At 40.4% G+C, this 114,635-nt stretch overlaps 5 protein-coding genes across 9 annotated transcripts; 2 read left to right on the forward strand and 3 right to left on the reverse strand.

The window, feature by feature from the left end:
- The first annotated feature begins 11,740 nt into the window (after window positions 1-11,740).
- Window positions 11,741-34,237, forward strand: rufy2 (RUN and FYVE domain containing 2). 3 transcript variants are annotated; one of them, XM_088917018.1, is made up of 18 exons: window positions 11,741-12,349; window positions 16,956-17,129; window positions 17,552-17,669; window positions 19,010-19,111; window positions 20,437-20,560; window positions 21,165-21,229; window positions 21,465-21,530; window positions 21,884-21,953; window positions 22,271-22,372; window positions 23,650-23,766; window positions 24,546-24,788; window positions 25,007-25,104; window positions 28,034-28,153; window positions 29,426-29,555; window positions 30,187-30,281; window positions 31,890-31,938; window positions 32,317-32,397; window positions 32,721-34,237. In XM_088917018.1, the coding sequence occupies exons 1-18, from the start codon at window positions 12,079-12,081 to the stop codon at window positions 32,862-32,864; spliced, it is 2,169 nt and encodes a 722-aa protein (XP_088773144.1). In that variant the 5' UTR covers window positions 11,741-12,078; the 3' UTR covers window positions 32,865-34,237. The 3 variants fall into 3 exon arrangements, with proteins under 3 accessions (XP_088773144.1, XP_088773143.1, XP_088773145.1); XM_088917017.1 differs by having other exon boundaries at window positions 11,833-12,349; window positions 24,621-24,788; XM_088917019.1 differs by lacking the exon at window positions 32,721-34,237 and having other exon boundaries at window positions 11,833-12,349; window positions 30,187-30,277; window positions 32,317-32,361.
- Window positions 34,238-35,877: 1,640 nt separating this feature from the next.
- Window positions 35,878-48,433, reverse strand: hnrnph3 (heterogeneous nuclear ribonucleoprotein H3 (2H9)). The gene is made up of 12 exons (XM_088917383.1): window positions 48,380-48,433; window positions 46,764-46,874; window positions 46,060-46,215; window positions 44,724-44,867; window positions 43,285-43,423; window positions 42,380-42,579; window positions 41,363-41,455; window positions 40,865-40,980; window positions 40,613-40,748; window positions 40,302-40,358; window positions 39,164-39,256; window positions 35,878-36,170 (listed from the first exon to the last, which is right to left on the reverse strand). Exons 2-12 carry the CDS (start codon window positions 46,849-46,851, stop codon window positions 36,097-36,099), a joined length of 1,296 nt encoding a protein of 431 aa, XP_088773509.1. The 5' UTR covers window positions 46,852-46,874; window positions 48,380-48,433; the 3' UTR covers window positions 35,878-36,096.
- Window positions 48,434-49,441: 1,008 nt separating this feature from the next.
- LOC148834891 (phenazine biosynthesis-like domain-containing protein) lies at window positions 49,442-62,490 on the forward strand. Of its 3 annotated transcripts, none has more exons than XM_088917686.1 (9): window positions 49,442-49,575; window positions 50,287-50,386; window positions 51,072-51,170; window positions 52,841-52,950; window positions 53,213-53,242; window positions 54,264-54,352; window positions 54,923-55,098; window positions 55,384-55,446; window positions 55,791-59,141. In XM_088917686.1, the coding sequence occupies exons 1-9, from the start codon at window positions 49,492-49,494 to the stop codon at window positions 55,901-55,903; spliced, it is 864 nt and encodes a 287-aa protein (XP_088773812.1). In that variant the 5' UTR covers window positions 49,442-49,491; the 3' UTR covers window positions 55,904-59,141. The 3 variants fall into 3 exon arrangements, with proteins under 3 accessions (XP_088773812.1, XP_088773811.1, XP_088773813.1); XM_088917685.1 differs by lacking the exon at window positions 55,791-59,141 and adding an exon at window positions 62,118-62,490 and having other exon boundaries at window positions 49,447-49,575; XM_088917687.1 differs by having other exon boundaries at window positions 49,447-49,575; window positions 56,470-56,824.
- On the reverse strand, window positions 58,199-73,126 carry dna2 (DNA replication helicase/nuclease 2). The gene is made up of 22 exons (XM_088917684.1): window positions 73,097-73,126; window positions 72,946-72,993; window positions 70,822-71,876; window positions 69,921-70,094; window positions 69,353-69,536; window positions 68,354-68,502; window positions 67,827-67,958; window positions 67,353-67,578; window positions 67,081-67,198; window positions 66,535-66,694; window positions 66,188-66,386; window positions 65,207-65,433; window positions 64,901-65,017; window positions 64,542-64,651; window positions 62,683-62,792; window positions 61,591-61,815; window positions 61,180-61,373; window positions 60,858-60,947; window positions 60,519-60,726; window positions 59,594-59,683; window positions 58,810-58,992; window positions 58,199-58,363 (listed from the first exon to the last, which is right to left on the reverse strand). The coding sequence occupies exons 1-22, from the start codon at window positions 73,124-73,126 to the stop codon at window positions 58,199-58,201; spliced, it is 4,194 nt and encodes a 1,397-aa protein (XP_088773810.1).
- A 2,704-nt stretch (window positions 73,127-75,830) lies between these two features.
- Window positions 75,831-81,606, reverse strand: stox1 (storkhead box 1). Its single transcript, XM_088916547.1, has 3 exons — window positions 81,460-81,606; window positions 78,128-80,516; window positions 75,831-76,685 (listed from the first exon to the last, which is right to left on the reverse strand). The coding sequence occupies exons 1-3, from the start codon at window positions 81,590-81,592 to the stop codon at window positions 76,532-76,534; spliced, it is 2,676 nt and encodes an 891-aa protein (XP_088772673.1). The 5' UTR covers window positions 81,593-81,606; the 3' UTR covers window positions 75,831-76,531.
- Between the last annotated feature and the right edge of the window lie 33,029 nt (window positions 81,607-114,635).

Genomic DNA, 114,635 nt, shown 5'->3' on the forward strand with positions numbered 1-114,635 from the left:
TGATGCAAACTGAATCTGAGGTCACTTGATCAGGCAAACAGATAAGTGGGTGACTCCCAGAGGAAAAAAACAGACTGAGAAAATATAGTGTCATTATCCTGATTGCTTTCTTGTACAAAAGATTACAGCTTTATATAGCTTTCGATTTGAGAAGGCGCTGAGGTGCTGTTTTTAAAATGCATATTGTAACATTCTTAGGGCTCCTGCTTGGAATTTAATCAAAATATAATTTCACAACTCTAAAACCACCACCCTGATGCCCTGATCAGTAGTACCATGGGGTAAATGTGACGAGAGAACAGAGACATTTACTGTGTTTATACACTATAAGTGTTGTCTTGAAGGCTTGTCTGCATCTCATATTAGATCAGAGAATAGGGCAATACATATAGCAGTATGATTCTATTTAAAACGTGTTTCCAAAACACAAAAACATGGCCATTGCAGTCAGCTCTAGCCATTTGTAAAACAGGTCCATTCGCTTAGCTCAAATGCTACAAGTCTGTTAAAAAGTTGCGGTTATATCTGTCCAATGATTTCCTCTACCTGTGTAACTTTGCTCAGTAAAGACCCTTTCTCGGCCTGTCCCATGCTGACATAGTGCCTTTATATCATCACAATTAGACTACTATACTGGAATATCTTCTAAAGCACAAAACAGGCCTCAGTAATGCCACAATTCTGTACCTTATTTGCTAACTGAAAGCACTTTGAATCAGCACATAACTTGAGTCTTCTTTAAATTGTGCTGGTTCCTAGCAAAATTTAGAGTGGACTTCAAAGTTCTTCTGCTTACAGAAAAGCCACTGATTAGTTTAGCTCCAGATTATCTTTGGAATTTGGAGTTCAGCTCTTAATCTGAGATCATCTGATTCAGGCGTTCTTACTCTGCTGAAGACCAGACTCCACTGTTGGTAGTAGAGCTTCTCAAGCAGTAAAATACCCGTGGATCTCAGTTATCTCACTAGCCTCACAAAAAAAAACATGAAGTTAAATTCTTTTTTGTTGATCTAGGATGTTCTGGAAATCTAACTACTCAAATAGATGGTGTTTCCTGCTATTTGAGCAGCTACTATAGCAATATTGACCCAGCACAGTTTTTCTGTTTCTTTTATTAAACTTTTTCCATCATTGATTACACACTACTGGAAGTCTGGGAACTGGTAATTCGTTTGGTACCTTTGTGTCCCTATGGCTCTGGATGATGGGGTAGAAAAAAATCATTAAACACAGATGACAGGCGCCTCTAAACAATCAGTCATTATTGGAAAAGTAACTCCTTTGAATGTGAAACGATGTCTTCCCGTCTCCATTTGCTGGTTACGTCCTGTGCAACCTAAGTGCTATTCACAAACCATGAATTACCAGCTTTCTTTAAACAGAACACAAATCAGATAAGAGTTTCTCAAATCTTCCGTCAGATGTTTACTGACAGACTTTAAAAGAAAAAAAATTAGCTTCCTTCTCCCACAAAGCAAAAAAAAAACAAATCTTGAATATTTTCCTAAATGCCTCTTGAATGAAGCGCTTACTGTCAAACAGTATGAACTGAAGTGTCTCACATAATTACAGTACATACTGTATCTTGTTGTTAGTTCACATCCCTGAATGAGGCACAAAAGAATTCATTGGGGGATCAAGCAAAGAAAGAGGCAGCTGTCATATTTGAGGGAAAGAAACGATTTGGTGGGAAACAAAATGTTTACAATTGTAAGACATTAGAAAGAGTTCTTGCTAAAGGAAATGGGAGGGATGCTATTCATAAACCCCTAGCTATGACATACAGTATAACATTTCACTTAGAATTGGAAGCAGTACCCACAGAATTACAAATGTTTCTTGATTTCATGAAATGAACAGAACTGAATCAGGAAGCTATAGAAAAATAATTCCTATTTCTATTTCTGGTCAAGTTATGTAAATGAGTGTTAGAGGTAAATTAAAACAAAACTTCCTGCACATGGAAAGGATTTGCGTAACTAACGATTTTTGTACAGTAGATTCTTCAACGACCTCATCAAGACAGTATGGGGAAGCAATAATAAAGCAAAGAGCACTTTTGCATTAAAGGATGTGATATTTAAATCCAGGGAAGTTATGCTTAAGGTTTACGATGCACCAGTAAGAACTAATTCATAATATTGTGTTGAGTTGGTCATAATACCATAAAAGTGATATTATAGCCTGAGACAGAATTCAAAGAAGAAAATCAGAATAATTCCTAGTCTGAGGTAATTGTTATGTAGGGAACAGTTAAGGGAACTAAGTCTCTTTAATGTAGAGTAAAGAAGAGTGAGAGGAGATTTGATCCAACTATATAAAGTCCTAAGGGGTGAACATTGATTTAAACCAGCGCCCAATTTTTTTTTTGACTCAGTAGTGAAACAAGAACACAAGGTCACAACTGAAATCTACTGCTGAACTCATTTAAGACAGAGATAAGGAACCATTACTTTACAATGCCTACAAAATTCAAAAAGACAAACAATCCATAGTTATGGATAATAGAAACAAACCAGAATTCTAGCACCTTGTGGGTCACAGCACAATTTCAAATTCTAATGAGGATGTTACACTCCAAAATACAGAACTGTTAATGTTTTGATTTGGTCATGTTCCACTCTCCTCTCAGGACAGTTACCAGTTATGGAATGATTCTTAGATGCTGCTGCTGGGATACAACACTTTTCGAAGAGATTCCTATACAAGTTCAATGTAGTGGGGATAAAGAATCTTGACAGTCAGTTCGCCCTGATACCTTTTTATCTTCGAGGAAACTCAATCCTGACCATCCTGTCTCACTACCAACAAGCGTTATTTTCCCTTTAAAAATTAACTTGTTCAAACAACCATTACACTAGTTGTTGGACAAACAAACAATGGGTAGAATACTGTCACCTTTCATCATTTCATAAAAAGTTACTAGGTAACCTTCTGAGCCAAAACCCAAACTGGATATTAGTTCATTGTACAGCATTCTAACTTCACATTTTTAAGAAACTATGGTTAGTGATAGATATGAATCTACCCACACATCTAAGGTTTACATTAAAATATTTCATTATATTTCATTCCTTTCGGTCTATTCCTGTTTTTCCTAGTATTTGTGTTCCAGAAGAGGATGAGATTTTACCCATCTATCTCAATTCATGGCATTCTTTCCTGCAGGTGTCTGCTCTCTGCACCCTTGACACAGGCTAAAGACCGCAAACGCTTTCCTACACTCCACCAGAACTTAATGAAGTAGCATCATTTCAGCCTGCCTTGCTTCTATCTTAAATATTAAATGAAATGAGCAAATTTGTAATAAGAAAAAAAAACAGTTGAAGAATGATGCTTTTATTTATCTTATCACAAAATATTGAAAAGCAGGCTATTTTTTTCCAACCTGCTGCTTCAAAGGTGAAAGGAATGGTTGCACAAACCTCAGTCTATATTATGAGATGTGGCTCGCCTTATATAAATCATACTGTTGCAGGCAAGTATTTTTGTTTTAAAAAATACATGTTTGTAACAAAATGGGGCATTTACACATATGTTTAAACTCAGCTAGTACATACTGTATATTTATACAAGAAATCGGTTGTGAAACAAAAAGCAGATGTGATCTATATCAAACTGCACTACAGAATGCATTATTTCATATTTCATTTATATTAACTATGTGTTTCAAAACCTCTGTGCTACAATGCTACAATTCCCAATCTCAAAAAATATATGTCTGTGTTGCACTGTTACCGACTATGAAATGAGGGAGGACTGCATGGGATTCTGTCTCCTACAGTATGTTTGAATTAGAAAGACATCTCCTTCTGCTTATCAATACATTTTTCATTCAAGGTCAAGTCTCACAATTTGCAATCAATGCATAGTTAATCAAACTATATGGAGGCTGAAGACCAGACTCAAAATTAGAGTGCTTCCTTTCAGGCTTATCCTGTGTTTTCCTGATCTTCATACCTTTTTTGCATGAAACGAACTCCCAAATGGTGGCATGATGGTAATGATTAAATCATGTTTTACTTCAGACTTCTGAAAGAAAACTTTTGTAAATTGTATTTCAGTTGTCTCCAATTTTATCAAGCACTTACTGTAGAATTCTATTAGATCTTAGAGGTCTTCAGGGTCTCCTTGACTCAGCTAAACCCATTTGACGAAGAAAGTACACAAAGTACTTATTTCCATGACTTATTACTCCATTTATTAAGGCTTCACCATCCTGAAACATTTAGGCAGACTAGCACTGTTTTGTTTTTCTTTTTAATATTTTCACAGGCTCCTTGGAGAAAAAGTCCAAGACAAAAAAACAACAACTTTTGTTTCTAAAGTTACAGAGATATGCCTAATAAACTCTAAATTAATCATTATAATCCTTCTCCCTAGAAACCTTCAGATAGATGAGCTTGAGGTTCTAAATGCTATAGTGGATTGATGGAAAGTGAGCACAGGGCACGGTGTCCCCAGGTTTAGAACAGGCAAATAGAGACCTGTGGGCAAATTACTGTAACGGAGGCATAAGGTTTGAATACCATCCTCTACACAGACAACGGCTGATACAGAAGAAAATTACAGAGCAAAGTTGGTTTCTTGCTAGTACTGGCTTACTAAGGACTTTGATTAATGATGGTAATTAACAAGATACCTTGGTTAATTGGATTCTTAGTTAACTTTAAGCAGTGCCAAGAGCACGACAGTCTATTACCTATGGCAGCCCCTCCTCTCACCAGTATCTGGTCTCTCCTGTACATACTGTAGTCTGGATATTTAGTTGTTTCTCCCCCTCACTGCTGAGCCTCTTTTGCTCTTTATTCTTCACCCTTGTAACTCAGTGGGGAACCAGATTTGGGGCACCTCTGGACTGTGCCATCTTTGCCCACCTGTTGGGACTGCAGCTGTAAATCTGATGGCACATCCCTATATCTCCTATAAGAGCTCTGTCTTGTGTTTTTTCTTTTTATACACTATAAGTTGAAATATAACTTACTTTCAACTAATAAACAGCACCTTTTTGCACTAGCAGTGAACATTTTTTTTGGTTTACAACAATGCAAGTTTTGCACTACTGGTATGTACACTTTTACAGGAACTTTCTTTAAACTCTGTTCATTATAGTCATCTCTGATAAAACAAAGAGCTAAATCATCATCATGACTAAGAATTCCAGAACAGGCTTGAATGTTTGCTTAAGGCCTGAGAAAGGCCTGCAGTAAAAGGATAGACATTTCCACAATTCTAAAATGAACACTGTCCTCTTTGAAGCATCTTTTTTATGTCAGAGTGTAACTTGACTTTGAAGTTGAATTAAGAATTCCTAACTCATTCATGTTAACAGGAATGCATAATTGCAGAATTAATAGGTTTGGATATGAAGCTTCAGATATGAAGCTTCATCCTTCTTCCAGAAATCAGAATCCAGTTGAGGGCGGCAAAAGGACATTAATTGTCCTCTGCAACTAATCTGTCAATACAATACAGAAGGTGCCTGTGCACAGTATGTCACATCAGTGCGCAGAAGATATCAGACGAAGCTGTAATTCATTTCCGTGATGCCTGGAGAAAAATTAAACTCATGGGAAACCATCTTTTGCGCTGATGTTTTTTTTTTTAGGAGTTGAGAAGTAATGGAGTTCACTGTGTAGCTGACATCTAATACAATACAAGGTTCACCACTGACCACTTTTTCAGTCCTGCAGAAAGATTGACTCATGCCTTCCACACCCCACACATGGAAGACAAATGCTTGGACCTGTCATGCGCCTGCCTGTCAAAGGTCTTATTGATTTTCAATTCAGAAAATAGCACATATGCAGGTCCTCATTGGCCAGGCCAAACCACTTAACCGCTGGAAAAGACAAACACTAGTGAAAAAAGAGCTGGAGTGGAAAAGCAGTAGTTCATTTATTGTCAAGCTGCATACTCCTATATTCATTCATTCCTACTCCTACACTAAAGGCTGGGCAAAGTCTTTGATTTTGTGTCATCAGAAGATGAAAGAGAGGATATGAATGAGAGTAGGCCATTCCATCTAGCCTGTTTGCTTGCTAGTGTCTAAGAGTCCCAGGGATCTCATCCAGCTTTCACCTGGAAGAGCCCACTTTGTCAACTTCAACACCATGGCTTGACAGCTTGTGCTAGATTCCCTCAACCCTGTGTATAAAAACTGCCCCCTGTTCTCAACAAATTAACCATGTAGTTTGCAAATGCTATTATGGGCATGAGGAAAATACTGAGTGTTGAAATCTGGCTACAGGGTTAAGAAACGCACAGCTTTTTTGTCATCATCTTGTTAAACAGTAGAGTTACTTGCAGTTTGTGGTGTGATTTGAATTACACACGCAGCAGGGAAGCTTATCTTCAGAGGTGCATCCTTTATTAAACAGTGTAGCTATACTGCCATCCTGTGTCAGATCTAGGACACTTGAAAGGGTAACATATATACATGAACCGTTCAAAATAAAATTCTTAATATGTGGTTATTTCTCAGTTAGGCGAGTTAAAAGTTTGACAATACGTATTTCAGAAAATATTTTTATTCTTTGTATGTTCTCCTTACAAATGGAATTTCTTTACAAAATAGAGCCCACAAAATGTGACAGCTGCTCATGCCATGAAAGAAATACTTTTCTGCTATAACCTGAAGACAGACTGAAACAATTACGTTTTTCAGATCAGGATAAGCATTCTTGTCAAAAAGGAAGCTTGTTTCACCTCTCTTAATAAATTTAAAATGAAATGTAAATAATGTAACCTTACTCCCTCAAGAAATTAGAAAGATTGGTTATGCTGGTGCTGCTAAAAAATGCTTCATACTAAGAAATGAAACTACAAAAAAGATATTTAGTACTCGTGTTGCACTGTGTTCCAGCAGTGGCTTTTATTAGAGAACAATTTATAATATTTCAAAATCTTACCATCGATATTTGTCTTGTCCAGTACCATGTCTTTGGTTAGGGTGAGTGGAGCAAAAGCTAAACCCATAATATCCCCAATGGCTTAACAAGAGAGAGATGAGGAGGAATATTGCCATGGAGACTAAAAAAATAATAAAAAGATCAAATTAACTTTAAAGAATGAAGCAAAATGCATTTGGGACAATAATGAGAAATTTCCAGACAATTAAAAGGAAATAGCTGATGTGCTGAATGAGTACTTCACTCAGAGGTCTACTAAAGAAGAAGTCAGCAGCAGAAGAACCAAGTTATGGATTAAACAGTATTAGCGTAGAAGAGGAAGGAGTATCTATGGCAACAGAAGAACTCAAAAATAATAGCTCACATCAGTGGGGAGGAGAACAATTCATAGCCAATTCATAGATGGGGATTATTAGGAGGCCATGATTGGTAAAGGCCGAGGGGAAATTTGGCCAGGACACCGGGATAAACCCCTCCCACTTTTTGAGAAACTCCCTGGGATTTTTAATAATAGTCAGGGCTTCAGTTTTCATCTTATCTGAAGGGTTGCACCTTTTTTACAGTACAGTGTCCCCATCATTGTACTGGGTCATTAGGATCCACACAGTCCACAGGATGAGCTCAACTTTAGCTTCCCCATGAGGTCTCCCATCAAGGTATTAGACAGGCTCACACCTGCTGAGCTTCAGTGCGCTGCCAGTTGTGAGCTGCAGGGTAATATACAGTAGCTACAGTAACTTTACTTAAAATATATATATAACAAAATCTTTCAGAAGCAGGATGACCTTTATTTGCCAAGTACATTTCACATACAAGGAATTTACTCTAGTGTACTTGTTGATCTACACTGTATATACGATAGATAAACAAGACAATAGACCTTTCTTAGGTTCTTATAACACTGAGCTTAAAAAGAGGTTTATGTTGACACATCATTTGAATTCACTAGACAGCACGATGACCAAAAACTGAAGGAAAACTTAATATTAAGATTTGTAGTTACATGTATAGAATTCAAAACCAATGGATGTTATAATAAAATTGTACAATGCAAAAGTAAGACTGTTTAAAATTCTTTCTACCAAGTTACAGAAAAGTTATTACAGCTCTGGAGCCAGTCTAGAGAACAGAGACAAGATACAATCTTGGGCTTAAAGGCATTGCCCTGCATTGACAACTGAAGGAACTGAATCTTTTTAGCTTTGAACGAGGGAATTCTCAGGTCCATTGACAAAGTCAACCCAACACACTTCTTCAGAATCCATGGCGAGACACAAGCGGAAACTATGTGGAAGTTCATTGAAATCTAAGAACAGGAGTCACTTCTTTCACAAAGGGTTGTGGGAGTGTGGAACAAGCTATTTATCCATGTTGTTGAACCCAAAACCTTGGCTTCTTAAAGAAAGGGTGACCAGACAAACCGGACGGCCTCTTCTCATTCGCAATCTTTCTTATTTTTTTATATATCCTTCACGTGTTTTTCTTTTCTCTCGTTGGTACAGTACTTCCTTAATGGCTCTTTTCATCACTGACTCAACCATTCAGAAACGAAAACTGCCCATGACTCTAGATTTCTTCACCAGCTAAAATGGTGGAACAGGGTGGGTAAAAAAGCTTGTCGCTGCTTTCTCAAGAAGCAGAAAATAATAAAAACACCCTACCAGGCCTGAAATCTCTCCAGCAAGCCAAGCTTCTAGAAACGAATATAAAAATAGCTGATGGTCTCATTAATAGGTATGAAAACACTAAGGGTACACGGTGTGCTATCAATGGATATGATTGCCTTTGTATATTTGGGAGGTCATAACTGGCTGTCCTCAATGGCCTGGCCCTCCCACAGGGCCGAGTCATCGTTCTCTGGAGTTTTAAATCCCCTCCCCCTCTCTGTCAGCTTGTGCTCCCTGCGCTGTGCCAGTGAGAGAGATCTCTCTGCCGCCTGTCTTCAATTACAGCGCAATGGGGCTCGGCTGCTTTTCATGTGACTGCACACTGCAGCTGAGACTGAAAGACGCCCCTCAAGACCAATGGAGACAGGCCCCAAACAAAAGGGCGTTGGGCAGCAGCAGCAGCAGCAGCAGCAGCAGCAGCTCAGTGAACTGAACCAGGCACTGGAGCAATAAACAAGGTAAGGCATATGATGAAACTGATGCTTAGAGGCCCTTGCTGGGTGATTAAGGAAGGAAGGAAAGCAGGGACTCTGGGAAGTACTGTAGGTGCTGAACCTAAGCAGTTAGATATTAATAAAAGTGAGGTGAAAGTGTGACCACAATTGACATAAGCATCCAGTCAGGGATAAAATGACTCTACCATGGCATATGCAGCTTTAAATATAAGATGTACTAAAGTGTTGTATAAATGAACAATAGCATAAATTAAATGCAAATGTAACTTAAAGGCCTTCTTTGATTACATAAAATCCAGTTATCTAATCTACTAATTCAATAAACAATGAATTAGTAGAAGTAATAAAATATATCTATGGGATGCTTATTTTGGGGCTTGCTTTTTGAAAGATCTCTCAAAGATGAGAGAAAAAGAATGATTTTGAGAGAGAGTGGTAGATGAGAGATTCATGTCAGAATCTGTCTAGTACACAATTGCAAAGTGCGTGTCTCTGTGAAGAAAAAAACTGGTTCAAAAATGGATGATTTACACATTAAGGAAAAGAAACATTTCCATGGCTGTTTTACAAAAGGGTTCCTATATGTGTACTGTAAAGTACAGAGATAATACCAGATTATTAAGCTTCTTTTGACATAGGCTTTGTTGGAACACTGGATAAACTGAAAACTGATGTTTCGAGTCACTTGATTTATTCAGGAGGAAAAGGAAAAAGTGAAGATGTGAGACTGGTTTGTTTCTGTTCCATTGCTTTGAAAGAGACCTCCTTTGAACAGAGCTTTTGTCTTTCTTGTTGCTGAATTTCCAAACAAAGGTGGGAGTATAACTAATGACAGAGTGATTTTATTGGGAATTCATGGAAGATATTTGTGCACAAATTCAGTACTAAGAAGTGGTAATATTTTCTGATACAATGGCAAAAAATGCTTCAGTAAAAAGAAAGAGGGGTCACTCAATTCTTCAAGTGGCTATCCCAGGAATAGTAGCCTTATTTGGTGGTAATCTGGCAGAGAAAATCTAGTTCCTATAGATGGTCCAATATAAACTGGCATTGAGCTGTGCACGAATTTGGTGATGTTTGAACAAATTGACTCTTTTGTGGGTGGAGTGGAAATGTTTAGGCTGCTTTTTCAAAAATAATTATTGTAAGTTTTCTTCCAATACTCTACTTACTAAGAAAATTAAAATCATAAATGTAATACTGTTTAACATTTAAAATAAACACAGGTTAAATAATTCCAGCTGCTCTTGTGTTGTGCTTTCTTTTGAATGCCAACATTTTTCAAAACAGACTTATCTGGCTATGAGGTATACAAATGAAAAACTCTGTGAAAATCTTGTGGCCATCTTGCCAAACTTAATCCCGAGTTATTCAACCAATTCTGGTCCTGCACATGCCTGCATTCTGCGCCGTCGCTATTCCACAGCACTACTGTTAAACTGTGCTGTGATTTTATTACCTGTAGGTGGTGCTGTGTGCGAGAATCTGCATTTGAAGCTCACCGCTGAACAGAAGCCCCATGCTGCTCTGCCAATGACTTCGCGTCAGAATCCTGTACTTTGGTCAGTCACTCGCTGTGAAAGCCTGGACGCGTTAACGTACAGCCAAGGTAGGCAGTATCTAATTTTAGTGTGAAGTGAACCAACTGTTAGCTTATCTTTTATTTAAGTGCTAACACGATTCAGAGGTAAGTATTGATAATTCAATGGCCCGTGCTTTCTTAAAACAAATTCTAATATAAAAATGAATGACTGTATAGTTCTAGTACTGTAGTATTCCTAGGCGGAGGATCAGCTTGAGCTCTTTGTGGAGACGGGCTGTCCTAGCTGTGCTAATTATATCTGGTCCCTGTAGTCCCCACACAAACCGCTGCATGTTCCTTAGGTGGGACGTTTAAATGGAAAAGAGTTCATGTCCTATGATAGCATGGTCAAAACCTAGTAAACATTCTCCCGTTGTTTTTCCAGTCTATGATACTGTATTTGGGATACATTTGGGTGCATATGGGATTCTATTCTTCAAAAACCATGCTTCAATTCCATGAAGTGCTATATCCTAACTGCATAGTAGTCAGGTGTTTGTGAGGTTTATAATTACCATCTCGTAACCTAGAGAAAAAAATATCGAGTACTATACAGCTAATCGCAGCCACAGTAAGACAAACACTTATACTATATCTCAATGTGCATACTGTATCCGCATATATCGCAATTAAATTGGAGGGGATTTTACCTCTCTAGCATCTATGAGTATGGATGGATATGTGTAGTTTTAGTGTTAGGTCTTCAAGGATACAGAAATTCACTCTGATTAACTGAAACATTTCATGATACATTTTCTGTATACATTTACATTTACATTTATTTCGCAAATATTCCAAAAGGATTCATTCAAAGATTAAACATTGAATTGTGACACTTTTTAAACACGGAACTGATAACCGTGAAAAGCCAAAATAACTCCTCCAGTGAAATTCGCTTTCAGCATAAATTTGAAAAGAATCACGATTTTGCATTATATTATTTTTAAAGGGATCATCATCACATTTACATTTTAGGTGAGTTGCTGAAATAAAATGGCTGAAAGGTTCAAATGGTTCTTCAAGCTTCATTATGCGGAATAAAGTGAATATTAAGGCCACGGTACAACATTTCAGAAATCCACTTGTACAATGAATCAGGAATTCGCTGATCTAGCGGCAGGGGGAGGTGGAGTGCTTTTCCGTCGCGAAATGTCTGTGCTAAAGCATTACGTAGTGCTTGCTTTTTGTCTTGTGAGCTCTTTAACGCCACCCCTTCAGCTCGGCGAGCTTCAGCGAGAGGGCAGGGTGTAAACAAATCTCGATCGCATTCACGGGGACGCCGTGGATCCGTATTTTATATTAAGGCGAAATGGGAACTGGAAAGCATAAAGAATGTAGAAGAGACTAACCGCGGCGATATTCGCAGCCCGACTAAACAGTGCTTGTGCTTGTGCTCAGAGGAAACTGCAACAGTGATTGTGGGCTGTAGGTGTATCTATGCACTATATGATATTACATGCGCGATGGCGACTCCTGCGGAGCATGATCTCACCTTAGCTGAAGCCGAAAGCAATAAGGAGAAGGACCAAGTGTTCGGCATCCTCAGATTACAAGAAGAAAAATCGACCGAGAAAGCTTGCAGTAATCTGAAAGCGGCGGATGGGAGGTGGCAGGCTCCCATATTCGCGTTAGCTAGAAAAGCTTCCGAGACCCTGTCAGGAAGCATCCACGTTCTGCCCAAGGTAGTGGAACAGCGAACCTCTCCCCATTTTTCAGACGACTGGGGTGCCAAGGGTAAGTGTGAGGGTCGTTTATCAAGGTGCTGATTAAGATATCGTTTGTGGTAAATGCAGTTCTGCCCTTGGCAGGATGATGTCATCTATGAAAAAGGAGCCTACTGTAATGCTACTGTGTAGTCGTTTCCATTCCAGGGAGACAGTGGATTTAATATGGAGACTGTTGTCTGTTGATACATCGTTGTCGGGTTTCGGTATCAATTCTGCATTTTGGTTCCTCTTGAGAAGCTGTTTTTTTTTTGCACGCAGGACTTCAGTGTGAAAGCGTTAAAAGGACACATTAAGCACCTGAATCACCTGCCGGTGTTACCGATAGGTGCGGGGTTGTTCTTCTCGCAGTCGAAATTAAACCGTTTTTGCTTAAAATGCGTTCTGCAAATCTGTTGCATTTTTAAGCATCCGACCTTTCAGCTGCGATGACCCTTTTCACACGTGGGTGAAGTGTAAACTATAGTAGGATCGGACCACACCCCAAAACCTACATTCACTATTTCGGTGTGACACTAACCTAATCAAATCGGTATCGTCTGCGGTCTGAGTAAAAAGCTACATCCTAACAAAGAATGCTTTAAGGAATTTACTGGAGTTATACATGTAAGCTTTGGGCAGAATCTGCATCGCATGATTTGACTAGAAAAAAAAATCCTGATGGATACACCACATTTTTCAGCATACTGTGAATAAAATAAGTGTTACGGCATTTAAGCATTCTTAACCATTTCCTCAGTTGGTATTATGTGCAAAATTCATTTGTGATTCCGTGTAGTAATGCTGATTCTTATACCTGATTATTAGCAAATCTAATGAAAATGTATTATGAGAAAAAATGCTTTACTGATATTATTTTTAATCAATGAAGATTTTAAAATGCTATAAACTTGGCAACATGTGATGTACTGTATTGGTCCGATGAGTTAAAAAGGAAAGGGTGATAGGAGAATATGCATATCAGCGACTTGTACTCACAGATGAGCTAGTTTAGCACAGACTGGTAGGCAGAGTCCCGTGTGTTATTTTTATAGTCCAATTAGGGGTTTAGCAAGTTGTGTGAGACATGAGATCAAAGTCCAAAGGTAGCATTCCTTAGGAAAATAGCCTAAAGTCTATCATTTCTACCGAAACCAATATATAGAATATAGGTCATCAATAGATTGTTTTCAGAAGGGATGACTTGATTACCGCCAAAGGACTTCATTCCAAGACGTGGGCAGTCTGAGTCCCAGTCCTTGTAAATTGCTGATTGTGCCATGAGTCACATCTCATTGGTGTCAGCAGTCTCGCAGGCTAAGAGAAGGAAATTGATTTGAGTGCTGTATGTCCTTTCCTTTAGAAGGGAAGCTAGCAGGCTACACAAATGTGATACTGCGGTGCCTCAAGAGAGACATGTGTCGTATCATTAACATTTCCTGTTGTTCCTATTCTTGTTTTTGAACTATTATTAGAATTGTCTCCCTCTCCTTTGAGGTTTCTGCTGCTAAGTAACATGTCCTAGTAACTATTGCAGAAAAAAAGGTACTTCTGATTGGGTTCCTCAAGTCAGACTCTATCAATGAGCTGTAGATCTCTGTTGTTCAGATCTGTATGCCCACTGCAGTGTCTCACAAATTGTAAGATTTCTAGCAATTACAATGTATTAAAAGAAGTAAAAGCAGGAGAGAGCTTCTTGTCTCTGTTTCATATTTTATTTTAATTTGCTGGACAAATTCTTCTGATTATTCTGGGTTAATTGAGGGACAGACTGGACAGCATAGATCCTATGATCCTCCAGATCACCAGAGGGGTGCGCATGAATCAAACAGTCATGTAGGTGTTATCATTTTGAACAAGACAAGTAGACTTTAAACCCGGCTTGGGCTTGTCATGGATTGTTTGCAGATATTTGAATTGCAAAGCATTACCTATATGTGTAAACACAGGATAACCAAAGAGAGATTCTTTGAATGTAGTAAGTGTTCCTTCATCTCTCTGAGCAGCACCTTTTTGACTCTTTAAAAATGAAAAAATTTTTTTCTTCACATCCACCCATGTTCCTGGTCTTTTGCTGCTGTTGTTATCAGACTTTGTGCTCTGCTGTGCCACCTTTTCATATTTCTGCTTTTTACAGCCACATGTTTAGAATTGGTAATAGCTGATGAGTAGGAACCTGTGTTTAACTCTTGAGTTGAAAATGGTATAATTACAAAGTTTGTAAATCAATCCATCTCAAGAATCTTACATAGCCTTGTGCTTTTTTGTTATTCTTTTGAGCCACATTTGATAATGAATCTTTTTATTCAAGTTTGGGGAGGCCCATACTAGTTCAAAAGTTTGATAGCCCATGTGTAACAGTTCCTCAGTTTAGAATGCAGGTTTCCTTAAGTTTAATCTGCACATAAGTTCTTTGCAGTGAGTAAGTACATTATTATTATCAGTGGAAGCTATTCTCAAGAGGAACACTGGATTCTGATATAGTTGATAAATTAGTGAAGTTCCCAAATTATATCAAAATTCAAGGAAGTAATAGGATAATAGCAAACACTTTAGAAGTAACAAAGCAGACTACAGTAGAACTAGACATAGTTCAACACAGGGAAAACATATAAGGAAGATGACATTTAATGTAGACAAGTACAGAGTGTTACTTGTACACTACATTGCAGAAATATAAACTCTAAGTTGAAAAACTCTGAGCTACTTATGAAAAATACTTAGACCTAGTTATTTTGACACATTATTCACCTCTTTTAGACATTGTAGTGAAGAAATAAGAAGACAGAATATAAGAACACGTAGTTTGAGTGTAGAAATCAAAGAACATTATGTTTAAATTGTATAGTGTAAAATATTGTGTACAGTTTTGGTCACCATCATACAAAAAAGGGATTGCTGCTCAGAAATCTGCCAAGAGATGTGCAATCAGATATATTTCTAGCCTCGAAGGAGAGCCTAAAATAACAATGGTTTGAGTCTTGAACAGAGAAAAGTATGAACTGATCTGATTCAAATACTGTATTCAAAATCCCCAAAGGCGTTGACACAGTCAGTCCAATGGACTTCTTAGAATCAATAGTGAAACATAAACCAGAGCTAAAACCATTTAAAACTGAGAACAGGAGGCACTTCATTGCGCAAAGCATTGTGAGAATCTGGAACAAGCTACCCATCTGTGTAGCAGAAGCTGATTCCCTGGATTCTTAGAAATGGCTGGATGATGTCTTTGGATTACTTAAACACTAACAATTTGATGAGTGGTCTCTCGTTTATAAACGTTTCTATGGTCTTATAAAAGTGCTTTATCTAAACAAGGTTTGATCCGCAGTGAACAGCTGTTGGATGCTGTAGCTTGAAAAAGCAAACATCGCCAGTCAGCTGGTCTTTCATCCCCAGTACAGTGTCTTGACAGGATACCTGTGCAGTGTCCCAAAAGTGTTGCTTCTGTGCTGCATCATAGTCGTGAACCACAAATAATTTCCTTGTTGTTTTCATTCATAACTGTGTTCTTTTGCATTTTTATTACTTCAGATCTATCAAAAATGTTTTTTTAAGTATAGATAATTAAATTATCAATACACCAAGTTGTTTAGGGTTTGCTTCCTATACTGTATCACTGGAAATGCTTGCTATGAACCATTATATGCAAGAGCAGTGAAGCAAAGCTGTTAGTTATCACAGACTTCTGACTTCAACGTGACCTTGAAGAGTTTCGTTATTTATGTGGTAATACTGCAAAACAAGCAGAGGCTGCTGTGCATTGCTTTCAGAAATAACTCCGTATAACTGTTTCATCAAAGATGGATGCACAGGGTTTTATTTATGTCGGTATTTTTCATATTGAAAGCTGGCATCTGTTTCCTATGAGGACTAATTTTCTTGTTTTATTTAAAGCAAAATCCACAAGGAAAAGGCTTAATATTCTTAAGTGGGCAGGTCTGGGCATTGCTGTTTTTGTTAGATGTAGACCTTTAAGTAAGGACTAGGCATTACACTGAGAAGTTTAGAAAATATGGGTACAGATCACGGCTTTCCAAATTCATAGTTCTTAACTACAAATAAACGTTTTCACTTCCCTTTTCAAATTTATTTGCCAAATGTTTTTATATGTTAAACAGATAAACATCACATATATAACAGTACTGTAGGTCATTATGCTTTTCATTTGGATGCATCAAATGGAGGGCACGTCTAAGCAAATCAAGTGTTTGTTGGCATGTTTCAAGCAGTGCTGCTTTTCTGTCTTGCAGATGGATCTGCCTTTGAACTGATTGGTGCTATTGCTGTCTTCCAGAGAATTTGAAGGTGTAGGGACAGGGAACTATTAGATAGAACTTTTTTTTGGAATAGTGGATGTGTGGTAGTGATGAAAATGTACCTTTGCAGCTTAGTAACACCTCTGTGTTTAAGGCACTGCAGCAAAAATGTTAAACTGAAGAATAAGGGAGTATTTCACAAAAAGGATAAGTTCCAAAGCTTTGAGTCAGTTGTACTGTAGTGCTGTTGAGTAGTTTGGTGATGTTGAGAAAGTTGGCAGAGGTAAAGTACAGAAAACGTTTTGTTTTTGCTGTCTTTTTCCCCGTTGTTTGGGGTGATAAATAAATCGCCGTTGCCCCACCTTTGCTCGTTTTCAGCTCTGCGAGACCCCATGGCGATGGAGCGAGCAAACCTGCTGAACATGGCCAAGCTCAGCATCAAGGGGCTGATCGAGTCCGCGCTGAGCTTCGGGCGCACGCTGGACTCCGACTATCCTCCCCTGCAGCAGTTCTTCGTCGTCATGGAGCACTGCCTGAAGCACGGCCTCAAAGGTGATCTCGCGTGAGGGACCCCCTCTCTGCAGCAGAGGAAACACGAAAGGACCTTTTTTGGCTTTGCTGCCATGTGGGCTCCCGAAGTATAATCCCAGACAGAAAGACGCATGCAGCTGCAACAACAGGAAACCCCAGACCATCCTCAGACAATAAGCACCCTGCTCATCTGGTTATTTGTTTCACTGATGCTCAAATCCCAAACAGATATTTAAAAAATGCATTTGGTATAGCTGGGAGTAAACAAGGAAAATATTTTAGATATTTAAGGGTCCTTAAAATGTTCCTTTCTATCCATTTAACATTTATGTAACATTAACATGTAAATAACATACCCGTTTCTAATACTGTGTAAGAATTGAATGATTTCATTTGTGTCTGTGGATTGAGCTCCTGTTACCTTGTATTGCTTGTGCTCCCAGTAAAGAAGTCTTTTCTGGGCTACAACAAGTCGCTGTGGGGTCCCCTGGAGCTGGTGGAGAAGCTGTGTCCAGAGGCTGGTGAGATCGCAGCTAGCGTCAGAGACTTGCCTGGTCTCAAGTAAGTCAGTCACCTTCACCAGACCCTCCCTAATGTATACAGAGAAGCCATTTTACCCTGAGCTGTGTCCACACAAAGGCATTCTTGCCCCCATGACAGGTCCTGATTCGAATCAACAGAGAAATAAACATGAAACAGCTAAGATATTGAAAGTGTAGAGAGATGAGATGAAAAGAAAAAAAGCGCTTTTTTTCCCTGATATGAACAGCCACTTCTCTTCTAAATTCTTATCAGAAATAAAGCTTTTTCTCAGGGCAAAAGGAAGACGTGAATTTTAAGAGAAGAAGGTACAAGACCTTTCTTTGAATTGTTCTTTCAGAAATTAAATTTCGTTCTGATACTTTCATTGGCAGAATTGTACCATACTGACTTGTCTCCTTTGTGTCCTGGCATTTCCCGACGGGTGTTATATTGCCTTTCTTAAGAGAGAGTACTGAATACTCAGAAATGTTAGGAGCTATGATTAAGCTATGATTAAGAAGGATGGGTCCTTTTTCCATTTCACTGTAGATATTTTTTAAATGGTGAGGCATGCGTTTTTAATTTAACGATTTACCAGATAATTAAGATCATTTCAGTATTTAAATAGTGATGATTCAGCCAAACTACTGCTTTAGCGTTATGAGGAATTATGGGCAGCATACTAAACTTTCCAGATTAGTCCAGTAATGCAAGTTTTATTAAAACACTGGCACAAGGATTGTCAATTATTTTCAATGTTGAGATTAAATATGAGAAGAAAGGACAATGATTTTTCTAGATTATGTAACAGTAACAGATGGTTCAGTGTTCATTATTGTATATTTTCTACAGGCCTTTGACAGTTCATCTTCTTTGGTATAGATGGAATTGATAGTATATAATTTAGAAGATAAGAAAGTGACATCTTTACGAACTTCACTGGAGCACAGTCAGGTCAGGGCTTGTATTGTTCTGGTGAGAGTAGGGCCCTTACAGTATATATTTGTGTCACCCTGAGGCAATAAGAGGACATCTCCTCTCCAGCTGGTACAGATGCCCTGATCTTTGTGTTGTAGGCAGCAACTGCAGCAAATGCACTTGTGGTAAAGATGCTTCGTTTTAGAGGATGAGTGTAAAGTATAGTAATCTGTCTTGGTTTATTGTGGAGATGTGTAGTGCTGGTTGGTATAAACAAATAAAAAGAACTGGCCATTATGTAATGTTAGAAGAAAACACAAAGCTCAGTGTTTCAAAATAAGCCCATTTTAGTGTTCCACAATTTGCTTTCTGCTTGGTTTACCAAGCAAACTGAGCAATATGAAAATACAAGCAGTCGCGCCCTTTTCTGTACTTGACTGACAGTCCCGTTTCTCCCTCAGGACTCCACAGGGACGAGCGCGGGCGTGGTTACGCCTGGCTCTGATGCAGAAAAAGTTGGCTGACTACCTGCGTTGTCTCATCACAAGGAAGGATCTACTGAGGTAGACTGGACCTTTGAGTGCAGATCTCTCATAGCCTGGGCCTGTTCTGAGACCAGGGAGATGAGCAATTTCTGCTTATTTAATGATCATCATTAGGGATGGTTTTGAAACAATCTGGGCACAACAACTCTAGGCACGTCTTTTATTTAAGAATGTGATTCTGCACTGAGGGTAAGTCCTATACGAAGATGAGAACATGAGCATGCTGTCATTATCAGTCCATGTTCTCTTGCTAAAACAGAAAAAGCGTTTCTGTAACAGCTGTACTGCAGCAGAGATGCAGCTCATGTCTCCTTTCCTAGTCTTCATTTGCTATAGTCTTCATTTGCTATATTTTATACACATTATAATGTTTGTATATCACAATGTTTATTTCTGGGTGTATATTATTATTTCTGGGTGTAGGTTAACACCTACAGTACACAAGCAATTAAAAAGACTGTATAGCAATAACTGCAGTGTAGAAATAAAGGGTGTGCTTTCCCTTCAGAGCTTTGAAATACATAATTTACTGGTGTCTATTATTATAGCAGTAGTATTGTATAGTATTGTTCAGTCCCAGTATTGTACACCAGACATGCAGTAAAACTTTCACATTTTGCTTGTGTTGCTGTTTCTTGGACAATAAAGGAATTTGTTCACCTCTCTTTCTGATATTTGGAACATGAAATCAAAACAGGTGTACACTGAGCTTGGTGCTTGAGTAGAAACTGTCATTAGCCGGGGAAGTTCACTTCCTCTGTTGCCTACTTTTAAAAGGAAAAACTGATTCATTGGGCAGCTTGACCTTCATACTTCAGCTTTCACTTCTTTTCTGTGCGTGTAGATTTAAAAGGGAACTGCAACGCTATTTTCATATTTCAGGGTTAGAAAGATTCAGCCTTGATAAGTGCATTTTAAACCACAATAAAAGTAAAATGTACACAGTAACTTTGTACACGTTGTAATTCTGCGGTTCAGAACAAGGATAGGTGGTGCGGCCCCATGACATTGTAAGCAAGCAGGCTTGTACTGTAAATACATCCTATGTAACAGATAAGATTGAACAACAGAAATATTGCTCTCGACTTGTAGACGATTTAGCCAACTAAAACTACTTACTCGTTATCTCTGCATGCAGATCCTACTGGAACATTTCTGCGGTGATTTTTCTATAACGTCAATGAATTTATTTTCTTACCGAGATTTAATAACCAGTCTGAGAAATTGGGGTTGCAGTTCCTCTTTAAATAACACAGTAGATATGTGGTTCTTTGGAAATTTAAGACGGGTTAAAGACATTTCACAAATTGCATTTGCTCAGTGATGCCTTTTTGTCTCTTCAGTGATTTTTATGAATGTTCTGCGGTGATGTTGGAGGAGGAGGGTGCTGTCATCGTTGGCCTTCTGGTTGGTCTTAACGTCATTGATGCAAACCTGTGTGTGAAAGGAGAAGATCTCGATGCACAGGTAAGCACCTTGCTCTCTAATGCAGTACCTGGTGTACTCCACTGTCTCTTTTCAGTCCCCTTTTGTACAGGCGGTGTGTGGTTTTAGATTTGCTCTCTCTGGCCTGTGATCTTTACTCCTGACCTGAATTTGAATTTTAAACAGTCACCTGCTGTTGGACATGTGGCCGAATAACATTATCAGGAATAACCACTGGGCCATAAGGGAATTGATCGCTATTAAGCCCCCATTCTTAGTATTGACGTAGGTTTAACATCTCAGACTCGAACTATAAAACCCTCTGTAACACTTTTGCAATTGTGGGCACTGAGAGAAATACACCTTGTGTGTGTCTCCTTCAGTGTTCTCCAGAAGGGGCCATTTTCGTTTCAATCAAACCCATTCCAAACCTTCACTGGACTGTGCTGTGACTCATTTCATCCCCCCATACTGAAACTTATCTCACAAAGTGTTTCTCTATGCAATCCAAACGGTCAAATTTTAATTTCAGAGATCGTCTGTTTTGTACAGTAGATTTTAATACCTTTTTAAATAGGTATTTGTGAAATATCTGAGAAACATTGTTTAGTAACGAGAGTGATTTACCTGCTGATGTTTTTCACAGGTTGGAGTGATTGACTTTTCCATGTACCTGAAGAATGACATTGATGACTACAGAAGTGAAGAGAGGTGACGTAAGATAGTATACTCTTACATTATACTGTGGTGCATTAAGCTCGCAGAAATTATTGATTTAAAGGTTGGTAAATAGGTTTTGTGTCTAGAGATGTACAATTGTAATGTGTACAGCTCTTTGTCTTCGCCTTTGTGTTGTCAGCACATAATGATTTCACAAATCTCTTATTTGTTTATTTTCTATTAGCGAAGTTTTGTGCTGGCGTATTACAACAGCTTTCTGTTGCAGGAATGGTCAGATTGCTGCTATTTTGGACCAGAAGAACTATGTGGAAGAACTCAACAGGCAGCTAAAGTACGAAATGGGTTTTCATTGTTTGAATGTTCTACATTTAATTTTTGTTGTAGCTGTTGCAAAGTTTCACATTTCTGCCAGGGGTGGCCCAACAAAGCAGCCCCAAGAGTCTGCTTGCATGGTACGGTGTCTGTAGCAGCAGGCAATTAGAAAAATTACAAAACGGACAAGTTTAGATGATGAAATCTCATTTAACGTCATTTTTTCCTCAAACTTTGGAAAGAATGGAGACAGCTGTCTTTGGAATTGTTTTTACATCCCATTCATAAATTCTGAAACGACCTTCGGGGGGGTGTGGGAGATTCCTGAAGGTTTGTATTTTAATGCTTTAAAAATAACATTTTTGCTTTCAGTTCCACAGTCCAGAGCCTGCAAGGACGTGTCGATTCCCTGGAGAAATCAAACACTAAACTAATAGAGGAGGTAGGGAAAAAAATCTTAATAATTTTTCAGATAACACATTGTACACTGACAAAATTATAGAGGCAATGCTGAAACTACCAATACACTACAGCAGTGCCCTGTTGCTCCTGAGAGAGTGAGTAATAAAATTGCATCGTGACGTATGAGGGGTTAGCATTAAATCTTTTTGATCTTTGGGTGAATGAGAAGAATGAACTAAAACACAACTACTGAAATGCCTAATTCGTTTTATCTCTGTCTATGCCAGAGGTCTGTCTGGGGCTGTCAGGTTAAAATGGTGTTATGCTTTGTGTTAACCACTGACTCCTCTCTTTAAGCTGGCTATAGCAAAGAACAACATTATCAAACTACAAGAAGAAAACCATCAGCTCAGAAATGAGAACACCCTCATCTTGATGAAAGCCCAGCAGCAACTGCAGGTACATACACCTCTGCATTGTGGTTCCTTCATCGGTGACACTTTTTCAGTAGCACAGTTCAGGGCAGTTTTATCTCCTGTGTTTTGTGTTACATCTTACAGCATATCATTGGAGGAGTAAAGTACACATACACAGCATATAGAAGAATAAATTGAACACATTTATATTTTCTTTGAACAAATGCTAGTTCATAATTGAATTTTAGGTTATTCTGGGATGAGTTTCTGTTACTATGTTTGTCCTTACACTGTATTTTGTAGAACTTTGTCCTGAAACTTTCTTTCTGTACAGCTAAAGGGAAAGTAATGCATAGTTAAGAACTACTGTTTGTAACAGGTAAGAGAGGTCAATTTAACCATATTACAGATGCAAGGAAGGATATACATTTTAGGTTGTATTACTGGTATAGCAGCCTGAGTTTTATCATGAATCACTGGGTCTTGAAATAAATAACAAGTGTGGGAAGCCCGATCTATTCAACTTTGACTTGAATAGCAAGATAATTATGTTAATTGTATGGTAACAGCAAAGTCTCCTAGTAGATGGGCATTGTTCCATTGCCAATAAAACATATTCTAATCTTTGGCAAAGAAGTAGCTCAGAAGTAATAACCTCAGAATCACAATTCTGTGAACACGCCAAATGCAAACACCCATTTACTCCTCATGAGTCATCTGCTTTTAACAGCATCTGAAAAAGAATTTCGGCAAAAACATTATTTGGATATCTTGGGTTCATACTTTTGCAGAAGTTCATTCCAGACAATATACATTGCTTCATTGCATTTATTTATTCCCAAAGTTTGTTTTACAGAATTTTGGTATTGGAGGGGTACCTCTTTCTCCCTCTCCAAGCCAGTTGAGAAATGACGCTCTAATTGGAAACTAGGAAACCTGGATTTTCGTTAATGACTCACTCTTGTCTGATTCTAGGGACAGAGTTACTGAGAATTGCTGTAATTAAGGGGTAACTCTTGACTAACTACATAGTAATAAGCAGGGGCTTTACTGTGCTCTACTGGGTTCAAAGGTCCAGAGGTCAGTGAAGTAGATTTTGAATAACATGTTGAGTGGCAGAGCAATGAATTGACTATTCCAAAAATACAGAGGTCTTTTGGACATTTCTTAAAGAAAAGCAAACAAGAAGGTGAACGAAAAGTTCCTCAGTAAAAAGTATGAGCATGGTTTTAGAATAATTCCTTCCCGAGTATCGGTCACAGCTTGTTTTGCGTTGTGACGTTAGACAGTGACTGTATCTCTCTTCTGGTTTAAATGGAGGCCACACAGGGGGATGTGGATGTGGAACTGGACACCTACAAGCAGTCCCGACAAGGGCTGGATGAGATGTACAACGAGGCACGAAGACAACTTCGGGAAGAGTGCCAGTTAAGACAGGTGAGCACACTTTGTAGACAGTGTGTCTCTGGTTTATTCTCTCTGGTTTATTCTTTTCCATGTAGGTAGAAAATTCTTGTGGGGTCTCAAGGGGCCTTTGGCCTCAACTGGCTTATGTTTAGTCTTTGAAGGACCCCCACATCCTAATAAGTGAACCATTCCTGAAGGTTTGTTCGGCTAATTATGAAAGGAAAGTGTAACAAACAAAACAAAACCATATACAGTATATACTGTATACCGTAGGTAGCATAAGGTTATTGGAAAATATATCCAGTAGAAAGTAATTGAATTCAACAATGTGGCTAAGAGCTAATTACAGTAATGTACTTGATTGTTGCAGTGTCTAGATCATTCAAACATTTGTTTACAACTTAATTTTCCTTTTAATACACTGCAGTGACCTTAACTCGTTAACTTTTCCCAGCCTATGTATATCAGCATACTGCTTTTTTTTCCGTGCTGTACTCTCAGTAGGCTGCATCTTTGATTATCCTTTTTTGTGAGTGGTAACGCAGGATATTTTGAGTACAGTCTTTCTGAATGACATTTTGTTTGAGAACACAAATACCCCTTTGGTCTGCAGCTCTTTACTTACTCAGTAGGCTTTGTAGGTCTTTTTAAACGCGGGACCAGGTCTTAGCTTTAAGAATACTAGAAAGTCCTGCTTTCTGTAGTAATGTAATAACTATAAATAATGATGGTAGTATCAAGTATATTTTAGTTTCCTGACCTCGATCAGCACCGGGGAGCGACTCTGAGGCTGCAGTCACAATCCCCAGGGGGCTGTGGCCCATCAGCCCACTGCGTGCTCCCTGACGTGGGGAGGAGTGGAGACGACGGCTGTGTGCTTGCAGGATGTGGAGAACGAGCTGGTGGTGCAGGTCAGCATGAAGCACGAGATGGAGCTGGCCATGAAGCTGCTGGAGAAGGACATCCACGAGAAGCAGGACACCCTGATCGGGCTGCGGCAGCAACTGGACGAGGTCAAGGCCATCAACGTTGAGATGTACCAGAAGATGCAGGTACACCCCCCCCGCAATGTTTAGACATTGGAAATTGTGAAGTGGAACTGACCTTTCAAGTTAGATTGAGAACTTTTATTTAAAAAAAAAGTTATTCCAGCATTAAGGTCAGTTAGGTTGAAATATGTTGTCCAGAAAGTGTATAGAAAGTGTGGAATAATTGAACAGATTGAATGCCAAAGCAGAGTTCAGATGAATGCTTCCTGATGTATTGGCAGCGCTCTGATGACAGTTTGAAACAAAAGAATGACATCATAACCAGGCTGGAAGAGAAGACCAATCAGATTACTGCAACTATGAAGCAGCTGGAACAAAGGTATAGTGGCCTTTCATTAAACTTTCTACTGATTTAGATGATAATAATCACAACTAAATGATGAAAATCTAGCTCCTTATTTAATTAGCACTGCTTTTTTAAATGGGCAATGATTAACTCTTCGGACCAGGCTATTTTGGCGAACATATTTAAACATTTACTAGACTGTTAAACTTTTTACTGTTATCTTGATGTGATCAGATGCCTCAGCTGCCGAAGGCACATTATAAAGCTTCTAATCCTACAGTGCCAAGAAAATGTTTGTGAACCGTTAATGTAGTGATAATAATTATGATTTCTTTCCATGAAATCCATGTTTGATAGGTGAACTCATAAGTTACTTCATACAATTAAGTGGGTAATTAAAATCAGGTGGCTAAATAATTGGTTAACAAGCGAACAAAGACTGAGACCCAAACCCCACTGAAATCTAATGGCAGGACCTGTAGTGAGCTGCTCCTGCAGGGAAACCCTCACAAGTCACCAACCTGAAGCAGTACTGTAAGGAGGAATTGGGTCAAGATTCATAAAAGCAAGTGCGATAAACTGATAGTTACAGGAAACATCTAGTTGAAGTCATTGCTGTTCAGTAAATTATCTGAAAGGTTCACAACCATATCCGTGTGAGGATATTTACTGTTGAATCATTTTAATTAAATAATTCAACATGTGTCTAGTGTTTTTCTGTTTTACATTTAATCAGATGATCATCATCTTTTATTAAGACTTTCTTAAAGATCTCATTACATTTAAAGGTCTAAAATATAAGAATACAGACCAACCTAAGAGATCACAAACTTTTCCTTGGTACTGTACGTTACAAGTTTCTTAGATTAGTACTTGTACTAATTGTAAAAAAGCAGGATTTAAATAATCATGTTTGGTGTTTTTAAGTATACAGTTGTGTTGGAAAGCTGCACTGCATTTTATAGAAATGTGTAGAGTTTATAATAAATTAAAATTGTAAATACAGGCCCATGATAACTGTTTACCTAACTAGAGAACTAGTTGATAGATTGGTTGATCTGCTTTAAAATATCAACACAGCTCATTGCTCTCCCCATGGGTGTGTCGTGATTGTTACACTGCGGCACCACTGCATTCTTCCTGTGATTTGTGAGATGTGCCTGTAAGTCATCGAACACTTGAGCTCTGTCTTTGAGGCTGAAAAGTCTTCTATTGCTTCTGTTGCATCAACTTAAGAGAAACCTGGCATGTTGTTTAGACAAGACTTATGGTCACTGTATATAATACTAACCAGATTTGAGAAAATCCTCCAACATTTCCTTAAAATTCATACAGTCCCATTCTTATTCTTACTCTTTGTGACCTCTAAAATCTTTACTGGTGGCTTTTTTGTGATATACATAATATCTTGAGATTTTTTTTAATGCAGTCAGGTGCTTCTTAATGCAGTATTTGTCCAAATCTCTTATTTACAAATGTATATCGATGTTATGAATTTATCTACCGATTTGTCAAAACAATGTCCTGTAATGTCCTGTAACAGGGACTTTTGCAGTATGTATTTCCTAGCTTAGAAGTATCAGCCAGTAGTGTAGACCTGCACTGGAGGAAGCTTATCAGTTACGTACCTCCTGAAAAAGCATAAACTAAAATAAGGGACGGTGCCTTTCCTTTATCCCCTTTCGTTTCAATTGGCAAATTGAGCCTCAGGGGATTCTGTTACCATTGTGAACAGACACTATCATGGTGTGTTTCATTGCTGGATTCGATTTAACACATATTCTGATTTGATGATTATGGAAAAAAAGACTTTGCTGCTTTTCAGCCATAAACACTCCCGATAGACATATACTTCAGTCTCTAAATGACAAAACTGTGCTTGTTGTGTTTCGTGTTGCTCGGCTATGTTAAAGTGCATCCACAATCCAGCCATGTCTCTGTCAACATAGACCCCTTACCCTCTCTTTCTGATGCCATCTGTTTGTAATGTTCTACTAATGCGTTGCTTAACAATCTTTAAAGGCTTTTAGTAACATGAATATTCACTGATATTGACATCATCTTTCCCTTTTTTGTTCTCCTGTTTTCCTTTCTTATTTCCATTTTTTTTGGTTTTACTTTCACACATTTTTACATTACACGCCTCTGACTCCTTCCTATTTCCCTGGTTCTGTGTGATTTGGTTTGGTTGTATTGTTGGTTTGGGTTTGGGGTTTCGTTTTTTCTTTTCTTACCCATGGCGCTGCTGTAGTGACAAAGATTTGCTGTGCCAGACACGGACTCTTGCGATGTCGTTTGTGAAATGTGCTAGCACTGACACTGAGCACCAATACAAGCTGGTGAAAGACATCTCTTTCTGAGAGCTCCTGAAAGCTGGCACTTTGTACATATTACACAGGGTTTCAGAACAAAGAAGAGTCAGTTAAATATTAAGAAATAATAATCAAAGGGACGACTGTTTTTTTTTTTGTTTGGTTTCCTTTACTTTTCATTGGTTTCATTTTTGATGACGGCTTTTTAAAAAGTTTTATAGAATATAAAAACATGCCCTAATTGTTGTAATAAGAAAATGCTTATACAATTGATCTTGTAAGGTAGAACCTTTTAGGAAAAAAAACAGAAGTATATCCTGTGTCTTTTAATATAAGCTGAAACAATAAAAGTAGGTGTTTTGAAATATATTCCATTGTGCCTTGTGTGCTTTATTCACTATGGTGCAGGGTTTGCTGATGTGTGGATCTTTATTGGAGTTAACAGATCTGCCTCGATTCCCATTATCTGCTTCTGTTAAAACTCCTCCTCCCCCCTCGGAATTTTTTTTTGCTTTGGGTTTGCTTTTCCTTTTTGCCCGCTGCTAGATGTTCCCGCTTCTCGTTTTCATTTGCTTGTCCTTCCCGCTGCACTCCTGCGCCCCCCTGTAGTTCTAGCCTCAGTTTTACCCAGTTGGTTTGAATTGCACCAGATTACAGCAAGCGGAGAGGGAGCGCTGGGCTGCCGAAGAAGGAGCCAGGAAGTTCAAGCAGGATTTCGCCAACAAAGCAGACAGCTTGCAGAGACAGATCGCTCAGAGAGAGAAACAATTGTAAGTGCATTATGAGGTTGGCTTCTGTTTTTATTTTCACTTATTGGGGGAAATCTCCAGTTTTTTTTCTTTACATCTCATCTCGCAGCCACAATTCCTGTATGTTGTGGTGAGAACGAGGGTGGAGGGGTCACACTCCTGTGTCCTGCCCACCCACTGAATCGTTTTGACACTCCACAGTGCCTGACGGGATGGTTCATGCCAATTGGACCTCACTAACATTCCTGCTAGCCTGCAGGTACCACAGAGTCTGTTCCCAGTCTGTTCCTGCCAGCAGTGCACGGCTTCTGGGGGAGTTGACAAGCAAGTAAAATTCTTGCATAACTGATTGGTGGGACACCTCCTTTTGCGAGTAGCGAAAGATGACAAAAAGAGCTCACATTGTGTAGCGATGGTTGCACCATCAAGTAGTCCTGGATCTGCTGTGGATCCTCACACAACATAGAGGTTATCAGTCCTTATGTGAAGTTTAGGGCAGATCAGCAGGTCCCTATAGTGTGGCCTGTATATCTGTATTCTTTGTCCTTTTATAAAATCAGATAATCTTCTTGGTCTCCTTTTATGAAATGTACTTGCTCATCAGTGTCAGAAGACAATTTTTAAATTGATCATCAGAACACAATTATTGAGTTGATTGTTCTTGCATGCCAAGGTTAAAACAAACCATTTTTATATAATGGTAATGATCATGGAAGAACATGCTTGGAGTTGAGTTGGTAGTTTGGAACCAAAATTCACAGTGTAATAGAAATTTAACCATGTATAAAAAGCTTTCGATTGTGTACTGTGTACCTTTGAAGCCCTGTTTCCAAAGTCATTCTGAATAAAATTCTGTAACCCACTAAAATTCTCTAAAATTTTTGATATATAAAAGGTTAGCCGTGACTTTTAATTGTTTTAAAGGAGCTTGTGATAACAAAAAAAACAATGCTGTTATGATCGCAAAATAGTATCTATTTCATACTTGAACTCGGCATGTGAGCATAATTGAGAAAAATCATTAGAGGTGAGCTTTCAGGGCATATTATGATTTTGTATGTAGTAGTCCTTTAACCTTTTTTTGGACGAATGGCTCATTGAAAAACAGTAATAGTTTTTCAAAGTTTTCCTGAGCACCAGAATATATCTTACTTGCGGCTCTAGGTCAGAGAATAGGAGAATAATGCACTAACCAAAATCGTTCTTCTGCCACTGGGAACAGACTCACGCAGCATCAGAGAACTGATTATCAGTGGTCCTCACAGGAATTTAACATTGTTCCTACTAAAACAGGCACCAGCTGGAAACAGACTTGAAAATAGAAAAGGAATGGAGACAAACCCTGCAGAATGACCTGGAAAGAGAAAGAGAGACCATCTCACAGCTTAACACTGAAGCTCAGCAAATAAATGGACTTAAAAAGGTAAGACCCCACTGCCACCTTGCACAGGGATGGAAATGTATGGTATATGAATCCATTGATCCTTCCCAAGTAACTGTGTACAAATGACCTAAGAGGAGACCAAGAGCACATTGACCAACAGTGTCTTTGATTTGGTCATTTATATACCACACTGTTGAATTAAGAGATAAGATAAGATCACTTTTTTGGCCATATACATTTTCTTTTATTAGGAATTTGTCTTTTTCACATACCCCAACTTGCTCTCCATGAGACAGAGAGGGAGGGAAGCCTGGGGTCAGAGCGCAGGGTCAGCCATTTATACAGCGCCCCTGGAACAGTTAGGGTTAAGGGCCTTGCTCAGGGCCTCAAAAGAGTAAGATTCCTCTGCCGGCCGCGGAATAAGAACCGGCAACCTTCCAGCCACAGGCCCAGATCCTTAGCCACAGCACCACCTCACCGTCCCCATTATCATGATGAAAAGAGGCAAGGGCCACTAGACATCCGCTCCAGAACAATTAATAACAATTTACACAGACAGAATGTTTAGATTTTGTTCGAGAACATGTTAAAATAAGGTGTATGTATGGAAATACAGAAAGTAGTGCATTTGATTATGTTTGCTAATCAGTGAATATTATTGTCCTTAAAGGAGTTTCACAGGTTGCAGGATGAAAACAGGCAACTGAAACGAATCTGCGAAGAACAGGAACAGGCTTTGCAGGAGCTCGGCTGCAAACTCAGCGAGTAAAGTCCATTGTTTAACTGCTCTAAAACTACTGCCATCCACTGAGAACAATAGTCATTCTTGTTGGGGACGTAGAGCATTCTACACAAACACCCAAATTCCTTTCATGCACAGCTTCCTGTGGGTCAGACCACCCATGCAACATGTATGGGGTAAATGAATTACATCAAAATAGTCAACAGCTTCACTGAAATGTGAATATCAAACTTCTTTGCAAAAATATATTTAGCAGAACATATTTTATCAGTTCAATTCAATCCGGGTCCCCATCTTAAACTAGCAGAATTCTAATCTTTTAGATTAACACTTTATGCCAGCAATTGTTGAAAAGACATCACAGAGGTCACTCAGGCTAAAATATACAGCCACATACTGAACAGCATTTTTCAGCCAAATTTGTTCTTACGAACAACTCTCTCTTCACTAAACTGAGAAGTGTATTATATTTTAAAGCCACATTAAACAGCAGCAGACCTCAGACATGACCACAGTGAACTCTGTGATTCACAGCTCATTCTGGTAAAACCAGAAATTGAAACAGGATCCTCCAGGCAATAAGTTCCGGTAAGAAATTCCACTGGGGAAAAAAAATGCTTTAAAGAACATTCTTTTCAGTTGGGGAAAAAATGAGATTTTATCCAAGCACATCAAAGCTTATATATACAGTCAACCCTGCAGACTAATTGCAGACTTGGTAATAACACGAGGACGCGGGGTCACAATTGGAAATTATAACAAAATTCACTTAGCACAGAGAGAGAAGCCTCTCTCTCTTAACCTCTTTACACAGAGAGTTCTTGTGACTGGGAACAGACTGTAGAAACCAAGAGATCTGAGCCTGAGGTGCCTGTTAGCCAAGCTTTATTGTATGCATACAAGGAACCACAATAAGGATAGTAGTTAAAAGGGGATATGGCTCTGCACAGTTTATATACATTTTCTCTACCCCCTCCCCCCTCTCCTGTCTTTGAGGTACTTTCTCAAGAAACTCAAGGACTAGGAAAGCAATTAAAACATTCCTTCCTTATCGGGGAGTTTGGTACAGAAGATGGGAGTTTAGTACAGAGAGTGAGAAGCATCTGTGCTAAAGCAAGTGTGAAGGTTAGAGTTTTAGCATGTGAATTCAGCAGGAGTTCACCGCTCCTACCACTATATAGGTACAGAGTAACATACAGATTCTGCTAGCAGATTCCATCAGGACTTGCCAGTCAGGGGGATGAGGCCCAGACCCTGGGTTCCTTCCAGAAATGGCTGGACGCAATATTGTATTCACTTAGTTACTAACCTACTAAATGAACAAGATAGGCCTCCTCTATTTTGCAACCTTTCTTTTGTTATTAACTTTTCATGAACTTTACCTCTTTTCACATAAGAATAATCTCTCACAGAATACTTGAGATACAATTGTGGCAAACAGCAGAACATTTTGTCACCTCGTGTTCACATCTGAGTTTTCAAGGGGTGAAAGTTTTGTGTGTTTTAGGTTTACGTAAGGCTTACTTTTTGTGCTCCCAGGGTTAACCCATTCTGATAATTGAATGACCTATTAAATTCAGCCCTGAAGATGTTTAAAGCATTTCATTTACTGTTCCTTTTTTGTTTTGTAGATCGAAGCTAAAAATCGAAGACATAAAAGAAGCAAATAAAGCACTACAGGTTGGCATGAATTTGCCCATTTCCCTTAATCCCTTAAATCTCTTAATTGCCAAGAATAAAGTGATACATCTCTCAGTAATACGGAATATTATGTAATTATGTAGTGCAGAAAAGTTATATAGTTGTTTATATTTTTTCTGAATTACATTCTTTGTTTTTTTTTACCTACTGGTTTTATTCATAAAGTGTGAAGAAATATCAATATTTTTTTTTAAATAGGGTTCTGTATACAGTATATGGTTGGATGAGTGGCCAGTTTAAGGACATTCAGGGCACTTTTTGAACACACCACATGCCCAGAAAGGTTAGCTCTTGGCACTTTAGCTAAAGACAGAGGGTTATTGTTTTGGGCTTTAACACTATGTTGACTTCTTGCAGGGAGGCCAGGTTTGGCTGAAGGACAAAGATGCCACCCACTGTAAACTGTGTGAGAAGGAGTTCTCCATTTCGAGGAGGAAAGTGAGGATTACCTTTTCTGCTGAATTAACACGACGTTCTTAATAGGTCATTGTATTATCTTTAGTTTTTAACTGAAAGGGTCATATTCTTTTTTTTTTGTAATTTGCGAAGCATTCATGCAGAGTGGTCAAAGTGAAACGCACCTGGCCATCCCTTGTGTATTCTGACCATTTTTCGGATAAGGAGAAACAAGGGAGCTCAGTCTGTTTGAAAATGAGGGTTATCAGTAATCAACGATGAGGCCCAGTGAGGAGAGAACAGAGATGCGGAAAGGAAGTGTGGTCTGCAGACTCACCTCACTGCGTTTCATTTCTGTTCCCTAGCACCACTGCAGAAACTGCGGAGAGATCTTTTGCAATGCCTGCTCAGACAACGAGCTTCCTCTCCCCGCCTCACCAAAGCCTGTCAGGGTGTGTGACACCTGCCACGCCCTCCTCCTCCAGCGCTGCTCCTCCAACTCGACGTGAGAGAAAGTGCAGCCTGACGCACAGTACACTACGATACCCTCCGCTTTAACGGTGGGCCACCCCTCTGTGTCTCGGCCAGGCCTTCCGCCAACCAGGTGGCCTCTACCTGAAGGTGCACTGTGGGTAACGAGGTAGTGGCAAAGTCAGCTTATTTTAGTTTCTTGGTTATATTTAGCATATAAACTAATTATTTTGTGGGAGTCATCGGTGTAATATTTTACGACTGCTCTGAGCCGTCAGCCAACTTATACGTTACAGTATGGCCCAGTACTGTGTGGCGCACTGGAGTGGTCGATATTCCAGTGGTGTCAGAACGAGAAGTAACATTCCTAACAGCTACATAAATCATTTCTCAAGAAACAACAGCAGCTATATCAGATTGAAATATCTTTACCCTCTGCTGAAGTCAAGCGGGTCCACTTCAGAGATGTCTTGTTTTTTTGGAAGCAAAAGCAATGAGGCATCAACATTGCGGCTGCCAGGCTGATAGTGGCTCTTTTTCTCAATAGAAAAGTAAGAAACGGATTATTGAATATCAAGGTCACTGTATTTTATGTTAAAATATAGCAGACAGTATGTAATCCAATTTTAAAACCTTGAAAATTCAGATTTATAAGGTGATTCACTTGTGCCTCTGTAAAATGTATTGAGTGCTGATATGCAGCAACTCCAGTTCATGTTGTTTTCTGGATAGTTTTGTGCTTTGCATACATGGTTTACATAATTCACAAACATGAATTAACTGCAAGCACTAACTTGATCCTCATGCTGCCTATAATACTGAGGAACAACACAAATACATAATAGCACAGCAACTTTGTTTTATATGAATTAAATTCTAATGAATTATGTACTGTTTTAAAAGTAACTTTATATTCTTAATGACTGTTATGGTGAAATTATTGAGTAATCTAGAGGATTTTGTGCAAATACATAGTTTTAATAAGAAAAGGCCAATGCAGATATCATTGTTTTATACTGTGTTGAACTGGAATGCTTTCTTTTGTAAAATAATTTTCAGAAGCAGCTTTTTGTTAGTTATCCATCATTTAAGTTACACTAAATTGTTGTGAAGAATTACATTTGTTCAATCAGTGAAACATTTAAAAAATGTAAAATGCCTGTACTATGAAAACCAAATATTAAACATTTACTGTAAGAAGTAAACATTAATTGTGAACAATTATTTACTGTATATGTATCAGTTTTAGATTTGGAAGTCATTTTGTTTAAACTGAAGTTTAAATTATCATTTGTATTTGCTTTTTAAATAATTTAAAAGAACTGAATATTTCTTGTGTTATTAGCCTTAATTAAAAACTGACAAAAATGTTGTATGTAAAGTATATATAATTAAAAAGACTATATTTCTACAATATGAATTATGGCCTTATTTGATTCATGTGGAAGCTGTTATTTTGTGCCATTAATTTGCTGCCATTTTTAATCAAATCTGTTTACACACCATTATCACTCAGTGCACTAATTTAAAATATTTGTTACTACAGTCATTTATTGATGCTAGTGATTTTGCTGTGCTAATTGATATGTATTAAAACCATACAGAAGTTTTCATTCGAGTTGTGTGTCTTGCCTCGCATGGAAATCTGCCATCCAGTTCCCCTTCTAGCTTCCTTTTTTAAATTAGACTCCTGCTTGCTTAATTGATCTACTAATATCCTTAAAGATGTTTAGAAAAATCTGGCAGCCCCCTAAGAAGGTGCATTAGGTCAAGACGGAGGTCCTTGACAATTGTTACAGTTTTTCAAGGAAACATTAAGCACATTATTGCTCCACTCAAATAACTGGGAGCTCCTGATCAGTATTGCATTAGTCTTTCCATTAGCCTTTTAATGTGAAGGATATGTCTAGCTGTTGCCTTCTGAACAATGGCGTTTACATCTTACATTGGCATAAGAGTTCATATACAGTGAGCACAGGGTTTTGGTTAGTGTTATAGTGAATGAGGGTGTTGGAAATCTCATTAAAAGTCAACTGCAATAGGTGTTACTGTTATATAACACTCCCGTCACATGGCTTACGACAGCAGCAGGTTTTGTTTCTGACTTTATTGCTGGCATAAAAAGACTTAAGAAACCATCTGGCTGCAATCAAAGCCATTCCTTGCTGTAGGCGGTATTTTACCAACGTTAATAATTTATTACGCTTATCGACGAACGGTTAGATTTTAAAATTCCCCTATACTATTTATCATCATTGGTATTTCCCAGACTTACCATCCTAATGTGTAGCAATATTATTACATGTACCGACAGGAAAGGGTTTTGAATACTCCTCAACACCAGCCTTGGACCACGTAAATGAAGTTTTTAAAAATCTACATAGTTTATGATCATATTACTAATTGTGGGATAACTATGTATTGCTCACCTCTTTACTGACAACCATCATCTGTTGGAGAGAGATACAAACCTCAGTCTCAGCAACTGGCCCCACATGATGTCACGTGACGTTTCTTCACCTTTATGAAAACTGGAAATGTCTGCTTTGTGAATTTAGCATTTGAAATGGCTTTTCAAAAACAGACCTGTAGAAACAACCTCTGTATCCTACATGTTTTCTACAGCAAAATTAGGTCTGATACATTCCCACTGCAATGCCTGGTTTCCAATACAAGATATATGTGTTCAGCACACATTGTATTGTACCTTTGCAATTCAAATATAATTATTTAGCCCCCATGTGTATAATTTTACATTTAATGAAATTGTGCTGCTGAGTGGAAATTGACATTTTAGCATTAACCTTAGCAATTTTCAGGAGTCTTAAACATATAGTGTAAGTTGCAATAAGCAGCAAGTATATAAATTACATAGCAGCCAAAGTACAATCACTCATGAGGAGCATAGTAATTTTTATAGTGAGAAAAAGTGAATAATGTTTTACATCACTATCTTATAAATACCATAAGCCTGCTATTTAGAACACAATATTGTGAACATGAATATTGTGTTGATACCTGTTAAAACGACAACAAACCCCACAACACAAATTTCAATATAAAATTTTAATAAGAAGCAAAATTTACAATAGCGGGTTTAGCTATCCAATGGCTCAAAGATTAAGTCCTGTCTTTGAGATCTTAAAACAGTCTAACAACAAATATGAACATACGAAAAACATCTCAAAATACAAAAAAAACTGCTCAAATGCTTGAACTGTGAGTTTGAAAGTGATGTGTCCATGTGAGGAGAGACAGTGATGTCCTCTTCTAAAACATTCCCCGCAGTCCGCCCCCTCTCGACCCCATGCCTCCCGAGCTGCCATAGAATCCTCCACTGCGGCCTGCAAGCAGCAACCACACTGCACGTGAGACAGTCCCAATCCCCAGCGCCATAAACACACAACCACACTGCACGTGAGACAGTCCCAATCCCCAGCGCCGTAAACACACAACCACACTGCACGTGAGACAGTCCCAATCCCCAGCGCCGTGCACACACAACCACACTGCACGTGAGACAGTCCCAATCCCCAGCGCCATAAACACACAACCACACTGCACGTGAGACAGTCCCAATCCCCAGCGCCGTAAACACACAACCACACTGCACGTGAGACAGTCCCAATCCCCAGCGCCGTGCACACACAACCACACTGCACGTGAGACAGTCCCAATCCCCAGCGCCGTGCACACACAACCACACTGCACGTGAGACAGTCCCAAGCCCCAGGGCCGTGCACACACAACCACACTGCACGTGAGACAGTCCCAAGCCCCAGGACCGTGCACACACAACCACACTGCACGTGAGACAGTCCCAAGCCCCAGCGCCGTAAACACACAACCACACTGCACGTGAGACAGTCCCAATCCCCAGCGCCATGCACACACAACCACACTGCACGTGAGACAGTCCCAAGCCCCAGGACCGTGCACACACAACCACACTGCACGTGAGACAGTCCCAATCCCCAGCGCCGTGCACACACAACCACACTGCACGTGAGACAGTCCCAAGCCGTGCACACACAACCACACTGCACGTGAGACAGTCCCAAGCCCCGGAGGCCGTGCACACACAACCACACTGCACGTGAGACAGTCCCAAGCCCCAGGGCCATGCACACACAACCACACTGCACGTGAGACAGTCCCAAGCCCCAGCGCCGTGCACACACAACCACACTGCACGTGAGACAGTCCCAAGCCCGAGGGCCGTGCACACACAACCACACTGCACGTGAGACAGTCCCAAGTCCCAGGGCCTTGCACACACAACCACACTGCACGTGAGACAGTCCCAAGTCCCAGGGCCGTGCACACACAACCACACTGCACGTGAGACAGTCCCAAGCCCCGGAGGCCGTGCACACACAACCACACTGCACATGAGACAGTCCCAAGCCCCAGGGCCGTGCACACACAACCACACTGCACGTGAGACAGTCCCAGCCCTGGAGGCCATGCACACACAACCACACTGCACGTGAGACAGTCCCAATCCCCAGCGCCGTGCACACACAACCACACTGCACATGAGACAGTCCCAAGCCCCAGCGCTGTGCACACACAACCACACTGCACGTGAGACAGTCCCAAGCCCCAGCGCCGTGCACACACAACCACACTGCACGTGAGACAGTCCCAAGCCCCGGAGGCCGTGCACACACAACCACACTGCACATAAGACAGACCGAAGCCACAGGGCCGTGCACACACAACCACACTGCACATGAGACAGTCCCAAGCCCCAGGGCCGTGCAAGCAGCAACCACACTGCACGTGAGACAGTCCCAATCCCCAGCGCCGTGCACACACAACCACACTGCACGTGAGACAGTCCCAGCCCTGGAAGCCATGCACACACAACCACACTGCACGTGAGACAGTCCCAAGCCCCAGGGCCGTGCAAGCAGCAACCACACTGCACGTGAGACAGTCCCAATCCCCAGCGCCGTGCACACACAACCACACTACACGTGAGACAGTCCCAATCCCCAGCGCCGTAAACACACAACCACACTGCACGTGAGACAGTCCCAAGCCCCAGCGCCGTGCACACACAACCACACTGCACGTGAGACAGTCCCAGCCCTGGAGGCCATGCACACACAACCACACTGCACGTGAGACAGTCCCAGCCCTGGAGGCCATGCACACACAACCACACTGCATGTGAGACAGTCCCAGCCCTGGAGGCCATGCACACACAACCACACTGCACGTGAGACAGCCCCGGGGCCGTGCACACACAACCACACTGCACGTGAGACAGTCCCAAGCCCCAGGGCCGTGCACACACAACCACACTGCACGTGAGACAGCCCCGGGGCCGTGCACACACAACCACACTTTACTTTGCTTTCCCCAGCCGTTGTGTATTCAGCTGCACTGGTTTTATTACTTTGGGTAGCTCATTATTATCCAACACACATGGCTTACGAGAGGGCTAATCTCACAGCTGGAGGAAAGACAGCCCCCCAAGGATGTGATTTCCTGATATTGAAGAAGTCTTGACACAAAAACTGGTTTGCTCAGTATCTTGTCACAGATAAGAGAAGTGCACAACTGGGGGTGCAGTTTGAATGCAATGCACTATAAGAGCTGTGTGGAAATTAACTACTCCTAGTGTGGCATTTACAGTTCATCAAACTAAAGCAATGCTCTGTCACTGCTGATCTATCCCCCCTGACCCTCCAAATCCAGTCTCAACACGTCTGGATGAAACTCAGATTATCACGTCACCTTTTCCTTTCTTAAGGATTAGACGCATGATTATAAATCAAACTTTTATTTCTCCTTAGCCTTCAATCAAGTCCAGTGGAAGGGAGCAGATGATCTTAAAGGAGACACAGACAGCAGGCATCTAATCAGATGCCTTAGAGGTTAGCAGAAAGTTCGCCAATTGCAATTTAGATTTTAGAAAATGAATGATGCCACAATATAATAAGATGGTGGATTTAAATATAGAATGGCTTTTTAACACCACTTTAAAAATGGTTCTTTAAAAATGGTTAAGCTTTTAAAAGTAGCTACTCCCAAAACTGCTCCTGAGGAGGTCAGTGGAATGGACAGTCACTTTTTTGTGTTCAAGTCCCTGTCATTACAATAGCAGATTGTTTCTAATGGGAGAAATCTCCCTGCATTAAATTTAATAAGTGAGGTTTACATTCTTATAGTCTCCAATCTCCTATTTTACATTATTTTTCCCCATTATAAATGGTTTCACTGTATGTTGTAATTTTGTGGTCCCTTACAACGTGTATAATTTTGACCCCCTATATTTGATATTGGAGGCACAAACTGTCTGTAATTTTAGATATATGGTGCTTACCATAACCACCCATATTGTCTGGATTAGCATAGCCACTTTCGTATCCTCCAGATATCCCCATTCTTCCCGCTGACCCATAGCCGCCATTGTTACCTGCGTAAATACAAAGGAACAGTCTTCAGATTGTCAATCACCATACTGTATGTCCAAACCATCTATACAACAGGCTCTTCTTCTACACTTTGTCATTGTATAAGGCATGAGTCATTTGTCAGTCACTGAAAGCACAAAAGTTTTATGCAAAAGTTTGGGCACCCCTTTTACTGCCACATTTACGGTTTTATTTTTTTCAATCTGTTAAATTCAGCAAATAAATAGTTAGCTGTGCATTACAATTAGCAGAAATATGTCAAGTTTGAGTTTGTTTGCTGCAGAGGTTGTGTTAACTTCTTCTCACTTTGAAAATTAACAAAACATGTCATTTGGGCAGGATTGCATACAACTGTATGACACATATAGCAAAACATAAGGCAGTATGATGACAGATAGCAAACTTCATTTCCACTTCACCTCTCCCTGTAACTATATAAATGCTATAAATGTGTAAAGTGCCAAAGTTACCAGGCAAAACAAGTATGTTAGCCACAGATGGTGCCCTTACATTCTGTCGTGTAATTTAAACAATTATTACATCCTATGGTCAGTTGAAGATAAATTAAACATTAAAAAGATTACTATACATGTACATTCCTACTACATCTTACAGTTTTAGTTTTTGTAAAACTGATTAAAGTTCAATCTCATAATCCTTTCAATCGCAGCTACAGATCCTCTAGGAAATCACTCCTTGAAGAAGATATCCTCAAAATTAATAAAGACTTGCATTTTTCTATACAAGTATACAAATATATAGACAGCTAAAGCACTGCTGCAATTTTGTTGAAATTTTGCTTTTATGTAGTATTCCTGTTTTGCCATATTCCTATAAATGGTTTTACACCAATCTTTAAAAAAAACTAATATTTCTCCTTCTGTTTTATCTTTTCCAGATTTTGATATAATGCATTATAAAACAGATTACTTCATCTTGAAAATAATTCTGTTCATGTAAACTTCAATGTAATGCAGCAACAAACCAACAACATTCTAAATTCCTGGTTGCAGTCTGATAAACTGTCACAATAAGAAAAAGACATACCCATTTCAGAGCCTCCACTGGCCGTCGAGTTCAAAAACAGCTCAATGTACCGATGTTCTAAAATCAAGCAGAAGAGGAAAAAAAAGTTTTTTACTCAACAAATTAAACATAAGTAATCAACACTAAACATAAGTAGGATCTTAGAAACATTTTGTACTAAAAGATTCATGTGTAAAACATCTTGTCCGGTCTCTAAATGATCTACGTAGAGATCCACTAATCTGCAGATGCTAGGGTCATGTTTTAAATTAAAGTATAACATAACTCTAGACATATAAAATTGCTGAAATGTCCTTTTTTAGCGTACGTACGCATGTGATTTTTATCCTTGGACATGGCTGCTACCGCATCTTCATGTGATCCAAACTCCACATCGGCCTCGCCAGTAGATTTTCCATTGGGTCCCACATCAATGTGAACTCTCACAGGGTTTAACGGAGAAAAGAACTTTTCAAGGAAAAGACAGACACAAACATTAAAGCAGAGGGTGACACAACTCGATAAATACAGGATTTTTTTTGAAAAAGTGACATTATTTCCATCTCGGTTGTCTTATGTCTTACATTGGCTATATCCGCCTCTGTGGCCCGGAATGGAAGCCCCCTCATGTGCACAAAGTGCCCACTGTGGAACCCTGAGCTGGCGTCTCCTGCTCCGCTGTACCCATGACCTCCCATTCCTGCAGACAAGCAGAGTTGTGCTCTGAGGCCAGTGCGGCTGATGGGTTTCCAGGTAAAGGACAACGAAAATGGGCAACAGCTGTTCACACACTGATAGCGTGGAAGGATGAGCTGTGACATCAGACTCATGCCTCTCTCTCCTCCTTCTGTAGTCTGTGCATTATACAGGCTCACACTTTAATAATCACCTTGCCATAAAGGCTATCAATTCTGTCTTCTCAACATCTACTTTTAAACAAAAATTAGCTCGACTTAACCCTCTAAGGTCAAGCTTTATTCCCCAACCCTGTCCTACACGACAAAGTTAAGAAACTACCTGCAGCCAGTAAGCATAGAAAAAATGGGTTTATTAAATTTAACCAGAAGAAGTACTACACTTACCTCTTCCTCTGTCTCCTCTTATTCTGTCTTCAAACATACCATTTCCAAAACAATAATTATTAAAGCCATTGTAGTTGTCAAATCCACCATAACCTTAAAAAAAAACACATCTTATTTTAGCTCAATAATCGGTACAGTACATACCTTTTTCCTTGAACTTTTGCTCTTTAAAGACTGACTAGTAACGAAGACAATACTTGTTAACAACCTAGGACACAATAACTTGACTGCGAACTCTTTGAAGTGCCAGGACACGACAAAACATTGTGCTCTGCAAACTACAGAAGTGAAGATTTATATACAAAGGCATCTTTAAAAACGAACATTAAACATTGCATAACCAGTCCTGAGTGTCAACCAACTCTGCACACCACAATGTTGATTCAAGTTCTATGCTTGACACATTTATATAGAAAAAAAGAGTTATTTACATAAATAAGAAAGTTTAAAACTCAAACAACAATGCAGACTTCATTAAGCAAGCAGTATAGCCATGTCTTTGTGGGAAAAAAAAGGATGTAAGGACAAGACAAAAAATAACACATACTTCATAATGAGTAGGCATTTTAAAATTTAACTAGAATTGAAGCAAAGAACATTTTCAAGAAGATTTGTACAAAAGCTTGACTGTCTTAATAATAAGGTAATTATTTATGAAAAATGCACAATAACAATAGGCTTACGTATTCTGTAACCACTTCTTAGTAATGATGCAGAACCTAGATAGCTGAAGAGATTCATCTAAATACTGTACATGTAAAGGAAGAGGTTTTAATTAAATAGTATGTTATCCTGAGCAGCACAGTGGCACAGGGGTTGGCACTGCTACCTCTCAGCACTAGGGCCCTGGGTTCAAATCTGGACCTGGGGTGTGATCTGCGTGGAGTTTGCATGTTCTCCTTGTGTTTTAGCCAATCATTTTTCTCCAAATCTGATACCCTTTTTAAGCTGCGCCTGTTGAATCCGAAATGCATAGCCGTTACTAAGAAGCAAGCAGCAGGATAAACTGAGATTTACCACCACTGTATCCTCCTCCTCCTCCACTGCGCATCTGGTCCAAAAGCCCACTGCCACCTCTGCCCGGCCCCGGCCCAAAAAATCCTCCTCGGCCCATCATGGGCCTGTCATAGGGTCCCGGCCGCTGAGCCAGCATCCTCCGCGGAAGCTCATAGTATGCCCGGATTTCATTCCTGCTGCTCTTGAAGATCTCAATGTACCTGTGCGGGATCACACATACATGACTTACAGTGAAACATACATTCCATCGACATATGCAAGTACAGAACTGCATTATAGGAAACAAAATATAAAAGAGGTAAAACTTGTGGAAATTCTGAAAAAAAAACAAGAAATAGCCCTACACGTGAAAACGGTACATTTATCTGCGGGGGGGGGTATTAAAATGGGCACTACATGTATGAAGAGACCAGGATATAGGGGGCAATATGAATGACCAGAGGTAGCATGACCACACTCCTCTAGTTCAGACAGTTCCCTGTCCTTGAAACGCATCATCTCTGTCATTCATGGTGTTCCAGAACATGGCCGGCATTGCTTCATGCACTTTTATCACAGATGGATCACAACCCATGGTGTGGGAGAGACAAGATGTCTTTCAAATACCTCTCAAAGGTATATTTGTCATAAAAAGGCTCGTACAACTCAGCATTACACAGCGGCTTTAGGAATGTCTAGCTGCCCTCCCTTTGCTCTGTGAATTATTTCAGACCTCGGAAATGGCAAGATGTCATTACTTCATTCCCAGAAAGAAAAAAAACATATCTTCCCAGTTGCTGATTTCTTTTCTTTTATATCTTTGTAGGTGTATGATCATATCATCTTTGATTTCAATTGAAAGATGCATGACCCCCCACCCCACATAACTTATAACATTAGGTCCCAGCCCAGTCTTCCATCCCCACCTGTGCCCTATTCTTTCCTTGTGTTTCCCCAGTGCCTTTTCTGCTATCTCCTTTGAAGCAAACTGCACGAAGGCTTCCCCTGTGCTCCTTCCCTGGTAGTCCATCGGCAATGTTATCCCATTTGGCACGATTTTCAACCCTTCAACCCAAGGACAAATAACCCCCGCAAGGGGGGACATGTTAAAAAGCCGTGACATTCCCCATCTTCAGCAACAACTTCAAGCAGAAACCTACAATCCCCCCAAATCCCCCTCATTAAAAAAGTAGATAATTCCTGGTAATTACGATTTCAGATGGGCAATGTTGACATAAAAATCTGCCTCTGTTTCACCTACACCAAAATATTTTAACCATCAGTTTTTCTTGAGTTTTCTCAACAGTGTGTTCAAATGCAAAAGGAGCAGCTTTGGTACACAAGATGATATGGATTTTATAGCATTTTTAGAGATTTTAGCATTTTAGCAATGGCCTTTCATGGTCTTTTAGGGTGCATTTATGAAATTTAATTGTTTTAGTACAATACGACATGAATCTTATTGCTCAGATTTTAATTACTGAACCTCAGAGAGAATTCCATCTTAAAGCTCAGATTTCACCTTAATAAAGGCTCTTAATTATGCTTCCCAAAAGTAAAACTACTGACACATTCAGATAAAAACATGGCTCAAAATGCTTGTAACTAAATGAAGAATTCTCTTCTTTTGCAAATGAACATTTTTTTCATTAAATTATAGAATCTGGAATTCAATTAATACCTAATATATGACTGTTCTGTGTTACACAAAAAACAAATTGTCTGAATGCTTTCTCTGTGTTGTTAAAAAATCTTTTTGCGGTGACTCGATTTTGACCAGCAGAAAGCCTCAACACCAATATGACAATCACATTCCTAAATGTCACCACCAAGTACACCAGTGCTTTCTCATACTAATTATTTAATACCAGAAGAACTTGAAGGCAACAGAAATACTGAACATGCCATCTCTCAACTGAGTCCTACCACCAGATATACACAGGTTGTGCTAAGAAACACATCTGCGGCTTAAAGTGTGTTGAGGGCAGCAAAAAGCATGATAATGATTTAAGTTACATGTTCTAAAATATCCTAAAATGGATAAATGATTCAGCTCATAGAAGAGATTAATTCAAACCCATCCTCCAAATAAAATGTATTGCGGAATAACTCAACGTTAGCATTTTAACAGCCGTTTTCATGTCATACCTAGAGTATTTAAGAGCCAAGATATGTACTAAACTGTTGGTTTTCAGAGGAAAATATAGATCCTTTCCATGCAATAATGAAAAACACAAACCTGTAGCCCTAATATATTTTAAATCATTATCATAATGTAGTTTCCATATAGTATGCGAGAACTAGAAGATCTGTCACTGGCCAAGAGTAAAAACAAGGTGATTGAAGGGTTAGAAAAAACAGGTACCTGCAAAGAACTGAACTATCTCCTCCTTACTGCAGCCGAAGGGCAGTCCTCGCAGCCGCACCATGCACCCACTGCAGTTGTCATAGTCAGTGGGACCACATCTCTTCAGGACCCAGTCCATCTCACTCCTGTTCGACTTAAACACTGCGGGAGCAACAGACAAGAGGCTACTGGGGCGCCATGCACAACCTCAAATCAGAACAAAGCTCTGACTGGTACAGAATCCCAGCAGGCCCAGAATAGCCGCCTGTATAGAGTGCTTGCCCAAAATGTTGTCTCATGCATTCTGAGGGCCTTTTTTTTTTTAAATGCAAAATGAGGAATACAGTTTCTGAGAAGTGTAAAGAACCTTTTTACCACAGTTCTAACAGGTCTCACAAATTCACAGCTATTAAGGCCTAACGAGCTCACTCCACGTTAAACAGAAAAGGCTTCAGTGAGTCTGTAGATAAGGAAAAAAAAAACATTCATCCTTCCATTAAAGCGGAACTGTAACACTATTTTTATATTTTGGGGTTAGAAAGATGAGTGAAAGGATGAGTGCATTTCAAACCATTAAAAAAGCAAACTGTACACGGTAACTTATAAAACCTCCAATTTACATCACAAAACAGATTAAATTTCCAGGTATGCGCAGCACCATATTGTGCGATTCAGAATGAGGAAACAAACTGGTCACGTGATGGAGACGGTGACATTGTAGACAAGCAGGCTTGTGGATCTGTTTTAATCCAATAGAAATATCGCTCTTGACTTTTGAGACGGTTTTACCCACAAATACTTCTTACTTGTTAACTCTGTTTGCAGTTCACGTTGGCATATTTCTGCAGTGAAATGTCTGCTGCACAACCTGTACTTATTCGCTCGTACATCACATTACATTAGTCATTAAGGTGACTAGTGAGCAGGAAGGGCCATATCACGTCACAATTTGCGTTGCAGCTCTAGCTCTCTTCCGTGGTGAGACCAGTGGTTTGCGACAATATGGTGACTTACAGTACTTCCACAAAGTTCAGCATTTTGTGCTTAATTCGAAATTTGTAAAATATTTCTAGAACATCAATGAATTTAATTTGCTACCAAGTTTTAATAACCCATCTGAGAAACTGGGACTGCAGTTCCCCTTTAATTGTGAAAGCTGAAAAAACGTACAAAATGTCTCTTGTACAGAAGTACTGTACAACAGAAAGAAGTACACAATTTTACAATAAACTAGTTAGAATTGATATCTGAGAGGTTAAAAATTTCAGAGAGTGTAGTCTATGTTTCTTCCGCTTATAGAAAGTCACTCCAACAAGATACAGTACAATAATTACAAAATAATGCCACCATTTACCTTCAATATATCTATGGCCCATGTATTTACGATCCTTTGCGATTGCATTTTTGAAATCCTCTGCTGTTTTCAGCTCAACAAAAGCTTCTCCACTGGGCCTTCCCTCTTTTGAGTAGGTGAAGCACACACCATTCACTCCACCTACTATGTTGCAATCTGTAACAGGAAATGATCATTTTGTTATGCAAAAACGCATATTTTAAAAATTAAATGAACAGCATTTTCTTCAAAGATGAGCTCAAACTCCTTCATATTTAGAATAATATAAAATAATAAAATGTTTCTATTGCAGTGTGGCCACAACATATTACAAAATGGGTTATTTTGCTTACATAGTTATAACATTTCCTGGCATCACTAAAATTCAGCTGGATACAGATTTTCCATCTACTCCTGGAAGAAAAGCATCATGAAATGAATAATTTAATTTGATTAAAAAATGTGGCACTAAATTGTAAGTGTGAGGTTTCTTTTTGAAAGGGGCATTTGTTTTGGGGCAGTATAGTTCAAGGGAAAAGAGCTAAACTGAGTTCTGAACAAGGTCAAACTGTACGAAGATCTAGATCAGGCAAACTGTTCTAGATGTCCTTTATCAGACAGTAACTTCACTACAGGCCTGACCCAGTTTGGCTTGTGAACTCAAGCGGTTTGGCGAGAAACAGGGAACAGGCTTCAGGTCTTTGCTGTTCAGTACAACGTCTCACCTGAGAAGAAACCTGCTACTTCTTCCTGTGTGCAGGACCAAGGCAGACCCCGAATTCGGACTACAAACCCCTCCTCATTCAGCGACATTTCCCCCAGCTCTTCAAAACCAGCTGCCGAAAAGGAAAATGTGATGATGAGCATTGCTTCATTATTTGCCTGATAAAATAGCCTACAAAAATGTAAACACTACAACCATTAGTTCAAAATTGAGTCTGGAGGGTGACTAATATCTGTCCATCTTCTTCTCCTGTCCCATCCATACCTTGGGCAGTCTTCAGAAACCTTTCAGCATCAAATTAGACTTAGCATAAAGGAAAATCCTTAATGCTCCAAAATCAGAAGGAAACATTTTAAACATATAGGAACTCCTAAAATAGCGTCCTGGGTTTGGTTTTTTCTCGCAATTTAATTTGGGTCGATTTGTTATGAATATGGCCACTTAAGCAATTGTGATGTTTCCCATGTTTCAGTATCACTTCGATAGGTGTCTCTTGGTGAAAGAAACTAAAGTCCAAAAATAGCTTTTTTTTGGAGGCCAGTGAACTTCCATGACACAAATGACGGTCATGTGCGGTATCTGAACGCTTTTACTTACACACTGCCTAGAAACGCCCACAATCTTGAAAGGTTGAAGCTTTAAAAATGCAACCCACAAGCACACACCCCTTTGGGTGGTCAACGTGCACTTTTACTCACGTCAAGCAGGGGGAACCACTGACATCCACTGTGCCGACAATTCTACATCAGAAACGTGACATCGATTTTACAAAGGCTGTTTGAATATCCAGGGAAAGATCACACTAAGGACTAAATGAGATTACCCAGATCGGTTTAAAAAAGGAAATCAGAAGGGAATACTACTACCGTACTACTGCAGTCACTTTCTTATTTTCTCTCTCTTGCAAAAAGCCTGTCGGAAAGCGATGGCCTCATCATCCCTCTTTTCACCTTAACGACCTTTCCAGCACACTTACGACCGTATCGGGGGTAAACAAGCAAACACGTCGTGGAAAAGGTTGAACAAGCAGCTCACCACGCCTTTTATCTGTAACCTCTCATTTCGTATGACGTTAAAAAGAACCGTAAACGCTGCAGAGAGCTTTAAGTAAATAGTCTGAATTATGTCAATTTAATCCACCACGATTCTGAGTCTCCAGACACCTAGACCTATTCTACCTAAGAAAAGCGCCATTAAAAATCCGAGACAAAGCTAAAATATCGCAGAAAGGGCTTTGCACTGTATCAGTACATGTTTATCTGAATTCAGTCCAAACCTCAGTAACAATAACATCCGATCACGGTTAAGATTCGTCTTCCTCTAGGAAAGTAGGCCTAACGCACACTTGCAGTTTACAAGTTTTCCTCATTTACTATTGTTTTTAACTTCGTGCGTAGTTTCCAGATATTCATTCTTACCCAGTGCAGTCACAAAATCTACCTTTTACTACATTAGGCCTAAATAAAATCAAACATACCCCCTGCAAGGTTGGACTCCCGACATACACTAAGAATATGATACTAGGCGTCAATGATTCTGTTTTACAAAACGTAAATACAAATACAAACTTCTTTCGAGATATTTTACACAAGGAGATAATTTTATCTAGTTTCTCACCGCGTCTCAGCACCAAAGCAGAGCCGAGTATAAAGCAATAGCTCGCCGAAACATATTATCGCGAGAAGGTAGTACAGTATTGTGCCCAAACGAGGTTTCATTTAATTTTACCTTATGTGAAGTCGTATGGTAGCCATGATGAATTTGGGCAATTAGTTTCTATAGATGGAAGATTTAAGCCGTCTTACATTTCATTTTTTGGCTGAATGGCACCAATACTTCAAAATTGTAATATACCTCTTCTTATAAAATGTAAAGAGGTTTTAATTCTTAATATGTCAGCTTTTCCTTTTTCAGGTCATTTATGTGTTTTCATTAATTCCCCAAAACTGCAGCCACTGTTCATTTTTATACTTTAAATTTAATTTAATTGGTGGATAATATATTTCAAAACATTTGTTAAGGATTCTGGACTTAAACGCTTTCACTGTATTTTGTTTAATTGTTCTTCAGTTTATAGGTATTTTTTTCCCTGCCGTTTTTCATAATTTTCATAAAAGCCCTAAAGAAAGTTTTAAAATCAAAATTACACCCAATTCAATATGCAATTTAGAAGAAGTGAAAACTGCCATAAAAACCCACATAAAACGAACCACACACTACAACAAGTTATTAGGGCACTGCAATTAAAATGAGCATTAATAACATTATAAGTTAGTTGTTCAACAAAGGCAGTTGAAATATCATACAGACTTTGTAAAGTTTGTTATAAATTAAAACCTGTGCAAAATTATACAACATTAACACTAGTTTATATATATGAAGTATAGAGATGTAATCATGCGATGAGTTTAGTGGCCGTTTGGGTTACACTATGGTGGTCCACCTCAATACTGATTGTAACTGTGTAAAAGTGGCTAGAAAAACTGGCAATTCGGATGACCAAAATGATCGTTATCTTCTTAACGAGGAGGTGGAAAAACAAATAATACTCAAACAGGGATTTAACTATAATGAATTTGCGATGTGTACTGTAACTTTAATTTAGGGGCGTTTTACACGTAGCCTATGGCTGTACAGTACGATCACACTTATCTGTGGGTAATATTACTTTTGGACTTCAGGGAAAACAGTTTATTTTCGGGGAGATTTGTGGTACGACGTAAGAAACAATGGAGATCCCTATATTTACTGTTGATGCGTTTACTAACAAACCCTTTGAAGGGAACCCAGCTGCGGTCTGTCTTCTCCAAAACGTAAGTTTTGTAAAAGCCTCGGAGATTTAGATCACGGATCTATAAAAGGGTCGCTCTTCCATGTCGTTTACTTTGGCAGTTACGCTAAAAAGCAGCACCAGTTTAAATACCATTGTCTATGTATTCAGAAACGATTACCACTTAAGATCACAAGAGACATAGTAGTATTGGTGGATTAATTTGGTCATGCTGCATCGTGGTTTAAGAATCATGCGTAGGTGGTGTGAAAATGTAATCACTCTAATGTTTTATTTTCTTGTCTACACATTTTGTATCCAGGCGAATAGAGAATCATTCAGCCCTTCTTCTAGTAGGATATAATCGGAAAATCGTACACTTGTCATTTTGACAAGTGATATATCATTTACATGCGCTCCCCAGCAGCCTGGTTTGCATTCCTCAGTACAATACAACTGAACTGTGTTTACAGAAAGAAGCCCAGTGCTTCCCGACATGCAGAACTGAGAATCACATTACTATCCCACCTCAGTGCAGAAAGGGAAAAAAGTCTTAATGCATTGCCATCTGCTATTATGTATTGTTTGCGAATCTTCAGTCATTAATATTGATTCCCCAATGACAATGAAACGTTCTAAACCTTAAATGTACACAATTCTATGGAGTAAGAATAAAACCTTGGTATAAAGGTTTTAAAGAATATTTTGTCTTCTGTGTTATGTGAGCTAAACGTCCATTTTTCATTCGATTCAGGAATTAACTCAAGACCTTTACCAGAAAATTGCAGCAGAAATGAACCTATCTGAAACAGCTTTCCTTCAGATATTAAATTCTACAGACGACTTTCATTCAGGTAATGCGGCCAACCCTTGCCTTGTATTTTATCACTTTTTTATGTTTTCCCTATTTTTAGGTAATGACTACAGACTAGAAATCAAGCTGATATTAATGGTAAAGACAAGGGATTAACAATGTACTGTAACAGATTCGGGTTCTCGGGCTTGTGCCCTCACTGCCCCCGCCCCAGTTCGTCCCTCACCACATGGGCGCAAACCCGCGTCACCGGCGTCGCTCAACAGGCATCTTGCCGGCTGAGCTAAAGAAGACCTTCCTCATCCCCGGCGGCCAACATCCTGTTATGCACAGGGGCCTATTCGTCACATTGGTGTGAGCAGTGGGATGGGATTGCCCTTCACTGAGGATGAGGAATTAAGCAGGGGAGAAGTGTAACGAATAGGCCCCTGCGCATGACAGGGATGTTGGCCGCCGGGGCTGAGGAAGGTTTTCTTTAGCTCAGCTGGCAAGACCCAGTTCGCGCCCATGCAGTGAGGGACGAACTGGGGCTGGAGCGGCGAGGGCACAAGCCTGAGAACCCGAATCCGTTACAATGCTTTTTTTAGAAATGTACCTCAGATTTAACAGTACAGTAGCTAAAGAGGGCGGTTGTCAAGACTTGTGAACCCCAAGTGTAGTTGAGGCGGTGTTTAGCAGGTTGTCCTAAAGGACAGGGACCCTCAGCTCTCTTCTCACTCTTGCAGGGTCTCGCTTTGGGCTGCGCTGGTTTACACCCACCAATGAGGTGCCTCTTTGTGGACATGCGACTTTGGCTTCTGCTGCTGTGTTGTTTTACGTGAAAAGTAAGAACCTACCGCTTCGAAGTGTCAGAATTACTCTTCTAAGCAAGATGAAGTGACTTTTTTGTACTCTTATTTCACTCTCTAATAGCATCTCTGACATAAAAACCAGGATGACTCAAAATGTCCTCCTTTAAAACTGCGACAAGACTGAAGTCATGCTTATCGACACCTCCTATCAACTCTGTAAAGCCAATGCAGTAACCTGTGGATTGCACTGTGCTTGAATTTCAATCTGAATTCAAGGATTTGGGAGGCGATATGTGATACAGGCTTGACGTGTGACCCACATGTGCAAAATATTGTATAAACATCATTCTTCCATCTAATAAATATCGCCAGACTACGTCCTCTCTGTCTGTGGTAGAGAAAGTGGTCAACACACTCAATTATTGTAGAACTGATTACGCAACACCCTTCTCGCTGGGGAATCTAAATCCACACTGAGCAAACTTCGGTATTGCAGAATCCAGCAGGTCACGTGCAAGTGACCACATTACTCCTGTCCTGGAGTGCTTGCACTGGCTTCCTGTCAAGTTTCATGTCGACTTCAAAATCCATAAGGATCTACATGGCCTGGCACTTGAGTACACATCCACCTTATTATCTTCCTAATCCCCACCTGGCAGTTTTGGTTTGTCTGATTCTGGTCTCCTCCTTTACAAGCAGTGGGTAACAGGGCCTTCTCCTGCTGTGCCCCCAGAGCTCTGGAATTCTGTTCCCAAGGATATCAGAGTTACCTGCCCTGAGCCCATTCAAATCCAAACACAAAACCTTCTCCTTCAGCAAAGCTTTTTATTTAACTGGTGTCTGGGTCTGCTCCTTGCCTCTTCCTCTAATCCCTTCTTTCTAATCCCTTGTGTGTTTATTATGCTAATTTTGTTATCTCCTATCTTCGTTTACTTTTTAAAAAATGTCCTATATAAATAAAGGTTATATAATTGTTATTATAAAAAAATAATGCTTAGCCACATGGAACTATTTCTATCCAATGGCTCAACCTACTGTGGGGTCCAACATAGACTGGCGCTGTTGTGTTTAAATACAGGATTTCAATTGAAATCTTCCCTTTTTTCCTTTTTAATCAACCATGTGGAATAGTACAGTGTTTCTGTGCTCTGGATGCGGAGATTCGCTGGGCTTTCCTTGCACTCCATCTCAGCTCTAAATCAAATCACAGAGCTAATGATTCGCTCAGCTGAACCTTTAGACCTCTTTCCTAGTCTAGAGCATTAAAGAGATAACAAAAACACACTGCACTCTGACCTTTGATAATGGGAGCCTTAGAATAGCCAATCACAGCTTAACCAACATTTCCACTGCAGCTGCCTGTGCCCAAGAAAGATGAGGAGAGCGAGCAAACACATTCTGAAATGGCCGTATTGCAAAAATCCCTTCGGCTTCTTTTACAGAAAGAAACAGAAAGGCTTTTTAGGTTTTTTACAACCATAGAATGCAGGAGCCCAGTGTCAGTGTTGCACAGGGCCACAGGGCTCCCTCTGTTCATGCCCATGCTAGCAAGGCCTTGGCTTGTGGGCTATTCTCAAGTTTCTCCAGATGACCTGCCAGTTACTTTTTAACTAACTTTGGTTAGTTATGCACTGACTGCTAGGAGTTCTCCAAGAGGAATTGAATCAAATCATTTTTCTTCTGGATAACATTTTATTTTCCAGAAAATGCAAACGCAACGCTCGTTTTCGAAACACTGAGTGGAGAGCTGTATGCAAGACGGGAAGGAAACCGTATTGTACTGGATTTCCCTATTTATAAGCCGACAGTCCAGGTTCGTTCTATGAAGAAATCCAGCAGTTCTTAAAAATAAAAGTTGGGAATGGTTCTATATGCTTTTCTTAACCAGATGCCAAACTGTAGCAAAACCCTTGGTATCTTCCAAGTAGTGTTTAGTTCACTTCTGTTAAATTTGATTAACTTCATATATTTAATGTTGTCTTTGTTTGCAAGTCTTTGGTTTAATATATAACCATAAGTAGAAAACATCCTTGTTTAGGAGATTTGTTGCTGTAAAAAAGTTTGTTCTTTTACAGGACCCAAAAGAAGTGAAAGAACTGATAAAGGTAAGTTGGCTTGTTACTAGCAATGGCTAAATTGCTAGTAAAATTATCTGAATTGTCCAGAGGATTAAGCAATAACATGAAATGCAATGCTGAAAACCTTAATGTCCTGTTTTCTTTTCCTGACCTCTGCTTTGAAAATTTCTCCATGAATTAAAAAACAATTGTCGATGAAACCCTATCTTGAATTTTATAGGCAATGAAGTAACTTTCAGTTTTCCAAGAGCCATCTACCTTAAATGGTTTATGCTATATATTCAGCCCAGTAAGTTTTCCAATATGGTGATCCGATAACATCAACTTGTAGTTCGCTACCAGACATTTAAGCATTCCTTAGCAAAGATAAAATATTTTTTGCAAAGAATTTAGGTCACATGAAATGTACCTCAAGAGATATGCAGTATGACAGTTATAAAGGCAAATTGCCCTTGCTGGTCAAAACAATATGTAGCTAGAACAGAACAGCATGGAAACGCACAAGATATCCATCTATTTTCGAATGCTTTTCCAATTCAGGGTCGCAGAAGAGTCAGAACTTATCTCAGCAAGGAACAGGAGTGAGACGGGGTATACCCTGGCCAGGACACCAGTCTATCACTGAGCACACACTCACGCCAGGGACAATTTCCTACCAGGATGTTTCTGGAATGTGGGAGGAAATCAGAATGAGGGGGGAAATCACACAGATAGGTCCAGGTCCACAATTGAACCCGAGGTCCCAGGACGGCGAGGCAGCAATGCTAACCACTGCACCACTATGTATCACTATGTAATCAATCACCACATTGATTGGCCTCTCTTTCTGTCCCCTGCTCCCACCTCTCGCTCCTCCTCTCTCCCAGCTTTTGTTCTCCCACTACATTACCTTTCTTTACTTACTGCCCTGTCTTTCTCACACCTGAAGAAGGCTCCACGGCCGAAACGTTGTGTTTTCTTTCTTCTTTTTTCAGCATGGAATAAACCTACTTGTTCCACTGCACCACTATGCCACTTTCCCATGTTAAATAAGTTTGAACTGTTACAGAGTGCAGCTGGCGAGGTGGCTGTTCAAGATGTGCGTTACTGCGCTATCACCAAGAAGTTGCTAGTACGACTCCCCGACACCTGTGACAGGTAAGAAGTGATGCTTGCTACATCCATATTCAGCCCATTTTAGGACTTCCTGAAAGGAAAGTAACCTTGCTTTCAAATCTACTCATTTTGTGAATCCACACTCCATTTTTCTATGTCATTATAAATAGAAAGCAGTATATTTTTCTGTACCACATCATAGAGTGATCTATGTCAAGATCCCTCCTGACAATCTGTTGAATCTGGAAACCAGTCTCTTTTAATCACTGCGTGCAGAGATTGCTTTACCTGTCAGACTTGTAGACTGATGTTGGAGCTTTGGTTTTTCTCGTCTAAACCAATCCTTTTCTGGATTTACCTGACAGGGTTATAAAAGTTACATCAAACAGGGCCTTTGGGATTGTGATCTGGAACAGTTGCCTCCAAATTCTCCCCCTGTATTTAAAAAGATCTAACCCCAAACATCAGGATTTCAGCAAGAGCTCCTACTCCATTAAATCAGGATGTGCCATGCTGGCAGCCCTTCTGGAGAACAGCCTCATCTAAGATTTGTTTGGTATGTGCGTTTTGTGGATGTGCGTCAGGAAGTGTTGTTTTTGAGTGTGGTTTCAGGTCCATGCTGGAGTCTTTGAAACCAGACCCCCGGTCTCTGATGCAAAGTCACAGCACTGGTAAAGTGAAAGGACTGATCCTCACACTCACAGGAAACCCCCAAGGGCAGCCTGGCTATGATTTCTATTCCAGATACTTTGCTCCATGGAATGGTGTTTCTGAGGATCCAGTGACAGGTGGGTTAGTTGCCATTTGCTTTTAATTCATTTTCTGTTTAATATTTGATGTACTGTACAAACTAGTGCTAGACAAAAAAAATATAGGGATAAGTACTGGTCCTCTTGTTATAAAAACACTTCTCACAACCATTACATAGAGGACCAAGGCCAGGTACTTAACAAAGGCTTTCATGTTAATGTGATTATCTGGCACACAATAAACTGTTATGTAAGGGATCAGACTTCATTGGCATGCCACAGGTTTGTTTGCAAAAGAAAAGATGACACTCTTCTCTCCTGCAGGCTCTGCGCACACTGTGCTCAGCAGCTACTGGTCAGAGCAGCTGGGAAAGCAGAAGATGCTGGGTAAGTATTCATTTCTTTCTGGAAATGAATGAACCAACATTGCATCCTCTAAATGAGCTTTGGGAGAATGGAAAAAAATATATTGTGTGTGCCTCTTTAAAAACAGGTAACAGGACTGACTTGATTTTGCCCAGAAAAGGGAAATTTTTGTCTGCTAAGCAGTGCTCAAAATTTGGATGTTTATTTTTTTACCAAGAATTATATTACCTGCCAAAAACCAAACTCCCTAACACCTCTGCTTTTACTGGGCAAATGCGATTGTAGCAACAGGAGTAGCTCAGACAGGAGTGACAGGCATTCACTGGCACTATTATCAGGCTGACTGCCATCAATACTCTTTGTAGCGTTCCAGTGTTCTCAGCGTGGAGGGGAGCTCAGGCTGTCCGTGAGGGAGGATGGGAGAGTGGACATAGCTGGTGAAGCAGTCATTGTTCTGCAAGGAAAGCTCACGCTTTAGACTCTTCTGATGAAAGCCTGCAGTCCTGCACTCACAAAATCACCAGATTCACGGCACTGAGTGAAATGTCTACATCCAGTCCACACTGCTCTTCATTTTAAAGACTGCTTGCAGTTTTTTTTGCTTATCCCACTAAAGATTCTGTTAACCTTGCAGACGTCCCAGGAGTTTGGGTGTTATTAGACTAGTTTGTTTTCCACTTTCTGTGTGCCGAGATCCGAGACAGATTCACCCTGTGACTGAACTTTGCCTTCCAAGTTCCAACATTGCAAGGGACTTAAGGTTGAGAGAAGGAATTTATCATCAGCAGCCAATAATGCCAATAATATGGAATTAACAACTATTTGCCTCGTCTTGCTCCTACAACCCGGAATTAGTCTGGAAGAGACAAGGACCGCAATCTAAAAGAAGAATTTTCATCTCATCACCTTCTTTGCACAATATGATCCAGAGATGCCAGCAGTGAAGCTTTGGTCATCTGCTAACGGGAAACATACTGGACCTTAATATAACAACAGAAACTATCTGGATCCTGCAGTGCTCAGGGGAGTCTGTATGTCTTCCAGGCATGGCCCAATCAAAGGATACCAGTGGAGACCAGCTCTGATCTACACCAATCACAGTCACCTCCCTTTTACTTACTGAGGGCTTTCAGAAGATGTTTAATGAACTGTAATGAACCAGAGTTCAGAACACACAACAGTATACTCAAATAACAGTTCAAACAACTGCACATAAGCATCATTTAGGAATCACACCCTCTCTAGGTGATCCTTTAGTCAACTGTTAAAATGTAAGCTCATGAGGCTGAAAAACAAACATATTCCTATTACCATGTTGTCAAAATACCAAGCTGGGACAATTCCTACCTGGTGTCATCTCATTTCCAGTGGTAAATGTGATTAAAGCAAGCAAAGAAAATTGTTCTATAAATTCAATAGCACATAAATGTTCGGGGATAAAGAGAGACATCCCATCTCCATAATAGAATTTAGCCTTTATTCTTTATAAACAGTGAAAATACAGTATATACTCGGATTAAAAAAGTAAAAAAAATACAACTTTACAAAATATCTACAAGACACTGAAAATGAACATCTAAATCCTCATAAGACTGGCAAAACATTATCAGCAGTGACACATGAGAAAGTACCACACAGCAGGTCATCACAGATCAAAAACTCAAGTTTGAACCAAGGATGAAATACTTTTTCTGTATGAGGTAAGTTATTTGCACAGTTTAACATACAAAATATTTCCATTCTGAAAATATTTTAGAACCATAAGTTAAAAAAATTCCAGTACATTTTCAGAGGCATTCTCTTCTAAAATGTGCTTACAAACATTTTTTTGTAGGAAAATGTTCAGACCATCTTACAATGGAAACAAAAACAAACGTACCACTTCAAATGAATTGTCACCATTGTAGATTTAAAGTGAGCTTTCAGTCCCTTTAGACTATTTAACAACATACAGTAGTTGAACATAAATGAATGTAACAAGTTAAAGGTTTTACTAGTCCACAGTATGGATCTAAGATTCCTACCAATCCTTGAGTCGAACATCAGAATCGGCAAGGTGAGGTATCACTGGAGGGTTTTCAGTGTTTTAGAGAGAAGTTTTCTTTGAACAAAGAGATTCACTGACGCATCACAGCATCTTTGTGTGATGCTAGAAATTTGCTCAGGAAACTTGGGTAGAGGCAGTAGTTTTCATTGTCAAAATAAATACAAATCTTAGATCATCCAAAGGACCTAGAGGTCATTTTCAGCTTCTAAAAGCTAGCAGCCCAATCAAAACACTAGTGTAATTAATACTGTAATGGATGCTTTGCTACTTATCTAGGTATCCACCTATGAAAACACCTTAGCGGGTACTGAGGTATATAACAAGAAAGCGAGATTCTTCATTCCTCTCCGGCTTATTGTTCCCAGGTCGGCTTCACATTATAGGGATATTCTTGGGAGGGCTTCGTGTGCTCCTGGTGGAAGCTGGAAAATGTTACCTTCAGTTATGGAAAACAGTATTCAATGACAGAACTCATTAGGCGGAGACTGGGGAAACCAGTCTGCTCTTGAAAGATCTTTTATATAAAACGGTCTCTACTGAGCTCACTCCAGAATCTTTTTTTTTTTTGTTTCCAATTTCTATTCTTTCTATTTCCAACCATGTGAACAGATGAGGCAAAGTAAAACACAGCCCTTCCAAAACCAGTCACTATAAATGACACTACAGTCATGACGTTTCTCACCCTGTATAAAGAAAAGGAAAGAATACAAGACTGTTTTCCTGACACTAGTTGAAAAAGGATATCATCTGCTCCTTTTCCAAGTGAGAGAGCAGCTTCTCCAGGGGCGTGTACTGGCACAGTGTTGGCACACAGCCCAACATGAGTAGCTTGTGCTTGGCTCTTGTGATGGCGACGTTGAGGCGTCTCCAGTCTTTTAGCAACTCGCCCAGCTGTTGAAAAAAAGAAATCGGGGTGGTCACATCTAACGAACATAAAACACCACCAAGCACAGCACAGCTCCATCACGATCAATTAAAAAAAATGGGCTAATTTCATTTTTTCCTGTTCTTTAATCTACATCTGCCACAATCAATATAGGTTTTCATTCCACCCCCCCATTTCTTCACATAAGATGTAAACCGTGGCCAAAAGCCATGTCCTCTTTTCACCTGACAAAACTCTTTTTATCAGAGATGGCGATCTTTAATTTCACTGTAAGCCCACCCAGTAGTCAGCATCATTGAGGTTTGCCTTCTAAATCAACAGGAGCTAATGTCAGTCACTGTGTGCTCTCCCCAGTGGAGAATATGGGCCCAGGGCACTGATGTCTACAATGCACAATTCACCATATACAAGATGAGGGAGAGTGGGCTTTCACCAGTAAATGGACACTTACGTTTCCATCGCTGTGACTCCTCACAAAAGACACAATGATTATGCTCTTGTCCCGGCCTTGGTACTTGTCTACTGTGTTCACCTCCACCGCCCTGAACACAGTGCTACCCAGCAGGCCTGATATGGCCTTCAACTGCTGCCTGTAAGGAGCGATAATCCCAATATCTGACGCTTTGCAGCCAGCCTAAACAAAAGGAGATCAGAATCAGGGACAAGCATCTGTGGCTAAAGGGTTAACTATTTCATGGCATCATGGAAAGCGCTCTTCTGTTTGAACGAAGTCGAAGATCAGAGTATTTGCAGACTTTTTGAAAATAAAACAAACTTGGCAAATGCTGGTACTTCATACAAATAATGATTCAGATATCAAGTACAACTGTTTCTGAACTAGGAAAAAATTGTTTCAGTATATAACCAAGTATTTAGGAAATAAACTGCTTCAAAAGGATACACTGGATGAGAATTGACCCCACAGCCCACTTCAAGCTCTAATATTTGCTATCATTCAGGATTTCAGCACTGAAGGAAAGCAGGGCCGACAAACTCATTTGCCTTGGTGGTCTCAAAGCTACACTAACGAAATCTGTTCAATATCAGTGCAGCACTAGACAGTCTTGTCTGGTTGAATAAGGAGGATAAACTCTCCCTTCGATGTATAGGAACCGAGACTTTGAAGATCTGGGCTGTGGTAGACGGGCAGGCTGGTTGTAAGGCTTTCTCAGTGTAAGTTGGACGAACTGCTCAATGTCTAAAGAGAGGGCTTAAATTGGTCTGTCAGCTCTCACCTTCAATAGTACGCTGACAATTGAGTGAACCAAAACTGCCTCCCTGGGATTACTGATTCCTCCTTTTTCTGCAGTCTCAGGGGCTGGAACCTGTAACAGGAAAACCAGTCTGTCAGACAAGAAGGTAAAGTTTTCCCACAAGAGGAGCCATGATTTGCTCATCATATTTCTAGTTTTAACTCAGTTGTTTATGGAAGACAGCAATGAATCTTGAACCACACAGAAGCTGTCACAAAGTACTGTTGTTCACAATCTTAAAATCCTGTACCACCCTTGAAGATCAGGAACGTGTAGTAACTTCCAGAGGAATAGACACAGCATAATCGCTCTACAGCTAATCATCTGAGACCCAGAGTCCTGACGATATACAGATTTAGAGGCATGACAGAGCTTTCCTGAGACATCCTGACCTGCATCTTCTGCCAAGTCCCCAACATTAAAATGCTGATGAGCTCTCATTAGACTGGTTGCAAACGAGGGGAGGTATTTTAAGCCCTCATTCTCTCAGTTAACTCTGTAGTGTTGGCATTTTGTGTTGCATCAGAGTAAGAAGAAAACACAGCTCATTTTCCCATACAGCAAGAAGGAGGTCTGAATTAAAGTGGATCCTTCCAGTTCGCCTCATGTTAATCTGCGGTCCTGCAGTCCTTACTGACACCCACAGACATCGAAGTAACAACGGAAGGGGTCACAGATGCACAGTGACCCAAGCCTGCTTAATCTTTACCCCTAAGAGCTCTGGTTGGATACCCAGATATAGTTATGGTCCAGATGTTAAGCCCCCAGAGAAGCTATCCTGCATTCCAACAGCTTACTAGTTAAGGGACTCAAGAGGTCCCCGTATCAGCATTTAATTGTAAGTTTTATTATCCAACCAAAAACGGGAAAACACAGCAGTGTTGGTGCAGCAGCCCTGGTGTCCCACCTCCGCAGTATTGAGGAAACAGACAGGGTTCCCAGGTTCCAGGGCTCCTCTTATCCAGCTCCAGCTGTCAGCCCTGTTCCAGGCGAGGGCCAGCTCCTGCTCCACAGCGCCCCATGCTGGAAGCTGGACCACAGCGCTGGCTGTCCTCTCAGACCCACACTCCAGCTTCCCTCCGTACACCAGGGTGTTGCTCAGGCACATTATTTTGCTCAAAACAGAAGCAACAGTGAATGACATGGCAATTACTTAATCCAAAGCATGAATGATCAGGTGAAAAGAGAGAAGAAAAAAACTGGCACTTCCATTCCGAGTTCTCCAAGGACAGCTGCTTGCTCTTACCTGTTCATCCTGTACTGCACTGTCAGCTGGACCACAGCGTCACTGTGGCGCTCCAGGCGTTTGAACAAACTCTCATCCATGCCAAGAGCCCTGTAAACAACAACAAAAAAAGCCAGTTCTAGTTTCTGAGCTATTTAAAATGACTGCACAGGCAGACTAAGCCTAAGACCAAACCTTGGGATCCCAAGAATCAGAAGTCAAAACCTCTCTGACCAGAAGGTCCCCTAAGGACATCGGTGGCAAACACCAAGCAGCGCAAGACTCGAATCCCACAGCACAGCGACTGGCGTGCCTCGGCCCAGTCCCCTGGCGCCCAGCTCACCTGGCGTCCGAGTTCTGAACGATGGGCGGCAGCTGCTGGTGATCCCCCACCAGCACAAAGCGCTCCGCGTAGAACAGGGGCCCCAGGCACACGGGCTGGCTGATCTGAGATGCCTCGTCCACGATGCAGAAGTCAAAGCGCCGCCGGCTGAAGATGGGGTGTTTCACGCCCAGGCAGGTTGTGGCCACCACAAGCTAGAGGGACAGAGAGGAGCACAGGAGCTCAGACAGTACGGCAGCAGAGCAGCAAACTGCTTGTACAGTCGGACTCCACAGGCTCGGAGCTGGAAGGCTCTGAGCAAAAAGGAAGAGCTAGAGAAGATTATTCAAATCTCCTCCTTCCTCGGTGTGTCTGTGCTGTGCCAGGGGAAGGCGACGGTCTCCCCTTCCCGTCTTCCCAGCGCCAACTCACCTCGCTGCTGTACAGCTGCTCCAGCTCGGCCAGGGTCCGAATGGACCGCGAGCGGCACTTCTGCTCGTCCGTGTAGGGCCGGATGTCTGGGTGGACCTTCTGCGCGCGCCCCAGGCGCAGGAAACCGATCTTGAACTTCTTCAGCTTGAGCAGGAGGTTGTCCACGGCGGAATGGGTGTAGCTGGTCACCAGCACGCTGAAGCCACAGGCGTGCAAGATCCTCACCTGGGCAACACGAAGCTCAGCGTTAAAACTGGATCTAGTCACGGCCTTATAATGGGGAACGTCATCCCCGTGATCATTGCAATCCATCATCATGACGTGCACTACAGTCAGTTACAGCCCATTACACGCTCTGTCAGTAGGGCATTTTTTAATTTACTTTCTATTATGTATAATTTATCCTTTTTTAAAATAATAAAGAAAATGGGAAATTAGGCAGCTTAAAGCACTGTTGTGCCAGAGCTGTTGAAACTGTCTTATTCCAAGGGATGTATTTTTGTGTCTTTCTCTCTGTGCTACTCTAGCTAAGATCAGTCAGTCCGCAAAGCTGCATGAACAAATGCGAGGAGTTGTCAGGAAGATGACAACAGGAAGATGTTGTTTTACTTTAAATACAGCGACTGAAGGCTCAAGTGTGGCCTCCTCTACTGCCAGTGCCCTCTCTGAGCAGGAAGATCCTTGAGAAACACATCACTGGACAACCGCATCATGTTTATGCTGAGAAGGACACATGAGCACAGCTGGACTAAATCCAAACAGAGCCTCGGGATATTAAAAAAGGATCTTAAATATGTGACTAGGATTCACATATAACCTTCATGGAATCTACAACCAAATTGGTTCAATTTCCAAGTAGAACATATACAAAATAAAATAATTTACTGCTTTCATCTTTCATTTTACAATTACTGTACATTTGTATGTAATTAACTATTTACATAAATGGGAACCAGCATAGATGGGACATTACATTGAGTCAATTTAATCTTTTGCAGGGAATTAATAGAAAATAATAGAACTAATAATAAATAATAGAAAGGGACCGTTCTGCTGCACATTTTCCTGGGGATGATCTGTAATGGCTCTTACCAAGGTGCATATGGTGGTAGTTTTTCCAGTGCCTGGCATCCCCACAATAAGAGTGTAATCTTTACACAGCAGAACCCTTTTCATGGCCTGTTTCTGAGGTTTGTTCAGCCCTAGATCAAAAATAGAAGAGTTAGAGACTAAATTAAAAATAAGGCCATCTGATGTCATACAGCTCCTCTGATAGTAATTTATTAGTTAAAGGATTTAACTAAGCAACCTAAAGCTTTATTTATAAATATTCATAAAAGCCTGAGTCTATGTGCAGATGGATAGATCCAGAGCTTGATGTGGCCTGCTGAGGTGTTTTGAAACACAATTTTGGTTCCTGCTGGATTTGCTGTTTGTAAAAGTAAAATATTATGGTGAAAAAAACATTTTGTTAAATGGTATTGGGTTATTGGATATATTTTGATATATATATAATTTGGAACAAGTAATAGGTTTATTCCATGCTGAAAAAAAGAAGAAAGAGAACACAACGTTTCGGCCGTGGAGCCTTCTTCAGGTGTGAGAGAGACAGGGCAGTAGGCAAAGGTAAAGTAGCGGGAGAACAAAGGTTCACACCTCTCTGCACCCATTCTGACTTCACACCTCTTGATTGGCCTCTCTTTCTGTCCCCTGCTCCCGCCTCTCACTCCTCCTCCCTCCCAACCTTTGTTCTCCCGCTACTTTACCTTTGCCTACTGCCCTGTCTCTCTCACACCTGAAGAAGGCTCCACGGCCGAAACGTTGTGTTCTCTTTCTTCTTTTTTTCAGCATGGAATAAACCTATTACTTGTTCCTTTGCAGCCTACGCATGCTGACGCAGCTACCCACCTGAACTATATATAATTTGAGTCCTATTCAGAGGTGATAAAAAAATAACCAGATTTTCTGAAGACAAGTCCATCTTTTTTCTGAAAATTGATTAACGACACCTTGAGTGGAGACAAGAATTTCTGGTCTGATTAAGATTCATTTTTAAGTTCACCATCTGTGTTTTTCCATAATTTAAACTTGTATTTACTTCTTCATATACTGGTTTACTGACATTTTTTAAAGGGGAACCACAACACTATTTTTACATTTCAGGGTTAGAAAGAATGAGCATTGATGAGTACATTTCAAATGACAATAAGTAAAATGTACACAGTAACTTGTCAAAATGTCCAATTTTTACAATAGATTCAATTTCCAGGTACACCCAGCACCATGATTCAGGATGAGGCAACAGAATTTCCGGTGACGTGACGCAGCCCTATGACAGTGTGAATCTCTTGTAATCCAATAGAAATATTGCTCTTGACTTTGAGATGGTTATCCCGAGAAACACTATTTACTTAACTATGCATGCAGATCACATTGGAAAATTTCACTTGCTTGCATTTCACATTAATCACAGCGACTAGTGAGCAGGAAGGGCCGCATCTGGTTGCTATTCGTGTGAACCAGGGGTTTGAGGTTTCACTCACAGTACTTTCACAAGGTTAATCATTTTGTGCTTAATTCAAAATTTGTAAAAATTTTCAGTAACATCAATTAATTTATTTTGTTACCAAGTGTTATAAACTGGTCTGAGAAATTGTGACTACATTCCCTTTTAAATAAGTCAAAGAGCCTCCACTTAAATGCACTGACCCTCGTCAACTCATCAACTAGGTCATTACTGGGCAGGATGGAATGCTGCTTGGATGTCTGGGATGGTGGTAAAGTTATAACTGAAAATACATTTTATTTGACAGAACATTTCAAGGGCTAAAGGACGTTTTAGCTCTGTTAGAAAGCTTGAATTTACAACTTAATACGCCAGGGTTTTCAATGAACTGTCTCCAGAAAGGCCCAACCAAGGAGCTAAAAAAAGCGGGCAGCTCTCAATGTACCTTTTAAGATGTCGGCGACAATGTCTTTGGCTTCACGGGGCAATACGCTGCTCAGATTTTGCACAAACTGCGGAGGCCGGAATTCCACGATGAGCTCCCGAAGTTTTCCGCTGTAGAATCACACAAAATCAGTGATCTCACATATCACTGGAGAAACAAACCTCCACAAGTACGGCCTTAGCTGGAGAAAGCTTTCACTCCCTTCCCACATTCTGCTGGTACTTGAAAACCCTGAGAAATCCGTTTGAAAATAATCTTAAGTTACACAGGCTGTCCCACTCTGTTCCGAGATGGAGGGTGAGTTGTACACACTTGGTCACAAAGAGGACAGTTTCATGAAGGCCGCCGGGACCACCAACCTGGCAGGGGAGTTCTCCATGAGCTTGGACAAGTTTCCCAAATGAGCGTCCAGGCCACCCACCCCCTCATCCTGGTCCAGTCGGAAAACAACGTCCGGGGAGTGCCTTGAAAGGTTTCTGTAAAGAAAAAAAAAGTTTGGAATTAAATTCTAACACACGTACAACCATTTCTTTCAAGGTAATTCTTGAAAACAAATGGACAGTTATTCTTTTACACTGCTATTATTAGTCCACAACAGATCATCGGATTAGCGTCCGTTTAACACATAACGCAGACGCCAACATTGCAGGTATTAAGAGTCTCACCGATCCAGCGTGCAGGTTATACAAGTCCTGGTCACTTCTGTGATGTACCCAGAGGCCACAGCAATCAGCTTTGCTTCCTGGTCGCTCACGACGACACGGTCGCCCACCATCAGACTCGTCTCCGGGATCTCTCCGCTGTGGCCCTCAAACCGGTGTGTGTACTTGTTGTCTGAGGCTGCCTCCACCTGACCGCTTCGCAAGAGGTTGCCAACACACCCGCCACTCTTCTCTCTAGGGCAGAGAGCAGAACCGTTTCCACAGTGGCAGCGCTTAGAACTGCCTGAAACTTGGAACGTCTTCTTCCCACAACTCACCACCTCTCCGAGGCTCCAGTACTGTCGCTCAGGGTCAGACTAACACTACAGAACAGTTACACTCAGTGCAGGAAACAAACTTGTATCTCAGTGCTACAAAACCCTTTCCTGACTGATCATCTAAATGAGCTGCACAGGGATGAGTTAGTACCAGGAATCACATTACATTCTGTGTGTTTGAAATCTAAAAATATAATTGCTGAAGTGGTCAAACTGTCACTTTTAGGTGTTTTTTTTAAATTTAGGATTACCAAATATTGTTATATACCAATCCAATCTGCACACCCAGATTGTGCTGGCTCAGAGCAATGGCTCCTGTACATAGCAAGCAGTGCAGACAAATTCCTCTGCCCTGCCCAGCCACCAGGCCATACACCTTTTGACAGTGGCTCCCAGAAGGTTCAGCACTGAGTGGAGCAGAACAGAAGCTCACTCCAAGTGACATCATTGCAAGCCAGGAGGCTTCTGGGAAGGCAGCCCTTGGCAGGACTAAGTCATTAGCTAGGGACCTGAACTTGAACTTTCATTCACAGCTTGAACTTGGGAAACCAAGAGGTTGGTCAGGTTCATTTCCAAACAAAAATCCCTTTTTGTTTGGAAGTAATATTGACTTTCACAACTGCCCGTAACGCCACCCAACTCAACAGCGCGTCCAGCAAGATATCACTTGCCTCTCATTGGCTGACAGCAGCCATATACTCTTGCGGCCCCCTCTGCGCTCCAAGGTGCGGCTCTCCAGCGCACACAGCAGGAACCAGTGGCTGAAGTACAGGAAGTGGGTCTCCTTCAAGTGCTGGCTCTCCTCCTCCAGAAAAGCTGGCAGCTGTTGTGATGCAGGTTCCCCACAGTTCTCTCTCTCTATAGCTCTGCAAACAAGACACCAATGCCACCTTGAGGCGTTTACTTTGCAGGTTCATCTTTCGAACTTCCTGAACATCCCCTTCGCTGATTACTCCATTACACAAAACAGCGGGCTCGACTGAAATTCCCAAGTGTGGGCCGAGCCAATCCTACCTGTTGTAGAGGGCACAGTTCCTCATCTGGGGGCAGTATTTGCAGACCTGGCGGTCGTTAATGGCAGGTGGCATCGATGCCAAATGGGGAGACTTGCTGTCAGTGCGTTCCACGCTGTTGCTGAGGTAATACGCCAACGTGTTTCTCAACTTCAGCAGCTCTGATGGAACATAAATAAAATTTAACACAAGAAGTTATCCAAGGTTTTCTTACATTTGTATGCAACTGTAATTAAGTCATATACTTGCCTTTTGTTAAGAGCTCTGAACTCATTGAAAAATTCCCCATAAGCAGTGGCACAAAATGCAGTCTACAAGATTGCAAGCTGTGGCAGTACTCATTCTGATCGCTTCTTGAATCATTAAAACAACTGTCAAGCAATGTTTGGTCAAGAGACTCCACATTATACACTGTGGTCACAGCAATAATAAGGAAAACCCAGGAGTTGCTCTTGCAAAAAGCATAGCAATGATACTGAACAGCCCCAGAGAGCCTCTAATGTACCTTCCACACAACAGTGAAAGTGTCCTTCACCGACTGGCCTACCTCTCCTGTCCATGTGGTTGCCTACGATGGGAAGCATGTTGCCAGTCTTGAGGTAGATGAGAAAACCTGCTTCAGGGTCGCTGCGTCTCTCCAAGCTCATCAGTGTGTACAGGATGACCTGTGGACGATTCCCAAGACTGAATAAACTGTGCAAAAAATAAAGATAACGGCTAAGCAATGTAAGTCTGAGAGTTGAGAAATGCGCAAGGCTGACTTGAACATTTCAAAAGCCCGCCCCACACGCCCTGGGAACTCCAACACCTTGCCCGTACCTGACTACGATGTTCTATGGAGTTGGACTCTTTCCCAGTCTTGAGCTCCAGAGGCATGACTCTCTGCTGCGTTCGGCCCCGGCGGTGGATCCTCACACCAGCTGTGAGGTCAATCTTCCCCTTCAAGCCAAACCGCGGGGACCAGATGTTCTCCTCAATGTCCAGGAATTCAGCGACCGAGACGCCACAGGCTGCGTCTTGTTTGCTCAGACTCCCGTCACTTGGCCTAAAGGAAGATCATGAGAAAAATAGGAGTTTAGGTTTGAATATGTTTGTTTCTGCTTTGCTTTCTTGTGGAACATTACACTACCCAAGGCCTACATGTTTCCCTGGGTGTTACACAATTTAAGCCAAAACCAAACCTCTCAAATATTTTCATTTCCCAGAGATTAAATAAAAAAGGCCCCGTTCTTCCCCACGCTACGGCTGACTGCTCTGGTGCAGTTAGTGCTGACCCCCTCAAAACAAACTCACAATTTCATCTCTAGCTGCTTCAGCCCTGCCTGTTCAGAAGCGTGGCAGTAGCCGCTTGCCCAATTTGAGAGCGAAGGCAAATACTCTTCGACTTCCTGCTGTATGTCTGCTTGACCCAGCTTTAGGCTGTACCTGCACAATAGCAAAAGAAGAAAAGCAAGATGAAAAAGATCCCCAGTGAGCTGAGATTAATCAATTATTAGAAAGCCTGCATCACCATCCTGTGACTTAAACTTAAAACTATAAATTTACTAAACTGATGAGCGACGACAGGAATGCAAAACCTGCAAAACACTTATTTGTAATTTACTACTACTAACAATAAAACTCCTCCACTGTGACACAGGTTAAAAAATATAATTTAGTCCACTAATAGATGCAAAAACCATGCTTGGGAATGGTTTGGGAATTAACTGGTTTGGCTATGGGAATTTACAGACGTCAACTGAAAAACATTGCAGCGTTCACTAAAGCCACCTATTGAAAGAAACACAAAAATGAACCGGTCTGCTTGGCCGGGGCCTCACATCTCTCCGAGGAACTTGGGACCGAGCAGCAGCTGGCTGGTTAAGTCCTGCAGCCGCCTCTCTGAGAAGTCCCCACAAACAGCGGCTCTCTGGAAGATCTCGTGAACGATGGTGCCCACCAACATCTGCTTCGTGCTTTTGTCAAAAGCCTGGAACACAACAAGCATATATTTTAAAACGCATCAGAGGCTTCAACCTCTTCACTCCTTCTCCTCCTCTCTCATCTCGTGATGAACAATTTTCTAATTAGGTCAGAAAGTTCAGCTCATTTGACATATGCACAAATGCAATGAAATGCTTATAAACAATTTGCTTTTAGCCCATATACTTCCAACATAACTGAAAAGCAACTGATGTTTTCACTTTACATTGAGAGGCAAAAATTTTAAGCACCATTTTAACTTTACCATCAATCCATTTTCTAACTGCGTCACCCATTTCAGTGGCACAGATGAGCTGGAGCCTGTCCCAGCAATCACCAGGCCAGCCCCTCACAGCGACAGTGACAGCGACAGAAAGACCAGTTCTCCCAGAAGCCAGTTCACCTACCACTGTGTCTTTGGACGGTGGGAAGAAACCGGAGCACCTGGAGCAAACCCCTGTGTTTGTAGGTTTGTTTTGAAAAACAAACCTCCAAACTTCACGCAAATAGCACCCTGGGAATTGAACCCTGGGCCCCAGTGCTGCAAGGCAGAAATGCTAGCCACTGCGCCACCATGCCTCCCTCTATTGGCTTTACACTCCCTTTAAATTACCTACAGAAAATAAAATGAAACAGGACCTCCCCTGCTTATATCGAATGGGAGCTATCTGGTGCAGCCGCCCTCTCTGAGCTGAAAAAGCAACAGTTTCAACAGCAAAGACATAAACACTCTTGCCTAAAGCAATATGTTTCCACTATGACCCCACCCAGTGAAATATAACATTTAAAGGTCAGAAAATTCAACATGCTAATAAAGATCACAGTGTGCAGCTTTGTTAACCCGCATGTTCTCTGACCTTAAAGCGCTCGCTCAGTACAGCTCGTCTCATACAGCGGATGCTGTTGGCAATGCTGGTTCCAGAAATGAGCAGGTCGGGTGACAGAATCAAAAACCCAGAGTTTCTGTCGATAACCCATCTGCCTGATACACTGGCGCCCTCCAGATGGACAATGTCGCCCCTCTGGACTGGGGTTGACTCCCTGAGAAAACAGAGATGACTTTGATGACACAGGAGTTCACACTCCTTGTAAGGCTATTATTTTAACTTATTCTCCTTTAATATATCATCACTTCTCCACATCAAAAACCAAGGCTTTTCGCCATCACAGACGAGCCTCAAATTTGTCAACAACATCCTATAGGAAATCTGCAGTTTACTTATATTAGCCCCGTCTCTCTTAAAAAAGGCAGAATTGCTAGGAAAGTTAAAGTAAAAACAAGGTACAGTAGCACGTTTCCAAAAATCACAAACGTTTTGTTACTGTGACCATAAGTAAGGGAGGGGAGGACACATCATTCAGTCGACAGCAGACATTACTTCAGCTCGATATTGCTGAGCTCTAAGCATAATGGGACTGAGTTACCAGCTGTCCTTCAGAACACAGAGCTCAGTGGGCTGGCCGGACGCCGAGGCAGTGATAGTCAAGTGTTTCTCTTGGCAGCCCTGTGCCTCCACAACCTCCTTCACATCCAGAACCCAGTATCTGTTGTGAACCCCAGTAGACAGGATGGCGTACTCAGGGATTAGCTTCTGTTTGCTGGAATACAAAATTTAATCAGTTAAATAACTAGCCGGATCAAAGTAAAAAAAATGGGCAACACCACAGATCCATACTATCCAAAACACCTGTGGGAAAAAAACTTCTCACCTTTCTTTAAAAATGTCATGTGCTATATTTGACCTCATCACGTCATTATATAAACCATAGATTAAACTGGGTCTACTTTTCCAGGTTTGAAAATGTTAAGAACTCTTAAACAAAATTCACACAGTTAAATATGTGCATTGATAGCGGTGTATTAAATGTTTTACTTATCAACCTACTTTGATATTAAAGATACTTGAAAGAGACAGGGTGTTAACCTCTGTGTCACTGCTAAATGACAATCTGGCCTTGAACAATCTGTCCTCCCTCATGTTTCCTCTGAATTCAGTTGGGGAAGGTATTTCTCAGTTCTCCGGTGCGTGGAGTGCCCTCCTGATTGTTTTTAGCACTTCGCCATCCTTTGGGGTTTATGAATGCATCAGGTATCACATTCTTCAGATTATATTCTGAAGTCCAACAGCTACCGTAAACACCTGACTCTCCCGTGCCCTTGTGCCGAGACCTAGGAGTGATGAACAAACCTCTGCATTCTCATTTTTACCATCTACCTACGGTCACAAATGCGCATAGAAGGACAATGCCCGCTAGGCCTTAAAACAGAAGAGAATACTTTAGTCTCACACGCCTCTAAGAATTAAAACTCTTGATGGCTTCTTACTTGGCAGCTAATTTTGTTGGCTCTGGTTCTCTGCAACTCAGCTCCATGACATCGTCGAACCAGCCCTCCTCCACCCCAGCCAGGTCGCCCTCTGAGGCAGGATCACCTCCACCTGTGACCGGAGGAGCATCAGCGCCGGGCACACCCTCGGCCGCGCCACTCGGGCCCCGCCGGGCCACCTCTTCGCTCTTCAGGAGCCTTTCCGCCCAGGGCAGGGCCTCCGCTAAGCTCCCGGGAGCTTCGTCAAAGGGATCGGCCAAGCGAAGGACCTCTTTCTGCTCCGAAATTCTGGTAAAGAGGGTTCCTTCGCCCTCGCTGGAACTGCAGCTACTGCTGGGAAAGGTCAAGCCAGAGTGCTCCTTGGCCTCCGCGCACATCACATTTAAAGGCCTCAGGCTCAACGGTGTGCTGTGCTTCCTGGCAGAAGAATCCTGAGGTCTGGTGCTCTTGTGACCACATTTGTTTTCTTTTTTGTCCCCTGCACCCCCTACTGGGCTTTTGACGATCGTGGGCCCACGCTTCATTTCCGATGGGGAATCGCCAATAATCTTCAAGCACTCATCCAAGAAATCATCCTCGGAGGTCTTGACAGTCATGCTGTTGCTACTGTTGAGCAGAGGCCTCTTGACAAGGGTTTTTTTCAACCTCTTGTGTTTCTGCATCTCCACCGGACTGCAAATGATCCTTTTCACAGAAGCGCCTTGGTTCACACAGCCGTGACTGGCCGGCAGCAGGGGAGCTGAAGAGCGCCTGACGGGCCCTAGGGCCAAGACGGCCCTTCGGGAGGCAAGGGGCTTTTCTCTCAGTTTGGCTAGATCCTGGGTCCGCGAGATGGGAGACCGGGCCTCACCGCCCAGCTTTCTGCCCGGGTTCGGGGATCCGATCTGGCTGTCTGGCGTCTCGGGCACAGAATAGGGGTCCCGCGTTGAGAGAGGCGACACGGGAACGTTTTCAATTTCTTCGTCACTGCTTCCCAGAAGGCTGAAGACGATGCTCTTGGTGTCAGCCTTCTCAAGTGCCACTTGGCGCAAACCATTCGAGCTGGATACCGGCTTCTAGAACAATGCAAAAAAAACTGTGAGCAGAGAAGAAATGTCGATAAAGAGACACTACTAGAGGGCAACGGTTCTTCCAACAAATATGTTAATACACAACATGAACAACGTCACCACTGCAAAGCAAGTGATCAGCACACAAGTCACCCATACAAACAGAGGTCCTTAGAAATGCTGCTCTGCAGAGAGTGAAGACCGGTTTTCATTTGACTTCATTGTCAAATTGTTTGATTGACTTAAAAAAGTAACTGGTGTTTTTTAAGTACTTAGAACCGAATAGCATCGATCTTTTCGCACCGTCTCCAAAAAGTCATTTGTAAAAAATGAAGGCTTGCAAAATAAAGCTATTAATGACTTTTAGCCAATACAGAAAAACTGCTCTTGGTCACTTAAAAGCCAAGAGCAGTCATCAAATGTAAAGTTGTTTCTTCATTTGGTCTTAACCAAAAATACAAAGATTAGATTAACTGATTTTATGTAATAAGTATTAATTTGTAATTACCCTTACGTTTACCACTTATTTTTTATCCATATATAGGTACAGCAAGCGGGTTCCACAGTCAATTTAGATTTACTATTATGCAGTAAGGTGAAGGGCATTCAGTCTTTAATGTTTTTGCTGATCATGCGATGCCATGACCTTGCAGTCAGGATCACTTTGAGAAAAGCCCAGCTATAGGAAAGGCCACCTAGTGGTGTCTAGTCCTGGTTCAGACGGGACAGTGTATCTATGAATTTTCATTCCAGCTCAGCTCAACCAGCTGATTTACTGGCTTACCTCGACTAATTTAACAGCGTCTACCAGCTCTTCGTGTGCTTTTGCTTTAGAAACCTTGAAACTGTCGACAAACCAGCGTCTCCTGGACCAGGACTGAACTCCCACTCGTTAACCACTCACTACATTTAACAGGCAAATTCAGAGACTCAACTCGTTTCAGACACATTTTGTCAAGACTTGACCAGAACTGCTAAGGTTTGCTATAACTTTGAATTAATATTATGGTTAGGGTTTTCCCGTATTTGATATTATTAATTACTATGATTATTATGTAGTAAAGGAAAAACTTACCTTTGAGAAAAATGCGGAAATATTTTTCTGGTTGTTTGCGATCCCCACCTAAGATTGAAACGGGACACAAAACACATTTTGTCAACTATCACCAAGTGCACAATAAATCGTATATTTACAAGCAAAAATAAAATCGGGGGGAAACACAAACCGTATTATTCTTCAGCTTTGTTTTCAGCATTTTCCGTGTTCTGTGTATTTAAAAGTAGAGTCTTTTTAAAAAGATGATTAATCAATACGTTCAGCGAGAAGGAAGTAAAATACTAACAAATACCAAAACAATGTGCTGCTAAGTACATATAAGATTTTCCTTGGTTGATTGATTGAGTCGATAAACGACTCAGCGAAACTTTATCTCACTGAGGATTCAATTTAATAAATACGCTTGTATTCCTCGATCTTTCATTCTGTAATCTGCATGAATCAAATCTAGCAAATGTTTGAGCACTGAACAGCAAAGCGCCTGTAAATTTCGCGCCGGCAGGAAGTTTCCCAGGAGCGAAGACGCTTTCGAATAAGAAAGCGCACATCTGAGAGGGCGGTACTTCCGACTGGCCAAGCTTGCGTTTCCAATGGGCGTTGAGTTTCATAAACGAAGATACAAATTCAAAAGTCGCTTACATTGCAGTTACTACATATTTTTCACCAGCTGTAGAAATCCAATTGTTTGTGTTCAAAACGCGTTCTTTATTTTTGTACCGTACAGCTTGGACACAGTTTTTAAGGTGTAGTACAAGAAGACTAACTTTCCAGCAGTATTGCGCATGCTTGTTCACTAGGGGACACTGTTGTAAAACTAGTGATGTACCTTGTATAAGTATAAGGGTGCAACGCTTCTACAGTACGCTGACAAGCGGGGAGAAATACATGTGAACATACTGTATAGACACTTGAGTTAAATGGGAACGTTCTCGATTACCACAGAAACTGCTTGCATTAAAAAATAATCATTTTAAAGTTTATAGACCAGCAGTCTGTTTTTAGTCAGTCAGTAGTTTAATTTCCTTTGCACCAAAAATGTTTATGTTGGCCAGAGGTTGTAATTTATATATTTATGTGAAGGATAACACACATGTGGTTATTTATTTCCTCTGTTCTTAACTTAAGCATTTCTTAACAAATGTTAAAATGGTGATGCATAGTCTAACTCCAGTTACAGTATCTCTCTGTGTGGTTTTCTCACTACAGATTAATTAACCGTGATATCGCCGTTTAATAATAATCCAACAACAACGGCAGCCACTTGCATGTCGCAAGAGATTTATGGTAAAATACGAAGATTACGTATGTAAGGTAAAGAAAATAAGAACAATCTTACTTTTTAAAAAGTGCGGTAGTACAGAGGAAACCTTCAGAAAGAAGGGGTTATTGGGGGTGGAAGTGAATCAGAACCCATACATTCCAACAGTCAAAGACGCCAAGTCCAAAATCTAAACTAATAAAAAAATAAATAAAAATAAGAGTGCCCACTCACGACATCAAACGTTCAGGTTTTTGCCGCTATCCAATTCTACACTGTTTTCTCCACCTTTTAAAAAATACTCACCGTAATTAAGATTTTATTTGTTAAATGTTGCATGTATACGTCGTTAACCTCAAGAACGTGGTATCATGCCAACACCCTTAAAAAAAAACCGAGCAGCCCAGCCAGGGAATGTGAAAGTGCACCTTAATAATGAGATTTTGTGGAGTGAATTCACACCGCACATTATTAGAAAGAGACAAAAACAAGTTTGAAAAATTAACTCTTCACTGGGCAGGAGCAAAGTGTGCTGTGGTCATTCTCTCCCATTAAATTCCGTTCCAGCCTCATCGCTTTCTGTGCTTTGTTTTTTTTTTAATAAAACGTATTATCCATTATTTTTTGTTACAGGTGGAAGAATTTCCCCAGACACTTGAAGGATTCACAGTGTTGATAAAACCGATAGTAAAGCCCCCAGTCCACAAGTCTGCATGAACTCCATCCACCAGCCCCAGTCACCAGTGAGGATTCTCATACCTGCTGCTTCAGTCGCATGTATGCTTGCATTGCATATTACACAGAGAACTCGCCCTGTACATCACCTCAGCACAGACTGCTTACTCTTCCACGGAAAACAAAACCATTTCACCCGGAGAAACGATATCCAAGTATCGGATACTCGTAATAGTGAAGTGTTTAGCATGTAGCAGTTTTGTGCTTAACCTGCTAGGTTAAGAGGCAGCCAGCTGACCATAGAACTAGGAAACTCAGACCCGTGTTGAGAAAGAGGGATTAACCAAGAAGTGGAGATGGGATGGGAGGGTCCATGAAACAAAAGTGCAAAAAAAAAAGAGGCATTTGTGGGAGGTCTATATCGAGAACGTAGAGGTGAAATTGCCATTATTTTCAACTTCAGTTAAGTCCATCTCCAAGGACCAAGGACAAGCAGCTGGCAGAGTTCACATGGAGGAACTGGTAAAAAATGTAAATGTAACTGATAAAAAAACAGGGCGGCACAGTGGTTGGCATTGCTGCCTCACAGCGCTGGGACCTTCCTTTCAATTCTGGATCCGGATTTGCATGGAGTTTTTATGTTCTGCCTGTGTTTGTGTGGGTTTCCTCTGGGTGCTGAAGTTTCCTCCCACAGTCCAAAACCCTACTGGTAGGAAAACTGCCTCTGCTATGAGTGTGTGCGTGTCTATGTTTCTGGCTGCCTGCCCTGCGATGGGCTGGTGTCCTGCCCAGGGTGTACCCTGCCTTGTGCCTGTTGCTTGCCAGGATAGGCTCCAGCTTCCCCACAACCCTGAAGTGGATAAAGTGGTTTGAAAATGGGTGGAAAAATGTAGACAGTTCTTGATTGGTTCTCCGTAGTACCATCATGCATACCTTCTGATATACCAAAAACAATAAAAATAGAAAATGATTTCACAATGGAAATCTTTATTAAAATAAATTACATTCTCCCTTTACAGAGGTACTGGAAACGCGTTGACTTGAAGAGGATCTGAAAAAGTCAGACTATCACTAGACTTTCTATAAAAAATAATATAAAAAATTGGTGCCATTACTGTATTTAGCAACATAAAAGCTCTGTGAATTTGTCTTAGATATAATACAAAAAAACATATAGCATGCATTAAAACTTACAACTAATCTAATTGTATTTTATGCAGTGATACCCAGCACACATTTCCAAACCCCCTCAAAAAACAGTCAGAACTCATTTAGTTTCATTCCTTGCAAATTTACTTCTGCCATGCCAAAGGAGTAGAAATTTAGTCGTCATTATAAGATATTAAATTATTTTTCATAAAATATTTAGAACAGATAAAAAAATAACACCGGCTGTATAGAAAAAATATGTTCATGAGCATTATCTATGCACAAAGATAATTTCTTTCAAAGAAGCGGAGAACAGCTCTGAAAAAAGGTATTTGTTTGCCAAAAATCAGCAGTGATGCCTACACGTCAAAATTACAAAAAAGAGCCACTTGGGTACACAGAAAAAGTCTTTCATAAGTGTGGGATATTTACAGAAAATATTCTTATTTACATTTATACAATACAATTCTGATCGAAAGAAAACCCAGGCTCATCGAGAACCAGTCCTGCACAGGCCAGGATTCACACATTCATCACTGGGGTCAGCTGAAGGAGCGAGCTCTGAGGCCGGATCACGTTGCTTTTCGAGTGGAGCTTCTCCAGATTCTGCAGAAAGCTCCTCCTTTTCAGCCCTTCGAGGATCACCGAGTTATTGGATGCGAGGCTCACACGAGTCCTGGGGGAAAACAACAGCGCTGTCAATAACCATGTTTCTCCTTCGTCACGGATGTTTCTTTCCTGTTGTAAATGCATAGCTGAATAAGGCATGGCACATCAAAGGAACAAGTAATAGGTTTATTCCATGCTGAAAAGAGAAGAGAGAAAACACAACGTTTCGGCTTTGAAGCCTTCTTCACAAAAAAACGTTGTGTTTTCTCCCTTCTCTTTTCAGCATGGAATAAACCTATTACTTGTTCCTTTGCAGACTACGCATGCTGATGCAGTTACCCACCTGAACCATAGCACATCAACGCTTGCAAACTCCATTAAAAAAATTATTTCAAGTTAGGAACTGCAAGGAGTACTACAAAGGTATGGTGACATTCTTAATAATTCTAAAGAGAATGGCATTCCAAATTTTGTGAAACTACATAATAAAATTTTCCCTATTTAGTCTGCTTTATTCCATTATTTTCTTAGTTTTTTGTACAATATATCCTTCTATACTGGTTTCTCTTGCATTCCTGTTATCCTTTCAAGAAACCTCATTCCAATGCAAGATTCACAATAAGAATGCAGTCTAAACAGGAGTAGTGATACAGATTACTGCTTTGACCAACAGCTGGTGTGGTTGATCGTTTGCTATTTTCACCTCACACATAGGATGTAGTATAATCCCCTTCCTTTATAGTCCCGTTTTTCTCCGAACCTTCTGGATTTTTATTTCTTTTTAATTATGGGCTCAAGGTAAAGTGCAGAGGAGAACATGAAATGACACAATAGTGAAGGAAGGGAAAGATCAAGAAATAAAAAATGAAAGAGGCCAGCAGGTGTCAGAGCATGTGTTTCTCCTCACAGAGGGAAGGGCAGGTGATGTTTAGAATTCACATACTCCTCAGACAGCTATTCATTTATTGCATTCCTCAACAAATCACTTAGGTCATAAACCCACTATAAACAGTCATTATAGCTGCATTCACTTTGTAAAGCAACCTGCTGGAACCACTTACAACCTGTTGTGCTTTGGTGTTCTTCTGAACATGATAGAATTAGAGACTGTTGCTGTGTAAATGCTGAAAGATTAATCCACAGTAAACCACTTTATAACACCTTTCTTCTAAAATTTCATTACCACCCGAGCAATATCCCAAAACAACAACCACACTGATTAATGCCTGAAGTGATTAAAAACTCTGTAGTGCCAATATTGCCTCATTCTAAAAAAAGTAAGGAGCCTTCATTTTAGATCGCTTAATTGTAATTTACCTTCTACCTTCTTTACCTTAGGATGTTTCCAATTGCAAAAACGACAATTTGCCTAAGTAAACTATAATGTGATCTTAATTTCAATTCTAGAAATACTTGCTGAAACTTTTCGACTCTCTTGGACAGTCTAGTCACAGTAAGTGGGGATGGTTGTCAAAGTCCTAGACAGTTACACCATACAGGAACACTCACCTTGGAGAATCTATTCCACTGTCCCCTGTAATGCTGTGATTTTCTACAGTTTCCCCAGGAACTGGCCTTCCTTGGGCATTCGGACTTGTAACAGTAGTGTGTGATGTACCAACAAGCTCTAACTTTTGCTCAAACTGTTTTCTGAGACTTTCTTCCACGTGCTGGTTGCAGGTCCAGAGCGAAGATTTGCCATCCCCTTCATCTGAAGATTTGTGCAGAGTTTCAGCATCTGAGTCAGCCTCACTGGTGTGGCAGTAGTCAAATATGCTGCTATCAACGGTTTCCATTTGCTCCACATCCCGGCCTGCGTCTTCGAGGTGCTCGTATAGGAACTGAGACATCCTATGGCCGTTGTCTGTTTGCATGATATTCTGCGGCTTGGCCGAGTGTTGACTACCAGACTCGTGCCACCTCAAATCATCCTCTTCACAGTGAGTCCCAAAAACCTCAGCATGTTCCTGCTGTGCACCAACAGAGCCCTCCTCCACTCCAGTACTGTTCCAGTCACCCCCGTTGGAAAACGGCTTATGATAATGCACTGTGCCGGATCGAGAGGCTTCATTGCTGTCCAGATCAGAATCCTCATTCAGGTACAGTGAACTACAGCCATCATCATCCTCCACTGCCTGTTGATACACAGCTTGGTCATCATCTGTGAAACCTTCACTGTCCATGTGACCTGAAGCAGTCCGCAGGCCGTTACTTTTTGATGAGAGTCCACCTTTTGCACTATTTAACTGTGAATGTGTGGTTTGGAGATCAGGCTTCTGATTTCTGTCGTCTGTGCTGTCCAGCTGTTTCAGTGCGACAGAGAGCTGGTGCTGGTTGTTTGGCATGGGCCACGATGACGGCACTGTGGCTGTGTCACAGTGGTATGTGACCTGAGGTGGAAAGGAATGGGAAGGGAGTAAATCTGCTGCCTCTGTCTGCCTGGAGAGGTGCTTTGTGCTCAGACTGTTCTCTATGCACCCATCCTGCAAAACTTTGTACTTGGATTCTTTTTCTTGTTCGCCATAGTAACCACTACCCTTGGGCTTGCCATCCTTCACATGCTGTTTCCACTTGTCTTCTATTCTCAGGGTGCTACTGTCTGGATAACTTGAGCCATAGTCCCCAGCATACTCCTGTGGACTGGTGTCCACAGCGGCATCATAATTAAAACCTTTTGGTTTCATATTTTCACAGGACCTATCATCCGGTGCTCGCCCGTCTTCGTTAACCAAGGCTTTTGCCCGGGATGAATCCCAGGACTTGGACCTGTGGGCAGTGCGCTCCCTCCGCTCTGACCTTTGCCCCTTGGAGTCACGCTTCTTTTGAGCCCTTGGACCCGTCTCCAGACCGCTGTCTCTCACCGCCCTGTCCTGAAACGGATTATCAATCCGCTTCTTGTAAATATGTTTAGATTCGACAGTGACAAGATCCTCATAGATTTTGGCATCCAGTTCGTCCACTGGCATTTCATGGTTCAGGTGACAAGGCACTTTTTCTTTGATGGCTTCTGCCTCCTGCACTCCCTCCAACTCAGTGTTCGAGACTGAGGACTTGTTTTTGGTTCTGTGCTTCTCTCTGGAGGGGAGTCCTCTCTTCCTGAGCCGCGCAGCTTTTGAGGAAGACCTTCTATTATGACCCTTCAAGTGGTGCCGATGTCTGGGGCCCAGTATCTCGGTGGAGATGCCCTTGTTGATGCCTCGCTCTTCCAGTTTCTTCATCATGACGGTGTGTCGCACGAGGTTGTCAACGGTGAGCTCTGGGTTGATGCGCTTGATGATGGCTAACTCCAGGTCACGGGGGAGGTTGTTTAAGTCGTCTTCATCCCGGACAGGCCATTCCTCCGGGGGAAACTGGGCAGAGAACGTGGCATACTCCTTCTTGGGTTTCTCCTTCTTTGCTGTGTTGCGCCTGAACAGGCTGAGGCCGAATTTCCTGCTGGTTTTCTCCTTGTCTCTGCGGGTGGCGGTCGACTTGCTGGCCTCGCTTGGCTGGTAGTCCGCCGCCGTGGAGGTAGACTGGTGCTGGATGGTGGGCTTGCTCTCTTTCGCCCACCTGAAGCTCCTGCCCGTGCACTCGCTGATAGACTGCTGGTCGTGCACGGGTTGGGCCGGCTGCTGGGCGAAACAGCGGCAGGATTTGCAGTGTGCCACCGCGGGGACAGCGTCGCCGGCCGACTCGACACAGCTTTCAGTGCTCACCAGGTAGGTGATGGGAGGGGGGAGGGGAGGGTCGGTTTCTGCTGCGATCCACCTTTGCTTGTCCTTCGCCGGGCTGTTTGTGATGAAGTAAGTCTGCGGGGTGACAATGAAATATCCCTCTCCCGTGTGGTAGATCTTCCTCTCCTTTATCAAGGCACCCAGTGCGCTGTAGAGGATGTCTTGAGTAGGAATCGACATGCCTGAGAGAGAAGCAAACCGACATGAGTTTGAAAAATGTGTCTCTGTATGACTGGGCACACTTCAATTTATCAGTGGTTACTGCATACAGTATGTACAAGTACTTCACATACTGTAAAACTGCCTGTTGTTTTCTGTTTAAGATTCTACAAGGCATTTTAACTCTTCGTGTTCATATCTAGAACAAACATCAGTGCTGAGCTAATCAGAAAGAACAAGCAGCAGGACAAAAGTTGTTGGCCACTGGAGTTTTTGACATCTAGGAATCTGTTTCAAAACAATCACAGGTACGCTCCATCAGAAGGCCTTACCCTTGCTCAGGGTGTTCAGGCAATGGACTTATTTGCACACGATCCAACTATTTTGATCTTGACCCACTAGTGTCCATAAAATAACACCAGTTCCATTATGTGCATCTGAACAACATGGAGAAATGATTCATCCACATGTTTCTTCCAGACCAAGTGTTTTATTTGTAAATTCTGAAATGGTACTTTAAAAGCATCTTATTGTTGGCCCCTCTTTGTTTTTCACACGGCAAACACAAAGTCAAGCTCATCCATTGTAAAAAAAATCTGAAAATTTCAAAGAGCACAGGGTTTGTTCCAAAACAATTTTCAAGAAACATGCTTCTTTTAAGTTGCATACATTAAACACATGTAACCACATTACATCAAATAATGATTATACTTTTCTTCTGAAGTTCTGGACAGTAAAGGACAACCGCCTTTGTCAGAACCTTTTAAGATAAAATACAAGATGACGTTAAATGAGAATCTCTTTAGTGAGCTATCTTAACACTTTCTGTCCACCAATATAAGTTTAGCACGATGTGAAGCAATGCTAAAAGTGAGCTTTGTCAAAATGTCAGTTGTTTTTTTATTTTCATTTCGCAGTTTGTCAGCGGGTTAGATAATGTCTTGCACATGGATGACAGATCGGTACCTGGGTGTGCTTTCATCATATGGCTGATCAAGGCCTCCTGGTTGACAACAATGTGAGCAGCGTTCATGTCAGATATGACACAGCACAGCACCTCTGACAGAGGAATGAACTGGGACTGAGTGATGGGAGACATGTGCACTGGAGACACATCACCTGCAAGGAACAAAAGATAAAAAAAACATCAACATTTTGAAGAATATAAGAAAAGTTATAAATATGCGAAGGCCAGTCAGCCCATATAGCCTGTTTGGTAGTTATAAGCTAATTGATCTTAAGATCTAATCCACCCATTTCAGCCTTAACAACTTGGCTGGGTAACTTGTTCCATACTCCCACAACCCTTTATGTAAAGAAGTGCCTGCAACCTGGTCTCAAGATTCCCACTAGTGATCTTTGGTTTGCGTTTCACTGGTTCAGAAAGTCATTGGAATGACTCTGTCAATACCTTGAGCCTCCATGTAGTTCTCTATGTTTCAGACTAAAAAGGTTTAGTTCTTTCAGCTTGTCAGTGTTTGACATTCTTTTAAACCCCAGAATGTATCTGGTTGCTCTTCCCTGGACTGATTCCAGAGCAGCAATATCTTTTTTGTGATTCAGTGACCAAAATTGTACACATTACAAAAGAAGATGCAGATGGTATCTTAACTACTGCACATGAAAAAATCACTTTTAAAGGCAAGCTTCGCTCAGCAATGATTTAGAGAACTTGATTCCAAATCAATTTACATCCTGGTTTCAACTTTTCATTGTACAATGATATAATACCTATTGCCTTCTCTGCATGTAATTAGAAAAGGTCTCACACACTTGAAAAGTTATCTTTAATCAAGCTTTGCCAAATACATGTCTAAGTGCAAAGAGAAAGTAAAGGAGACATAAATCTGAGATAAACCATCAGGATGTTAAACTACGAGCTTCCTTGAGAGCAGTCATGGATCTCGAGGAAGAAAAATTATGTTCCGGTGCTAAAAATACTAAATGAACACTTCATTTAACCGCAGAGGTCCATCTTGGGTTACTAAGTATTGTGTTACTAATGTGCATTTGAACTCTTTCAAATATACAGCTTTTTATTTACAGTACAGCTGCCAAGTTTTGGATGTCACTTAAATTTTTTCCTTGTTTCCTCTTAAGTAACATTCTAGGAGTTCAACTGAATGTTTACAGCAATCTCTGTAGAGCGCTCTGTTCTCAGGGGTAAAAAGATGTTGTGCTACATTTGCATTGGGGCCTTTCTTGGGTGGAGGGACCAAAATACACCTACTGCAAGAAAGCCTTTGCTTTAACACTTTGTTTACAATAGATTTAAGCTAATGCGCAAGATAGAATCACTCAATCACTACTTCTTTCACTTCAGTTATCATGAATTTTTTTCAAGCAAAGATAGTCACTTTGGCTTTTGTTTTCCGTTTCCAAGATTTTGAGGAGCAGATCTCAATGATTTTTTTTTACCCATTGCTTTCCTTTTCAACATTGATCAAACAACGGTAAATACATTTTCCTTCATTCTCAGGGAAGGGATTGACAGAAAAAAAAATTACAACCCAACTTGCTAGATTAAAAAAAAGTTCTTATGCAAAAGATCATGCCTTCTGATTGCTATGTCCTAAAACTTTTTTTGTGTTTGTGTGTGAATACAAGTCTGTTATTATTTCAGAAAGCTGGCACAGGCTTCTCACTTTACATTAAAAGCCTTTGAGGGTCTGCCTTAAAACCTCCATCTAACTTCAGAATAATAACTGGTTTACACACGACAAACAATTTAACTGGGGGCAGGGGGGGGGGGGGGGGGCATGTTGTTTCCCTCGCTTGCTCCACAGAATGTCACCAGACTCTTTTAGCTCATTTTACAGCTCTCCTTTTTAATGTTTAACTGCTTTTGCCAAGCCTGAAAGACCCAAACAAAGGCAGTATCTAAGAGACCAGTGGTGAACATGAATGAAAGGCTGCATTACTCTAGCTTTAACACCATGCTGGGGGGGGGGGGGGGGAGTTACTAAGTCTGGGAAGGTGAGGCTGTGATTACTCCTCCATGTGCTTCCCATATGAAAAAGTACGCTAAGGAAAACACTAGCGATCACTTACATTTCCCTCAATTAATCTGAAAGCACACAGGCTCTCTTGCTGAAACACTTAAGTCATGGTTTAAGAAAATAAACCCTTAATCAAAAGGAAGTCTAATCCCAAGATAAGTCCTTGAACCAGTCTCCTGTGGTTCTCAGACCTGTTCAATCATCCTTTTTCGGAAAAAAAAGAGGATAACAAAAGTCTGATTCATTGAAAACAACTGAAAAACGATTTGAAATATCAACACACAACCTGGTTTCAGCACCATCTGTGTATGAAGGACTCCAATATTATACTGTAAACAAGTCAGGATTCCAAACAGCTGGCACTTCCTTAACTACTGCTAAAAAATGTCTACACTCGCCTACCAGTCTCAGACATCAAGAAATTTACTAGGTGAAAGGGAATACTTCACACATAAATAATTTAAAAAATGTTTATCTTGGAAATTCAGAGAACGGATTTTTAAAAAGTGTTGTTGAAGGAAAAGGAAAAAATAGACAATACGTCAACCACCCCATCCTCAGCCATCTTTCCTGTCATTTGAAATCAATTACATGAAGAGGCTTTTAAAGACGCTACAGATGAAACTTATTTCCATTTTAACTTCAACTTAAGAAAGACATTGAAGACTACATTGTTTCCCTATCATTTTTTTCAGTTTAATTATCTGAAAAAAAAATAGAAATTGGCAGTCCGTGTCAAGATTTTTAGATAACCATTCTTGGCAATTCATTCCGGTACAACATAGAATAGGAACAGGAAGAATTTAGTGCTGGTTCACTCAAGATCAGATGTGAGAAATATGAGACCAAAGACAAATGTATCTCACCAGGTCTTGGCAGGCTGTTTAGAAACTTTAACTAAGGTGGTGCAACATGGCCCCCACATGGACTGAGCTGACTAGGAACTGCTTCGTAGATGGCTTTTAAGCTTAATCAAGACTTTAAGGTGTAGCAATTTTGATTGTTCTATACAATCTGTTGAAACTCCTTCAAATCTCTCAATTTAAAGGAAACACCTGACATTTTTTTCCTGCATGTTTTCAATCAGTGTCCAATTCTGTAACACTAAACTAGGGATATTGAATTCTGATTTAAAAGTACTTCAAGTGGGCCATACTAACCATAACTAACCGTGCACATGCCTGGAGTGCATAGAGCACATTTTTTTGCAGCGTGCTGATTTTGTAAGCACTGACTTTGATTCTGAAGAACAAGTCACAGAATGAGAGGAGATGTCTACAAAAGCAGTTAAAATATAATGAATACATTATTCATATACTAACAACCAAATGAACTAGATTATGTCTACGGACTCCTGTGTCCTACAACTACGCAATTGTGAATGTAAGTACACATTATTATTTCAGAAAGCTGGCACTAGCTTCTCATTTTACATTAGAGTCAGCTGGATTGGCCAAATGGCACTTACTAGGTAAAATATATCATCACTACAACACCTATACCAGGGTTATGAGAGACAGATTTGCTCTGAAGTTCTGACCCAGTTACAGAGCATTCAAACCATACCATTTTTACAAAGCGCAAGGGCCAGACATATACTGCTCTGACCGATATGTACAAGCCTGTCTGTCTGACTTCCCCACTCTCCCCATGACCTCTGTGAAGTGCCCAGTCACAAGGGCTGGCCCTGCTTTGTACAGGCTCAGGAAGGTTTGTGAGTCCCAGTCAGAAGACGGACGCAGGAGGCAAGTTAGAGCACGACCCAGAGAATGAGGCCTTTTGTCTCATCAAGGACGAAGCAGGGCTCTGTGCCCTCCTTGTCAGGCCAGGCAGACAGCAGGTTGTGTTCTTTTCACGGGGCTATTGTCCCCAAATGCAAAAAAACAGCTTTGAAAACAAGGGCCCACACTCTATGCCAGGAGATGAACATTGTTTTTCAATGGTTGTTTTTAAAAAAAAGAGGCCAGGAACATGATTCAGATGACCCACCTTCTTTATTATTGCTCATATGCTTTGAATTGATCTTTTTAACACAAATTTCTTTGATCTTTGCAGGTCAAAGGTAACAAAATATAGCATGGATATTTTTTATTTAACTGATTTCATGACTATCTAAGTTAATAACTTCAAAAGAAAAATTGTGTCTGTTTTTTAATTAATCAAGGACAGAACTTTAATTATTACGAGTCTTGACTTATTTTAACATTCTGGATAAATGGGAATTTGCAAGTCTTGTGATGTCCCTTTTATGGCTCTGAGCATTTGTAGGGGCCTCCATTTTCTAACAAAATTGTCATTACATTCAGCCCCCTTAAGCATCAGCAGGCGGGACTTCAGAAGCAGAAGGCCTTGTACACTGTAACTAGAGCACAGAACAATGGCCATACTGGCTTTTGTCACAGGCGACACAGATACCCAGCTGGCGTCATGGTAACACAGTAGTATTCCAAAAGCAGGGCAGAGATCCCATTCTAAGGCCAAAGGGGAAAAACATAATGGCAACAGCAGAGGAATGATAACATGGCAGTGACACTGGACTCAGCAACAAACTTTGCATCCTTGGTAACTTTATATCCTTCTTTTTGACTTTTATTTACAACTTCAGATTTCTCTTTTTATAAGCTACATCCTGTTTTGGAATGTCCATTTCAATATTTATATGTTTCAGGGATGCAAAACAGGTAAGTCTCAAGTTAAGATTCTGTGGTGTTTTGGTGGGTCTTGCTCACTTCTTACAGAGAGAAGTCTTACTGTGTGGTTTGATAAGGGACAAGGCCCAGAGCAGGCTCAGGTGGAGATTAGAAAAGACGCACTACTTGATGCCCCAAGAGACTTCTTTCAACCTACCCAAATTGTGTGACATTTTTTCAGGTAGGACAGAATATGGCAAGATGTTATTTAATGAAAGGCACAAAAAAACAAGCAAGATAAGGGGCCTGGTAAAAAGTATTCAGCTATTGAAAATATACTGTCCCACCTGTCCCCAAAAATATATATTCTGTTTCAAAACAGAATATATGGTTCTGTAAGAAACCACAAGTGTTTTACAAACTAAAATCTAAAACAAAGACCACCCACTTACTGCAGATGTATTTTATAGTATTACCCAACAATGTCTAGTACATGTATTGTGATCACTTTCAGGTGACAAGTACCCTTCAATCCCATAGTTAACACCATCTTTTATGAGTTTATATCCACACACTCCTCTCACTCTAGGATTACAGGTAATGCTCAACAGGAATTAGCAAAGATAGTAGCTGCAGTTGACAGATTAGAAAGTGTCAGACAATTCACAAAAGTTGTTATCAGGTGCTTAGGAGGGTAAAACTGGGCTTTTAAAGGATTAGTGCTTGAAAGTGTAAAAGAGGAATTCAATAAGGGTCTTAATGCAAAGTGTTATAGCAATTTGTCTTTACAAAAAGAGATGGCTAAAACAAAAAGTGAGAACATTTTATATTTAAATTTTCCAGTTATGCACACATTTTTCTTTGTATGTAAACAGCTTTTTCCATGTCCATTAAAGAGATCAAGGCTTTGTTTACTCAGTCCTACAGGCTGCAAGTAAACACCCTAGAACTGCCCAGGACTGAGGAGATCACACCTTGGAGTTTTACATTGGTCTCTTTTCCAAAACCTGTGGTGTTAAGGAATTGAGTAGAAATTGTAGTCTTTCAAAATCTTTGAAGTAAAAGAATATTTACTTCAACAACATTGATTGAATACATTAAAATATTTGGAAAATCTCACTTGGACCTCCAATGGAATTCATGTTACCCAAGATCTTCCCAAGTTATCATTCCATTACTTCTGGCAAAAAGATTTAGTATAACTTTCCAGAGACGTTAATTCTTCACTTGAGCATTGACTACTAACAGCTTGCTTTTATTAAAATCATGCATCTTGAATTTGGGTGATATTTGCATGAAAGATAGATGAAGCAGGCACAAGCAAAGCTATTTTGCAAAAGCAGAATAATGTCACCTATCTACACATCTGTATGAACTGGCATCACATTACAATCACATGAATTTAATTAAGAGACTGGATTGAATTACTGGTCACAGAGTCTACCCTTCTGACCTGAAAACCCAAAGTACTAGCTTGGAAAAATGTTACTGGTTACAGTAACCGTTATAAGAAAATGTGGCAAGGCATCTGTCATTTAGAAACAGTGTTTCTATTACAAATATATCTTTCCTATCTAATCTACAACTAGTATCTACAACTAGTAGACACTCATTCAGCTATATCATAACAAAAATATGAAAGTCAAGGTCAATAACAAGAGTTATGGCAGTGGTTATCTAAACCAAAGGCACATCTGTTCTGTCTGCTTGCAGCTCCTGAAGTCCCTACTAATCAGACATTCTTAGCACTGTATTTTTCAATTAAGGACTGTATACTGCGTGCGATTTGTTAGCTTCATGAAAGCTCCTCATAACTACTGGGCTGTACTATATGTTTGTATTCAGTTGCACTTTAAAATGTTACGTCCACCACTATAAACCTGAAAAAGTTAATCCCAGAAAAATGGAAACTGAATGTTTGATTAGATTTTGGCTTCAGGGCTTCTACAGATACTACTATACTAAGCAGTGTTCAGGTTCTTAAACCTGTGACCTGGCTATAATCCCACTTGCAGGTGCAAGGTTTTGTGCATAGATATGGTTATCCCCCCCTTTTTCATTTAAAAATTACAGGGCATTTAAAGGAGAGGAAATTCACTTTAAAAAATGGGATGGGTGGACTAAGGTGTGCACAACTCTACAAACAAGCAGATTTAAAAAAAACCCTCCACACTCTAAATAAAAACAATCTAAATGAAAGAAAACCAAACTGTGAAGAGCAAAGAAGAGAAAAGATATCAAGAGTAATCAATGTACATTGTCTACAACACACATCCTGCTAGCGCTCAGTATTTGCTGCTTTATAAAAGCAGTAGTCCTAAGGCTTTCATGCTTTTTTTTTTTTAAACAGTTTGCACTTTGGAGGCCTGACACGGTTCAGGTTTGCTACTCAGACAAAGACATTATCTGGGGATGTGAAAGCTGAGATCACCTTGCTGGGGCTCATCATTGAGAGACACTGTGGGAAAGTCTGACATCGAAGCCGTGCTGAATACACCGCATCGACTCCGCATTCCAGAACAGAGGGCTTAACTCTGCAGTGCCTGTTTCACATTGTTATGCACAGACCTCACTGCTTTCTCCCTCACCCTCCCATTTCCTGCCGTATTACAATCTCTTCTCAACGACGTGGAACCGAGACGCAGCTCAGACGCTTGCTCTGGTCCTTAGGCAGGTTTAATGACTTTATACTATTCCTTGTCTAAATATAATGAAATGCAAATTCAAGTGTGGAAATAACTTAAAAAAACAAGACCTATATTGGGTTAAATCACCTTTGTCTTCTACAAACTCACTGCTGCAGTGGCCTTTCTGGGATTGTCTCTTAAAAATACCTGCAAGAGGGCTGGTGCTCAAAATACCAACAGGAATAAAACAGTTTTTTCCTTAATCCTTATTCTCTAAATTTTCAGGTCAAAGGGGCAGAGTTTTAGATGGGCTGTTCAGGTATCTCCCCCTAGCCTCCAAGCAATGAAGACTGAGTGCCTTTGTTTCTGGTCTGCTCTTTTGGGTAAAAAAGGGGGCACATTCAAACTGAACTCCAGATCCTGTCCTTGCATCCAGCCTGCTGAGAATGTTCTTCTCTCTATCACTCACAGAGTTTGTTCCCCACTGAAAAATGTGTGCCTCCCAGAGACACGGAATATGTCACAAGTCACATGCAACACTGTAATGTTACCATATCACTTATTACACTGGATGAAGGAGACCAAAGCCCTGTCTACTACTCCCCACTGCTGCTTGAGACTTGTAAATCCTTCAGTATTTTCTGATAGGAAAGGTCTGTGACAAAGACTTTTAGGGATTAAGGAATTTTGGGGAATTTGATATAAACAAGTGAACACCTTTGCCTGACACAGCTTTCTGCCTGCATTGAAAAGCAATGCTGAACCCACACCTGGAAACCGGTGATTGCAGGACCCTGAACTGTCAGCGTCAGGCTGCTCTTTCTCTGTCAGAAGCAAAAACACGACCAGAATTCTGGACATTCTTAATATTCTTATATGTTTTAAGAAATTTAAGGAACCCTACTTTACAGTGGAGTACAAGCGCAGGTACTTAAAAACAACTGAAGTAATGTTGCGTTGTACTGTCCAACAATATAATCTTATTTTTCCTCTCTTTCTATATATGATATATTAAATTATGTGACAGGTTTGCCTACAATCCATGACACTTGCTAGAGAAGGCTTCCGAAACATTTGCTTTGTCACATTTCTTATGTCTTAGAAATAAAATCTACAACAGCGTAGATTTTACAAGCACTTTCTGTTAAACTACAGGTTCCTAATCCTGGTCCTGAGGGATAATTGAATCCCTAATAGACTTAATAATAGGTTTAATTTTCACTCTTAAATTGTTAACTTCAGTCCATAAACAGTAACAGTTTGCCTTTTTACTATTGCATTTCTTAAGTAACTTAAAGACTTCAACCTTTAAATAAAAAAATAGACTTGAAAAGGTTCTAACCAAGCAATCTTGTTGATTCAATTAAAATGTAAAAAACAGCAAGTGTGTGGCTCCCCAGACCAGGACTGGGAACCCCAGGTCAAACCACTCACGACCAACATCTAGTGTTCCAGCAAATCCTCTCTCTTCATGACGGGCAGACTCACTAATCATATGTGCTTCTACTTCCTTGTACTGGTTAGTAGAGTGGCTGGTATTTACCCCCTTTTTCTGTCCCATGGCTCAGCTGATTACCATGCAGTTTAAACTAGCAGACAGAATTATGGCTCTTTACTGATGGGCTCTCATTTAAATTATAGCTGACCTGAAAGAGAGGATCCCACTGTAAAATACCCTGCAAGTCTAAGGAAGGACCACACCCAGCAAGGAATGGATATTGCATGAATACGACTGCTTATCTTAAGTGTAACTGGATTTATTAATATATTAGACTTGCAATGTAAAGTAAAAAATGTCTGTACCAGACAAGTCCTGGTTTATAACCTATATTACTGACTGTAACCTTATACTGCACATAAGCATTCAATGCTTGTCAGTGAGGCTCCCCATTTATAAGGGATGACTAACTGGGTTAACTGGACAGTTGTCATTAGCATTCTTCTAACTTTTTTTCTCTCCACTGACAGTCATGTGTAAAACGTTTTATGGGGCAAAACTCTCAGGGCTGATGAAGAGAAGAGACAGATGTTGGCAGTGCAATAAATTTAGCCATAAACCCAGCAAAAGCTACACTTTGGTCAACACAACCTCTCAGTCAGAATTGAAGTCTCCTGTCCCGGACTTCAAGGAGCTGAACAGATTCTACAGCAGAGGGTTAGAGTTTAGCAAGACAGAGGGAACGGTGATGTTACATTAGGCCTGAGGGACGGTGGGGTCAGGGAAACCCATTTATCTGTCGCAGTCTTTGAATTTTTATTGCTTCGTGCAGTAGTAACTAGAAGGACTCATTACAACCTGAACACCCACTTACAATCACAAATGCACAAACAAACCGCAAAATTGTTTACTAGCCTCCCTCTCCACGTTTGGATATCACGTCGTTTTCTTCACAGCAATAGAAGTATTACCTGTTCTCCCAGAATCATACAGTGCACAGTGTGGCCAAAAGCTGTTTCATAGTTTTTACAGATATAAAATCTGAATAACACGCTCTGGGCAATCCCAGTTGTGAAAATTTTTTCTCATTTAATATACTGTGAAATCTGAAAATCAAACAGTTTCTCACTCAATAAGGGTTCCAGAAAGAAACAAACTGTAAAAATAGAAAAAATATGTATGCTAGTAACTGTTGTTGTGTATGCCTTTTGATACAGAAGTAAAGGAAACTGTGGTCTCAAAATGGTAACTGAAACCAAGAGTCCAAATTTTAAATTTCAAAAACTTTACATTACAGGCTGTAGACTTTGAATAATCACTTTGAGTAAGTCCAACACAATATGGCAAAAGTAAAATCACATTAGGGAAAACATTTTTCTGTTTTGCCTAATGTAATTTTAGGCAAACGTTTTCTGCCATTTAAGACTACGTTAGAATCAACATTTGAAAGGCACCACTTGATTATTCAGAATCATGAAACATGCAATAATGCATAAAAGACTAGGCTGTAATTACTGTAATCCTGTCTAAGAAACATGAACATCAGCAGATTTCGATTAAACATGAATGATCTGCATATAAAAAGTGCCGATACCCTTATTCTGAAATTAGTATCATGTGTGACATCCACGAATGGAAACTTAGGCCATGCAGTCACTAAATATTGAATGAGTTTGTGAATGAATGGAAGAATCTGTTCCAGGTGCAGCCCTAACCATTGGCTATCAAGAACACAACATTTTCTACACAATCACTGAGAACATCATTACAGCGTAAAGAACCACTTGTTTGGGATACTGAGATTATAATGTAATAATACTGTGTGGTATGTAATTAAAGGTTAATACATCTTAACAGCTCAGCAGCTTATTTCAAAGCAGGTCAGCATCAGTGGTGATATCTGACAGGGGCTACCAGAATAAATTTGCACACCTTCTCATTACTTAACAATTACTCTAGCTTTCAACAGCCTGATTAGCCTGCCCCTTCCTCAAAAAGGATGTTTAAATATTTTAAGGATTGTTATGTTTACAGTCTAAGATCAAATATAAGATGGGAGGAAACGAAAGAATCCTGATGATGTTTTGACTAAGGTCTTATCTGCAACACAAAAATAGGAGTAAGATGTGCATCTTGAGAATTCACTCTTCTCCCAGCATTTGGAAATGCAGCACAGTATTTCTCTGTATTACCTTTCCCCACACGAGTGATAATATCCCAATGGGAATCTCTGCAGCTTGCTTTCATTGCCATTAAGATTATGCCTAACTGCAACATCTGCATAAAATGCATTCAAAGAGTGTAGTAAAATGCTGAAATAATAAAACTATTCTGCGCCCCAGTGCATGGTTCAGTTTTCTACCATCTCAGTCTTGTTTTGATTGTGTTTCAGGTTGCTTTCCTAATTATCCCATTGCCGAGTGGAGTACAACCTCTCACGTTTTCCTCAGGACTCCGCATGGTTTTGCTCGCATTAGTTTTTTCTCACGTTTAATCAGTCACCACTGATTTAACCCAGTTTTACACCCACCATTTTGAATCAGCTAACTAGTGTTCAACACAGCTCTCTACTGCAGTTCCCACCCCAGCCCAGGACAGAGGAAGACTAAAATACACGCCGAGACGTTCATCTTTTGTCACACTGCAAGGCCAGAGCACACAACGCACTTCTCTTGTATTTGAACATGCCCAGCCAGGGTTTGCTCCTGCTCTGTGAGCGGAGAATTTCTCAGCGAGCCTTAGTCCTCCTTTTTCCTAGTCAGATCCGTACTGGCCCCTGGTAGCTGCTGACTACAGCTGGCCAGTAATATGACCGTGTTTGAAAGAGTGATGTCGGGTTAAGACATGTCCTGCACTGTGATAGGACCTTTACCCAACAGGTCACACAGGTCAAGTCAGGCCTCCTCGGTGACATTAACCAGCATAGCTGCTCCAGACAAACCGTGGGGAGATTAAAATATCAGTCTCACAACAGCTTAGAGGCAAACTACTGTCTCTATCAATCACTCATTTCTTTTGTTTCTCATTTATCTAAAAGATAACGTTTGCACATATTTTCACAGCTGGCCATCAGAGCAATCTGAATCCGAAAGAAGAAGTCACGTGCTTCTTTACTGGGTTGCTCGAAGATTACTAGTACATAAATTAAAAGCCTTTCCTGTTCTAAATCTTTGGTAGAGGTCTCTTAGCTCTAGTTATTGTTTACATAAATGTGCCAGGAAGATCTTACTGAAGCAATCTAAATCTGAATGAAGCATCTCGCTCAAGAAGAGAACAGCAGCATTCCTCCTTGGATTTGCACCCACAGCCTTCCTGTCATTAAACCACAGCTCCATATCAATATACCACACTACTGCCTCCGCCACACACTGCTTTTCAGAACATACACATACGATTAGCTATCAAGGAATGGGACATAACAGAGAAGGCAATACAAATTGTACTGTAGATCACAGAGCAAGAAAGCAGTTTGTATGAAAAATGAAAGAAAAAAATGCAGTAGATTATATCAACCGGTTTTACTTATCTGCTACTACAGGAAGACTCAAAGAGAGGGAGATGAATGAAAGGGCTATTAAATTTCAAATGACTGCTCTGCTGATGTTTTTAAACTACATGTAAGTGAATGTATAGTGTTAGTGGGTGTTGGTAAAGATCTCAGATATAAAAAGACAGTACATTACAATTAAAAAAACATTTTGTTCTAATTGTCAAACTAATTTTTTAGTTTAGGAAAACAGAATATTCCTAACCTTCCTGTAGCTTTTTTAAGAGCTTAAAAAAGGTGAGTACTATCTTATGTATAAGGCTGTTTAGTGGTTGAGTAAATTGAAACTGTGCTCACTTTTTCCTAAGTTTCAAGAGTTGGGGCCTCAAGCTCCTGGCTGGGAAGATACCCACAGCCCACACCTCTTTGTTTAAAGAAGCATTTCCTACCCTCTGTCCGAAATGAAATCCCTTTCAGTGATGACTCTCTTGTCCTTGTTTCACTACCGAGTCTAGAGAAATCTCTTGGGCTGACCCTCGCTATATCCCTAAGGATTTCACGTACTTGGATCAAATCTCCTCTCAATCTGCTTTGTTCTAAACTGCAGAGAATTAACTCTTTTGACATGTATTTGACAATCCCCAGAGACCAGGAATCTTTCCCTTTACCCCTCTTTGAATTCTGTCCAAGTCTATTATATCCTTTATAATGGTATGGTAACCAACACTGTGCATTATATTCTAAATGATGTTTTTTCTACCACATTAGAAGGTTTCAGTATAAATTGATTTAAATCCCCCATGTTTTTTTATTGCTTCCCACATTGTCTCGATGTGGACGTAGAACTTATCAAAAGCTTCCTGGAAATCTAAATATATCATGTCACAGGCTTCAATGCTGTCAACCCACTATCACTGTGGGTTGCTTGAAGATTTCTAGTAAGTTAGTTAAAAGACTTTCCTGTTCTAAATCTTATTATAGATTATATATAGATTTCTCTTTATATGATATTGTTTATGAGCATTATTTTCTATTCGCACTCACTATTGTTTCTATAATTTTGCCAGTAAGATCTTTTATTACATGGGTTCTAAGCTTTGGGAACAAAGCAGCAATGAATACATTCTCTGTGTGTTGATTCAAAAAAGAAGTAAAAAGACAAATCTTTCGGCATCAACAGTAAAACGAAAGTCATCCTTCTCACAATGATACCATTTGCAACCAGAGCAACAGGTTTAATGCTTCAGCCGCAGTGGTGCTGAAGTACTACAGCATACCTGTATTCTAAAATAACACTGGAGAAAAGCAACGTGAGGTATCAGTGACATTTTAAGCTTTCCATTAATCGCAGTTTTAATTGTTTAGTCATTTAAGAAATGTTCTGAGACCATTAGATTATTATTATTTGTATTGTATTAATAGTATTTGAAGATGCACCTAAAATTGAGAGGTGTTTATATGCTGTTGGATGCCTTTCCCTCTGCCCTGATGCTTGTACCTCTTTTACAGTACTAATCAGTGTCTGTAGCTGTAATCTAAGACATATGAAACTAATTTCCTCTTACCCAGTTTGAACTGCGTCTGACTGACTTCATTACATTTTCATTTTGAAATCACAATGTAAAGCAACCCCTGGATTTGTGCAGGATCTCAATGGCCTTGTTACTCAACTTTGGGCACAGTAAGCAAATACTCCGATTTCTCAATATGCCAAAGTAGTTTCTACAGTAAAGGTTTCATGGCTTTACCCATAAATGCAATTATATTTAAATGAAAAAAATAGCTTAAACTGAAATGTGAATATTTTACTACATATTCGCACTTGTCATGTGAAGTGATCCTACAAAAGTACTTGTGATTTTCTGAAGGAAGATGAGTTTTTTCAGGTCAGGAAAAAAGATTTTCAGTCACATGGTTAAATCAAATTTAAAAATCCAAATCAGTAGAACAGGAAGGCACACGTGGTTCCATAGAAAAAACAATAACTCACAGCCCTTAAAATGAAGGAAGTAAACAGGAACAAGATTCACTCAGTCATTCAACTGGCTTGTCTTCTCTTGACAGGACTATTTAACCTTTAAGAAAAATAGTAGTAAAAGGTTAAAGTATTTAAAAAAACAATGGAAAAAGCCTAAGAGATACAGCAGCTGCCTACCCCCAAAATCTATGGGTGTTCAGTTACTTTCTAAAACATTCTTACAGCATTTAATGGAAACTGGATCCATCTTAGATTACCTGTAAGACTCTTTTCTTTAAAAGCAAAACTCTTGAAACCATGAAATCGCAAGTCCAAACCTCTGCTAAATTCATATTAACGCTTCTAAAATCAATCAGATTAACATCAAAAAGGATTACTGACAAAATAAATCTAATAAATCGATTGATTTAAATAATTTTGCTTTCCTAGAAACGATCTCTAGATCATGGGCAGTGCTGCACACCACAAGGGGAATCTGTAGACTTCGATACCGAAGGTCACCTTTCCAACAGTATCATGTTAACATGGATACAAGGATTCATTTCAGTGTCCATGTACACCAACAGTGTTTGGGGCACTCTACAGGGTAAAAACAAAAACACCCCAAAAAATAGAAACAATTTCCAGCTCGCTGATGTAGGGAAACGGTGTGTAGGGCTTTAAATGTTAAAATAAAAATTGTGAACTAAATGTGCTGTGTAATGGGGTGGGGGGACTAAAAGTGTCAGTTAATGGAGAGCCAGTGAAGATGTGTCAGAATTGGGGTGATGTCTTCACAGAGCCAGCTGAGTTTGGGATTAAGTTAAGATAAAAAAAACCTATACAACCTTCCAAATGATAGTAAGGAATACTAGTTTCCTCATTAAATCATTTAATTTAAATCAGAGTTTGATTAACTACAATTAAAATACAACATTTGTAAGTATAGAAATGTCCGGCAGGGCCTATGAAAACATGACTTCATGCAGAAGGCTCCAACTGGGTGTTGTAAGCCCAGACGTAGCACACCTGGTCCTCTTCTGTTTTCATAAGAAACTGCCCGAGATGACCCCCCCGGAATACCAGTGACCTCTGTCCACTGGTCTGCTTCTTATATCGTCCTCCCAACACGAGACAGCATGTGTGCGCCGTCAGCCGCAGGACTGCACGGCAGCACATCAAACCACTAAGTGAGGAGAAGACATCTGGAAGTAGTAGCCTGCAGTCCTGAAAGGATGCCCTCTCCTATGAGTGCTGTATAAACACAGAGCTGAGGAATGAGCAGGGCTTTGGATAGGAAACTGGCATTATGTGGTTTTATTTATTTTCTTCAGTGCAAAATCCATTCTCAGTTTCTGAAAGCATAAAACTGCCATACTATATCTGGAGTTAGCCAAGCTGCTTGATTTGAAAGCTATTAAATGCTTAGAAAAACACATTTACCTGCTGCCTCATTCAGAATGTTCCTTTGTTAAGTTAATCTTCCCATTCCATTGGAGTATAAACTTTAATAGGACAGTATCACATAAGTGCATGCAGTTTATTTTCATGTCACTTTTTATTGTCAGTCGAGACCAGCACATACCCCTGAAATTAGAACCAGCGTGACAATATTGCCCCTCTGTTTTGTTTTTTAAGGCACAATAGTGGTAATTGCTGTCTGCAATGACAAAGGATACCCAATTACTAGAGGCTGCTGCATAAATGATTGAACATCTGGAAAAGGTCTGGAGTTATTAAATAATGCAGAAGCAAATGCTGAACGGATCTTTGGATTTCGCTGGCAGTGTATTCCATACAAGTTGTGTAATTTGTGGGAGCTTTTGGATAATAAAGGACATTTTCAGACATTTCTGGTACACAATGTGTTGACATGTTTAAGAGACAGCAATTCCCTGCAATCCGCTTTTCTTTCCAAGACTCTTACTGTAATGGCCCTTTATTATTCAGATTAAGCTGCTGTTGTCAGCACTGATGCCATCAGACTCTTTTACATTTAGGGTCTTTACTTTCGGTCCTGGCACCACATACAAAACCACTGCAGAGGTAACCATTATGATGCGTATAACTAATTGCCCCTGGCAGGTTGTGATCTTCACCTGCGTCTAGACAATTACCAGCTGTAAATTCTAGCTATTCTTCAGCATGTACAGGCTGCCGTAGCAGCAGGAACAACATCATTTCACCTTGCAAATATTTTAGGTTTAGCTGACATGTCCATTTCTAATAGTTTAGAAACTAAGGGCAGAGTTTCACGGTGTTTTTAATCATTTTTCTTAATGTAGATCAATTAAATGAGTTACCCAAACCTACAATATTCACTTGCCTTACATATAGTTTGGGTGAATTAATTTTACACTTTAGATTGATTTGAATTATTTCTCTCACTTGATTAAGCAGACTTTCTGCCTCTCCAACACATGCTATAAATGTGTGAATAAATGACTTTTGAGGTCTCGTGTCTTTCTGTTGTTTTGAAAAATCCACTGAGCACCACACAACAATGAAGGAGGGCTTCCTTTAGAAAATCATTTCGGGTCTTCGAGTCGAGCTCCTGTTAACGGAAATCAATTTAAATGATAAAGAATTAAATGCCAAAGCAGTTAAAGGTCAATGTGAAGAGTAATGCCAGGAAGTAGGTGACTCCGTCTCCAATGTACAGGAAAAAGCAGTCACTGCTTTGTACAACAGGCACCCTTTGAGTTCATTTGCTCATCTGCTTAATTAGGTGAAGAGGGGATATTGGGAAATGGGTTAGTCATCAGCTAAACTGATTGTTAACCGTAGCATTAAATTTTAATTGTGCCTTGCTTTCCAAAGGTCTAATAATGCAAAACAATTAAGAACGTAAGAATAGTTACAAATAAGAGCAGAAGTCTATTCCATTTGGCAGTTAGTTGATAATTGATCCAAGAATCTCATCCAGCTGCGTCTTGATAGAAAGCAGGGCATTGGCTTCAACAATGTGGCTGGGTAACTTGTAACCCACAACTCTTTCTGTTCTCAGTTTTAAATGCACTTCCACACCTTTCCTACTTGCGCCCTCTGGTTCACGATTTACTGCTCATTTGGAGTGCAGACATTTGACTGAAAAACAGCACTACCAAGTGTTAAACAACAGCATGGAGCTGTGGATGTCAGTAAAACTATCCATGTTATTTTAAATCTGGATGATTAAATACAGCCAGGACTAATGCATCTATACTACTCACAACACTGAGTGCAAATACATTTTCATAACATATAAAGCAGAAAACACTCTCTGATTAGAGACACAACGTAGATATTCACTTGCAATGAAAGCTGCAAACCGTAATCATAATGGATGCTCATGTTCTTGCGTGTTACAGTGGGCGCAGGTCTGGGGAGAGATGAAAGCTTGCGGTCGTGTTGTCTGGCCAGGAAACCCAGGAGCGAGCAGCATCTCCAGCTGTGCCGTCACCCTCATTAGGTTCATGCGCTCCTGCCACAGTGCTGCTCCTGCCTGACAAACAGCAGGACCAAATGGCAGGCCTGACACCGAGCCTGACCCAGGCCGGATAAAAGAAAACACCACGTGCCAAATGCTCAGGAGCATGACAAGCAAGGAGAAAACCACCCTGTCTGGAGAGCTAAACTGAATCCACATTTCAGTCTTTCAGTCCTAGAAAACAATGTGCCCCCCCTCCACAAATGGAAGGATCTGATTGAAAAAAACATGCTGACCACAAAGCTCCTGGGCAAAGAAATGTCAGGTCCCGTGTCATTTATTATAACTCGCAGACACTTCCTGCTAATTTTACTTTATGCTTCTTTATTTCTCTTTTAAAAAATCCTACAACGTACTGACCAGAATAAGTGGGGTGATTAATTTATCCAAGTAAAAACAAAAAAAAACATTGTCCTGAGCTGCAATTTTTCTATGACTCTTAAGAGCCGTTGATGAAAAAAAAAATGTAGGCTATTTTCAACAGTGTGGCACAGTTCTGAAATGTATTTAAGCCTTGTGGCATTCAGATTCGAAGTAGAGCACATGCTAATCTCCAACTGCAAACAGCTATGCAACTGCAATTGCAAGATATGCATATAAAAGGCACAAATGAAGGTGCAAAGAACCCAAAGCAACTGTCTGGTAACAACTGTCTTTTTATATCGACCTTCAAAGGTGCAGAGCTTTCAATCAGTTATTCACAGCTGTACAAGATTACCAGAGAAGAACAGAAGAAGAGTCTGTTATTAAAACGAAACAAGTTAAATAAGACGGGTACACATTTTCTGACACTTTTTTGAGCACACTACTTATGGGGGAATTATACCTTCCACAGCAGCCATGTTTATAACAGAATGGCTTTGAAAACGACATCTTAACTTTGAACCTACGACCCCAAGCAAGGATTAACCTTCTGTTTGCGCAAGCAGGAGGAAATGACCACCCAGCAGGTACCCCCGTGCCTTATTAAACAGCTTGTGTATGGTAAACAGATGGCACCAAGTGAAAGATTTGGAAAGTTAAAATTGGCAGAAGCACACCACACAACTCAATTTTAACAGCCAAGGTGGAAAACAGTCATTCCGACAGATATACAGTATACACCACCCAGTCTGAATTAACTCACGTCCCCCACTGTGAAACAGTAGAGAAGCTTCTTCGACGCCACATAAAATGTGCAAATGACAATGCACCCCAAGAACATAGTAAACCATTTACATTAGAAGATATGCTGTATCAGAAACTGGTAAAAAAGAGAAAACAGGCTCTTGGGAAGCCTTTCTCAAGACCGTTAAGTGGTGGAATCTAATCCCCCCACATCATTCTTGTTTCTTCTCACCTTAAAGGAGATGTGCTGTTTGTACCATCAGCTGACAACTTGTTTCTCACACAGTCAATCATTCCTGCTATGTTAATTGAAACCTATCTCACTTTTGTCTAAGCAAATCATGAAGGTATGCAGTGATGGTCTGCTCCTGATGGAGGAGTTGCTGTCTGTATTTTAGTACATTTGCCAGACAAGTGTAGTCAATAGTGCATTTACATTTTGTGATGTGTCACTTCTTAAAATACATCACCAGAAGGAAATAATCTTTACAATCTCCGAGTCCATTATATAACAACAACTTTTCTGCTACTGGGGTGAGTGTCAAAACAAACACTTCAAAAACCTCTGGTGGTGTCACAAGACAGTAAATGTAAGGTTTTGGATGTTACTTCCCTTATATGGTTTTTAAACATAATGCAAATGATAAGGCTCAAAATACAGTACATAACAAGTAAAAAAACACTCTCTGTGTTAACAAGTATCTCCTGTTATAAATACCAGCCTAATTTGCCATCATCACAGTTAAATTAAAATGGAGCATTTTCAAAAACAAATGACAAGGCTTGTAAGGTGAGTTTTATTGCCCCAAAGAAGCTTAAAAGTCTCATACGCAGTGTAGTTTCCTGTAGGGCTAAATCTGGTCCTTACAGAGACTCTTAAAAAAGGAAACATATGTTTGTACAACACTTTACAATATAATGAAGAATCACAAAGTGCAATTCAATCACTCACAGAAGTAGAGACAACTCTGAGCATTTGTCTTTTTAATAAAAAATATTTTCAGTTCAAACCATATTTTGACTATTAGGCTACACGATACTCATTGGCCATTAACAAGCTTGATATTTTGGACAGCTTAAGAGTGCTTTTGTCCATGTCTGCTGTGATGTATTTAATCACATCAACATACTACAATTAAAAAACAAGGAGACATTTCCTCCCAAAAGACTTAGACAGCCAGATAGTCCGTCCCTTTCCTCCTCGTTTTGTTAGCTTTTTACTGGACAGGCAGCAATCCAGTGTGTTATGTTAACACTGAAGCATAACTGTAGTTTGTTTCAGATCATAGAAAGGTGGAAATCTTACAGACTTTAAAATTTCCAGTTGTGAATAATGAGGTTCACATTTAAAGTGTATGAACCATCTTTCAACTAATTCCCTGAGCTGCCCCTCAAAGTCCCGCCACCATTGTAGCAGAAAAGTATCACGACTCATCCTTTAAACAGAATCTCTTTCACCAAAGCTCACTTCACTCCTGGGCCTGTCTGATGTCTCCAGTAAGCCTGTGCTGCCCAGGTGCCTGTTCTTAGCCTAATTTTATCATTTTAACAACCAGTTCACTGTAGTTTGAGGACATCCAGGAAGATGTGAGTGCCAACCGCTGGATTAATCCCAGTACACTCCACATGGTTCAGGTAGGAAGACAGGCATGTGGTGGTAGTTAAGATTTAGGAAGTGTTGTGTTACTGAGTTGGGCACAATAACAATGTCATGAAAGGAATATTTTTCCTCAGTGCTGATGTCAGCGCTGTTTTCAACACCGCATATCCTCTCAGTCTAAGTCCACCCATGACTATCTCTTTCCATCTTAAGAACACACATTTCCACATCACTGGTATATAGTTAATGTGGGACATCCTTTCTGTATGTCACAAACAGCAGCACCAGAAAAAAAAGGACCCTTGTAAATACATTGTCTACATTACTGCCTGGCCAATGCTCACTGCTCAGCCGGTGTTTAATGAAACATCCTTCCTCTTTTTGAAAGGGCCATAGAAACACTGCACACCAATGCCCCTGTCAAGCCCCTCGCGAGTTTCTTTTAGACTCAGAGTTAAAGGAAGACAGCTTCCGCTCGCGCTGCAAAGCTGTAGAGAAAGCAAATGAGCCTGGCTTGATAGCTTTTTAGTCATGGGAAGAGCTGCTGTGGAAACATCCATCCTCTTCCGAGCTCTTCTCAGGCCAGTTGAACTTGAGATTGTGGATGCAACCTACTGCATATCTGTGGGGAAGCACAAGTATGCTTATGCTCACTTTTTGGGGGGGTCCATTAGTAGAGGATTTTCATAGGTGGCCTTACTTATAATGCAAGCAGTAATGGGTAAGGACAATAGAAAAACAGAATCCAACTGAAAATGAATGGTGGGAGCGTCTCCTTTAATCTCTGAATTAAATACTGAATTTCAGTCTGCCAATAGCTGACGGTATAAATATTTAATGTTCATGCATGAGCAGGCAAAAGAGACACAGTATGCTGGAGACTAGCGGTTACCACAAACTTCTTTAATTCAACCAGCCGGTCTGGCAAATTAACTGCTTCATTTATAATTCGTAAAAAGCACAAAAACGAATCCAGGCACTTCCTTTTCCACACATAAAAAATGGTTTAAAAAAAACTGATCATTTCAAAATAAAGGATGCTTATTACCAATTTATAAAACACAATGTGTCCTTTGCAGCTTTAAGGTGTAAGATGTAATATCTTTAAAGGCATTTTTTTTTTCCGGGGCTATAAATACCGTCTATCCTGTTAGGAATTCTACAAGCTACAGTGTCTCTCGCTCATTAGGTTACTGTGCCTTTCATGACCGTAATTCAATTCTGAGGCAATTATCCCGTAAGATCAAAGGGAGCGGTTATTTGGATATAAAGGAAGTTTATCTAGTTGTAACTTTCGAAACTTTAAGCAGCCATCCCGGTGTGTGGCCCTATTCAGTGAAAAGAAATATACAGAAAACACACGCGATGCGTTTTCACGGCAAACTAGCTCTATCACTATATGGGGTTTAAAGTGTGCAAATTATTAACAAAGAATTCCTTTTCGACGTTAATCTGCTTCCGTTCCATAAGACTCCAGTTCAGCAGCATTTATTTTTACCTTAATATCAACGGTTATTTCATCACTTTTCAGCACGGATATTCCAATGTCATGGATTCTTATGCGTTTATAATATAATGATATAGATAAGCTTGGAAAAGAAAATAAAACCTGTCAAACAAAAAACATTAAAATCAGTAATAAATACACGTGAAAGTGTCTTCAACCAACTCGTGTTTATGGTTTAAAGAAATTACACGTCAATCGTAGATGATGTGTTATTCTTTTCAATGTTACAGGCTTGCGTTTATTTAAAGAAATTACATCTATTACATGTATATATTTCAAATTACTACTAGAGGTTCCAGTGGTGTAATGTTTTGAAATCAGTCGCACTGTGGGGTCAAGCAAATTAAAGAGTTGGTTTTATTTCAAAACGTTAAATCACACCTCTTAATCTATCAAAACAAGCACTGGGGCGTAACACACTCCAGCGCATGTCAACCGGACCCAAATACTGTACAATAAACAGGTCTGATCAAAGGTTTACACTACATTTATGACAGGTGTTATCGTGCTGATCTCTCCACATAACTTAGATACAAACAAAACTTCGTCTGATTTTTTTTTTCACTTGAAATTCTAGAATCTCTGCGGCGGAATTATTAAAATATTTGGACAGTTCCTAAAGGTTTCGACTTCAAGCAGTAAAACAAAACAGGCCGTCTCATCAGAACAATAATTTACCCCACACACACCACCAAAAGTATAAATTAATTGCTGAAATATATATTTGCATCTTCATCCTTTCAGGTTAGTGCAGTGCTTCATCAACGCGTTTTGAATGGCCGCATAGCTTAGTTAACCGCTTAGGTCAGGTTAGTCCAATAGAGTATCACGGTGTGTCGGAGCTTAACACGGGATGCACTGGAAACACGCTGGAAGGACGCAGGACACGAACACGAGCGAGGGGGACAGTCTAGAGACGCCACCTAACATAGAAAGCATTCTCACTGTGGCAGGAAATTTCAGCGCCCGGTGAAAAACCGTGCAAACACAAGGGGAACATGCAGACTCCACACAGAAAGCCAGCGTCGAACCCAGAGTTCAAGAGCTATGCGCCCTGCCCCCATACAGCAGTTTCAATCATTTTAAAAAGTGACATGCTGGTTCGTTAGCGAGCCGATACGAATTGACTGGATGCGGTTCTAAACGAGGTTTACGGCGGACTTACCCACTGCTCGGATGGCAAACCCCTTCGGCGACCTCAGAGCCCTTCGCATCCACGCTTCCCTCAGCACTTCCAAACTGTTTGCGCTCCCCTGAACCAGGAGCACAAAATTCTCCAACCACCCCTGGAAAACAATCTCCTCCACGGCTTTGACCAGTCGCTTATTCCAAAAGCTCCGCAAATTCTGCGATTTAAAATCGGCGAAAATGTCTTGTCCGCTGGGGCTGGAGCCACTGCACTTGCCCCCTGCGCCTGTGGAGCTCTCCCCGTCCTGGCCCAGGACCAGGGCGAGCGACGCCGCTGACAGCTGCACAACCCGCTGCTGCTGGGACATCTTCCCCAGTGGTGTGCTCACATCAAATTCACCTTCACTCCGATCACTCTAGACAGCCTCGACACCGTGTCTGCGCACTCCAGGTCGGCACAGCCCCGCAAACCTCAGCTGCCTGCACAGGACAACCTCCGTGTGAACAGTTTCCCTGCGCTTCCAAGGTAACGAGCAGGGGCAGCAGCGAAAGAGGCGGAGGGAAAGGTTTCAGCCATTGAAGAGAAACCAATAAAAAGGCTTTATCCGAGAACAGAGGCGTGCTCGTTTTCAATAAGATGCGTAAATGTAGTTCACAGGTGCTGCTGGGGGCGGAAGAGGGAAGGTGAGAACTATTCAGCGTGCTTTTCGCGTTACCGAGCCATTTATCATCTTTCTTTCAAATGATAAATCACTCGTAACAAGCATGTTGTGTACCGCAGTGGTTGGCGACTTCTGTGTCGCCAGCTTCTGTCAACCATTTTTTCAACACCCTCACATTTATGATGATTCTTGTTCCATTTCCATTCTCTCATTTCGCTTGCTTAATAAACAGAAAACAACGCAGCAGGTACAGGGAAAAAAACAACTTCAAGCACATCGTTAACTTTAAAATCAGAGTCGAGTCCGTAAAAGTCCTGTGTTTTACGGTTGATTGACAGTCATGACATTTAATAATTAGTAATTGCTTACATTTATATAGCGCTTTTCTGGACACTCCACTCAAAGCGCTTTACAGGTAATGGGGACTCCCCTTCACCACCACCACCAACGTGCAGCATCCACCTTAAGTATATGAAACAGCATGGTTTCTCCTTAATTTGGAATCACAGGGGTAAGGGATTGGTCATGTTACTGCTTTGTTGAAGACCTTGCTAAGGTTATGCTAACCCAGATTTTAAACGGCCATTGGAGAAATCCATATTAAAAGTTCTGCTTCTCTTAAGGAGCAGAAGAGGCGAACAGAAGAACGCTATATGTAACTGCATTACAAATTGCACATATTTAGATATTTAGATTTAGATATTTTTTCTAAAACGGTAAGAAGAACGACACTGAAAAAGACCATCACAAAGACCTCATGCGTGTACAGTGGGGCTGCCATTACCTACATCAAACGAAGTTTCGGCTTTTACCTTCGAAATGACTTTCAGTTGTATAAATTAACATTTAGTACTTTCGTGCTGGAGTTCTAAGAAAGAGGCTTCCCACAAACGCGATTTAATTTTCTACACAAACGGTTAGATTACACGTCAAATATAATGAAGCAAGTTCTAATTTGCCGATATTTTGGTTAGACTCACCATATAGAAATACTGTACAGCTGCTTTACCTGAAGTGTGTATATATATATAATTAGCTTTATAACATATAATTTTCTTTATAAGCACAAATGTACTATTAACATCTGTTATGAATAATCCTGTCTCGGTCTTGGTCATCATGTGAGAATTGATTTGAACACAAGCAGATGTGTAAAACAATATTTAGAGACTTTAAGGTTGAAGATTAGAGCTGTGTGACAACACGACTATTCGGACTTTAGATCAGTTCAAATGCCAATGGAAAACCCTCAGGGCCTTTCAGTTTAAATTCATTTAATATGTTTCTTCTGTGTATGTCAAAAACCACAGTGCAGATTAAAAATCAGATTTATCTTGAATCGTTTTGCAGGGTGCTCAGTGTAAACACTGTGCAGCCTTTCAGCCTTATGTTTAAATTCAGTTTCCAACATGAGGAAGCACTCTGTGAAAGTTTTTAATTACATTGCAGATGACCTGGCAACATTCAGACCTCCCAGTCGTGAGGAGAATGGGGAATCAGGTCCCCAGCTCTGAATATTTCCCCGGTCTTAAGTAAAGCATCGTAAAAAACACTAGTCTGGTAGCAAATGATCCATACTGTAGGTGACACAGCTTGAAGGGCTGCAGGCTTCTCAAGAGAATAAAACACGCCTTCCTGTTGTGACTTCAGACATTACAAGATCCACTTTATGTCTGACTGTAAGAATGATTGATATTAATCACAGTTAATATGTTATGAACTGTCTAAAGCATTTTTAGTGTCTAAGCTATAAAATGAGTTATATTTGTGCATATAGGATGTTAATCAGCCACAAGGTGTGATTTTCCAAAGACATAACGACCCCCCCAAAAACGTTGTTTTTAGAAAAGCCCAATCCAAGAATGAGTACAAAATCATCGTCCTTGTAACATTAGAAATCATTTTGCATATGCATTTATTTTTTAATATTAGTGTATCATGAATTTGACTAAATGCCTGATTGTTGCAGAATCTTTTAAAACTTACAGTTCAATGCAGACAATGAACAACAAGATGAACAGCTTCAAGACAAAAGAGCCAGGCTTTGTCTCACAGCCCACACATGCTATCAGATGTTCAACTGTGACCTGTGCAGTGTTTTGTCCAGTGTAAGAACAAGAACCCTCAATGTACTTATGTTTGACGTGATCTCAGTTGCCCATACAACAGAACACTTGAAGATATATGTTACATTACAGGCAAAAAGGACAAAAATCCCAGGTACAAGACTTTCTGTCCCCAGTTCAGCGAAAGTCCTTTGCTTTAGCAAGGGTTTGGTATCGCTGTGGCAGCCTGGAAACTCTCTCGTAATCCATTTCTCTTGCAGTCAGAAAAGCGGCATTAAAGTAAGTGAATTCTAGAAAAAAAAACATGCAGATAAGGGAAAAACTGCTTCCACTCTCATGAAAAGCTTCAATTCATAATTAGTGAAAACACCTTTGTCACAAAAGTATTAATTGACATGAAATATGAGTATGGAGACATTAAACAGTTCTGTATGCAGTATTGCAGAAGTAAAGTTTGAATTTGTTAGTTGGAGAGCTATACATTGAAAGGTTTAGTCTGTGAGTCTCCATACAGATTATAATAATTTAATTTACAGCTAGTTATTGGTGTCACCTGCAGCTAATGATATAGAGGTCTGAAATAAAGATACTGTCGTTGTATATGAAGTGAAACAGACAAATTTGTTTTCTAAATTTCTAGCAGTCTAATGGTACTTTTGATCATAACTGGTCAGCTAAAGCACTAAAGCTGCTTAAAAATATGCGATGGTTTAGAAACATGAAACATGAAGCCTTCATTATTTAAAAATGTGCAAGTTCAAAACAGTTCTCAGTGTATTTTGTAATAATACCTTTGAACAGTAAAGTGTTAAAATGATCCATGAACGTGAATGATGCATTGCACACTACTACAGTATAAACTGTTTATACAGTATTTGGGTGCCTCTTGCTTGATCAAGGTGCGGTTAAGAAAACTAAACCAAAAAAAGTTAAGACCGATGCTGCTCATTGGTATTTATCCATCTAGAATCATTAACATCATGGGAGAGAATTCAGTTCCAGGAATATTGTAGCTAGGTGTCACGGTGCAGTTTTTAGCACTGCTGCTTTGCAGCACTGGGGCCCTTGGTTCAATTTGTGGTTTGCTAACTGCACTGAGTTTGTGTGTTCTCCTTGTGTTTGTGTGGGTTTCCTCAGACAGTCCAGAGATAAACTGGCAAGTTAATTGCCTTTAAGGAAAATGGGCTCTGACGTGTGTGTCTGCCCTGAGCTGGACTAGTGTCCAGGGTGTATCCTGCCTTGTGCCTGCTGCTTGCTGGGACAGGCTCCAACTACCCCCCACCCCTTTATTGGATAAAGTGGTTAGAAAATGGACGGAAGGAATATCATGGCTAAGTTTGAAATTGAACCAACACCTTTAAAATGGTCCGATGAATGAGAAGGACATCTGATGTTGAAATCAGTATGTAAATATCATTAAGCTGTATTTGTTTAACCTGTGGATGCAGTTTTCGAGAAAGATGAAAGTAGGAGGGCACAGCCTTCTTTCCAGGTTTTGGATGTCCTTTGATGTCTGTTATATCCATTTATTAGACTGACAGTTCACTTCAAGTCCCATATGTTTCTGAGGTACCAGTCAGAGCTCCTAATGTTAGCCTGAAGCTAAAGGTAATCGAAATGGAACGAAGTCTAGTCTGTCACTGACCATCTTCATTTGGACTTCTTAAAAGTTTCCTGTTTGAACATATTTTTATTTGATTTTGTTTAAAAAACATAGAAACAGGCTTGACAATGATCAACACTGAAATTGAAATTGTTAGTTTTTTTTAGCAGTTTGTCACAACTAAACTAACCAAAAAGAAAAGAACTTTCTGGAAAAGGCCAAACGTATTTGAAAATACACATCTTTAACTGCTTTTTAAAATAAGACACCCCCTTCTTCAGAACAGACGATCAGCTGAAATGACTTTGTGTTCTCGTCTTATTCCATTTGCTCTGATACACAGACCTCACTTCTCAGCATCTAAACAATACAGCCCCTTTTGGTCAGCTGAGTTGTTGTTGTTATCAATCAGTTACCATTACAGGAAGATATGATTGCTGGTAGAAAGTGGCAAAAACATTAACAGCATAAGTAAAAAAAATAATTGGAAGATGACCAAAACAACTGTTGTTATATTTGATTGAAATATTTGTTTTGCTTTGTACTGCCAACTTTATTCTTTTTAAACATCTCATATGTGAATTCTGAGGTTACTTCTTAATAGAAGGTCAGTCTCCAAGTCAGGTGAAGCTATGTAGAATGCTGAACAGAATCTAAGATGTATAGGTACCGCATAGAACCACTCAGGGCCAGCAGTGTCGTGTCAGTAAGCCATTATTCTGAAGATTCTGCAGGGTCTTCCCGCGTCTTTTCTGTCTTTGTTAATCCATTTCAAATGATTATATCTGCACCAGAACATCTGGGACAGGTAGCAAATGTGCACCTTCAGAATTTATTTTAGAAAATGTGGCCATTTTCTTTATACAAATTATAAAGAAATGCATTATGAGATATTTTATAACCCAGAAAAGAACTGTTGTCCATCAACACTCGCTCAATTATTTTTCAACATGAGGCTCTGCTTGCTGCTCTTGCACCTTAAAGTGGATTAAAGCATCTGGAACCTGGTCTCTGTTAATTTTTTACCAAGAGCATTGATGTACAAAATCCAGTGAATGTGCGTGCTGGTGCATTAATAATCTCCAGACAGTAAACGAATTGAAAAATCAATGTCGTACTCAGTATGACTTAAAGGAGACCTCCATTAACATAAGGAAAACCAGGTGCAATAGCTCTTAATGAGTGGGTCCTATACAATAAAATTTAATAGATCCTGAACCTAACTGGACTTGTTTTAATGTCCCTTAAGATTAAAACAATGTTCTTGAAAGCAGTGCTTTAATGCAAACACACACATGAAATTGGTTTATGACCAAGTAAGAGGTTCTTAAAATGTTTCTTATAGACGAATTTCTAAAACCAGAATACCCCCAAAACTGGGCACAGCTCTCAAGAACACATGAGGACAGGAATATAGTTCTGCTGAGAAAATGGATTGTGCATCTAAAGAAACACAACAAAATGCCACTAGTGTTCCATCTAGCCAAAAGGTCCTTTGGGCATTGGTCATCATGTAGGCATTATAGACCTCAGAATTAATTAAACCAAAAATCTCAGACCCCCACTGCTTGGGTTGCCTTGTTTACATCCAGAAAAAAATGTGGATTTCACACTGCAAGTCTTAACCCTATTGAATCAAGGGCTACTTTTAATAGCAGGGAAATCACAATTCACATTGTGGACAAGAGTACGTCTAGTACAATAGCCTATTTGAAATGTTCTAGAACTCCAGAGAAGAAAACACACATTCTTCCTTGACATTTTACTTCTAGTGAGATTTTAAAAAATGTTTGTTCTGGATTCTGCTGGAAAAAAATCTGTATCATATTTAAGTAAAAGGGGTTTCTTAAGGTGTTTCTTGGATGTGCTAATTAGCTCTTTTGGATTACTGTGACTGTATGTTTTCACCAGTTAATAATTCTAAGACCACAAAGACATTGATTGATATGCTGTCCTCTGCTGCGTTGTCTGTGTGGTCAGCACTTGGTACCATCAATCAGACAACCCTTCAGGAGTCCCAAAACCTTAAAATGTGCTCATTTATTTTTTTAGAGATCTGATTTTCTTTAAACAGCACTATTTTCTTTTGGGAAATCAACTGCAAAGTACTTAATCTAAAATATTCCTAGTCTGTGTTAAAGCCAAAAGATGTCTTCAGATATACATTGATCACCCCAGAAAAAATAACAAACATTAAAGTTGGAAGTGAATTTCCAGAGAACAAGCCAGAATTGAAGAACCTGCTTTTCACACGGTCGTGGAATGTTATACTATATATATATATTTAAAACAAAATCAGTCACTGAGTTGAGTTCCAGGAAAAAAGAGATTAAGAACAACTCAGGTTTCATTGTTAATCTTTCTTTAGGTTCCCGGTACCTATCAGGTGTCGTCACACATCAGACCCTGCTTGGTATATTTTTACATTGCGCTGTGGGGGATGCAGAGGAACACCTTGGACAGAAGACATTCTCAGTCCTCATCGAGGAGGCTGACTTAGCGCCTGTGGTGTTTAAAGGAGGGAGGCTGATTAATGTGGCCGTGAGTAATGGCAGCGCAAGCCGAGTGTGGGAATGACGGGACTCACACGACAGGAAGCTGCAGCTGCACTCGGAGGTTTTCGTCTCCACACTATGCGTTTCCCAGAACACCGACAAAGTCGCTAAGGGCAGTAAGTGCTGCTCGTCACTGCCAACGACTTTCACAGCTGCCTGTCACACTAATATGGGGATGCATTAAACCTGCATCCTGTGGGAACGCCAGGGAAGGCTTTTGAATACAGGATGGAGAGACAACAAAACCACTTGCCCCAAGAATAAACATCAGCTCCTGAAAATGGGAAGCCAATACTGCTTTGTAATACTCTCGCTTTGCACCAGAAAAGAGTTGCCTTTAGAAAGAGGAAAAGGTGTTTAAGAGATGCACAGGGCAGTGTGGCTGCTTATCCATGTAAATGCATGATTTTCTCACATTCTAGTTTTTGATGTATTTTCTTTGTGCTTCAAAGGAACTGCAGTACGTTTGTGAGATCTGAAATATAAATATATACATTAAAGGCTAGGTGCGTCACACACAATATTGACATGTTAGAGGTCAACAAGTGGAAGATCATCAAAGAGTGATGGTCCATTCATTAAAAATTAAAAATTGCCTTTACAAAAATTGGCACATGACCAGCACAACAAATAAAACATTTTGGAGTATTCATGCCCATTATATTGTAATCATAATAGCATGCCACAGAGCAAAGTCATAATTGTCATAAGTATTTGAATTTGGGAAAACACCAAGGTCACATTCACACCTCTAAATATTTAAGTAAAATTCATCACAAATCTACAGTGACATCCTCCCCTTACAAGGTGCAATAGAAGCTCCTGTAACTATATTAGAGGCCCCTAAAGCATTGATGTTTCTCTGGAGTATGAAAGGGGGTAAGGCATGGGAAACATTCAGTAGTACAGTATCATCACGATCTACTATGCTTTCAGATAGTTTTGCACCTACAGTTCCTGGAAAGGTTGGATGGTTGTTGCTCTCTACAATCCTTTTATGGTTTTGACATTTTAAAAAAAAATTTAAGCAGGAGACATGATCCAATATGTACATCTTTCTACTATTTAATATTTATTGTTCCTGTTTCATCAGGGTCATGCATCAAGGACATGAGGCCAGTTGACATTTCTTGATAATAGTGCCTTGTCTTCCAGGAATTAATATAGTATACTTATTATATTATGATAATACTTTGGATGTTTGCTATTCCCCATGGTTATTTCCTAACACTTTTGTCCTGGATAGAACCACTGTGGAAAAGATGTATTTTTTCATGCTTCCAGGGTATCTATTTTATCTTGGTATGTAGAATTAATATATAAAACTGAACCGAAAAACCTATTGGAAACATCAATCTATCCACACCAAGACAGATTGATTTACTTCTAGTCGTATGGGAGTTTTCCTCCATAAATAATGCATATTATGTCAGTCCACGATTGGACATGGAAAATAGCCCAATGCAAGAAAGCAACATTGTCTTTTTCGCTCTAACAATTACTAAATGTCACTTTTATTAGACATGAAGCATGGAACAAAGTTTATTAGTTTCAACAAAACTCTCATGGATAGAGTATCATCATACGACTGGCAGCTATTGGAACCAGATAAACTGATGATCAACAGAATCTGAAGGAAAGCTGTGACTTCATTATTGTTGGACCATGTGGGACGTCCTCTTCTCTTACAGTTGTCAGCCTAGACAACCGATATGGCAGCTGTTGACTGTAGGACTGTCTCTCTAGTGTGTTCCCAGCAAAAGTAACATTGGCTTCACTAGGATCACACCCACTTTCCCCTTACAAAAGTATCTCCTGGGTCCTTTTAAACACGTTCTTTGACTCTCTTACTAGAGTATGTGTCTTCCTGTTTTTAGAGGAGCGGGAAAGCAGAACCCACTCTCTTTATCCCTGAAGGCCTACTTTGTCTCCAGAAGGTAGATCATAGAACATATAGATGCCAATTCATATCCTCCTCTATGTGCCTTCCAGGTTTTGAAATGCAACATGTTGCTCATCCTGTGTGCTCTCCTCCTCCACCCGGAATATCAAGGCATTTCACTTGAAAAACAATCTGAGCACATGATGAAAGAAATCCAACAGCCTGATACCTGCTAAACGTCACCAGGCACCGCACTACAGACTGAAGGGAAGCCTAATAAAAAGTCACGTTTTTTATGATAATTAAAAAAGAAACACCAACAACTAGCTGCAGAATGAGACACGTATCAACGGTACTTCAAAAGTGTTTGCCATATTTTCTTCATTAACAAATGAAAAAGATTAAAACCTCCTGCCATTTCATATGTTTCCCTGCCCAGACAGCTCTGCCCCACACAGGAAACAGTCCTCCAGCCCAACTTACCTCGTTAGAATTTAGCACTTCAATTAGGCAGGCCTGGGGCGGCCACGTGTTGTAAGGACAGTACACACAGCTGCCATGAATCTGCCAGCGTGGCCATTTCAGTGTGCTTTTCAACTCACTTGCTCATCCCCTCTCGCTGCAGTCTTCAGACTCATGTGTCTGTCTTCAGTTGATTCCACTTAAAAACAAACAAAAAAAAATAATCAGCTGGGCTTTTGTAAATGACAAAAAAAACCTGGTGTCACTATAACACAATAAATTAAAAGTGATGTCTTAATTTGCATGCAGCAAGTGAAATCTACCATCTTACAGAAAAAAGCCAGAATTCTGCTAAAATGGACACTATAGATTAAAGTCCAACACATTTTGGCCTGTTACTGTTGTCAATGTGGCAACTGCAATACCTTTCACAGGCGCTGCTGTCTTGAAGCTGATCTGAATCGGGCTAATAATCGTACAAGCGATCTCCAACGCAAGGCCCGGAGAGCTGCTGAAAGTGGGCTCAGACCTCAGTCAAGAATGACCCATTTAAAGAGTATCCGTATTTTACTGTTCAGGGCTCTGCCTTGAAAAAAACAAAATGAAGCCAAGGAAATCAATACGTACAGGAATACTGGCCCTTGAAGAACGATGACGAACTGATCGACTTCAGTCCTCAATGTCATACAGGGCCTAACAATTGCAAGCAGATTGTTTCCACCCTAGCCTTTGCACTGTTTCCTTGGTGTACATTTTAATGGCTGCTTCATTCCAGATTCTCATTTACTGTATGTAGGAAACGGAAAGCATGAGTCATAGAAAGGTCCTGGAGAAATATGACTGTGACATGAACACATACTCCATCTATATTAAGGCAACATCTGAAATAGAAATATGAAGAGCACTAACCATAAGGAAAGAAATTTCACATTTCAGAAACTCACATGACATTAACTGCCGGGT

This window comes from Atractosteus spatula, chromosome 5, assembly GCF_055471065.1.
Source record: "Atractosteus spatula isolate fAtrSpa1 chromosome 5, fAtrSpa1.hap1, whole genome shotgun sequence".
Lineage (NCBI taxonomy): Eukaryota > Metazoa > Chordata > Actinopteri > Semionotiformes > Lepisosteidae > Atractosteus > Atractosteus spatula.

Bases quoted from the DNA above. Each gene is read 5' to 3' on its own strand.
- LOC148834891 (XM_088917685.1), top strand. From the start codon at position 49,492: ATGGAGATCCCTATATTTACTGTTGATGCGTTTACTAACAAACCCTTT. The intron at 51,171-52,840 runs GTAAGAACCTAC...TTTATTTTCCAG, and splicing joins TGTGTTGTTTTACGTGAAAA to AAAATGCAAACGCAACGCTC. The intron at 53,243-54,263 runs GTAAGTTGGCTT...GAACTGTTACAG, and splicing joins AAGTGAAAGAACTGATAAAG to AGTGCAGCTGGCGAGGTGGC.
- dna2 (XM_088917684.1), bottom strand. From the start codon at position 73,126: ATGCTGAAAACAAAGCTGAAGAATAATACG. The intron at 67,199-67,352 runs GTACGGGCAAGG...AATCGTCCACAG, and splicing joins CCATAGAACATCGTAGTCAG to GTCATCCTGTACACACTGAT. The intron at 64,652-64,900 runs GTTGGTGGTCCC...GTGATTCTACAG, and splicing joins ATGGAGAACTCCCCTGCCAG to CGGAAAACTTCGGGAGCTCA.
- hnrnph3 (XM_088917383.1), bottom strand. From the start codon at position 46,851: ATGTCGCTGAATGAGGAGGGGTTTGTAGTCCGAATTCGGGGTCTGCCT. The intron at 44,868-46,059 runs GTAAATGGTGGC...TTGCTCCCGCAG, and splicing joins GGGCCATAGATATATTGAAG to TGTTTAAGTCGAACAGGAGT. The intron at 39,257-40,301 runs GTATGTCTTTTT...GTATTTACGCAG, and splicing joins CAGTGGAGGCTCTGAAATGG to GTAACAATGGCGGCTATGGG.
- rufy2 (XM_088917018.1), top strand. From the start codon at position 12,079: ATGGCGACTCCTGCGGAGCATGATCTCACCTTAGCTGAAGCCGAAAGC. The intron at 20,561-21,164 runs GTAAGCACCTTG...TGTTTTTCACAG, and splicing joins GAGAAGATCTCGATGCACAG to GTTGGAGTGATTGACTTTTC. The intron at 24,789-25,006 runs GTACACCCCCCC...ATGTATTGGCAG, and splicing joins AGATGTACCAGAAGATGCAG to CGCTCTGATGACAGTTTGAA.
- stox1 (XM_088916547.1), bottom strand. From the start codon at position 81,592: ATGTCTCCCATCACTCAGTCCCAGTTCATTCCTCTGTCAGAGGTGCTG. The intron at 80,517-81,459 runs GTACCGATCTGT...CTTCTCTCTCAG, and splicing joins TATGATGAAAGCACACCCAG to GCATGTCGATTCCTACTCAA. The intron at 76,686-78,127 runs GTGAGTGTTCCT...GTTTTCCCCCAG, and splicing joins AGTGGAATAGATTCTCCAAG to GACTCGTGTGAGCCTCGCAT.